Source organism: Phaethon aethereus (assembly GCF_964289735.1).
Source record: "Phaethon aethereus genome assembly, chromosome: 9".
Classification (NCBI taxonomy): domain Eukaryota; kingdom Metazoa; phylum Chordata; class Aves; order Phaethontiformes; family Phaethontidae; genus Phaethon; species Phaethon aethereus.
In genome coordinates, this window is record NC_138585.1 from 6,229,163 (window position 1) to 6,373,341 (window position 144,179).

The following is a 144,179-nucleotide window of genomic DNA, read 5'->3' on the forward strand; positions in this document are numbered from 1 at the left end:
CTCAGGTAGTCCAGAAACAAAAGCAGTCAACAGCAAGCATCAGTGCAAATCAGTTTTGACATCTGAAGTCTTGCAGGTACTAGAACTTGCTTGTCATTAACTAGAGACAACCTACAGATACAACACTAAGGTTCCTGAAAATGCTGTCCACTGCTGCTACTTGATCTTCATCTGAAGGAAACATGTTTTCTCCCAGATCTTCAAGTAGGATTCCCATGTTAGAGCATCATTCTGTAATCTATATTACGTGGTCAATCAGTAAACCTAAAGTAAATCTCAAGGCTAGCCACAGTAACACTGTTATTGGTTACTTTGGCTCACAAAACAAAAACCACTATTGCTGTTGCTAACTAAGAAAGGTGAGGGCAATTAATTGGTATATTGAAAGCAATGGTAGTCAAGTTTCATAAGATTTAAGCAGAGAAGAAAAGCAAGGCAAAGAAATTATTTACTATAATATTGGGTATTCAAATTTTCTGATCTGGCAACATTTAAATGTATAGCTAAAGTATAGGAGGAATTCCCCCTACATCATTAGAATTAATTACACTGGAAACTCAATGTAGCTAGACATCTTCATGTTCAAAAGAAGATAAATTAAATACTATACAGTATATATGTCCGAAGTACAATTTTTTTTAAAATTATTGACTAAAAGGCTTTATGAAAGACCCCTTCTGTGCATCTTCGATTCTTTATCGCCCATTTCCACATACTTACACCTGTACTTTCAATGCTACATTTTCTTCTCTTGATCTTTTAGACAAGTGGAATTAGTACTGAAAGATCCAGCAGTGAGAAGCCTTTGAAGCTCAATTCTCAGAGGTAAGGTAGATTCCTGCCTCCCCGGTTGCTGATTTTGTTAGCCACATATTGGTCTGTTCTGCAAAGCTTCACCTCCGCACCACTGTATGCCTAAAATGGGTCTTGAACTTGCAGGTCATTTTGTCACAAATTAAAAACTGAAGAGAAGTCTATAATTGTGAGGAGTTTCATTTTCTTTCATTCACAACTTCTAAACCTTCCTTAATAGCATAGTAATTCTTTAGTGACAGTTTCCTTTTACAGGTCAATGAAACATTTGTAATTTCTTTCATAAATAGTCTTTTTTGCTATTTCTGTGGGAGAAACAGGTCCAACGTACCTAGGTTCTGTTAAAAAGCTGGTTGTCTTATTAACACGCCTGAGTAGCAAGGTGTGTCACTGTGTTCCTTCAAGGTACTTACAGCTTCTTGTTAATGGGTGTCAACATATAATTTTGGTAAATAATTATAACACAATGAAAAACTATTTCAGGGTGTGATCCTTCAAAACATTTGCACAGTAGGTCCCTACTGCCTGTGTATATTCTACTGTAAAAACTGCTTAAGGAGAACTGTTCTTAAAAAGCAGGGTGGGGTGCGGGGGGCACACGGCAGAGGGGGTGAGGGAGTCACACAGTGGGGAAAAGATCAAGAATAAAATCAGAAAAGTGCGTAGTTCAAAATGGTTGTCAGTTCTGTTTTTATGTCTGCAAACTTCGTGTGACTTATTTTAGATGATTGTGGAAAGTATTTTGAACAAGTAGGAACAGACAAGTGCTCCCAATCATTAGGAGGGGGTGAACATGACCCTCCAAGTCAAGCAACCAAAAGTTAATGCAATTACTAAGTATCAAATATAGAGCAGAGAGACTAATTCAATTGGAGAGGCCAAAGGGATAATTCTTAGAGACAAAGCAATGCAACACGGAAATGCAGACTAATCAACTGCTTTATCAAAAGAAAAAGGAAACAATTTCCAAGCCCTAACTAAAATCCCCAGTTGGTTCATCTTTTCAGGGTTCTGGCTTTTGCTCTGCAGCGTTTGTTCCAGCTCACATTTGTTTCAGTGCTTCTCTTCTCTGCGCAAAACTGTTTCACTGGCTCCTGGTTCTTCGCTTTTATCAAATGAGCCACCTCCTCTCTTGGTTTTCAGCAACTAGCCTAATCATGAAAGAGAGCACGTAGAGGGAAATATTTATTATATTTAATATCGAAGCCTACTTTCCATAATTATGTGGAATAGTGGTTGAGTAGGAATATCCAGAGTCGCCTTGCGTCTGCAGGATTTTTCAAAGCAGGTATCTGCCCCATCTGATAGAAAGCAGCTTCTCTTTATCTCGACTAAACCTTCTGCATAACCAGGGCATTTACTGGTTTGTAAAGTAACAGATCCAGACTTCACCAGGTACAACACAGTAAAGGAGAGACTTTCGAAAAGCTACTCAGACTTCTGCTTTTATCTAAGCAGGTGCTCTTGTTATGACAGATAAAATGAGCTGGCACAAAGGAAAGAAGGAACTCACAGAAGAAACCACAGGAGACGGGAAGCATAGCCGAAAAAAGCGAGCGCGACTATTTAAGAAGAGATTTTCTGGATTAAGCCTCTTCTCTGGGCCTCCCAAGAATAAACTGTAAGTACATCCAAGATTATATTCTGTATACATTTTTAACCAAGAAATTTTATAAGTATTTCTGGAGCACCTTCAAAAAGCCACAGACACCTTTGTCACCTCTGCTGTATTAACTGTTTCACCAACAAGGAAACAGTTATGGGCTAATTAAACAACTTGACCCAAAACCTAGCAAGTCACTGGCAGGAGGAGGTATGAAATTAAGGTCTCCAAACCTTGTGTGTCTGTATGTTTATCTTATTACCATTTCCCTATGCTTCCTCCCACCCAGCAAGGGAGATTAGGAGGGGCAGCATCTCTGTTCCTCTGCACACACACAAGCACTGCCAGTTGGGACAATCCAGGGCACTGCTTTTAGGAGTAATGTTACTGCAGTTTGTGTTGCACCAAAATCCCTAGCTCCAGGGTGTTACAGACAGTGGCAACATACGGGCAGAAGCCAAAGTCACCGTTCGACAAAGCTAGTGCTACTAGGTTTTTTGAATCCGAGCATAATTCTTGCTTATGTTCCTGTAATAGTGCCTTTATGCTTACTACTTTTCAGACAGAAAGAAGGGGGGGGGGGGGAAAAAAAGACAAGCTTAAACCAAAGTAAGCAGAGAGGCAAAAATGAGTTTGAGCTTACTGCTTTGTGCATATATTAGCTTTGAGTTATCATCATCACTCTTAATGGGATTTGAAATTCTCTTCTTGGGTCTTTGTACTTGATATTATTTTTCCTTAACATGAGGTAAACTTAGTGTATGCATCATGCTAAGTTCAGGAGTAGTTTCCAAAAGGTGTCTTTTCTTGTCCATTACAAGAGCTGTTTTCTATACAGATCTCCTAAAAAGAGTCTGTCTTCGATAATTATCATGAAATTACTGTCTTAGCAGGAAGTGCATGCAAGTCTCAGCAATTACTCAGCTAACTACGTTAAGGCTTGATAGCCACACAAGCTCGACGTAAGATTACAATACACTAGCCAGAAATGATCCTGAGCACCAGATTCTTCTCTCAGACTGATCCAGTTGCAGAACAACTAATACCAAGGGCTTTGCTTTGGGATTTATCTTGCTGCACTGCTGAGGAACTGGACTGGAAATACAGTCAAATATCCAAGCGGTTAGTGAATTACAGCTGTGAGTTTTCCGTTGTCTGTAATTTCACTGCAGCATGCATTCAGGAAGCAGAGAAGTGTAACTGAAGCAGTAAAATCATGCTTTCCAGGCCTTGACCCTTATTTGTAAGTGATGAATACGAATTTCCCCGTTTGATCTAAAAAAAACCACCAAAAAACCCAAAACAGTAACATACCATCTTCTTCCCATGGTACTCTCACATTAATGGAAAGTGTCAGTCTTCAGACGTTACTGGATATATTTCTACAGACACGTTGCATGGCAGTGGTTTTTGAAAACATTCAAGTTATCAGGGCCTGCAGAACTTTCACAGCAGTGTAGCCAAATCAGATCATCCCTACAGTTCAGCACTGATTTGTGAGCTCTTCTAAGGGATTATGTAGGTTAGCATCTCGATTTTGAAGTACTATTTTATATAAAATATAATGGCATATAATTTGATCGAGTGCTTTTCTTTTAGCCTTTCCATTTCTATTCAAGGACAGTGCAATACAGGGTTTATCTAGTAGCCAGCATTAACTATTAGTGCGGGCAAGTAGAAAAAGAACCTTTATGATAATATAGGTGAGGTCTACTAGGTCAGAAGCCTGCAATTCAGAAACACAGAGCTGTATGAAATTTGTCTTCATGCAGACACATGAGGCTTGTTCCACGATCGCCCACAGAAAAGCTGCATATTAAAGAACTGAGTAGAAAGCTCCTACCTAGCTAGCTTATGATTTTTTTTACATTTTTGTTTAAATGGTGACAATCCTTTTAATAATTCTATGTTCTCAAACTAATGGTGTGTCATTGCTATCACAGCACCAGAGCCAGACTCTTTTGCCTGTCCAGTCCCATTCTCTGCAGGTGACCACACATTGCACCTGCTCCTAGTGTGTCATGGGTAAAGCCTCAGGAAGGGTTCATTAATCACACACTAATTGCTTCTGCTGATCTCACCCATCTAGGAAGTGTATAGGTTAAACTTGTCACCTATCTTTCTTGACTGCTCTAGCCCTCAGGGAAGAAGTCAGCTTTCTGAAGACAAGAGGAGATGTTTACACAGGAAAGGTTCCAAAAAGCTGAAGCCACCGAGGGAGGAAATATGTTCTTTAAGGCAGCCACACTCTGGGAAAATGTGTCCGAAATGCGAAATCCTCATCTGCCGCAAATGTGAAACTCTGCATTCAGAAAGCAGCTTCATTGCGCACAGCCTGCTGGATCACTACGACAGAGGAGGAGATGCCAGCTCTAGTATGTTGATTGCAGAAAGTCAAGTACGTAGAGGTGATTAAAAATTTAGTGTGGGTGCCTGGTCAGTACCCGACTACATCCAAAATGCTAAAGCTTGGATCCATTCAGGCTGACTGGGTCTTCGGTCTGCATAGTCTGTATGCAGCATCAACAATTACAACCATACTGTAGTTCATACTTACTGTATGTAGCAGATGCATATTCACCAATTTAACTAGCATAAACTCTGCAAACAAAGATTTGTAAGTAGGAGCTAAAAGTTTCTCAGCTGTTAAGAACAGGGAATCGTTTCACAAACATTTTCAAAGAGTCGTCTTTTTTTTCTTTCAAGGAAACAAGATTATCCCATTGAGCTGCAAAAGAGAAAGTGAATATTAAATGCAGAACCACTGGGTGCACCACAGTTATTTGTAATGCCTAGGTATGTTTCAGTGTTCTTTGTGGTCTGGAATATCAAACATTTGATTTATTTTTAAATTAACTAGCATGGGTATGTGATTTGATGGGGAAGAAGGGCTTCTAAAGGCTATCCTGGCCACAAAAATTGCAGCTCACATTCAAATTCCCTTCTAGAATTTCTGAACTTTTTATGGACTTTCAACTCCTAACTTACAATCCAGCACCCCTCTTTAAAAGAAGCAGTAACGATTGTAACTCACAAAGTATTTAAGCCTTCTTCGGGTTTAAGATCTGTGTAGTGCAGCACCAAATAAAACAGTATTCGAAGTTTAAACATACCAGTAGAACCCACACCTCAAGACGTTTGTCTCCATTCCCTTCACAGGGCATGGAAGGACTTGCCCAGCGACGAGCAGGAGAGCAGCACAGTGACTAGCCAACATGCAGTTGGGTAGGCAGCGGGTGGCGTTAAGGTCCAGGCATGCGCAAGATTATTTACGGAATTTATAGATAGAACTTAAGGGTGGAAGTCTCTGGAGCAAACTATGCCAAGCCTAGCAGCAAGCACCTTCTCCCATCCCAACCAGCACAACTCTATATGGAGGATGAATTCCTTGCTGTTTGGTAGGGAACAGGCTAAACCAACGTAGTCTCACATAGCTGTTAATATTGAGGGTTCTTTTATTTAGCCAAGCAGACAGAACACAGGCTGGGAAGTCTGGACCTCTGTTTCATCGCTTCTCTTCCTAAGTTCCCAAGACACTGGTCCATAGGGAAAGGACTCTGTCCTTCCTGCTCCCCTTTTAGAGCTGCTCCATTTTTGTTCCAGTGAATGTTTGGTAAGGGGACTGGAATCTAGCGGGTTTTTTTTTTCTATCCCTAGGGAGTACTTTAACTGAGCTATGTCATCCACTCTTGTGTTGGTTTCCCCACCCCTCCTATGGAAAACAGTTTCAACAGGAGGAATTCAGAGCTGTGTGTACAACCTTCCCACACTCCAGAGTATCCCGAGCATTACTGCTCAGCTCCCTTTGCAGTATGTCAAGCGAACACTCAGTGCTCCTTACGCAAAGTAAAGAAACAGACAATTGCAGAAACTAGAATAAGCTGCTTTGCCTGTGTCATACAGGTGGTCAGATCACAAACACACCTCCAGAGAATACTCACAGGGCAAAGCCCAACAGGTAAGATATGTAGGAGGAAACCTTAGGCAGGATTCACAAGTAGGAATGAACCACCATCAGGTTCCTCACTTCTGCCCAGACTTCAGTGGTTCTGGGCACTTCCAGAGAATGCCCAGACTTCCTGCCCAAACACAGACTTCTAAAGCTAAAAATCAGACCTTACAATTAGACCAAACATCCTTGCACTACAAGGGTTGCAATCCCTCAGAAACCATGTTTCCATGGTGCTTGATTGTTGCTGCAGCTCATTTGCGTCATACAAGCCAAACGATGCCTGGCAAATCAGAATTAACTTTTTACATTTCTCTATGACTGCTATTCTTAAACAGTGATCCTTCACAGGTTTCCCAAGAATAAGCCATGCCATTACTTAAGAAATGCATATTCATCCCCATCCCTCTTCATCAAGCAATCCCAGGGGAAACTTCTCCAGGTGACCACGCGGCAGGAGGCTATGCGTGTTGCTCCCACAGATGGCAGAGGAAGCTTTCACATCCACACCATCTAACCAGTTTTGCCAGGGAAGGCAAAGCTCATTTTCTGAGCCGAGATGCCAACGTGTGAAAGATCAGCAGTTTCTATGTCCATTTAATCACTTGAGACTTTATGATCTTACTGTAACAGGTTTGCAAAGATATTCCAGTTACAGAAATAATGTCACTAATAACCTTATGCCCAGAAAACATCCACCAACAGCTGGTGGCAGACAGCTGTGCCTCAAGCAAAACAGTTTTGCACTGGAAACAGCAGTCAGTGTGGTACTGTGGCCAGGCCGTAAAACCACTGCCTGGAGCTTAGGCTGACTTTTGTCTCGTGAGTCAAGCCAGAACGAGGCACATTTGCCTATAAAACACCCACAGCCATACATAAACTGTGAGGTCCAACATCAATGCAGCATTGCCGTCTCATGTGGCAGCGCCTGCTGAAAACTTGCTTTCCGTCAAGGCAGCTCTACTCCCTCATCTCTTGGCAGTACTATGCCAGACACGTTATTTTTAGAATTATTTTCAGAAAACTTGACAAAAACTGGAATGTGTTCTGTGAGCACAGGATTTCAGTTTTAGATATTAAAGCCAGCTCAGACACATAATTATATTAATACAATATATTGTGAAAGAATAACAATATAAATACTGATTACATACTTAAAAGATTTAGGCTTGAAATCATTCCTAAAGAATAAAGCTATGCTTATAGCCTGACACACTATTTATTAAGAGCCTGTACTATTTAACTATCTGTTTTCAATAGTGCTAGGAAATTAAAGAACAATATTGGACTTTATTATATTAAATATATTGACATGCTCTGTCAAAGGCATTCGCTAGACCATGAATGACTTAACAATCAACACACTGCTGTCAATAAAACTGACAGAAGCATAAAAGGGAAAGGAAGCAACTCCACTGGTGAGGGGCAAATCCACGGAAGCCCTTTCCCTGTCAATCAAATACAGGACGAGCAGGAGTATAAAAGCAGCAGTTGTCACCATCTGTCAAAAATCAAATATAAGGTAAGGAAAGCAAAAAGTAATTGCACAATTGAAAGAAAAACAGAACGAACATGCAATATACGCACCACACATACCCAATTTCAGCTGTCGCTTTTAAAGCGGTCTAGGTATCTTCCCCTCTCCATCAGATAGAACGAAGGCCTTGAGAGGCAGAGTTGGTTTAAGAAAACTCGTTTTTCCAGTGGAAATGCGCAGACCAGCTTAGACATAGACTTGGAGAAAAGTAATTAACATAACATGAGACCATCTCAACTGAAGGGGTTTTATACCAAAGTCAACACTTTTTCTTTTCTGGTTTCTTTTCTGCAGCTGCATAAAGCTACACCCTTTCCAAAGGTTCCACACTTAAAAAGGTTATGTTTCTGCTCACTGTCATGAGCAAAATCTTTAAACTCTCGTATCATAACCTGACCATTTGATGACTTCTGAATTCTGAAAACCATCTAAAATAATGACTCAGAAGAAGAAAAAAATATGAGCCCACCCAGCTGAAATGAACCCGCCATTTTAACACTCTAGCTGGATTTGGGGGGTAAGTACAAAAATAACAGACTGATGTGACACAATTCCAGTGTTCTCCTCTTGGATGACAAAATATGGAGGACAGGCTGTCTCTCCTCTGACTTTCCACAGAGTAGTTTCTTTAACTAATTAATTACTTATTTTCTAAATTAAAATCTGTGTGCCACAGGCTGTAGTGTGGATGATGGAAACGCAGGGAAAGTGGTCCTCTGTTCATGAATACAATTTGGCCAGCGAATACTCCACTCAAAACTTAACATGAAAGCATCACAAAATTACTCCTGGTGACCGGATAAACACTGCTTCACATGAGGTTCATCCCCGAGCGGTCAGCTGGGAAAAGCATGCTCGTGCAACATGCCATCCTCTCCTCTAGATGAAGATCAAGCGAGTTCAATTTACACGAGGAAAATGGATAATTTTCTTTTGCTGCCAAACATGAAAATACACCATTTAACAAGCTGCTAACTTTCTTTCCCCATTCTTCTAATAAATTGCCAAAAGTACATGTAGTAAAGGTAAAGACAACCAAATACAGCATATCCCAGTCAAGGACTATTAACCAATACAAGTACTGAGCAGAAGTAGCATTTTCTGACCATACTAGCTATCTCAAAGATGATGGTGAGGAAGTCACACTGCCTATCTCAAGTACTTTTATAACCTGCATTAAAGTCACAGCCAAAAAAATCTCCCAAGACAACTTTATTCTGTGCATTGTCATGGTGGAAACTGAGGGAAGGTGTTTCTGCACCTGGGGGTCAATGCCACTGCCTCCACTTCTGCCGATGGGAACCTAAGGCACAGGCTTGAACACTTCGCTCAAAGCCTCACGAGAAGTCTGGGATGAAACAGGGAACCGCCCTGTCTTTTTAGCTAGGGACGTAAGGATGCCATCACGCTCCCTCCTGTCACACATCTTGCACCAGCCCCAAGCAGCCGGGGTGAACTTGCCAAGATTATCTAGAGTTCTGGGAAAGGTTATGTCTCCCTCAACAGGATGACATACCAGACGCGTTTGAGTACTCTGCCTCACGGGAAAATACAACATGCCCAGGAATGGTTACGTATGCAAATTTATATGCTGAGAATTAGCAGAGGATGAAATTAGTTTTTTCAGAGTTGTCACCTGCAAAGTAGTTTCTTTTTACTCTTCCTCCCATCTGCTTTAAAAAAAAAAAAAAGAAAAAGGGGGACAAGGCACACTATAGATACATATATATATATTGAAAAAAACCCTACATATCTCTCTCTATATATATCTATCTATATAGAGACATATAAAACCCCACAACCCAAACACACACCACAAATCACTTGTTACTTTTACAATATTCAGAAGCAACAGTCTTTTCAGGTGGATTACCTCAAAGGGCAAGGACAAGAGCATCAAGAAACTACATAAAATGCTATCCTTGCTCCAGACAGGTTCTTCACCTTTGAAAGAAACAACAAAACACCAAAACAACAACAACAAAAAGACTCTCAACAAAGTAAAACCACCTTTAATTAAATTCCTACATAAACCAACATTTCTATGCAAAACAACTGTTTAGTCAAAAAGTAAATATATACGTCTAATTCTCTTTCAAATGTCAAGAAGGATTGAGAGCTACCAGTGTTCCTTGGAGAACAAGCAGTAGTTAAAGTCTATCTGGCTGATGTTCAGACACAGTATGTTACATCTTTTAACCAGCAGTTCCCTATTGCACGTAACAGATTTGCTCTCCATTCAAGCACCTAAAAACCTGGTACCTCACTAAATAAATTAAAACAAATCCAGTTTCTTCAGCAACCATCTTCAACATATATATCTTGGTAAAGCAACATTACTGCAAGCTTTTTATAAATACAGAAAGAAAAGATTAATGACTTCAGTGGTGTTTTATGGAATGACCTTTTCCCATAAACACTTGATTTTCCAAACATTTAGGGGTTTTTGGTATGTATGCTCTAAAAAGCACTATGTGTAGTATATTTAATGAAGATTTTCCATACATGAGTCAGTACATGGGCACGGCACAATCTGAGATAGGAATTTCCATGTAAGGCTGTGAGGAGCTTCCTGCTGAACCTGAAATAAACGTGCCCCTTAAGGGGCTGAAAGCAAAGCCCCAGAGGCCGAATGGGAGACCATTACCCAGGAGGGATTCTCAGAGACATTTGGAATTGGCCCCTTACTGAAGGGCTTATTTTGTGTGTGCTATGTCAGAGGAACAAAACTGTGCAACCCTGAACATCTGGACGCTGCATCACTTTCAAAGGTCTCCCCCCACCATGTCTCGCCCCTCCTCATCTTACGCATGTCTACTCTTCTTTTGGCAGCAGTATAGGACATTAAGCAGCTCCCTGTAGTACAAAGATACTGTAGTTGCTATTTATAGTAGAATTAATGCATCTGTGCCAGTAGGGCAGAGTTCTTATGAAAAATATACACAACATGGTCATTTTTAGCCAGATTAGGATATATATAAAAAAAATGTAAAGTCCCAACTTTAAAGAAAGAACAGTTCTGTCAGAGGTCTTCAAACCTCCCGAGTATGTTAGAGTACATTACCCTAACGTATAAAAACAAATATTTACACCTCCATAAAGTACCAAAGAATCTTTAAAAATGCCTAGTAGCTCTCAGCGTGCAAAGTCAGCAGGAACTGATTATCCAGGATGTTCACTATTTGTAGAGACAGTCTTGGAATCAAGCATTCACAAGCAGAGTGCAAAAGACTCAGGAATTATTTCAGCCCATTTCTTTTTGTTGTTGTTTTGTTCTATTTCATATTTAAAATGTTTCATTCGTCCATAACTACAGGTCCCCTTTAAAAACACTTATCAAGGTAACATCCAGCTTAGTGCAAATGCAAAAATCTTCTAGGATCTGTAATCTTTTCGAACCGTGTGAGCCATCCAGTTCACTTTAGTAGTCCAACTTTCCCGGAGCGCTTCATCAAACTTTTGCTTAAATTGTTTTAGTGCTTCTTCCTCACTCTTCCCTAAGGCAAGAGAGTCCTAAGATGACAGAAAAACAAGTACTGTTAGGAATTTTAAAAACCACAGTTAGGGCCTCCTTCACCTTTCAACATGAAACCACATTCTGTTTTTTCCTGTTTTGACACTTTTTTACCTATTATTCACTGATCAATACATCTGTTGTATTTTCTGGGCTTAAAGATAAAACTAAAGAAGAATTAAGCAAATGATGTTTACCTTTGCAGGTCTACACTAGTGCATGAGCCAAGACACAAAACACCCCTGAAATGACTACATTTACAATGCAGGGATGCTGAACTCGTTATAGAATGGCTGAGAGGAACGTATATTCATAGCTTCCTTTGACTGCTAGGACTGACTACAGACCTTGTTCTATAGAGCTGAAAAAGAAAGCTTTGAGAACTATGCAGAAATCCTGAGAGAAATGGAAAACCATTAAAATGTATTTATCTTAGAATCAAAATTCACATACTTGAAAAATGCTAAGTCCTGCTGTGCTGTAAATCTTACATTACCTTGAGATACTGGATGTCCTTGACAGAGGTTAGCTCTGGAAGCCCTGCAGTTAACATCAGTGCAAAGAGTGTAATAAACAGGTTTCCATGTTTTCGCAGAATCAAGTATGCTTCTTCACAATACTGGCGGAACCTTCACGTTCAACCACAAAGCACATGCAATGAAGACAACACACGAGAACTCACACAGTTGACCAATATATGTAACAATTTCCAAAAACTGTTATCCAGTCTAACACATGTATCATAGCAATACAGTAGCAGAAAGGACAGAGATGTCTACAGAGCCTCCAATGCATTCCCAAAAAAATATCCCACATATCTCCAACAAGCCCTTAAAATGTTGGTACAAAACACAAAAAGTTAAAAAAAAAACACCACCACAAACACTCTTCTTCAGAAAGAGCAAAAATGCCAAAAGGTAATGCCAGCGTTCCATCTCCCTGAGAATTTGTTAGGTGAAACACCCCGACGATCCTATCTAGTGGACATACAGTGGAAAAACAAAAGCTCTGTAACAGTCCCTACCAATCCAGCCTGTCCCTGTAAGGTAATGCCATCCTGTAAACCTGGGCAAAATTGAACCCACTGCCAGAGCTGGCATAGAGACCCATCACGCAGGCGCTTGAGAACTTGCCTAATGCCCCCAAACGTGCCACTGTCCAGCATCTAATCTGTAAATTTCCACAGGAAATGCGACTAAGATGACAAGTCATACTCCAAACAGTAAATTCTCTTCTGAGGCATTTTTCAAGTGAAAGTGGAATCCTACTGCCATTTAAAGTATTCCATATTCCCCATCTCTTGCAATAGCACAGTCACCTAACAGCGTTTACTTCTTGGTTTTAAAAACAGAGCTACAGGTTGATTTCCTCACTCTCCAGGAAAGACATGGGTCACTGGCAGTTGTTTTCCACTCTTCCTAGACACACATACATACATACATACAGCTTCTTCTACCAGGAGTAGCGAGAAGACTTATCAAGCCATACCTAAGTACTTAATTTCATCTCTCTGCCAAGAAATTCCTCCTCCTGTGAAAACTGAGAGCAGAGAGAGAGCAAAACATTCAGAATGCCCCTCCTGCCAATTGGTGAGAATGACATAGAAGGGAAGAAGAAGAACCCACCTCAACAGGTAGGGTCACAGAGGGGTAGTTGTCCTTTGTCACATGCTTTTATGTTCCACTGCAGCTCTCCAACCCAAGATGGGAAGAGGCATACGAAAGTGCTGGATTACTAGCACATGGCTCTATAGGCCTAAGCATCTAAGGAAGGTCAGGATTGATTAGCACACTGAATGCGCGCTGATGGACAGGAAGGGCAGCAGGGAGCCTTTTTCTAAGTCCAGTGCTAGTCTGTGGAATCCCTCCCTAGTGCCCAGTGAAGATAAAAAAGATGAGCCCAGAAGCATCTGCCATCTCCTGGTGGAGGAGATAAAAAGGAACTGTATCTTTCCACTGCAGAGCTGCACTTTCTGATCTATAACGTAACTTGTATATATATTTTATCTCGGGTAGAGAAGTAGCTAGCATTGTAAATGCATGTTGGCACACTTCCACACAAGCACAAATGAGCAAACCAAACCCAGAGAGGTTCCTGGTGTGCCGGAAATTATCACCAGAGATCATCTCAGTTACAAAAGGAAGAAATCAAAACTAACACTTACCGACCAAATTTTTCAGTGTTCCCTGTTTTTCCTTGTTGAATAACATGAATGAAATCATAGGTGAGTATGAAAGGTACCCGCTCCCTTTTAATTCCAAACTTGGACTTGAAGTTTCCCAGAATATGCCCAAAATCTATATGAAAAAGCTAAAAAAGAAAATAGAAGTGAAAATTAATTTCTCCCATGAAATATTTCACTTTTCTAATATCTCTGCAGGATGCTGGTATCAAGAACAGTTAACTTATAACTACTCTCCACAGCCCATGGTTTCAATCCTTGGGCAGTATTTGGTTTTAAAATGTTTCAAGATTTATTTAAAGTCAGTGACAACATCCATGCTCTTACAAGCCACCACTGCTACAAATCAGTGTGCAAAAGATTATCTTGGGTTTAAGCTTCTGATGTCTGCCAACAGACATCAGGTTGGTAATCAGACAGAAAAACGAGCCCAGTGATGAGCCCACGCGGCTCAACATCATCATATCCAAGGGCTTCCTACATAAGTCAGGAGCAAAGCTAGGAGAACTTCAGTTAACCACAAGGAACCTGTGATAGTTCTCCTGTTTCAGAATCAAAGATAAGGGCATTTCAGCTTTCTTTTAGTAGGCAAAAACTTAAAAGAATACTGTAAATGTCAACAAAACTCTCACTGTTATAACCCTTGCTAGCTTCACAGGCAGAATAATTTCAGTAAAATCAGACAAGTTACAGTAGAAAGTGACAAACAGGAAAATAAATTTCCAAGAGTTTACTTAGGTTCTAGGTTTTGACACTTACGAGTCACAGCATTATGCTGGTACTGAGTTCCATATTGAAAATTTCTGCAGAGAGGCGCTGTAGAAAGCAACTTCAGGAAAACTACACTGCTCGAAACTGCAATTCATTTATTTTTAAGGATGGTCTTTTGCAAGATACCCTAAGACTACTTTTATTCAATGAATCTGAACCATTAAAGTCGTTAGGTCTTTTGGATGTTCTGAAAAAGTTCTATAGGACAGCCTCCCTTGATATACAATTGCCTACACACTGGTCGGTTCTTCCACTAGTCTTACATTTCCTCTCTTTGAAGCTCTCCTCAATTCTCAGTAGACAGAGACATCAGTTCTAACAATGTGCGTATTTAGTTTTACTGGGACATTAAAGAAGTTAAAGTTCCCAAGGCAATTCTTGCAAACAGAGATACCATAGCTATTCTGCCTACAGAAGCGATTTTTACCTGACCGTTTTTTCTGACCATGATGTTGTCACTGTGTCTGTCACCAATCCCCAACACGTAAGTAGCTACACAGTAGCCAGCACAAGACAGAGTAAATTCTTCAATGGCTCGATCCAAGTCATCTCTGTAACCACAAAGACAAACAATATTGGCGCATACTACTGGTAATTCATGTCATGCCTTGACCTCAAAAAGGATTTTTGCTTGTTTAAACCAGAAGCCCATTTAGGATGCTGTAAAACTAGACTCATTTGAGAGAACATGCTGTCAAAAGTAGCTATGGAGAATAAGAGAAATGCAAATATTATGAAAGGTAACAACATCAAGACTTGAGACCCATGTAGTTTTCTTGGGTTGGTTGGTTTCTTTCGCCAAATCTAGTACAACAACATGGAGTCAAAATGCTGCCAATGCCAGAATTTCAGCTGGATCGTTGTTTGAATTCCAAGGGCACCATCAATCTGAGTCAGAATTTGACACACTGTGGCCAGGAAGGCCACACATTCCTCAATACTGAAACAAAAACTTACAGGAATTTTGCAGATTACACTATAGAAGTAACTGTAGAAATTACCCTAAATTGTATTCCTTCAGCCAGTTTAGGAGAGCATCTTTGTTGAAGGCAGCAGCAGCAGCAACATTGCTACTATTTAACTGAATGTCAGCAATGGTTTCTGAACTAGAAACAGCCTCAATAAGGCCAGAGTGATCTCCAGTTGCTAGACAGCCATATGGCAATATCCTGAAACAAAACACAGATTCATGTTAAAAACAAAAGATAGTAAGAACACTTCTTTCTTCAGTGTTCCAACATTCCGAGCGGGCTGAATACTCATGCTAACTTGAGCATTAAACTCTCAAAGGTTAACACACAGATATTGCTTGCAAAGTTAAAATACCAGCATTTAAAATGTTAATTTTTCCTATTACGTACATGTCTGTAAAAAAAGAAATTATAGGCAACCCTGATTTTTCCCTTTCACTAGGGAACACAGTTACTTGTCATTTTATAGGAGAAACCGTAGAGGGAGCTCTTTGTTTTCATTTGTTAATTTACTGGCCAAACAGACAGTACCTTACACTCATATTCATTCTAGACTAAACTATTTGTGTAAATGGGAAAAAGGACCTTACCCTTTCCCCCTGTTCTTCCTCTTTCAACTTAAAATGCTAGAAATCCTTTCAAATATAAACGTAACATCTTACAAAACTCTAACTAATTTTAAGCATAGAAACCTAATGAAAAACAGGAATAAGTCTTTTAACCCTTCTGATATATAAGAATATTCCTGTGCATTCACATGCTGTGCCTAGTGAAATATCTACAACAATATTGTTGCATTAAAATAGGACACAGTTAGAGATATGAATCAAGGAGAGACATGTCTAAATAGATAAGTGTATTTTTCCAAAACATTTCCTCACTCCAGATGCTTAAAATGCTGAACAGAATGGCAGCTGCGATGGGAGCTCACTGTATGCAATGGAAACTTAAAGCAAACTCTTCAAAGGCATAGCGTCACAAATGGAGGGGTCTACTCTCGTGCTACAGGACTATTATTTCAATTCTGGTCATGGATCCGTGTACAAAAGCATGGATGCCCATGCAAATGTAACTGCAGCACACAAGCTATAGACCAGCACCCACTAACTTAGAGAGCTGTATAAAAAATTGCAGGACATACTAAAATCTCTGTGTGTGTGCATGTGTGTGCATATATACATATATAAAGAAAAAGCACTGCTGGTGGAGCGGTGGAGTTGTCATCAGTATTTATATATAAACAGATATTAAGTTTGATTGCTCCAAAGCAGAACAACATCTCTTAACCAACACAGCCTATTTATCCCAAGCCACATAAGAAAAAGAAATAAAATTCTAGATTAAATTAATTGGAACTTTTTGGAATAATAGCTATTAGATAACAGAACAGTTTCTCTACCTCAGTGATAGCACACAACTGAAGCGGCACAAGTAGTAGTAATTACATAGTTGGGGACTCCTCTACTGGCAACAAAGCGAACTGAAAACCAGATTCAACAGGGTATTTAGAGAACACTCAACTTCAAAACAAAACACACAAAAAAGCAGCTGTGCAGATTTGGAACCTTCTTCCCGTTTCCATTCTATTTCCCAGTTAAAAACCCCAACTCTCCAGACCAGAGGGTTCTCACAATGAAGAGAAGGGTATCTGTAATTACTGAACACCAGCGTTCATGATACAAGGAAGCACGGCCCATCCTTATCACGACATGACAAATGTAAGCCAAATATTGCCAGGTTAAAGTGCACACTGGCCTTCTTCCATGGCATTTCAACCCATCCTACTTGCAGCTTAACTGGGCACATGTCCAACAACTTCCCCTTCAAAAGCATGCAATGATGAAAGCCTTCAGCCCCTTGAGGACTGTGTGCTTACAACTGGAGGAAAAAACATCCTTGTCAGAGAGACAGTTTGACAGGAGTCAAGTTAGGGACAAATCCTCTGGGCCCTTTCCATCTCATCCTGGTCTTTCTGACTTCAACATCTGTCAGCAGGATATGCTCCCTGCTTTTTAACGCCAGTGAAGACCACAGACAGATCAATACAGCAATCCTGGGCAGGACAGAATATTTTCTTCTTCACTCCATTTAATTCTGTTCTTTATTTCAAGAGTTTAATTCTCCAAAGCAGTATCTTTCCAAATAAAACATCAAGTTCTGGTAACTGATCAACACATTCTCTGTAGCTTCAGGCCCAATGGTTTAAAAATAATGACATTCTTCAGACTTGTAACAAATCTATTTTTCAGTATGTTTGTCAACTCTGATTTCATTCATACACTGCTACTTAACATCAGACTTCACACACATTAAGGGAAGTGAAAATGAAAACTCACTATAAATAGGCTATGAAATAAAGAAGTAGTTTGGAGAACTCCCTCTATCTGTCCAAAAAGTAACCAAGTACTCAATACTTTTATGACGATTTACCACAGCAAGGGTCACTCAAACTTAGGATTTTCCGTTGCTGTTACTTTACTAATTTCTCCCTTAATACAATTTCAATGCTGTAATATAGGTAAAGCAGCAGAAATACTTTCTGATACAAGGATTACTCTAAGAGATACAACACTGCAGACTCCACAGCATGCTTGGAAAGACAGATGTTATGCTCCTCTGCTGTGACATGTATTTGTAATATTTAAACATTCCTCACAGAAATGACAGAAAGTTATGTAATCTACTACAAGTATGTCCATACACATGACTTCAGACTTTTTAAAAGCAAAATAACTCAAAGAGTTGTAACTTTTCAGGGGGTTTGAACCTCTGGAAGTCTTATTTTGTCACTCTGCAGAAGCAACTTCAATACAAATACCATTTAACTTAATAAGTTTGTTCCATAATTGCCCATATTTGAAGTACAAGAAACAAGTAGAGATAAACTACAGAAAGAACCAAGGAAGTCTGGCTGCACATGCTCACTAATGTCTTAGGCCAATTATTTCCCGCTCAATTTTCAGGTAATAGGTTGTCTTATAAATGAATAGGTATGGGGATTAACTAAAGAATATGCTTTTTTGGTTTTCTCATTTCTCTCTGGTATTTGACTGACTGACATCTAAGGTAAACTGACTCTCAGCCAGACTTCTCTAAACAACAGAGCAGTGTTCGTCTGAGTGATGGTCTTTGCTGTCTAACGGTTGGGTCTGTAGCGAGAAGCAGATGCAATTTGCATCTCAAGTTTTAGTCAGTGATGCACTCCCCAGTCCATCCAGCAATAGCCCAGGACGAAGGGCCTTGGGAGTACAGTGTTGGCATCCTCCCTCATACACATAGTTCCTTTTCTGATGCAAACCCTGGTCTTGTTCTGGTATTTAGTCAGAATGCACACACAGGAACCTAGACAACAAAACACACCAGGTGTGAAAGAGGCCAGTTTACCCACCAAACAAATTATCTGACAGTTAAACAAACAAACCTTTCTCCTCCTTCAGCTTTAGAGATCTCAAAACCAATATATATCTGGTGTTCCTCTCCAGAGCTGAGAAATCCCATTGGCAATATCGTGCTTGCTTTAGACACAGACTGAGATTTCATTTTAAATTACTACTAAATAACTGACTGCAGATTGCAGTGCAATTATAAGGAAACTGATCCTATCCCAAACTCCTCGATGGCAGCTTATTGGCTGCCATCTGATCCATGCTTCATAGAAGCTGTACAAATTGCTTGTGGCAAGATATTATTGATTGGAAGACAGAGCCAAACAGCAAGTGCTTCTGCTCTTACACTGGTGAAACAAGTGAGAAGGCCTGCTTTTTTTACTTGAATGGAGTTACCAGACTTTCTGTACTGGAAAAAAGTTGAAAAGCACAAAATCCATTGTGCAACCACAGAAGGAAAAAGGGAAGCAACAGCTTCAGGGAAACTAAAGCCTCGTGGATGATACAAGGCAAGAAGAAAAGACTCCACTCATTCGTATGCACATATGAAGTTACATTTTTCAGGAAAGCAGATCTATTTGACACTACTTTTTTGCCTGACACCATGCCTCTTACACAAGCAAAAAGAACCAAGCCAACAAGTCCTGACTCGTGAACAAGGCAACAGAACTCATTACCACTGCTGTTAATTCATAGATTTTGGAGTTACCTCTTCTTGAGAGGCATGTACACGGTAAACATGGAGATCACAAAGTCTTACCCTCTTAGCTGTGTCCTCATGCTCCAGGAATTTGGAGTGCTGTTTTGTTCAATTCTGTTTTCAGTTAAGGCCATTTCAGAGCCTTCCCTTGGCAACTGCCTGGTTAATCTCTCTTTGATAGACATAGAATTGTAACCCTGCCTCAATCCCAGAATTTTATTTTATAATCATAACTATGAGAGGATGAATGGAAGGAAGATGTTCCCAGTTAAGTAAATAAATTCAAGAGGCCAATAACAGAGCTTCAATTCTCACTAGGCACTTCCCTTTTCTACTTTTTTTCTTCCCAGAGTTTTAAGAAAAATTTTGGACAGAGCCACTTTTTGGTTTTCCTTTGTTGAGTTTAAAAAAATGCCTTAGTCAGGAAAAGCATATTTGATGACTCCTAATCACTATTCCTGTTTGCTAGGCATGGTGTGTGGCCCAGGCTGGAACGACAAACAATGCTTCTGGGAAGGCAGCAACCAAAGGATGCCTCATCTGGGATTCCACAGCTGCCACAGGCTGTCCTTGCCCCTAAATGCTGGATCAGTCTCCTCACAGTCTATTTATAATGACATAAATTATCTAACGTTTCCTCACATCAGTGTTCAACTTAACACACATTCAGCCACCTCATCGCAAACATACACTTCCAGAAACAATTTATTATTCACATTCCTACCTTATCCCATAATTCAGTCCCAGGAATCTTTCCATAAGCAGCGTAAGTAACAAGTTTATGATTTTACTTATCTGTGTGGGCTGGTGTTATGTGCCTTATGAAGCTCCCACTATTATGCTTGAACCACAAAAAATTTGAAATGAGCTCAAAGAATCTAAATGAAGTATTTCAAGTCGTATTTAAAGTACTTCTAGCCTTATAAACAACACTTAAACATAAAGGATTACAGCTCTTTCACAGGCATACAAAATGGAATTTATGGTCTCCAAATGGTTTATAATCATGTGAAACCCAGCATCTCCTTTAGAACCATTTTCCTAAAAAGAAATTAGAATTTGAGAATTGTATTAACTAAAACTGGTGCATAGATTTGGCTGGAAAAGTTTCCCATGTACTAGAGGGTAGTCTGGAGCCCTCAGCACAGGAAAGACATGGAGCTGCTGGGAGTCAGCCCAGAGGAGGTGACAAAAATGCTCAGAGGGATGGAACACCTCTGCTGTGAGGACAGGCTGAGAGAGTTAGGGTTGTTCAGCCTGGCGAGGAGGAGGCTCCAGGGGGAGACCTTATTGCAGCCTGCCAGTGCTTAAGGGGAGCTTATAAGAAAGATGGGGACAGACCTTTTAGCAGGGCCTGTAGCAACAGGACAAGGTGTAATGGTTTTGAACTAGTAGACTAGGTATAAGGAAGAACTTTGTCACAATGGTGAAGCACTGGCACAGGTTGCCGAGAGAGGTGGTAGATGCCCCATCCCTGGCAACATCCACGGTCAGGCTGGACGGGGCTCTGAGCAACCTGATCTCGTTGAAGCGGTCCCTGCTCACTGCAGGGGGTTGGACTAGATGGCCTTAAAAGGCCCCTTCCAACCCAGTGATTCTGTTACTCTGTATGACTTCTAGACAAAGAAGTCATGCTTATCTTAGCAAGCATGTGAAGGTAAGAAAGCTGCTTTGCAAAAGACTTTGGAAGATACAGAGACATTTCTGGTCCGAAAGATGTTTTCTGACATCCAAGTAGTGTTTTATCAGGAAAAGAATGCAAAGTGGGACTTCAGAATGTATGTTGAAGATGTTCATAATGACTGTAAGTCTCGATGATTACAGCAGTAAGAGGATTGCTCACAGCAGGAAGAGAAAGTGGCTACTACAAAAAATAGTTGAGCTTATTGCTATTTACGCAACCGATTAAAAAGTAACTAGCTTAACACGGGAGGAGATAATCGCCCTAGAGACTTGAAAATCCTGCATCCCTCTTCATCATTCTGAAACAAGTTTTCCAAATGCTGGAAACTCCTGTACTCATGGTATCTTGGAAAGGCTTATTACTTGATTTTGAGAGAAGTGGCTTTGCAGAAGCAGCAGAACAAATGAGAAGATTCTTCTCAAATGGAGTACTTCTGCCCTAACAGGGTACTTAAATTATGAGTTTTCATTTCTGCTGTAAGTTTACAACCTCAAAAAACCTGCCCAAAGGAAGCAGAAACGGAGGCTTTAGCATGAAATATGGCAAGTTCAATACCATAAAAACCTCTTTAGTTCTTTAGTACAAATGCACTAGGACACTACGCTTTTTCTCCACTGACTTTATAATGTCTGGGTTAGAACTAATTCAATGAAATGGCATTGAAAAGTGAAATTTTAAAGAAGCTGCAACTTTTTTCCCCCCAATATAGTAGTGATTCTAACTATATCACACCTCCTGTCAACCTCATCTTACTGTATAATCTTGTCTTACTCTTGAATGACTCTCCACTATTTATGATGATTCAAAAATACAACTGAAAACATCCAGTAGCTGAGATTAGCAGGTGGTAAGCATGAAACAGGTCCAAGTACTTTTTCTTACATACACACTTAAATAATAGAAGTTGTTCACCGCAGGATACTGACAAGGCCAATAATATAAAAATTCCTGTATAGACTCCAATGATAATTCACTTGTTATCAGCCTCCAGGCAGAGTATGTAGTTGTCCACCCATCCAGACTAACGTCCTAACTCAAAAGGCAAGAATATTATGGGAGTCAGATGCAAAAACCTTGCTAAAGTCAAGGTAAGGACATCCACTACTCTTTCCCTCCCTCAAAGAAGGCAACTGCATTAGCTGGGCATGGTTTACCCTTGGTAAATCCATAGTGACTGTTCCCAACCATCATCACCATCATCATTTTCTTTGTGCAGCAGCACTCCTAGAAGAGAAGCACAAGCAACTAACTTCTCCTCTCCAAAACCCTCATCTTCACGAGCCTGTTATGTAATTAACACAAGACAGACATTCCTCTGTTAAATTTTGTAGGAAATAGATCACAAGTAAAAAAATTATTCAGACAGTAATACTTTCATTTGTGGCCACAGCAGCACAAACCATACACTTAAGAAATAAGACCAAGAGAAGTTAGTAAGAAAATGGTAAAAAGAACCACCTGTATTTGTGCATTCCACAACTCTAGAATTTTACTGGTTGAGAATTACCATTATAAAGAATCTCAAGTCTCCTACTCCCCTGCCCCCAAATTACCCGTGCTTAAAGCTGACTAGTTTCTAGACTGGGTTCTGCCAATTAGCTCTACCTATTAGAGAATCTCGAGGTGTATTCCAGATGCAATCCTCAGCAGCTAACTTTCAGCCAGCAGATCTGTGTTCTGCGTTTGTACCTCACTTGCACATGTGTATTAGAACTTAAGAGTTGCAGTTCCCATAATTGCTAAGTCCCCATTTTTGCATATGCCTGGAAAATCAGTGACTGTTAATACCCAAGTTTGTTACATGAGGAGTTTATGAAAAAAACCTCCGTTTGGAAAGGTCATAGACACAAACAAACAGGAGGCACAAAACTTCCTTGCTGGACCCTTAAGAATTGTTTTCTGACCTCATACAATGCTTTTTATCGAGGTGATTTTCAAGGGATGAAAAGAGTGAACTTTTTTCAGTTGTATGTAAGAGAACAGTGTAATTTATAATCAGCATGGCAACTTAAATAAACAACAAGAGATATGGTGCACCAGGAAAAATATTCCACTTGTTAATAACAAAAATCCCAAAGTTTCACTTCTCCCATTATTTATTTTCATGGCTAAATTCTTTTGTAATGTGGGCCACCTAGGGAATGAAATGGTAAGAGAAGCCATCTAATTAGTTAAGGTAACTGCTTCTATAGCCTGTTCACCTTGGGTATGACAATTGAAACCTTTGTGCATCGATACAGATGTTTAGAAGGGAGGCATTAGGGAAGGCATTTAAAGAACAGGAAAGCCTGACTGCTAAAAGTAGACTCCCCATCCAAATAAACCAGCCCTTAAGAGATCCTTACCGGAGATCCAGGCCAGCTTCTTTCCAAAGTATGTCCATCAAACGCAAAATCTGGAGTGTCAACATGTCCTGTCGGAGATCTGTAACGACAAGTTGGAACTGCTACTTCAATTTCTCAGTGTGTTGTAGACAAACTTTCTAATGTTTGTAAGGCCTTCAGAAACAGGTATCTAAAAATACTCATCAGGCCTAAAGGTTAAAGTGGGATTAACCGTAATTATACCATGACTGATAACAACTATACTTTGAAATCCAGTCAGAAGAAGATGCTTAATTTGTTTCCTGAATGTTAGAGTAAACCACGTTTATATTATGGCAATACAGAGCAACACAGCTTAAGTGCAAGTGTGGGAACAAAGAAGGAAAAGGAAAAAAAAGTACAATTTTCAACACTGCTTACCATCACCATTTTTAAAGATGATCCCTACAAGATCTCCTCCAAACATTTTATTGTTGTATACTATCCATAGAGGCTTCATTTTAGAATCCATATATCTACACTTGTCAACACTAGAAGAAAACACAACAAAAATTTTAGTCAAATAAGAATAGTTCAACTGAAAGGGTTTAAACATTGTTCAGAACACAACAGAACACATAGACTTCCAGTTTGGAAGTACTTAAATGTTATCTCTTCATTCTACTTTCCATGCTATGAGGACTTACCACATTATGAACGTATCTGTTACAGATGGAATGTACTAAATACTGTGACTGGCATACACAACTCTAATGCTTAAATTAAGCGCCCGAATTTTCAGAGAAAATAGTTTTCTTTATATCCTTTCCCATCAATTTTTAGACTTTATGTTTAAGTGCTGTTGAAAGTTTTAACGACTTTTTTGCTTATTGTTATAAACAGAAGCCAGGACTGTGGTCTAATTTACTTTTAGGCTTCTATTAAATATATTTAGCTATGGTAATGCATTGACTAAGAGAGTATTAAGTTCCATACTGGATCACAAAAATCTTCTAACTTAACTGATATCTCAACCTTAGGAAGATTCCCAACAGACCTTCTCTCACTACAAAAGTTCCCTCTAACAGCGTATCGGCTGAACAATACAGCCAAAGGAAGTTAAAGCACGTATGTGTTTCTGCTTTACTGTTTCCATGCAAAAGCTACAGTGAAATGTTGTTTGCTCATTCTTAACTTACTGTAGTTCTGAAAGTATAACAGAAGGATTCAGAGGAGACTGGAGGTCAGAAAGTGCTTCTCGGTAAGCATTTTGTTTCAAACACGTATGCATTGCATCTTTTCCTTTTGCTTTGCTTTGCTTCATGGCATTCAGCTTAATTAGACTATTTAAAGTCTTCATTTTATTAAGGGCTTCCACCTGAAAGAGATTATCTTTAAAAGACACTGCTCCGATTTTACACATAATACAATGCAGAATCCCATTTCAAAACAAAACAAAGTATTAAATAATTCTACCACTTTTTAGAAAGGCAAATAATAGATGGCAATTAAGGTGGCATTCCAGAAGAAATATGAGAATAGCCTTTGCTAAGTCACTCATATACCAGAAATTCCATTTTCATGAGTAACAAACACATGGATGGGATGAAAGCTCCTAAGCTGCGAGTCACTTTTTAAAGCATGATTTAACATTAAAAAAAAAATTTACTAATATATTTTTATGTATGATACATTTATGCAAATTTCTTCTTCAAAATACAATTTTCATCCACTGATTCAACAAAGGACATAACATAGGTGCCTCTATCCATACTGAAGTCAAAAGAAATATTGAGTGCTTCATACTTCTACTAAAAATCAAACATTACTTGAGATGAGCTCTGGATGTAGATACTTCATTGTACACATTCAATTAGTTGCACACAATTCGATATGGCCATATGACTACTCGCAGACAACTCTGACGCATGTAACTACACACACTTTTACAAAGCAGAGTCTTAAATGTTTATTCATTAAAATCCTGATGAAGTTAGGCATGAGGTAAACGCTCTAATCAATTAAGGTGTTCCAAATCATAGTATCTCATCTAAGCAATCTTATTACCAATAGGTTACCTTAAAAATGTGTAAAAAGGCAAGGCAATTATTTGCAATCAATACAGGTGTGTTTAACCCTTTTTTCCCCCTTCTGTTTTGGAAAGGTTTCTACTGAGAAAGTAAGTAAACTAGTGATGTAAATGTAGATAACACCAATGGAGAAAAGCCCTTCAGTAACAAACCTAGATAGCACATACAACAAATTTCTACATTGCATGTACATCCAAGAAACTTGTTAGCCGAATATAAAAGTTGTTGTAACCATCAGCTGTATTTGCGCTGGCCACAGTTAACATGCTCAATAGTACACATTCTCTAGCAAACAGCATGAACTTAGCAATTACAAAAGTTGATTTCTATACAAGGAAGCTTCAGTCTAACTTACAAGGTGCTGAGTCAAAACTTACCGCTGCTACAGACAGACTGAACCCTGCCAGGCAGGATGCTGTGGAAATTGTATGCAGCTTGATTATAAAACCAAGGCAATGGAGACCTGCCAGGTCAGCCATCTGTCAAAACCAAAAGCGCCCTGCTTTTCCACTATTCTAGGAGCTGTACAAACACCAGTGACAAGGGAACAAAATGGAACCTGTGCTGTACAAACAGGAACTTTTTGAAGTATTTCTACTTTGAATTTCTTCCGTGTTTGCACAGTTGGGAATTTTTTTGCCCCTTCTTTGATTGTACTGACATTTGTTTCCTGTGAAGTGCACAAAAACTTTACTGACCTTAGGTCTATTGCTTAAAGCATTTCATCACCTAATATTTTTATGATTTTGACAATACTAACAAGCACACATGTGTAAGAGATGGTCTTTTCAGTGTCCTGTGAACTGCAGTAATAAAGAGCACTACAGTACATTCCTGTTCCGTATACCTCTCCAAGCATAGCTTCAATGCAGGCAGTACCAAAACGGTTAGAAGTAACACTCATCAGCCAAGTATCTACTGAATTAGTCTTTGTGGCCTGACAGAGCAAATACATTAATTCCAGAGAGAGATCATTCTTCAAAGATTTTTATGGTTGCAAGCTAAACTAACTTGCTAAAAATGTATTAGAAACTTCACATATGACTTGTGAATGTCTCTTAATGATCTACTGATACCCTTACTGGTGTACTTAAAAGCAAACATCTCACACTTATTAGGTATTTAAAAGCAAACATGTATCCCTTTTTTCTTTGGTAAATGGCATATCTATATTTACACTAAAATGAGTATTTGCTTTTACTTCAACACCTCTGTTTCCAGGGAGTACTACATTACGCTACAATTCAGGGATTTTTGCATCACCTTTTAACAAAAGCGAAAGCTGCAGGAAGTTGTCCTGCAGCCATCTAAAAGTTTAGCTAGAAATGTAATAGTTTCTATTGAACAAGCTACCTTTGCCAGGGAAAAAAGGTCACACGTTTCAAGCGCACAGAAACCCTCCTTCAGTTAATAATCCAGACAGTCTACTGTTCTATCCAAAATACGTGCATACTGCCAAAAGTACCTCGCATATGTTGGAACACTATAAAAACAGCTCCCGACCTCTGAGGCCCCACAGCGCTAGCTGCTTTCTGTGCCAGGGAGGACTGCTCCATCATCCATCCATTTAGCCCTTTTATTTCTCTGTCTCTCCCATGCTTCCTTCTCTTTCCAACAGATGGACTTTGTCACAGTAACCAATATGCCCCACAGGAGCAATGGAATAAGTATCTGAGTTACAAGCTAGGATAAGTCAAGATTTAACAGAGAAGGGAAATCTATACCTGTTTAGCAAGCACTTTCATGTGAGCAACGCTTCCTCGGCAGTAAGCTTCAAGTATCAAACCGAACTGTACTGAAACAGCAGGTATGTGAACCTCTGACCTGTAAGAAGAAAAGCTTCTCATCAGACCACAGCATTTACAGATTAGCATTCTTCAAGTCATAAAAATAATAATAAAAAAAAAAAACCCACACCCAAGCACCAAAATACCTCATGGTCATGTAGATAAAACAAAACCACGAATTTATTAAGAAGTAACAGAATACTTATGTACCAAAGACTATGAGGACTGGCTGGTTTCAATGCATGACACTTGTTTTCAAGGTCTAGGACTGCTCTGGAGGCAGTAATGTTAGGAGGTAGTGACTGGATATTTGTTTTCAGGAACCCCTTTTATTCAAGAAAGTGGTACTCATAAGTCACAGCAGATGACACTGACAGTCAGGGTTGACATTAAACCATGTGTTCTCAAATTTTTGTAAGGAAAAAGCCAAAATTTGCCTGAGGGGGAACACTTTGAAACAAACCACTGAACCTTATACCAGATCCAATTATCCACCAAAACATATTCATGTAGTACTTGCCCTTTTAATTTAGAAGTATTAAAATAAATTGTACTTTGAAGACAGAATCAACCTAAAGTCCATTCTGCAAAGTTTCTGCCATTCATGGAACTAGTCATCAAAAGTAGCAATGACACATAGAACTGCTTTTATTTTCTGTTAGACTCTCGACAATAATATAAATTTTTCCCAACTGTGAGGTATAAATATTGCATTTTTACTGCACCCACAGCCAAAACAAACACTAAGGTTATATACAAACCTAACTTATCAGACAGAGCTGAATGCAGTTTGGAATACTTTTATCAAACAGTAGATTACAAACCACTGTAATATATTTTCAATTATAGGCTTGCTCTGATCTATAAATGCCAAAGGTAAAAAAACAATCAAGAGGACTTGTAGGGAACTACAAGAATGGCTCATTTAGAAAAAAACACCAGAAATCATACTTGAAAGTAAATCAGGCTCAATAGTTTCAGAAAGACGTAAGGGAGAGACTCCTACCTTAGATGCCAAAACAACATCTGTCCTATTCGCCTGTTAGCAAGTGCTCTCTCTAATAGAAATCTGGAGAGCGCACAATCAAGAAAAGGTTCGTATTTCAGGACTTGCACAAGTTGAAGAAGATACTGAGAGAGCTCTTCATCACTGGAATGATGTACATAAAAGCAGTTAGTAACACAGTAATTAGATTAATAATATTTCAGAAATTCAGATGCATATGACAAAACCAATTTGTTTCAATAGCAAGTATCCCCCAGTTTTTCAGTTGCATGGAGAAGGACAGTAATACAAAACTTAGTGCAACTGCCAGATTGATCAATTCATCAGTAAGTTATACCTCTAACAGAAAGGTAAGAGGTCTTTAAGGCCCTCAAACTTGTAAGTAAAAAACCGGTGTTCTGTCATGGGCTTTTACAAGATCAAGATCTCAGCCTGGGTGCGAGGTTAAGTATCCGGCAGATTAATTATTTCATACTGGACTTTGGCTCCCTTTGACCACTCAACCTCTGACTGAGGAGCTGGACCTTTGGAACCACATACCTAGTAGTTAGCTGCAGTGGGCACGGCCAAGAACAGCAAATAACTGCATATACCTAACAGTCACTCAGCTTACAAAGAAGGGGGAGAAGAGTATTCATTTCATTGAAAGCAATTCAATTAATGCCTTTAAAAGTTACTACCTGTCAGTTAATAGCTGTTAATTTATCAAGATATACTTACAAATTGATCAATTTAGCCAACATGTTTTTCTTTGGGGTCTGTTTTGTGTTGTGGTTTTTGGTGGGTTTGTTTCTGGTTTTGTTTTTGGTTTTTTTTAAATCATACCAACAACATAAAGGTTTTTGCAGGATAAGGAAAAGTACATCATCTTTGAGAAACCAAAGAGTGCCCAAGTTACTCCTACTTCAGAACTGAAAATTTAAGTATTTAGCCAGAAACATATTTTGAAAAGCCTCTATGCTAATTAACTACTTCAAGTAATATTCTGACATAATACCAGTAACTTTCTATAAAATCCTGTATTCCACTCCCAAAAAAACCCTCTCACACTTGACAATTATGTTACTTGAGAACAAAAGTGAACATTCCGTAACTTTTTATGTTTCAGTATCTTTTCTCTTATTAAAGGCTGCAGAATTCAAATTCCGTCCAAAGACGGAAGGAAAAGAGTAGAAATCCTTCTTTCTGTCACTTGAAGATTTCAGAGATGCAAATACTGAATTCTTCCATTCTCCCCATCTTACTCTGAAAAACTTCAGTAACTTGGTAAAAGCTTTCAGTTATGCTGTATTGTATTTACTTTTGCCTTTTTTTTTTTAGAATTCAGCTAATAGGGTCACCTTTAGGTTACAGTTTTTACCAGCTGCCTTCATCAGACTTTTTAAAGAAGCTGAAAATTGATTTCTGATACCCAACTGAATACAGTTTTGCTTCAGAGCCACAATGAAGAATTCTGGAAATAAGTCCAGCTGTAACAATTCAGTCTTATTAGGATAGCCCAGCAGCTAAATTGCTTGTTTGCATTTGAAAGAAGTCAAAATATTCTTTTTTTTTTTTTTTAAACCCCAAAAGTCTAGCCTTGACCATTAAAAAAATTAATCTTTAAACTATTCACTACCGAGAATTCAGAATTCAAGGACAGGAAATATGCAGTAAAGTTGCAAATGGTAATGTTGTACAACTCTTGCCCTAGGTTACAGAGAAAAGCAAAATTATATGCAATAAAGGAAGAACTACAGATAGCGAAGGCTACTGTGAAGAACAAACAAATCAGTAATTCTCTACATTTTTTTATCATATGCTACAGCTTACATTTCTATTAAATGACGCAGCAAATACCTGACACTGAGCGTGAGGTGGCTGGGTGGCAATTTTTATAGTATTCAACTATTGTAATATTTTCTCTCTTTATTATTAAAAGGTTCTCATGCTATCTGGCTCTCCCTTTGTCCAAGAAAGAGGTGAACACACAACCCTGTCTAGGACAAAGGCACACTGGCGTTCTCTCAGCAACACGGAAAATAATCATCACCGAATACAAGATGTCAAAGTAAGGTTTTATTGGGTTGCCAATGTGCTTATCTAGAAATTAGACTGCTTTATTTGGCCATCTATCCATGGCAGGCAGTGTGTTAGAATCTTTACTCTTCAGGTTCTTTTCCTCCTACAAACAAACAGAAAGCAGTTTTTCACCCCAGAAATGCTTACATGCTGAAGTAATACAATATACTGACCTCATTTGCTTTAAACAACCCACGGCATATTCTCTGACGTACTGGTCTGGATAATTGAAATCCAACAATTCTAATGCTTCTCTAGGCAGCAGCTTGGGCCATATCTGAAGGAGAGCCTGAAGCTGTTTTAAAAAGAAGACTATCAGGTTACAGGTAAAGTAACTATTTGAGAAAGCAGATGGGTATAACTGCCCGTAAATGCATTAATACTAACAGAAGGAGGTTACAGACTGCTCTGTAACCTCAGCGGGGGAAGAGAGAGAGGGGGGGGGAGAAATAATCCTGGGGAAATGGGGCTCACTTCTGGTTAAGTTTCTTAACCTTTAAAATGATCCAGATTAATTTTTTTGGCACCAGGTCTCATTCACACTTAGTCTGAAAAATCTGTTTCTTCACACAATGAATGCACAGTAAAGAAAAATTAGGTAACCCCAGATATGTATGTCTTAGAAGCAAAGTTTCAACAGAATTTAAATAATGTTTTGTAAAAGTCCTCATAAATATATAAACTTTTTAGTAATGGTAAAAGTTTTCCATTAAAAAAAAATATTAAAGAAGTTTTTTGTTGAGTGAGATCTTTACCAAAAATATTTATCCACCTCAACTGATAGAGCCTTTGCCCACATGCACTGTGAACCGTAACAAGTTTAAATTGCAAAAAGTATGATTCAGGTTACATATTTTAAAAAAAAAAAAAAAACCAAAAACAATGCGCCAAAAAATCAAAACAAAACAACCAAAAAAATCCACAAACCACCAACAACCAACTGAAGAAAATTATGTGCTGTTTAAACACCTAAGGGACCACATTCTGAACTGGCTCATCTGTGCAGTTTTGTGAAATTCAGAAGGCAAGAAATGGGCACAGATCAATCACAGCGCAAAGCCAGTGGCCATGCTACAATTCCAGAAGTGGAGGAAAGAGTAAATTAAACTATTTTCATGGGCAAATCCTGGTACAAACACATGCAAGATTCATCATGATATAGAGTGAAATTAAAGATGCTTTTAAATATAGATGTCATAATCACACAGAAATACACACGCAAAAATCTACTCTACCCATAGCCCACTAAGGGTCAACACCACCAGTCCTTACGTCAAGGACTACAGCCATCAACACTTACATATCATGAATACCGGCACTGAAATTCTGAAAGAAATACTAATACTGAGCAGATACTTAATACATAAAACAGATGTTGAAAATGCCAGCAGCAGCTATGCTTGTCAGACACACAGTAAGAAACTTCAAAACAAATGTATCAGAACTTCTAGACAACCTACTTTAAATCAGGTGCAGAACCAACAAAAATATAGAAACATTTCATTAATAATGAATGATCAAATTGAATGGAGAACCTGAAATACAGTCTGAAAAGACTGAGTCGAAGTGGCCTTACATGCCTCATATATCAGGCAACGACTTTTGAAAGTCGTGGTCTACAGCATGTACATTAACTGTGAAGTTTATTTGAAGATACAGACCACCTCACTTTGACTGATAAAATTATTTCAGAGGTTATTAACATGAGAAAATGTTAAGTGATATGAACTTAAAGGAAACAAGATCTCGGTGACCTATGAAACAGCCAAGAAAATTCCCCAAATACCTACTGCTCTGTCCACATTCTGCCTTGGAACTTTTATTAAGAGAGAAGTGCAGTCCAACTAGCTCCACATCCCAGGTGCATTGCACACTTCTCAAAAGCGCAGGTGAAAGGGTATTGGAAATACTTGTTGCATTTGGACAAAAGAAAATTGCACCATGAAATGCCCTCATCTTCTTTGGCAAAAGAGAGCTAACTCGGAAGAACTTTCACATAGATCTCATTTGTAAAGAAATTTTACATTTCAAAATACGCGTTTCAAGTTCTTAAACGTTCTCTGCAATAACAAACAGATTAAAGTGCTGCACACATGAAATACTGCATACTTCTCTCTCACGGTTTGCAACTCCTGAAAAGCTAAGAGAAAACGAGGAACTTCAGTTCTCAACAACAACCTAAAGGTTTAGGGAAAACTCAAATTTGGCCTTGGTGTATCAGTATTTTTTCTATAAAGAAATAACCACAATTTCTTTCCTAACAAGTTTACTATAAGACACGATACAATTAAGCACAGGCCAGTATTTTTATTCCAGTTATTTCAAACATTTAAAAAATCACCTGTCCTTCTCTAATTCTCATTAATGCTGGTGTCATTTCACTGAAAGTGGGTGGCTTTTTTTTTTTTAAATGGTTAAATTCTGCTTTGAGAATAAATATTGCGTGCGAATTCTGTTAAGAAGTTCTGCCACCGTACTACTCTGCTGAGCGAGGAGGTTATGGCAACAGGAAGCACAAACACCTTCAGAATTCCTTCAGTGCAACTATTCTACTAAAATATTGAAATACAATGAGAGCTTGGATGAAATCTGTATAGTAAATAACACAAGAAAGCTGATTTAATCCATTATACATAACTTTGTGGGCCACTGAACTAATAGATTAAAGATGGTCAACAATCAAATATAAGACTCCATTTCTAAAAAAACCGCTTACTTCTTTCAAGCTGCATTAACAGAAACAGGAATACAGTTATTTAGTTCATTTTTCTTATAAACAGCTGGTGTTTGGGTGTTTTGGGGTTTTTTGTTTGGTTTTGGTCTTTTTGTTTCATGTGTGTTTGGTTTTTTTAAAACTTTTTGCCTTCAAGTGTCAAGACTTTTACTGAAATATTTTCAGCTAACAACAGGTATTAAAAAAAACCCACCTTTGAGTACCATGGCATGCATGCTGTAGCAGCACAAATACTGCAACGCACAGCTAGTAGTATATATATTTCATTTCATTTTAATGAGAGATAAATAATGAGTCCTGCCAGTTTTGGAATTCACAAAATTCATGGGCTGTCTTGCCTCACCTGAAAAGGTTAAGTCATTGGGAATACCTACATGTCTCTGTATTACAGAAATATCTGGCATGTTTAAGGGTAAGATCTCATTTTTCAGATAGACTATTCTTGCTGCCAAAACCAATATTAAAATATTAACCACACTATTGTCTATACATAAGCAAACATAAATACCACATTCCTTTCAGAAAGTACACCGTAACAAGCAGGATGACTACATCTTTTCAGCCATCTGTTTAAATAAAATGCTTTATACATATTTTTTAATATTCCCAAATTCAAAGGACTTTGAGTTGCCAGCTGATATCCAGACTCCAAATAACTTTTCAAAACTCTGCTACCAAAGGCCATATTTCAAAGCCCCTAAGAAGCAGTCAGAATGCCTTTTTCTTCACAAATTTTAATGAGTAAACAAACACCTACTTCCATCTCTACAGTTTGTATTTCCAGATAATTTTTAATAATGATCAATAAATTCAGAAGCATGTAATGGAATTACTAAGGAACAAAGGATTCTGGCATGTGAAAGAACGCAAGTGAGCAAGGAATAAGTGGGTGCTATATTTTCTTAATGTAGTGTTCGTGGCACAGATGATGAGTTAGGATGAAATTCCATTTATTTTTCTAAGTTCACACAACATATACATCCAGCTGGTAGGAAGGATGTAATAGAAAATAAACTCTATGCTGAAGACAAACTACGATTCTGACTGACTGGATAATTACACAAAACACACGATGAATAGATGGAAGTTGAGTTTTCACAGTTTCCTTTTCTTCCAAGAACACCTAGCTTGTAACAGGCGAAGGTCAGAATACCAAGCTAGAATAGAAATTTATACTGTCAATCATAACCCCTCACAGCAAATTCTTTTTAGCTCAAAGTTTTAAAAAAATAATTTTAAAAAATAGTTTAAAATTTAAAAAATTAGACCTGTGGAAACACAGCAGTATTATCTCACTGTAACAGTCTGCAATAAGTTGAGCATCACTTAAATGTGCAATTCTGTCAGGATAAGCAGACAAGCAAAACAACATCTGAGTTCAACCCCTTAGAGTGAGTACAGTGCTTGTTAACACTGGCCAGACTTTTATAGTTTTGCCCAACCTGCTCTGTACACAATCAGACTAAAAAGTTTCAATACAAGTCCAGGGATCTGTTATTTTACTACTTTTACGTCAGTCTATCAAGCAGGAATGGTCTCACTATAAACTCATACAATTTTTCCTATATCAAGGTTCCACCTATTCCCAAAAAGCATCACAAGAGTTGGATTCTGTTTGGGTAAATACAGAAAAAGGCAGCTACACAAACTTCTTTATCGTGAAATAACCTTGCACATCTATACAGCAAACAAATGATACCATTTTACTGAAAATGCCATCTTGTATCACAGCACCAGTCTTCCAAGTCCTTAATTACTTACAGTTAAAGATACTTTAACTTTTTTCTTTATCTAATCTCTTTAAAGAGACCCTTTTTGGTCAAACAGCCAACATGATGAGAATGAAGTTTTTTGTACCAGTAGTGGGTATCATGTCTCTCTGAAAAATCATCTGCCTGCCTCAATGAGGTTTAATTACCCAGTCTGAGATGCAGATTTTTCTAGTCTTTGAGCAGTTTAACCACTTCTTATAAGAAGCTTTATTTCAGATCTTGACTAACAAACTTAAACTACTACCTTTTTTTTTTTTTTAAAATAACCTTATAAAAGAAGTTCTTACTGTGAGAGTGGTCAAACACTGGAACATGTTGCCCAAAAGAGATTGGGGAGTCTCCATCAGTGGAGATACTCAAAACTCAGCTGGACACAGTCCTGCTCTAGCTGACTGTGCTTGAGCACAGGGGTTGGACTAGAAGGGACCTCAAGAGGTCCCCTCCAACCTAAACGAGTCTGTGATTCTGTAAAATTCCTCGCATTTAAGATCAAAGTTGAGCACAAGATTTTAAAATTAACCTGCATAACTAGTTGATGTGACTTTCTCATCATTCAGAGGACCTCTGAAATGTATTTTGGGTTTTATTTTTTTAAGATAATAAATTCTTGCTTATGTGTCCAGGCACAGAAAGTATACAATGAACTTTGGTTTATACAACAGTATCATTTCAAAATGTCTATACTCAGGAAAGAAAGCCTATTTACTCATGATTTGACTCCAGCAATCTTCCCCACCATCGTCTTTTCCCTTACCTGAGCAACATCTTCAAGTTTGTTCCATTTTAAAGAGAGCAGCAGTTTTGGCAATGATTGTGGAAAATTTTCACGACAGTCGTATCGCAAAGTCCAAATAAGATCCATTTCATTTTCACAGAGCTGAGATAAAGGATCTCTTTCCATTATTTCTTTTAGCACAACATAAAACTTCTTACCACCTCGACCCTAGAAAATGAGAAATGTATAATGTTTTGATATATTCAGTAGGATTCTTATATTTTAGCTCAAATACTAGAAATACTACACCAGGAAGAACATCAGATAAAACTCATGAAACACAGGGGAATGACTACTATGCCTTTCTTTCAGATTTCAAGTTTCTTAAGCTATAAGAACTGTAACTAATAGATTCAAAATTCAGTATACAGAAATTTCTGAAAAAGTACTAAACTTTAGAGTTGATGACACTAGATGGCAATATTTCTATTTTCCAACTCTGACATGGAGAACTTTCATTTAGGATGCACATACTTTCTCCTTTTGTTTTTCAAGTGAGAAAATTTAATAGATAAGTATACTTTTTAAATATATAGTTTTTTTTAAATAGTTTAAAAATATTTATAGAAATACTTTTCCAACAATAACCAACAGGAAGTACATTTGCTAAGCATACAAAGACATATTTTTTGTCCTCTAATCCAGACTTGTCTTTTCCAGACAAGTCTGGCTCCATTTTATATCTCTGAGACATTAACATTAGTACTGATTTAAGTTTAGCTCCTTCTAGAAACGATAAAAGCCTGAGCCTTGTGTTGTGGTGAAATGTTTTAAGTAAATTTTTTCATGTGAAAATACTATCCAAGTATAAATTCTTTAGGATTGAATAGACTTTTAAAAGCCAGCTGAATTGCAATGCTTCTTTAGTAAAACGAAGCACATACTCTGTTTCTGTATCAAAATAAGTAAACAGTCTTGGCAATAAGGCGATTCTTGTATCTGAAAATGTTAATCTTTCAAATTAAGAGTCACAATACTGTCAAGCTGGCATGCTGCAATTTAAGATTTCCAATTATTTGTACACTAAGTTGTTTGCACCCAACGCAGCAGTGAGTTTTCACTTTTCCTGAGCACTTTAGGCACTTGGTATTATAACTGACTCATTTTTCAATGAAGTGCTTTGTTCTTATACAAAATGCAGTTGTTATTACTGTTGATCCAACTGTGCTTTCACTATCTTAAAATTACAATCTTCTGTATTTTTGTATATAATACAAAGAAAATACCTTCAGATTTTGGTACTCTTTTCAAAATTTGTCCTCAATTTAGAACTATCCAGTTCCTCAAGAAGAGCATATAATCATCGTATTTCAGAAACATCTTCTTATAGATCAATGAACGTTTTTGAGAAAGCTTATTTGGAAACATCTGACAATCAAGCAAATCGCACTTGATAAAACTGAGCAATTTTCCAGTAATACTTTATGCAGCCTAGGAATGTTTTCCAGATCCAGATCTAATATAAATATTAGCTGTGTTCCAAATCCATACAGTATTTAAAGCAATTGTGCTTTTTGACAAAAAAAACAGCCAAGTCGTCTAAAATATATTGGAGAAAGTGTTAACTGCCTTAAAATTCAGGTATAAATCCAACATGAATTACGTAAGAAAACAGAGGCAGTAGAACTGCCGTTATTGGAGCAGTTGACTTATTTCTATATTGATGTAGAAGATAAGAAAAAAAAAAAACAAACCCCAGAAAATTGATTTTAAAATAGTCTTCAGCAGATGCTTACCGCCATTGCAGCATTGTCGCTGCTTCTTGCAATCTCAGCTGCCTTTTCAAGTATCTGCAAAAAGATGTTTTTAAAATACATTAGATTTAAAAACAAATCTGACTGCTTTGAAAGAATAAACATTACAGAAATCAAGGAGATAAGGAAATTTTGCTATCTTTTAGATAACACCACCACTACTGTTGTATATACAGTGGTGTAACATGGACTTCTATGCTAAGTCCCTTTTCAAATCTGCAGGACTATGGAGATCAGGAATAGCAGTGCTTGTGATTACCTCCATTTTCTTCTTCTTCACCACTCCTGGGCTGTTTGCATTTCCTCCTTGTTTTTCAGTACAGCAAAGCAATTCCTCACAACTCTAAATTATCCTTTGCTTTCTCATCTCTACTTCTGCTGGTTTTGAGGGCACTGCTTCCATAAGTCATACCTGTTACCCACAGATCCACACTTCTAGCCCTCTATTTCAGTATTAATCCACAATCTTAGTCCTTTCACCACCCTCTCAGATTGCCCATATGATGTCAATTAGCGTTTCCCATTACTTCTCTAAATCTAGGATCTTCCCTTGTGTAATGTCATGAACAACAAACTTCCAACAAGAACTCATTTAATGATAAAGTGAATATTCCACTAACAAGCTCTCAGCATCAGTTAACAATACAGCAACCCTGAGGAACAAGGACTGCTACTTCTATTAACAGCAAAGCAACACTTCCCCAGAAAATCAGCTCCGAGTTACTCTTGCTCCTTTTCTCTTTTTTGGCCTTTTGAACTTTCTATTTGGTTTTTGAAGTTTATGTAACAAATCACGATAGGTAGTTAAGTATGGATGTAAATACAGTTCTTCAGACTGTATTCTGCACACTACTGCAATCAACAGAGATGTGTTAGAATGGTGACCGCCTAAGCTTATCAGACCAGCTGAGTTGGGCAGGTAGGTATATCTACAGCTGTCAGATGCTGCTGCTTTGAGGAACGATTCATAAAATGAAGTACCAATAGAGAAAGAAGTCTAGGAAATTGCACCATCTCCTTCCCCTCAGAGGTCTGTCTGTCCCATCACCCAGGAATGTAACACCACCCCAGACGGATTCAGGAAGACTCGTATGGTCTCTGCTCAGGCAATATGGTAAACAACAAAAGCCTACAATAATCAGAACATAAATACCCAGCAGCTAAAATCCTTAAAAAGGTTTACTAACTTGTTTTATTTCTTTCTCTGTATGAAATGCTTATTAATATTATGTATTACATCTGCTACTTGGCAACAAAGCTTGTTTACATAACTGTGCGTGAAAACATGCATAAACAAAACCACAGTGTCCTAATTCTATGCTTGATGCTTGCCTCCTTGTGCTTTTTAGAGTTACTCTGCAAATAAACTTTGAAAGCTTCTGCAAGTCCAGCTTCGTTCAACTGAACTACAAGCCCCTCAGTGTGTCAGCAGCACCCATCATTAATCAGCCCAATATATGGCTCCTGCATTAGACAACAGTTTTCTTATCAACTGCCAAGGCACTTTTGCTCACTCAGCCCCAAACAGCTGTTCACTGCAAGTTGATTGATGCTGTGATCGGAAAGATTCATCTATTTTTGCACATTATGTTTCTTAAAATAAAGATCTGGCACCCAGTTCTCCATTTTCTTGGCAGAAACACGCAACAACACTGGGAAAATTAGAAGCAGCCATGCACCAAGCAAGTCTCATCCAGACCATTTTGAAAAACGGATTATCGGCTGATAGAATTCAGGCAGCTACAATGTTACTCCTGATTCAACAGATCTTTCAGAAAGAGACTCCTTCAGAGACTGGGTATCTTACTCTCTTTTCCGAGGGAGGGAGAATTTCAGAACGCACACATAAATGGAATGAATTATCAAAGAGTTTAGAGCTCAGATTTTCCCAGTGATACTGCAAAACAGATTCTTAATTCTAGGGAATTGCAAGTGGCAAAAGTTACTGGAAAAAAATCAGAACTGCAAAAAAAAAAAACAGCGCACATTTTGTAGCATTTCCTCCAACTTGAATGCTTTCAGTGAATGTTTCCTCACTTTGTAAAGATGCTCTGGGATTTTCCTCTATCTGATACACAGGATTTCTCAGGTACAGTTCAAGAAGGGGACAAAGCCACAGAATAAAAAAGCCAGCAGCAGTGAAAGTTACCAGGGGTGGTGAAGACCCTCAGACACTACCTTAATGTCAACACATCAGGTAACTTACTCAGTAAAATCTTTTGTCTGTATTCACCCCACCAGTTTAACATACTGAAAACTTGGTATCGCAGGTACGAATAAAAGGAAACAGTAGAGCTAGAACAAATACACAATTACTTAAGAAACATACTTTTACATTATGTGTCAGTAGTATGCACATAAAAGCAGCGCTTTTTTCTTTTGAAATTAAATACATATAGAGCAATGAGGAAAAAACTTAAAGCACTACAAATAAACTAATAACAAAACTGACTAAAATATGTCCAGTATGAAGAGTAAACTGGTTAACCACAATTAAGAAGGCAACTAATCAGTACTGTTTTAGCTTTTAAGGCATTTCTAATGCTGTTTTAATACAAGAACGAGTACTGCACTGACAAGGGAGGGGAAAAAAAAAGTCCACAAACAAGATCAAAACAAAAACCCCCATCTTGTTATTTGATTTCTTTTTGATGAACGTGAAAACCAAAATCCCTCTTCAATAAAGCTGATAAAAGCTTGGTGGTTTCTGTCTTTTGGTCATGTCCCCCAAGGCACAAAACCCTCAAAAAAGAAAAAAAAAAAAATGCAATTTTCTCTAAGTGATTATTAACTTCCCAAAAACAAAATTCAGAATAATGTATGAGTTAAACCTTGTTTTTTCAATGCATCATTAGCTGTCTGGATTTAGTTCAAGAGCAGACCTTAGGAAATCCCTTTTCATACAGTATTAAGACTCTATTCATCCTTAAAAGGATTTTAGCTCATAGAGGAAAGGAGCGTCCCAAAGACTGAGGAACATACATTTGTACGAAGTAACAGACCTTTACAGAGATCACAGGCAAGCACAGTTTGAAGGTTTCCAGAACAGCAGGTTAAGTTTAGCTTTTTGTTAAGATCATTGATACTGGAAATTGATTATGCTTCTGACCCTCAAGAGACTATGTACAGAGGATTTTTAAAAGTATACATCTTCAAAATACTATCTGAAGACCCTGAAAGTCAGAGCACTGGCACTCTCACACAGTGCAAGTGCAAAAAACCTGCAGTATGTTAACTAAAAGGCATGAAGTGTGGAATTCAGTGGAAAAGGCAGTGCTGAAAGGAAAGAAGAAATGGCTGTTCGCACATAAGCATTCATGACTGCTCTTTATGTCATACCTTACCTTATCAAAGGGAGGGTAATTAATAGGCTGTTTTGAATATTCTTGAAATCTAATGTGCAAAGCTGTTGCATTTTCAGTGTAAGGGTTAGTCTGGACGGTTCCCATTGGATTCAACATTTCTTCAAGTTCATCTGAAACATTAGACAGAACAATTAATATTACAGGCCAGGCATGCATTAAAATTAAAAAATCTGAAAGGCAAAGATACAGTAAGAAATTGCTTACTGTATACAGTGGACAGAAGCATGTTTTGCTGCACAGCACTTTTACTACAATGCACTGCATTCCCAGCATAAGCTACCCATACCTTCTACATTCACAGACGTTGGATTATCACCCAATGAGAAACTGATTTCCTCTTTCCAAAATAAACATAACAGACAAGAGAAGCTGAGATATCCCTATACTGAACCAAATCCCAGCAAGATCTGCAGCTTCTGTAAACCAGTATACACACTGCCTCTGTATCAAATAGTATGAAAAAAGAAGAGAGTTTTAAGCCACATTTCTTTCAGCACTACAGCCAAGTTCACACAGGGTTTCTCAGGATGGAATGAAAAGTGACGTGGAGATTTCAGACACTCTTACTAATCAATCTGAATGTCAGGGAAGGAAGACTTAAAAAAAAAAATTCTAATTCACATTTTTTGCTGATGTAAATATTGTCACAGACAATACAGCTTATCTATTTAGTTTAGGATGCATAGCACAGGGAACCAAATGAAACCTAAACTGCATCTTAAAAATACAGAGGCATGTTTATATCTACTGTTACCTGTTTTTATGTGATTTTCTTTCCGTAACAGATAAAACTTTTAGAACACTATTTCCAAGACCCTTACCCTTCCTCCCTCCTGACACACAATATTTGCAGGAAAGAGATCAAGACATTATATTTACTCCAGATAAAAAAATACAAGTAGTAAAGAGGTTAGGACAGGAGAACTGGATATGCATCCAATAAATATTCTACTATTTGATACTACTCGTATTTAGTCTTATAAATATTTAGAGTCCAAATGTTAAAAGTTAAAGTTTACCAGGAAACGATGACCAGCTGTGCAGTACCAGTTCTCCATTCTTCAACTGTCCTTTATAATCAAATACCATGGTATTTACCCAGGCTACAGGATAATGCTGTTAAAGGAAAGAATAATTACATGGAAACTAAAATGCCTGTGAACATTACTATGTGTCAAGCACTACAATCTAAGTAAAATTCAGAGGGTTGGGGTTTTTTAAATGGTGGTATCTTTCAGAAAAGCAGCTGAACACAAGTGTAGTTTTCAGTATGTACTCCAGTACCACTGAGAACAGTTAAGACTTAATTTTAAAGGTGTCACTCTGCCAGTGTAAAAACAAACATTTCCTTAATGTGAGCCTTTCCCTGAAGGTGAGCCTAGATGCTGATTTTTTCATCTTTTTCCCAAACGCAACTCATCCAGAGTTCAGAATAAAACTGACCTTTAAAAATACAATTCTTTAAACAGACAAACTGGCTTACAATCAAAATTTTCATGCCTTTTTCAGCATCTGAGAAGTACGAAATGTGTTTTCATACCAAAGATGTGCTCTTTTTAATTTTTTTTCCCTTTTGCATTCTTGAACACTAAAGTGAGGACAATGAAAGACTTCTGAATACTCATTTCAATATAATTCAGAGGTACACTCAAGAAAAACAAATTAAATAATTACCACTTTTCCTGCTTTCCTAATGGTTTGGTATTTGGAAGGATTCATTGCCTTAGTTGACTTTTTAGTTTTCATCTTATCCATCACAGCATAGACTGCAAAGCAGAGCCTTGCCATTCTTGGTAGATCACAGACATTTATTTCAAATTCTAGTACTTCATTCCAAACGTGATCACTTCTCCCAGATATTTCTGTGCTTACAATAGTTTTACAAAGGAGCTCTGTACCATGGAAAAGACCAGCCCTAACATGAACCTGCAATAAAGAAATTACGAATTTAAAGCTTGCCACAGAACCTACAGAATTCTGCATAGAATATTATACAAAATATACATATATGCATTTCATCAATTTTTCTATCTTAAAAGAAATACTAATTTAGATGTTCTAAAATTATTCAAACAATCCTTGAGAACTTTGCTATTCATGCTCCTGGCCAAATCAAAATATATTTGTTTAAATAATGTTGGCTACCCGTTTTTTTTTTTCAGTACTGAATTACTCATATTACCACATATGACTAATAATAATAACAACTCCTCATTTGCAGTAACAAATACAATATATGGATATACAAATGCTTCTAACTTAACATACCTAACATGGAAAGAAATCATAGGAAACAAACAACTGCGCAGAATGAAAAAGGTAAGACTAATCTTCTGAATACAAATTCAAATCTCCAGTTAGAACCAATTTGTCCTTCTAACTGAGAAAATTTGCATTTTTTTTCAGCTTAAGAAAAAAAATTCATCTTTTACTTAAAGGGCATATAAAAATGCAGAGGGAACACACTGCTGTCCTTGACATCAGAAATCACTTGTAATAATAACAATGTACATAATTACCAGGAATTCTGTTTTATCTATAGCACCCAGAAACCAACAAAACCAGCTAGCTTGGATGATAAAAAATAAGAAACGGGAAAGGAGCAGGGCAAGAAGAGAAAGAAGCTGCAGTTACTGGCACTGAAATTAAACACGTTACAGGTCAATGCTAAGATATGGATCATTTCTGCATTTCTGTTTAATAACATGTATGCAGAAAACTGCATGTTTCCAATCATCCATACTCTTGGACAGTTTCAGTAAGAACTACTAGGAGGTCTTTATTTTTGTTGCCTGAGCAAACAACAGAGAGAAGTATGTCAACTTCTTTCAGGTGACCTTCCAAAATATCAGGGTGGGTTGTTGGTTGTCTTTTTAAAAAAAAAAAAAAAAGAGAAAAAACACAAATGTAGTCCTTTGGTCAACACCAAAAAGAAGTTCTCAGTGTTATGGTTAAATGAATAAAAGGTGATTTGATGTTTCAGGTTCCCTATGCTCCTCAAAACAACCTTCCCAACGTTCCCTTTAAACTACCATATTATTTCTGAACACTGTTAAGATAAAGGCAAAGATGTTTAAAATTTGATGCAGGTTTTGGATAAAAAATAATTCACCTTTGAATTCCCAACTGACATAGGCTCTCTCCCATACCACATCTTGTCTATCTTTCCCTCTTTCAAAGAAACAACAGTGTGATCAACATCAAAGCAGTCCCAATCTCGATGTACCTTTTCTGGCTACACCAACTACTGCTCAGCATTAAGTTCTCCCTTTGTAAACTAGCTCAGCTAAACTAGTCATTGGCAAACTGTAGTAACAGTTTAAATAAAGTCATGCCAGACTGTCTTCAGCCCGGAGGTGGCATTAGTAGCACCAACAGATAGGCTCCAAGTAACACCCATTCTGATCATTCTGGACTTCTCAAACAATTGCTACCACTGATCAAGAGACTGCTGTCAAGCATGGGCACTGATATTAGGTATAAGGTCTTGGAGAACACACTGTTATGGGTTACACTCTTTCTTGATACAGCTGTCATAGGAACATCCATTATTAAACTGACATAGACACAATCCCAATTTCACTTCCAATCACTGAAATCGATCACTGAAAGAAAAAGTTCAGTTTATAAAACTACATTCACTTGAGTCCCAGCGATATTCATAAAAACGGCTGTTACCTATTTTTGGCATGCAAGCTTCACCACTGTGAACCACTAAGAACAGGAACATGGACATCCATGAAACAGACCACGTGAAAGTAATCTTACTTCAGGAGATCTAAATGTATACAGACTACACGTGTGTCTACATACCTGTATGTAACAATGTATGCATATACACACATATACAACCAAAATTCTTGTTGATTACATATGCAGGGACGTTTATTTAATTTCTCTGTAATTAAAGATTGCAACCTTACATTCTTCAAAAAGGAAATACTCTGGCTGATGTCAGAGAACTCATTAAAATTGGTTGAAACAACTCAAGCCTTCTTGAAACAATTCAACAGATGGTGCTTTATTAATTCATTTGGGGAGTCGTTCAACTGAATTTATAATCAAGTCCCTTTGCTGATTTAAAGATATCTTATGGAAACATGATTATGCCTAGTGTATTATATGCTTGTGCTTTAACACCAGCAACAGTAAAGATTCTAAAATCTGCCTATTTGGTTTTTTTTAAACCAGGGGTTTAAATTCACATTTGCATATTTGAATATTGTTCTCTGACTTGCTATCATCTGATATTATAATTTTATATGCCACCACACTGTCCTGACTTTTATTTTACTTTATTAATATAAAAAGTGTAAGTGATCAAGTAAAATTTGATAGTAACAAAGCATTGTATTGTTGGAATACACTGCTATTTTGCTTGCCTTTTGGCTAGTTCTAATTCCATGATTTCCAATCCTGCTAATGTAAGGGATTGGATCCTAATTTTTTAATTTTCATTCTGACACTCCCCTTTTACTAACGGAACAGTATGTACTGATGGTGCAGCCAAAGAACAAGACAAAAAGAAAAGCAATTTCAAATGTCATGTGTTTGGAAAACTGGGTGTTAGACAGATGCATGAAGTCACTTGTGCTCTAGGTGAAAATACTCAATCAAGCTCACAGTAGTAGAGTGCTATCCATCTGACAAATGTTTTGTTTCCCACGACAAACACTGCATTTATGAACCTTGGTGGTGGTTTCAGCAAAAATGCATGAATATTGGCTTGATCCAAAGCACAACAAAACTAAAAGAACAATGGCAGTGAATTAAACAGCCTTAGAATCAGGAGTAGGAAACAAATACGTTCTCAATAGCGACAATTCCATAATGGCGTAGACTGACAATGCAGGGAAACATGCAGAAGCTTGCAAGGTTACTACATGCATTGTTGTTCTTGGGTAACTACAGGACTGTAAGGTTTTCAAGACTAAAAAGTATCCAAAATACTATTTAGTATTTAGATAGTGTCTATAGGCACCAATTCCAAAGAACGGTCAATTTTTCCTGTTTCTCCTCAAGCTTACCATCAATGAATTTTCTTTTTCCTCTGAAAGCATACTGAAATTAACCAAAACTCACTTTTTGTAAGTATAGGGAAAAATAAAACAAAAAAAACCCCCAAACTTGACAGCTATGTTGCTTCTGGAATCCACTTTCTCTTTCCCCTTCCCTTTTTTTTTTAAAAAACTTTAAGAGTCTACAGAACATAGAGTTCAGAAGATATTACAACTAGCTAAATAACAGTTTAGACAAAGAAAAGGGAAACGTCTAGTTTTGCAGACATCCATTTTCACAGTCACAGTGTCTCAGGTAGTAAATTGTAACTATGGCTCATTTAGCTACGTACTAAAATGTAGTACTGCTAATATACAAGGAGGTTGTAACAATAGTTTTGGGAACAAAAAAAAAAAAAAAAAAAATGCACCGAGTACCCCAAATAAAGCATCAGAAAGGCAAACTTCAATGGCTAATTGAATTTCTTCCTAATCTACATGACTGGCTATATAATTTATTGATTGCCAAACAAAATAAAGAAAATGAATGTTGCTCTACCCCACAGGCAAGTGGCTTGTAAGGTCTGAAGTAGTTGTGCAATAAATTCCCATGTGTTAACAACTTGTGGTCTGTAGAACAGTCAGTAGCCCAGTCATGTACATTTTTACAGGAAGTGATGCTACAGCGCTTTTTTCTGTGTGTGTGTTCAGCACGTTTAGAAAATAAAAGACAGACTGTATAAAAGCATGCAGTCCATGCTTAGACACACATAGAATATATTCTGGAATACAAAAATACCTTACGTTCTATTGAAAAATGTTTAATATTTAATCTACTTCTGTTTGTCAGATGTGTACGACAGTTTAGTTTGAATAGGCTTATTTTACACCAATACCATACTCTACAGATACCATCTTAAAAAAATCAAGTACCATATGAACATTTGTGTCATACTGTCCATGATTACTGATAATGTTCTAATGCACATATCCAACCTCAGGCAATAAAGCAAGATTTTAACCAATACTACCAATATAACTGTGAGTAACTAAAAATACTTAAGCTTTTGCTGAATTGAAATCTGTATGATTTTGAGTTCACTAAACATTGAAAATCATTAAAATTATGAACAGAACATATTCTGATACTAGGCATAATTACTTACTTTGGCATTTTCTTCTGTATTTAGTTTATTACCCTTTAACAGAATAATCTTGAAAGGGTTGGAAATATCCCATACACTCTGAGAAGGGAAACAAAGATACAAGTTCATTCCTAATCAATGTAACATATTGAGACCTATTTTATAAGCTAAGCATTTTAGGCAAAAGGTATAAATACAAACTAAAAAAGATGCATTTTTAAAAACACAAATGTGAAATCGTAAAAAATAAATTGGTCATCATAACTACAAGAGCATACAATGCCCTAAAGGGGAAAAAAGTTAGAAAAAACACGCAGCTAGGGAATAAGGTGGGCATGAGAAAATACACTGAATACTACTTGCTGACAATTCAGAATAACTCTTGAAATTTATTGTTCATTCTGAATATGTAAAGCATGTAATAGAGCAAAGTCTGTCCACGTTTCTTAGAATGACAGTATATAAAATTATAGCTGTCTGTAAGGCCACAAGTTTAGCAATAAAGGAAGCATCATATTAAAAGAAAAGTTAGATGTATATCATGGCAAAAGTTGCCATCACTGGAGTGGCAACACCATGCAAGGTATCTGGGCTAATATAAGAGATCACAGACCACTATTGCCCAAGCTAGTGGCGCCTACACTTTGTGTTGCAGCTGGAGAATCCAGGGTCTCTGCAGTAACTTCTCCAGTTGCTGGTAACGGATTATTACCTGCTCTTCTGGGTTGTGATTAAAAGTAGAATCAATAGCAATGGAAAGGAGACAGTCAGGGGAGAAGGAGGATGGATGAGGTGAGGGAAGGTAAGAAGTTTCCAAAAAAGCCTCAAGGTCTGCTATTTCTGATGTAAACCTTCTCACAAGCAACAGGAGGCTCTGAGTAGGCCCAGGCGACCTGCACTGGAAAGTAGTAGTAGTAGCACAAATCCCAGGCATTGTGATTTATATTTCACAAGTCGCTGTTCCTTTCGGGTATTAGATATTCTCCGTATCAACTTACAGTTGTTGTTCTTGTTTTTTTTGGTGGCAGAGGAAGAGGAAGGTTGGATGATTTTCGGTTTATGGCAGCTTCTATGGCAATCATCTCCTGCTCACACATTTTCTTTATGGTGCAACACTCAACTAGAGTCAGCTGAGGAAGAGTCCTGTTCATCACACAGTTGCGTATATACTAAAAGCCCATGGAAAACAGTTGTTATCAGCCAGCAGGCTATTGCTACAGCAACTTTCAAATCAAAGCAGCAACTAATATATGACAAAGACAGAAAGGAAATCGCGCTCATGCAACTACAATTGGAGAGAGCTGCAGATAAGCAGAAGGAGTGTATTACTGTTCAGCATAGCTGACCATCCAACGGCACAGGAAGTGAGGACAAATTTTGGCCAAGGCACCAGAGAACTGTTACAGTAAGTTCCAAAGAGCTTTACGTACCTGAAACTGAATTAATGGGTGATCACCAAAAACATATTCTAGCCTTCCACTAACTTGCAGCACATAGTCAGCAGGATCAACCTCCTCATCTTCTTTTCCATGGATAGTCAAACGTTTTCGGATTGCCAGCTCATTCAGCTTGATGGGATTCATGTTAGGAGACACCTGAAAACTAAATACATCCTAACAAAACACAAACAGGAATAGCGAATGTCAAACTTTTATGGACAAGGCTTAAATTGTAGCAGACACAATGAAAATAGGTAGAAATACTTAACTGTTAAAAACAGTCTATTTTAATACTTGCAGTTAATGTCTACATCTTCAGTGCAATCAGAGCAACAGTGACCCTAAAAGCTGCAAAACGGCCAATTCCCAAACTCATACGGTATCAGAAGTACTTCTAAGAACACAGAAATTTATCTAATTGGATTCAGCAGTGATTTAAAGACTGCTATATCAGGCTGTTGATCTAGAAGCTTGTATTTTAGAATGTAAATGAGGGACATGATATACATATTTCCAAAGTATCTCTTATCTTGATGCATTCTAAAAAGGTAAAGGTAATTTACTTCCTTTTTAAATTAAAAAAAAAAAAGTTTAAATTCATTTAAAGTTCCTAATGTAAGAGGTCTTCTGTGACATCTTTCATCACCCTTAATCTACCACATTATGTTCTGCACACACTTCTTTGCAAAGGTTGATTCAGTGAGTTGTTTTTTTGTTTTGATTTTTTTTAATTTACACAGACTCCTGAAGATGTAAGCATTCTAAAAGCAGTTATTTACAAATGTGAAGCGTTGCTTAGCTTACATTCTTTTGACTTGTGCTTCATATATATATTAAAAAAAAAAGTTTACTGGTAAGAAGCCAGTAACTCGGTAAACAGGCAAAATTAATTATGTATTTTCTCAGTTTCTGCACGGTTCACAACAGCTTCCCCCTTTCGGACTGTGAAGGCTTTCTTCTCCTATCCTAACTGGTAGTGGGTAGACAGGGAATGACACTTTTTCTTCCCAGGAAGCTAGTGCTCTGTGACGACTACCTTACATGTGAAGACCTACAATTTGGAAGTATGTCACAGAAATGGGGATCAGTCTCTTTCTCTTGCTCCAGAGACAATTAGGTAGCTTTTACAGCTCATCCACACATTCTAGACAAGAAGTATTTTAATATTCCTTTCTCTCAATCTTGCAGTGTTCCCACTGAAAGAACACAACGGTCCCCATACTTTCCTATTATAATTCTCCTGAGACGATTCTAGTACTCAGTGCAAGTAGTAAAGCCTGAAACAGAGTTTACTGCTCTAAAAAGCAGCTCGGATTTGAACTGTTAATAGCTCTGAAGGTCAGAACTGGCAGCAGAAGTATTTGAAACATTTGAAATGTCAGCAGCCTAAGCTATTGCAGTGGCAGGCAAATACATTCTGCACCAGCATGAACTTTTGCACTGCTTTTGTACTGTTATCATATGCATATATATACACAATATTTTAATCAAAAGCTGACAAACACACAGATATTCTCACTCCTGCACAACTACAAGTCCTCTACTAAGCCAAAGAGGACTGGAAAAGGGTTTTGTCATAAAAACACCTATGCATCCAACATCAACTAGCGTTACTGGTAACCAAATTTAGTATTCATCTCTGCATTTAGTGTTTCCAGAGTCAGGTATGATTTTACCATTTTAGATTTTTTTATTTTTTAAGTTAAAAATTGCAGTATCAGAAACAATATTGCTTTCTAAATAAAATCAACTGAATCATTAGAAAATCAGTATCTAGCATCTTGGTCAAAATAGACACCAAATACAGCCTGATATATTTGCACACCTGTAAGATTTCCAAGGTTTCCAATGCTGATCCTTCAACTTTTCCCCAAAAGAACACAGCGCAAAAATATATAATGGGAATGCTAGACTCAAGTAGAATCATAGCAACCTCAACATCAAAAAACAGAAGCTGAAACATTTTAGGTGGAAACTGAAGGGGTTTTTAATTTTAAAACTAAGCTATAGACTTGTTAGCTAAAGCGAAAAGGTAACTCCAAGTCTCAGCTAGTATTTTATTTGACCATATGCATGTCTAGTGTAGGGAATACTAATTCCTCTTTTTTAAAAAATGTTTTGCTCAACCTAATTAGCAGATCAAACCCAAAGATGTTCAACAATGAACCACACAAAAAGAGAAGTGTGTTGAACATGGTGCCTTCCGATTCACCAGCATCGCCTAAGCATAAAATTGAATGCTAGTGAAGCAACACGGTAACAGTTGGCCAAAAAGGTCCTGACAACTTTGAATTATGTTTTACATTTAAATGAACGTCAAATAATATAAAATATATGTTGTACATTTTGACTTTAGAAATAGAGCTGTAATTTGACTTTAGAACCTCAGTTCACAACTGTACGTTCGTATTCTCACTTTCTGTCAAGAGTCAAGGATCCTGATGAAAGAAGTTGCATTTTAAAGCAAACACCATAATGTCAGTATTCTATTTCATTTACATCCTTGATCAATCGTGCTAATTCAAATCCAGATCAAGAACAGTACATGAAATGCGATGAAGAATCCTTCCTACCTGGCAGTTATCAAAATGTACAGCCACTACAAGATTTCCACTATAGAGCTTATCTTGGAAGCTCTCTGGGATAACAGGTTCCTGTTCTGGTGGGTAAGTGTGCTTTAACCAGTCCATCCAGGAGAGACCCACAAGCGACTGAATCTTTTCCTCACTGATTCTTCGCATTTTAGCTCGGAAGTCATTCACTTCAGGATCTTGTAAGGCATCAAACTCGTGGAGACCTGGAAGAATTCAAGCAAGCAAAAGGATACATACCTGCATAAATACTGCCCTCTTTTACCATCCTGCTCAAACCTTTATTATCTTTAAGTTAAGGTTACGTAAGTGTTTTTGTTCAGACATCCCATCCAAAATGGGTGCTCAAAAGTGAGTTGGGTTCTATGCCGTCCTGTACATCAGTGAACTTTCTGAAGTTACTTGCACAATTCCCATGCAACCTGGCATGAGAGTTCACTTTAAGCAACAGGAACCAATGCCTCTCTTCAGTACTATCAAATGGAAAAGCTAAACCACGACACCACCCCACCCCGAGTTCAAGATAGTTTGGAAAGTTTCAACCAACCCAAGACCAGTAAAATTCCTTTTACAAAATATAAAAAGAGAGAATACACAGTGGAGAGTCCACACAGCTGGGGTCCTTTGGTACTTCAGGAAGTATAGGGCCTGCAAGTGTTTCTTTTTTTCTTTTCTCCTGAACTTTGAAGGGCATTGTCCAAATTACGCAAGGCACTGAACACATTTTGAGAGCAAAACATTAAGTTTAGCAGCTTAGACAGGAGTACATTTTTTCCACTGCTAAGGTAGGGAATAGGGGCTGCATAAGGAAGGATCTCACATAGCTATGATAAGAAAAATATTCAATCAAAGAATGTGAATCTCTCAGAAACTGTCAGAATATGTCTGAATGCTTAAACTGTCTAACTGTTTCCATTGTCAGTTTTAACAAATAGGCAGACAGTGTACTGCTGAAATCTAAACAAAACCTGCAGTCTTTATAAAAGAGCTAACAATGGTTCATTGTTTTAAAACAAGAGGTATGACCTCAACTGACCCTGTCAATCTTGATTGTATAACCAAGCAGAGTAGATTTAAAAGCTGAAAATTCTGAAATAACATCAAGAACAAGTTACTGTGAAACCTTTAAAAATAGCTTTTCATTGTTTGCTGAAAATCAGTGCCACAATTGAAAGCAAAAACAAGAATCATATTGTTAACCAACTCAGAAACCATGTATAACAAAACCATAATAATTTCTAGTTCCTCCTGTGTATCCAGTTTGCTGTTAGGCTATTTACGGTAAGACTTCTCAGGGATTATGCTTTCCTTCACTTAATAATAATATTATAGATTTTTCCCTCATCTAGTAAGATGAAATTTGCTCAGTTGACGTAGTAACACAACACAGTGCCAAAATACAATACAGAAGGTAGCTTTCAACAACCTTCAAATGTTTCATCTTGAGTATTTAAATTCTTTTAAACTATATAAGTATTAGTTTGAGGAAGGGAAATTCTGTCAGGGAAATAATTTTTTTTTTTTTTTTTTTTAATTTTCCTACTGTTACCTGCCCAATTACAGCCCTCATACAAAACAAAGTTTACCCTCATTTTTCACAAAATTTAAATGTAATTACCTTTGCCTATAAGGACACCTATTTTGGAATCCAACTTTTCTCCTGGATCACAATTCCTTGTCACTAGTTTAAGGACAGGAAGAAAGGGTCTAACATCACAAAGTCTCCGTGTTTCATCCTCTAATTCTTCATGTACAGCAGTCTGATTCACACATGAGAACATGTAAGAGTCAATCTCCAGGAGGAGGTGAAAGAGTGGATAGGCATGCGCCTGCTTCCATAAGAGCTGTAAAGAAAATAAATAAATAAATAAATAAATAAATAAAACAAAACAAGAAAGCATGGACATATCTTATGGCACTGAAGAGAACATTAATTTCCATTTATGTTCCCAAAAGAACGTAAGAGTAACACGTTCGCTAACTTGCTTCATTTTTATCCCTATATACCATTACATACTTAGTTTCTCTTGTTTGTAGTCTCTATCTTGAGGTTATTTTTCAGCAGCAACTTGTGTGCATAAATATCCTGGTGTAAAAAACACAGAGGGACGAGTACTATGAGTGATGAGAGAAGGGCAGAATTAACCCTCATTCTGATGCTCATCCTGGGATTGACCCAATATAGTCCCATTTGCAGTAAAGTTGCAGGACTGTGGCTGTCACTGCAGTAACAAAGCACTTGCTGATTTTGGAGGCAGATGTTCTTGACACTGATCAGCAAACTATCACTCTCCTCCATCCACTCCTATAGCTTCCTATCAAAATCCTTCTCCCTCAAAACTTTCTTTTTCGAGTAATTATTGTAATACATAGACAGCAAGTTCCCACTATGGAACTAATTCCTGAATAAAAAATTCCCTGTTATCTAGAGAAGCTTAAAGTAAATTTATTTGTAAATTGCGGGCAGGCCACTAAGACATGCAAGTCACCCACAGAACACTAAAGAATACTTTACTCAAACTGAACACTTAAGAAGCAGATTATACCTTAAGTAACACCAATATATCAAATACGTAAAATATTTCGAATCCTTAGCAGAAATCAAAATTGGAAGTAAAAAGAGCTCTCACAACCTAAATACTATTCAAATCTTCATGTGTGAGAACGTTGTTGTCCTAATTTCAACAGTTTACATTTATGGATTTGTTTCTGAAACTTATTTTGAAACAGGAACTGCAGGATCAATAATGCAATGGCAAAAGCCTCCTCTCAAACAATCGAAGCTGAACTGGACTTCTTTTGCCAAACTGAATGCACCTGCATATATTTCATAATTTGTACAATAAATTCTGCCTTCCAGAAATGTATTCCAGTATATTTTGCCTAGCTGAGTGAGAGCTGAATCCAGCAACTACTTTTAGTGTAGAGCCAAAATTCCAATTTCAACTATTATTGCCTCTGTGTTCTTCTCCAATAGCTAATTATATTGATTAAAAATCTGCACCTTTTTCTCACACACACACCCCCACCCCACCTCCTGAGCTGTCTAACTTCAATTTCCAGCTACTGGTACTTATTATATCCCTTAATGATTGTAAAATTTTAAAAGCCATGAAGTCCCTGAAACTGACTTCCACTCCATGCAGCCATTTGCCACCACCCAAAGCACTGGCCTGACAAAATTATAAAGTCTACAGAAATGAGAAAATCTTCAGCCTTCAAATAATTGGCTATTTTAATTATTTTCTCTTATTTTAATCTCAACAGTTTCACATACAAGATAAACTCCTCATTTGCTAATTTGCTCTCAAGTCCTCTATTTATACATCCAAGGGTCCACAAATTAGGGCTTGCCACAGCAACATGGTGGAGCAAAGCTACTAATCCAGTACATCAGCAGTCTTCATGATTGTTTTGTTTTCAAACAGAGATTTCCATGAAATACCTCTCTAGTTATGATCAACATTCCTTTTCTTTGAAAAACAGATAAATATCAACAGTATCTCTTTACAGCACGTTAAGTTTCACTGTGTCACAGCCATCAAGGAAACCAGACAGCTCAAGTCCCTTATTGTGGTCACTTACACACTTTTTTTTAAATTCTTCATCAGTTGAAATCACTATCAGTTATTCCATTATCTTACCCACCGAATAACCTGTAGTTGCCCACGTTATCCTCTTAAGAAAACAACAGTGACATTTTTCCAGTCAGAACTATTTCAAGTATGTGAGTATAGCACAAGACTTATTTTGTGGATCACTTCAATTTCTAGTGGCACTCCCATTTCTTGTAAAATACTACGTGGTCCACTGCATTAAAAAAATACTTCAGTGTCTAGAAAATTTCAAATTAGTAGTACAATAAATAATAAAAAGAAGCTACTACTGACACAAAGAAACTAATTTCTATAAACAAGTAAATACTGTCAAACTGAATAGGAATGAAAAACAATGTACTCGCTTACCAGGCAATGCAATGGAATGAGAAACCATGCTTCTTTATTTTCTTCTAGAAGTTTATTATGCTTAGGGAGCAGATTACTTGGTATTGTAATTCACCCACTATCTAATTCCACAGTAACTTGTCTAAATGCCCTCACATGGCCACTATCTGATGAAAGGTCAGTAGATTATTCTTTAGTATCTGTAATTTCCTTACATGCTCCCCTTCCTTCCATTTGAGTATTCCCTCACTTTTTAAGTGATCCCCTAACCACGCACTTGTACCCAACCTTTAAGAAGTGGCATACTTAGTTTTTAAAGCATCCGTCTTTGGTGTCAATCAAAAGAAGCAGGAGCAAGATCTGTGACTTCTACATTAAAAATCAAATTAGACACAGCGTCTGCTGTTTGCACACCGATCAGAGAAATGTTAAATCAACATACAATGTATTACACCAATGTGTTAAAAAAAGCTTTAGACATAGCAATACTTTGTTAATATAGAGCTATTAGAATAGTCTCTGCTGAAGTGTAACCATCAGCCAGAAGTAATTTCTCCAAACCTTGCCATCTGCCCAAACACACTCCAAACCTCCAGACACATACACATCTTTATTAATCAATCTGCTATGCATGCGTCTTCAATACATTATTTTTTATGCCTACTCAGATTCATTATTTGATTTGCCAAAAGGCACATAAAAATCAGAAACAGCACCCATTCCAAATATAAGTTAACTTTTAAGTTAATTGACCATTTGGTATTACCTGTTTAATATGAGATATGGTGGCATCTCGAGGGACATCCAGGTTGATGTAGATTCCAGTAGGCAACAGGAAGTCCACAGATACTGAGCCATCAGCACCAATCTGCGAATCTACTGCCCAGATGTCAAGGCTGTCTGTCACAGCAGGAGGCATTATGGAATCTCAATAATATCATAACCACATGGCCTTAGGGGAGGGAAAAAAAATTTCAGTATACTTAACCTTCTATAATTAGATACACATTTTAAAGCCTTTAGAAAGTTTACATAAGCCTGCTCATACAGCTCAGCTTGCAAGTCTGGGGTCTCAAATGCCAGTATTGCAAATACGTAAGCATAGTTTATTCATTAATTCCATTCAATATAATGAAAGCACTTGCCTGGTAAAGCACTATTGTTGAGATGTTTATACCATTAAGACAAAGTACTAAGAGAAAAAAGCCCCTACTACTTAGACATTAGCTAAAACAAGGTTAGAATTTAATTTTACATTTTCTCTAGAACTATCTACCTGCACAAAACACAATCAAAGCAAACTTCTTGGACAAAGCATGGCAATATTTAATATGAAAACACATGGTTAATTCCATCATTTTGGTTTTGCAAATTTCCTGCTAGTTGCCCATGCCAGTGACATATTCAACCTGAAAGTCTGTATTAAAAGCAGGAAAATTATCTTCAACCCTATTAGAAAGTGACGTTTTCCTCTAATGACATTTATGTCAATTTGCCTGCACCCTTAAAGAAAGAACATCTATGAATTCAACCCACTCTGTAAACTACATCCACTGCAGGGTAAGGGGAAACCCTTTGTGTGATCTACTTCAGCTCACTACACTGGCTTCCTGATTATTTGTCCTTTGTATTTCAAGGCATTTTTATTTACTCTTGATGCTACCACTAGTTTTTCTGACCTTCCAAGTCTTATTTTTTGATTACCACCCTCTAAAGATGCATTTACCCTTCAGTCACTACTCACTTAAGTATTTACCTTCCTCTTCATCCAGACAATGCTCTTCAGCAGACAAAGGGATGGGAAGTGTTGTAAAACACTACTGTAAAGCACTTCTCCAATAAAGACAAGCTACCCGTAACACCTTTCTAATTCTTGTTCAACATCATGAGATGTGGAAATCGCCATTTGTAAAAAAAAAAAAAAAAAGCCAGAATGTGCAACTCCACTAGTATTACAGCTTTCCACTACTTTTATCACGCCTTCCCTTCCCTTCTAGAACCCTTCCCTGCCCTGAAATCGGGCCTGTTCTGCCTAACTGAAGGATTTCCCCTATTACAGCACCAGCAGAAAAAGCAGGATGTAACTGATACACTGGGCTGCTGTTCTTCATACATCACAGAGCAGGTTCAAACAAGCTCATCAGCAAATGGGGAAAAAAAAAAAGAAAAAAGCACAAGAGCCTTCTGAAATCCAGTCACTACTGCTGGCTACATTGCTAAAAAGTCTCTTTGATACACAGTATTTTCCCCTTTGCTAAGACACTAGGCAAAATCCATTATCAAAAAAAAAAGGTAATCCCTTCTACGGGTGCTAAATAGATAAAGGTATGCCTAGATACAGTACAAGATTGCTTAAATTTGTCATGCCATTGAATTACAGATAGTTACCATGCTGTGCAAATTTTCCAAATATGTATGCATTTATGAATACAGCTTCTCAATCCCAAAGCACTTTATTACTATTTTTCCCCGAGTCAAGCAACGAGGAAATCTTTTTAGAATGCACTATAGTTGAACCTGCCACAAAACTCCAGGAGACCAACTACATCATAACAAGGGTGTTTCATTCCCCTCCCTCTCCAGCTTATCTTTTTTCTTTATAGAACAGCTTAGTTTGGCAAGAGTCACACCACCACTTACTATATCCAAACTTTACGATATGCAGGAATTGCCACTTCATTTATAGCGTGTTAAATTTGTTTGATATTCCTACTTCACAGAAATTCAACCCTTTAAAATTGGTAGGCTTTTAAATCAAACCATTCATTGTCATATGCATTATCATCCTTAACTGACAACAGAAATGCAAAAGCGGTTCTTCAGAAAGTCTCTTTGTAATCCCTTGCTTGATATAGACAGCTTGCAATGAAATAAATAAGCAAGCAAGCATATAGGAAAGCTGAATGTGCCTACAATGAATAATAATATACCAGCAGCACAAAAATCAACTATTATAGAAGCGTAACTTTTTATTGACAAACAAGCTATTAATATTTTGTATATATTATAAAGGGCTGTTCAGTGCTAACTGTTACTGATCATCATTGTTAACCAAATAGTACCATTTAAATCACCACTTTCAAATATTCACAGTCCATCTCTGCCTCATTCCTCAGTACTGGTTTCTATCCCTCCAGTTACCATCAATATATAAAATTGCTCATCTGACATTTGGAAAAATTAAGGAGATTAAGATCTCCCACAGAGAAAGAGGGTTTGCTAGAAAGAACTGAAATCTCCTAAAACTTACCAGTCACCAGTGAAATAGCAAGTCCAAAACTCGCATGGAGCCCAGCTAAATACTCAACGCAGCTTTTTGGTACCGCAGCTGTGCTATCAAGCTTGCCAGTTCAAAGCTGCCTCAGATATGACACAACACACTGAACTCTCACCTCTAACTGCCATGTAAATACACTGAACAATGAGACCCAAGTCATTTCAAAACCTTGCCTTAGCAAAGTTGTGAGGACCCATACAAGCATGACTGCTGCCTACACAGCTTGTTACCACACTAACTGTGAGGATCACTTTGTATTTTGCTTGTAGTAGACAAAAACATAGTAGAATTTTCATTAAACGCAATGAAGAAACCTCTAACTTTCAGAGAGCGTAAATACATTATGGAAAATCCTCAAAAGAAGCAACAATTAGGGAGCTCCTATGTCATCATTATCAAATAATAATTCATCACCACCAGGTCCTCATTGCCCCCCAAAAATCCACTACACTGCACCAGACTGAATCAATACAAAAAGAATTGTAGGTGGGCTTGTACACCTGGTGACAGTAACAAATCAGGTATGAAAATATTTTATCTTAATTACCAGATCTTTACAAATCCATCCCTTCATTCATCAATGGGCGTGGAAAGTTTAGCATGGTATGAGAACTCTTAAATTGTCTAAAAGAAAGAAATAAAATTTAACCCCATCATGCAACACAGACTACACTATTAGAATAATACAGCACCTACCCAAAACATCAAGAGAAAAAAGCATAGTTCCTCATTACCAATCAGTCTATCTTTAACAAGCTACTATTTAAATGGGGTATTCTTTCTTTTCCTCCATCCAGCTACTTCTACCCATAAAATCTTGGCTGCAATTTTGTTGTAACTGACAACAGTAGTCACAGAAACATCATTTAAATTATTTAAAACTAAAGGTTTTTCGTGCTTGGATACACACAGAGTATATTTTCAGTTATTTTCTGTGGTCATTGTGGTAAAATAAGGTGGTATTGACAATAAAAGGCACTACTTTAACAGGTACAGCAGCAACAAACATACTAATCTGTTCTATGTAGTTATTTTGTTCATAATTTCTATTTTAATTCAGCATAAGATCTTTTCTATTTTCATCCTCTTTCAGATGTTTTGCCACAACATTTGCAGTTGTTGAAACCACTTTAGGGCATCAACAAGAGTTTAAAACATTCAAAGAAGCAAGACTTAAAAATGCTGTTACATACCCTATAACCTAGACACCACAATGCACAAAGTTCTTCTAAGATACTTGTTTATAATTATGGACTTCCAACAGAGACATCAGAATCTTTTAAAATTCTATCTCCATTTTCAATTAAAAAGCGAACAGCAATCATCACGCCAATCTGAGCACGCTGGGAAGCTATTCTTGCTTTCAGGCACTTAACTTAGTATTTCCTTCCTCAAGGAAACAGGTTAGTGTCTTTTAAAGTCAGCACCCAGTTTCCACCAGTAGCTGACATCACAGGGGTCAAGAGAGAACAAGTATTTGTACCAAGAATAACAGCGACTGCCAACATAAGACGACTGTGAGTCATGAGCCAAACTGTAAAATGTGTGGTGGCACTAGTGACTAACTAACAACATCTCATCTAGTAACTGAAACAAAGGCAGAAAGACATCTGGATTGGCAGCAATAACACCAGACACATTTTAAACAACTTCCAGCTAAAGGAAAAAAACAACAATCAAAATAATAATAAAAAGCTATTTCAGGCTGTTAACCTCATAGCTATTCTTGCCTACTGTCACAGTAAAAACAACTTCTCATACAAAAGAAGGAAGTAATTAAAACTGTACTTTATCTTGGCTACTCAAGTATCTAATCAATGATTCACTGGATTTAATAGCAGCAGAGCCCAATACTAAATGCTTTTTCTAAGTCACAGGTACACAGTATTGACAGACAGCATTCAAACTTTCCTATGGAAAGTGTAAATTTTCTCTGAACTTTGACTTACGCATTTCAGATTCATATATATGTGTATATACACACACATACAGACACACTCTTAATCTCAAAACCACTCAGCTTGCATTTTAATGTATCAGCAGTTCTGAAAAAGCTGCTTAGACTAATGGAAAGAAATAGAACACAGATTAGTAGAACATCTACAGAACAAGAAAAAGAGAAAGAAAATCTAACCCTCGTCTTTGTATTCACTTATTTAATGCACACAGAGAAGAAGCCCTACAACAAGATTTCTCAAACCAAGACAACTGCCTGCGATTTTTTAATTTATAAATCTGTACATCTGATAAGGTGCACCAAGCATCAAGACTGAACAACTATCAATACAAGCTGTCAACATCTATGTTGTAAGCCTCCATACTGTGCCGTAACATGGTTTTCATAATACACTCCAAGTGAAGCTGTGTGATACAACGCCAGGGTCATTGATAGCTAGAGGGGAATGCCTACAATCCTCCTTTCTGCTCCCCTTACTCTGGGCTGCCCAGCTCTGTTCCCCTGCGTTGCATCTCCTTCAGCACACGTCAAGTCTCCTCAGGAACCGTTTCAGCTTATCATCCAGGTGGAATCAAGTGAGTTAGCTACTTTCACATTATCTAATTGAATCAAATCAGAGAAGGATCTAGAAAGTGCCAGAGCCTCTGAAAGGAGAAAAATGGAAGCAGGATCATCTCTTTTAATCAGCAGCAAGCCTCCAGATTGTGTCACAGCATTTCAGGTAACTACAGCCTCAAGATGCAGTTTTACAAACGGCTAAAACTGGTAGAAGATCATACTGCCTTTTCTGTCAGCAAGATCAGAGCACTGATCCAACAGAAAGTTTAGATATTTCTCTTCTTTAAAGTTAGTTTTCAGTCAAAACAGCTTTCTAAGCAGGCATGCTGCATGAACACAGAAAGAAGGTGCTGGTAATTTAGCTGAGAACAGGGCAGGACCATCCCTTCTGACAGCAGCCCTGATTTTGAGCAACTTAAGCAACACATGAAATAACACTTTCATTTGCTTTCAACAGGGAGAAAGAATTCCCAAATAAAAGACAATTAAAATTCTAAATGACTAAAGCAAAATTAATAATACTTCACACTAATACAGTTCCAGCCAGGTAAAAGGGGAGGAAGGAATCAAGTGAACCATACAGCAAGTTACACAGATTTTCATCACTGATGTCTTCCACCTTCACTTGTCTTGACACTGCTTCACCAACAGACCACACTGTTTCACCACAGAAGCAATGTAAGCTATTTTTGTCTCCACTATGGATTCCTGCAGACAGCGAGAATTTCCTCTGTGAAATCAACGTGCAAGTTACAGAATTTAATTTTCTGTCTTTCCTCTGTATTATGGCCTTGATCAACAGATAATCAGACATTTTAAGCAGGAGAGACCAGCCAACAGACCATAGTCCCTGAACAGCTATTGAGAACAGCTGTGTGTTCCAAGTTGCAGAGTTCGTCGTCGTCATTCTTGTTTTGTTGGGGAGTTTGGGGCTGGGGGTGTGTTTTGTATTTTAAAGGACCTGCCATCTCTAGGCAAGCAGAAGAATTTGCTCTAGTGCTAACAGCCTTATTCCAGAAGCCAAGAGACCTTGTAGCTTCTCCCTCCACCTCCCAACAAAAGTATATCTCATCATCTAACCAAAGAGACACTAGGAGAGTGAAAAAGGAAAAAACAAACAAAAGAAACAAACAAAACCAAACACACAAACACAAAAAAACACCCTGCTGCTTCTTCACTGATTCCTAAAAGGGTTTCAGGAAAGATGATAGCCAAAAGCAAGCTATGCATGTTTTTCTGTAAATTGCAGACCACTTTCCGCCCACCCCCCCCCAATCAAAACAGGGAACTGGAACCACACACGCCTAGGCTATACAGTACAGGTACAAAAGCAGTCTGTAAAAACCATGTAGGCAACGCTTCCAGCAAGTGTCAGTCACCAGCAGAACCACTGGTACATTAGGCAATTATCAATTAACAAAACCCAGGCATTCAGAACATCCAAGAGTTACACGACTTATCTTTTAGACTAAAGGATCAGTAGGGTTTCAGAAGCTGTGGTTACAAGTTGGGGTTGTGTTCCCTTACTAAGCCATCCACTCAGAAGCTAATCCCATTTTGCTGAGAAGGCAGGCAAGACCAGTTTGTGACAATCTCAATTCCATCGTGACTACTTCAGGACAAGACAGCACTGAGAGCCCAGGCACCCCGCTGCAAAGGCTCCACACCACTGCTGTAAGAGCCTGTGAACTCAGTTTTACCTGTGTCAAGTAGTTAACTTGCTCATTGTAAAGGAATTAAATCCGGGAGGTGCAAATATCTGACATAGAACAGTGCCAACCAAGAAGATAAGAAGGACAAAGTGAAGCGCGGGAGAGATTTCATACGGTTATCCTGAAACTAAGAGCTGAACAAGAGCATGCTCAGAGAGAGCAAGCCTGTCTGGAGGCACTGCAAAAAAATAGGCATGGAGTGACAATGCAGTGAACTTTCCTTTGAAAATAATTTATAATACCAGCAAAAGACTTAGACATTAAAAAGTACCCACAAATCCACATGGATTGTTATCAATACCCAATATTAATCTGTGTCAGGTAACTTCTAAAACCAACGTTTTGAAGAATGCACCAATTATGAAATTTCACACTATGTCATTGTTAGAAATTCTCCTTTACTTGTGAACTCACCACAAATCCTCTAACACTCATCCTTTGAGGGGGTATTTTTCTGTTAGTAAAAGATACCAATGTAAAATCCAGTGCAACATTCAATCTATTATCCTGAAGCATAGTCGGAAAAAATACTAATAAAAGACAAGTAAAAGAAGCTGCAAGAAAGCTGGTAAACATAAACACCCACATGACAGAGCGTTACAGGAAAACTCCAATGCCCTGTTACCTCTCATAGCATTTACTCTCCTGGGCTGCCTCCTAGCTCCAAGAAAAATCTAGTCTTCAGACAATTCTTTAGACGACATATTGTACATGTGAAATGACATCACCTACCCCCAAAATGTGGTCACAGTTCTCTCAGCATGAAGTAAGTATGCTATCCCAAACAGATGGCACAAAGTTGGGGGGAGTGGGGGAAATCCCTTGTGTATGAAAAAGTTGATTTCCTTAAGGAGTAAGTTTCTTTTACACCACGTCTTTCAAACAAGGGTGCATTTTAAGTGCACGTAGGTATCTACAGCTCTTCAGGTTCAATACAAACTTGGGTTTATTTTTCTTTTCACTAAAACCATGAATATTTAAATAAAGGACAAATATCAGAAACTAGTTCTGATTATGCAAAAATTAAGAGCACTCTGCTTACTATATAAAGAAAAAATCTGGTTAAGTTTTTATAACTGTTAAGCACCACATTCAAGATGATCATCACTGTGATCAATACAGCTTTTTATCTACTGCTTGCTCTGTCATGTGGCAGTCAAGGGGCTAAAAAAAAAGTCTTGCAGCAGTGAAAGCAGTTGAAGAAGGCCACCCTATTCAGACACACAAGAGGAGTGTTTAAACAATATCTTACTGTCCAGAACAGACTAGATGACAATCTGAGCACAGTAATTTTCTAGGAAATGGCAGCAGCATATCACATAGTCTAAGTAGGAAAAACACTAAGCGCTTAGACAATATAATCATTGTAATCGTTATTTCTAACTATGTAAACATCTAGTACTATAAAAAGATAATCAAGCTATAAAGAAAATATATAAGAACAAATAAAGGTAAAGAATCTAGCAGCAGATCATAATCTTTCCAATAAGATGGAAAAGGAGTCAGAATATGCAGGAAGGTTTATGTCCTATGAAACTTAGGAGGCATTTAAAAAAAAAAAATCAAAGGAAAAATTCCTCATTCTTTGTATTTGAAAGAACTCTCATTTCTTCTGAAGACTCTGAAGTCAAATATATACATCAGATCAGTGTGCCAGTTCATGGCTCTGTAAAACTACATCCTCTTCTATTCCTAAAATTGTAACATAATTCACAGTTGCCACCACAGCCTATAAGCTTACAGGTCCAAGACGACTCTTCTGCAATCAACACACTGGCAGCAGTTTCAGAGTGATGCACGGGACTCCCATTTTGCTGCCTTCCACTGTATTTATACTGACTATAACAGGATCACTTCAGGCACTAGCTTGACTCTTAAGGAAATGGTGACTTTCCTGCATGCAGTTTCACCTTATCTGTAGTTGACGGCAGTCCACAGTCAGAGCAGCACTGTTATTCTTTTCTCCTTTCTTGGCTGTCCCCCATCTCCCTAGCCACACAATGGAAAAACAGTATGAACAAACATTACTAGTTTTCCATCAACTCGGGGAACGACCTGCCTCGCCCTGTGACAAGCAGGCACTATATCTGAAGCAAGGGTGGGGAGAGAACACTCCTGTTACCCTCCAGCAGTAGTCACAGGGATGGAATTAGGTGTAACGTGGAATTGCGACCTAGCTTTTGTTTAAAGGTTTAACCTGACAAGGAGAAGCACCTATGCTAAGCAACGCACGTACTACTAAGAACTCTATTTTCTGTTCACTGGACCTCACAGTTCACACAGGATCAATAGTGAACCTCTTTTAAAGATGGGATCTAACACACCAACAATTAAAGTTTATTCTGTATGTTATTTCATACCATGACACTGAAATTCCTATTTTGCCCTAAAGAGTGAACTCGCTCAAGGTTCTGGCCTTCTACAGCTGCATAGATGAATTTCAATCTAAATGGCTTACAAATTTAAAAAGTAAATACAAACAACTCGATTATAAATACAAATGCCTAAATCAGCAAGGCTAAGATTTTTCCACTCCCAGAATGTCATAGTTATGTAGATAGTTATCTATCTACAATAGCAAAGATTTTAAGATTTCAAGACATCTACAGTGTAGCCTGGGAAGTTATTTTTAAAGATCATGTGGTACTATAAATATTTCCCAGCAGTTCAGTTCAACTGCCACATGAGCTGGCCCTATGGAATGGAAAATTAAGTGTGCATTTAGTCAGGATTCCTCCAGAAATCAGAATGAAAATATCACCATTTAGTTTTCTAAAAATATCTATGTACAGAAAACATGAAAGGCCTTATTTAAATGTCATTCCATCACAGTGCTCAGACTGGTACCAAGCGTGGTCTCTCAGCTATTCAAGTCTAGATTCTCTCATTCCCCCTCATGAAAGATAGTTAATTTTCCATAAACAAAGAGAATTTAGTTAGTTTTTTTCCATGGTCCCTAAATTATTTTCCCTGTTCATCTTCTGTAGCTTTACTCCTGTGCTGTACCCATAGCATTACACACTAAGTTCTAAAAACTGAAGTTAGGATTTTAAAACTACAATGAATGGAGTCTCTACTTTGATATTAATGCCTATAAAGAAAAGTGGCCCAGTTCAAAAAATGCTGAGCACCTGAATTTGCAATTGACTTCAACAGGACTTAAGAGATACAAAAAAAAATGCAAACATGTTAACTGGTTTCAAATTAAAATTTAATTTAAATTTAAGCAACTTGATTTTAACAGATGGTTAAGTTAGGTTACCTCTGGTTATCCCTTCTTATGAATTATTCTATATTTCAATGAGACCGTAATTTTAAAACTACTTGTAAGTGAGACTGTCTTCAGAAAATTTTTTCCTGCAAAACAAGTCTACAGGTAGCAAACAATACTATTAAAATGGTATTCCAGACTCAGAAGACTTATCAGAACTGGTTTGAACAATAAAGATAAAAGGAAATTCTTACTCCTCATTACTTTATACTCAGGCAAGTAAACACAGTTCCTTCTCCCTCCAAAAATTATTCATGATGAACCAAACAAATTAATAAAACTTAAGTTCACAGGCTTCTGATAGACTTCAGACAATTCACAGGCACCACGTCATTCATAACGAACACTAGATACAAAAGTAACGTAACAGCTTCCCACAGCTATTTCATGACTATCCCTTGCTCTACCTTGAAATCATTATATAGATTTTTTTTAATATATATTAAAAAGAAATGTAAGGGGTTTCAGGCCATCTTTTTGTATTGTACAGTTAAAGTGAGTTGCAAGGAGAAGAAAAACTCCTTTCACATTTAAAAGCTACTGTCTGAAATTGTCTTCACAAGCATTTAATCACTGGATTATCCTGAAGCTGGGGTCACTATGAGAAAACGTCCCGTTTTAGCTCACTGGAATCCAGTTCGGTGTGGTCAAGATGGGAGGGAATAGAAAGAAATGGAAGAAAATAGCAGATTATGAAAGCACTGTCATATAAATAACAGTTAATTTGACACCTTGACCAACAGTCTGGGAGACCAGAAGGAAAAAAGCTCAAATGAAGCAAAAAGCCCAGCCAAATAATTTAGTACTCTGTGTCAATTGAGCTGTGAGAACATATCTGGTACATTCACCTTAAGAAAATTTGTAAACAGCTCTCTTAGATACTCTGGTTAAGTTTTAAATAGCAGCAGGCAGAGTGGGACCTGAGATGAAGACCAACGCATTCTGTGTAACATGCTCCAGGAGAGTAAAACGAGACTAAACATTTGGGAGAAGATTAGACCTGGTTAGTTCACAGCCCAGGTCGCTACCCTTTGATAATCCAGATCACTGTAGCTATTTTATGTACTAGGGAAAGGTTAGCATGAAATATTGGGATACGCTGAGTTGTAATATTAGAAAAAGATTCTACTGAACATTTAAACAATGGGATGCTCACATGGGTATTTTAAGCAAACAAACAAACAAACAAGCAAACAAAAAAATCAAGCTTAATAGAAAGGGTGAATGGAGCTGGCACAAGGGAAGAAAGAGGACGGACAGTCAGACTAAAGGGGAAAGGAGGAGAAACAGCTGAACCTTAACCCAGAGGAACCTTAACCCAGAATAAAGATGTCATTTTAACACAGGCAGGTCAGACAGTTTCCTACAAAGCTGCATAACTGCTTATGCCAGCAAAGTGAAGATGTAAACAGAAGCAAGATGAGTGGTGGAGGAAAAGTGAGTTTCTTCCAGCCCCAGGGCTGGCTTGCCACTTCACAGTTCTTAAACTCATTTTAAAATATGTAGGTAAAATTACAGCCTAAAGGTCTGGCTTTGTAACAGCCCAAGCTATTATCCAAAAGACTACGTAATGTGTCTGTCATGAACCTGAAAAGATGTATTAACAATCTGGAGTCATGCTTTTATTTGATTTATTGTACTAAGTAAATTGTAGGGTCCCCATCCCCCCACTGCTATACAAGAATTAGTACAAGAATTCTTAATAGTCCAACAAAAACCTTAGGAAATATTAAATCAGTATTAGCTCTGCTCTGTGGTATGTTCTTGCCTGTTCTACCACTCAGAGCGATTACTTGTTCCACTCTAAACACAGGAGGAAAAGGAGGAGTAAACATTCCATTTACAAGACATTTAAATACATAAACGGTTAATATTTCTTCTCCTTTTGAGTTGTACAAATGGACCTAGACCATGAAATTTCACCAGGAGCCAACTGCTTCCATGTTACGTCTCTAAATTATGACATAGATGACTTTCTACTACAAAAAAAAGTTAAGACCAGAAATTGATGTTTTCCTATATATAGATACCTCTTCACAGAGGGACTAAAATATTCACTTTTCAATTACTTCTGATATTTCAATCAAAGCCTCTAGGAAAGAGAGTTATTCTCCAGCAGACATTGTATGCATCTTGAAAGAGAGGTAAAAAAGTGAAATAATTTTAAAAAGTGGAAAATTAATTAGGAGTGAAATTTTCTCCTAAAAGGAGGGCACACAGACCGAAACACAGAGCTATCACATAACTAGAGTGTGCTTAAGTCTCATATACAGAGATGCCATGGATACTAAAAGTCAGAAAGATTCCCTTTAAGGAAAAAAAAAAAAAAATTATATGCTTCATCAGACTAGACATTCTTCCTGACTGGGTCAGTTTCTTACAAGGAGCAATCTGCTCTGGATTTTTGCAGTTAAATTTCTTCTAACACCAGCTTCAATGTCACCCACAGATTCAGAGGTGGCTGTTCATTCCCATCTGTTACACCAGCAGGACTGTTCAATGCTGAACAAGCATTGAAAGAAATCCAACAATTTGAGTCTAACGCAAATATTTCGATGTATTTTATGTATTTTTTTCATGATACTTATTTATAAGGACAACTTGAAATATTTGATAGAAAAGAATAATCCTAAAAATCACCAATACTTTTGCCATGAAGTTAATGGCAATAAAGCAAAAAGTAGTCCTGGCCATTCATCGTTAAGGTTCAAAAATAATTAAGATTATCTAAGAATCACAGACTAATTTAGGTTGGAAGGGACCTCTGGGAATCATCTGTTCCCAAGATTAGCTTCAACACTGAAGTTAAAGCATGTTGCTTAGGTGTCTGCACACTTAATTTTGAAAGCCTCCACAGATGGAGGCTCCAGAGCCTCCATAAGCAACCCACTCCAGTGCTTAACCACCCTCACAGTGACATTTTTTTCCTTACGGTCAACTGGAATTTCTTTTGTTGCAACTTGCGCATTCTGTGTTTCCTTCCACCTCTCCGACATCTGGCCACGTCTCCTCTATAATCCCCCTCCAGGCAGCGGAAAACTAGTGAAGGCAGCAGAAAACTTGTGAAGGCCTCTCTCTCCTTGTCTTCTCCAAACAAAGGTGATGCACACTCCCCGCCCACCTCGAATGTCACACGCTGCAGCCCCCTCATCACCTCGGCAGCGGCCCTCCGCTGGCCGCTCTCCGGTGTGTGAGCATCTCCCCCCGTTCTTGAGGGCCCAGAGCTGGCGACGGTGCTGCGGCTGCAGCCCGAGAGGTGCTGCGCGGCGGGGCACGGCGGCTCCCCTCAGGCGGCGGGCCGCCCTGCCGGCGCGCGCTGAGCCGGCGCCGCCGCAAGGGCGCGTTGCCGACACGCGCAACGCTCCTGCCCCCAAGAGCCGCCCCCAGCGGCCGCGCGACTGCGGCGCCGGCTGCCCGAGGCGGCACCGGCTTCTACGTCCTCGTGAGACCCGCGCCTGCCTTGTCAGCTGGGCACACGGACACCGCTCGGGCTTCATTTTAATGGTTTCCGCACCTTAACGAAGGATTCCAACTGCAACATACTTTGTGAGAATTGAAACCTGTGCAAGCATACACAAGCGTCCAAATCAAAACAAACAAAAAGGGTTCAAAAATATTCCCCCAAAAAGGACAAACCGGAATCAATTTTAGGTTATAGCACCTGAATTCTCCAAGTCCCTTACAACTGGGGGGGGGGGAAAGGCAGCGGGGCAGGACACACAAGTTTACTGGCTCATAAACACACGAGCGAGCTTCGTGCCTGTGTGCAATGATTTTAAATGACTAACGTTGTCTCCAGCAGACATCTTTCATTTCATTTGTTTGGAGAGCTCAGTTTCAACTTTATTGCCCATCTCTTTTGGTAACTTGATTACTGGAGTCAAGAATTAACTTGTCAAAATAAGCCTGTGAGCAGCAAATAGGTGTTATTTTATTTGGGCATTGTGACAGGTGCCTGTATTTCTACCGTGTTATGTCTGGGAAGTCAGTGAAAGACAAGTAACTTCATACAACACAGTTCCCAAAAACTTCACAGATCAGAATTCAAGTATCAGCTGCTACAAGAACCTTATATAAACATGTTCACTGGCCACTTGACATATGGCCTTGATCAGGAACTGATAAAGATTTACATGTGCTAACTTAAAATTGCAGCATTTGCCTCAAAGACTTACAGAAAGGGAACTGACACATCAACATCTTCAAATCCCCATTTAACTGAAATTCTATAATAATTTATTTCCTGCCTTTAAAAAAAAAGTTATCAATCCGAATGTGTTATTCTGCCAGTTAAAAACACTTTGGAAAAATACCGAGTAGGAAAAGTTGTGTTTGTCTGACTAGGTTTCACAGACCAAATTATGACACCATGTACACATCCCGTTTTGAAGAAGCAGCTAAGAAGAGTCATTTCCTCTTGTCAATAAAGCAATATGCCAAAATATACTTCTTCTAAAATAAAACTATTTTCCACCACGTTTCAGTTCTAGCAGCCAGATATTTTTCATTCCTAACTACACGCATTTCCAGTGCGTCTCCAATGACTCCTGCAGCACTACATTCACATATCACATCGCATGAATAAAATCTGCATCAGACAATTATGCAGATTTTTCCCAGTTTCTAACCACAAGAATACATTTAAACACCTTACAATCTAATGCAAACAAGGGGACAGAAAAATCATTACATTTCCCATCTCAAGCAAGTGAAGCAAACAGAAATTAAGAATTACACTGTATCAGCATACAAATGCTTAGGTATCTATTACCAAAAGGTGCAATCCCATAGTCCCCCAGTTAGGTAGTTAAACTTCTTACGTTATAAATAAGACACACATATGTCAGCCTAGAATTCACAAAAGGTAGAAGTTAACTAGAAACAGGGAAGAAAAGATGTATCTGAGATCCATAAACTGAAGACTTATGCTAGTTTGATGCATGATGGAACTGCAACACAAGGCAAATATTAAAATACTGACAACAAAAATATCAAAGTCACACAGAAAGTGCCAGGAATGGAAAGTTACAGACAAAAAAACAAGGATACTTTCAAATTCCCTGGAAGATACAAGCAGGGCTTTAACTTTTGCCAGCACATCAGGAGCTACATGTAATTAAATCTATACTAGGCCACTTCCTGCTCAAAACCATACCCAAAGTACACAGAAGCCAAGAGAAAAATTTGAAGTCCATTTAAAATTCATACGATGCAATTTCTTCCAAGATGGGAGATGCTTCAATAAGAGTTTAAAAGAGCAGCCATTACCTGCTGATCAACTGAAATGAGTATGGAGTCAGATTTTTTTTTTTAATGCAACTGCAACAAAGTTAAATACAATAATAGCCTAGTAACCATGCTATTGAGTTTACAAGCAAAAAACCAACCAAACAACAACAAAAAACCAAACCAATAAAAACTGCAATACTTACTCCAGAGAACCTGTTCCTGTTTCACTCTGACTGTGTAGTGAAGATACTTTTATTAAACATCTTTTTCTTACTATTACCCTTGTTTTCTCGGAAGGTTCCACACGATGACCTAAATGCGACCTAAAAAAGCAAAACACAACATAATGTAATTAACCAAATGAAAAAAATCAGCAATTTATAGTTGTTTTAATAGTTCTATAAACTTTTTGTGTAGAAATCTCTAATTAACCACACATTTTAATTCTCTTTGAATATTACAGTACCACATTCACATTACACAATCTAAAAAATTAATGTCAAATCCTCAAATGCTCAGTTACCAAAAAGAAAAAAGGAAAGCAAAAAAATGTCATTTATTCTAACACTATAGGTATCATAATCATGAATTACATAGTCAAAAACATTTTGTAGCTGCTACAAATATTTTTTAATTTTTGTACACTCGATTTTGATCGGATCAACAGACATCCATTGCAGTTAAAGACAAAAGAAAGGGAAATGGAGTTGCCTTCACTCTCCTAACTGCATCTTTTCTTTTGCACTTGGCTGTAAGCTAGGTTTTGGGGTTTTTTTAAGAGTGTAATGTCATCTGTAGTTCTATTACGGAGAATTTGAGTTGATGACACAAGTGATCCCATCTTCCTATTCATGTTTCAACTTGTGAAACAGCAGGAGAAAGGTTCAGTAGGTCTCCTCTTACCAACATCCTGCAGACGTACAGGACAAAATTATCTCCACAGAGCCAAGACATCATCTCCATTTCACTCTACCTTGCAAAGCAGGCTCTCAGCAAAGCAAAATAAACAAAAAATATTTAAAACCCCCTTGAGAACAAAGCAGTGCTATCAGTTTGCACTCCTATTATCTACAGGTTTGTAGGCCAAGCCACAAAACACAAGTCACATAACTACACTCCTCCTCTCATAAACAATTCTTTTTCTAAACCACACTAAGTAGTCCACACTGTGCTTGTAGGAACTCAACGCAGTACAGCGATCAGGAACGAGGGCGGTCATTCCCTCTGTCCCACACAGAGCAGAACCTCTCTATGGATCAGCATGTAAAGCGCTGTGAAGCAGCTTGGATTTCTTCAGTGGCTTTAAGGGAAAAATAATTGCTGCCCCATCTGCTTAAGCCTGAAAAAATTAGGTTACTGCTCCATGCACAACCTTTTGAAAACAACCTTGTGGCGCATAAAGGTATGAACCAGTCCAGAAACTTCTCATGATTAAAGCCTAGGAGCCTACAGCAGCCAACAGCCAAAAAGGAAGACTAGGGAAAAACGAAGGCAGCCTTACACAATTTAGAAACTGCAAGGACAAAGGAACAGTGTCTCTCTCTTACAACCAAAGCTGAAGTACCAGTCTGGCATTAATGTTTTACAACCATGTCAAGATATGTGTTTATGGAGTCAGAAAAATCAGAATCAAAAGCTAGTGGCCAGAAGGCGGGAGCTTGGGAGGGGGTGTGAAATGCATCATATTATAGATGCAAGATAAATAGTCATTACTTCCACAACTTCCACCTGAGGAAGCAATCTTTCATGATCTGTGGCGCCTCAAAGTGGGGAAACAGTGTATATATGAAGTACCATACCCTGGGGCAGAAGCAGGATGTTACTTCAACTAAAAATTGGATATGCCAACCTTTTAGAGGTCTCTTGCTGACTACTCACATGGTGACAAATCAGACTGCAGGAGCCTAACTCACCATTGTAAATTCATAGGAAGCCTTTCATGGGAAGCCTACCAGCACCAACATAACAAAGAATGGTGTTTTGAAATTGCATATATGCCACTGCTGGTATATATGTTATAAATTTACCATAACAACAACTGCTTCCATAGAGGTTGGCAAACCACAGAGAAGCCTCCCAAACGCAATGTGGAAATCACAGGCAAAATGCACAATACTTGTTTTCTAATATTAGCATTGGAAAAAACTGTGACCTTATTCCTTCCTTATACCATACTATCTACCCATTCTATTACGTTTATAAATGGCAACAACATGTAACACAGATGTGTTGTCAGTTTTCTTGACTAAGAGAGCGTTTGGGGAAAAAAGAAAACCAAACAAGACTGGCACTAAGAAACCCAAAATGCATGACAGAAAAGAAAGCAAATTACAAAAGAAATTGTACTAGTGCTGCAATTTCTGCTCCAAGCCGCCTTCTGTCTCATTCTTTCCTTTCTCTTCACACCACATAGTGCAAACCGTGACCTGGAATGGGAGATGGCTGCTTGGCTCCTACCATGCTTCAAATCATTCCCACCTTAGACAGAGTCAAACTCCTGCACAGTGTTAATCTCTAAGACACTGGCAAGGGAAGGAGAGCTAATGCTCCTTGTGTCGTATTCAGAATTTGGTGAGAAATAAAAGGAACAGTGGTCAGTGCACTGGCATCCAGTCAGGCACATGCATAAAGCCCAGAAAATATCCAAGGTCCAAAGATTGTACATATTTAACAATCCAGTACGTTGATAAATTGTGACAGGAGCTGTTCAGAATTCCTGGGTTCTCTACAGTCTCTTGCTTGCTAGATTTCTGCTTGCTTCCCTACAGCTCTCTGTCCTTTTTCTGCCCTCTATTCTCACAGTAGTGTGCATCTCCACTACAATTCAGACATGACATGAAAAACAGGCGTCCTGCTGGTCCTCTGTAACCGACTGTACACTGAGCATAGCTAAGTGAATGGCGAGCCCTCCAGACCATAAACCATTTCTGATGTATACAGACAAACTACCCACTAGTATCAATTCAAGCATTAGAAACAAATCCTTCGTTACAGGATGACAGTGTGCAGCTTTATTTTTCTAGCTAATAAACCTTTCACTTTTCAGACTTCAGCAGAACAGAAGTTACAAGAAATGGTTATCAGCATAATTGCAGATCACATCACAGTCAACCTTTCATATGCCAGTACACTTTCTACCTTCAATGCACAAGTGGGAGATTTCCCAAAGGCTAGTGAGTATATTACCTAGCAGACCAAGGTACAAACTCTGCTGGCCTTTTAACTACCACGAACAGCTAGTGAGACCTCCAACTACATAAGAAACACAGAAGCAGAATCTCTGGGAACAGAGTAAAGATCAGAAAGACTTGAAGCAATTGCCTCAAGCAGCAAACACAAACGGGACTCTGATGAGCACACACCTTTTCCCCCCTGCATCACTCTGGGGAACGTGGGAAAAACAGGACTGTCACCTGGATGTTACCAGTGGGGGCCTCCTTCATGGGTCTCTTGTTGAGTGTGAGCTCAGCCAAAAACACAACACAAAAACCACCTTGGGCACTTGGGTCCACAACCATACCACTTCTATAGAAAGTACCATCAAGGGACCTAAGAGAAATCCTATTCCATTTCAGCTTGCAACTTCAACATGAGAAGTTGTATTTTGCAAAATAATAATATTTGTGAAGCCTTTCATTACACTTTTATTACACAGATACTGTTTTTATGCATATCATAATGTTTTAGAAAAAAACATTAACAATCTTACAAAATAATTCAGGACTCAAAATTGTGTGGTGGCAATCAAAATACCTGTGACAATACAGTAAAACTTTCTACAGTGTTACAGCTACCCTCTGTACTTCTTTATGTCCACAGAAACACAAGTGTATGACAAAAAATTGTACCACAAGGGAAGAAAGGGGGAAAACGTACAAGAAAATTCTGCCTAAAACTCCTGTGTGGCACCTAATGTAAAACAGAAACAATTATGAGCCAGGGAAGTAGGTCACTCACAAAGAAAGAAAAAAAATAAGAATAAAAAGAAAAATTCATTCATAAGCAATGTAAGATGGCACATAGAAATTACTGGGCTAATTGTGGACCTATGGTCTTCTACTCAATTTCCAGACCCATCAGACAGGCTCCTCTGTGAATTCTGCGAGAGCACACAAATAAACCATTTGTTAGAGAGGATAATCTGGGTTTGCTTTAGGATAAGGAACTCTGAGTGGGTTGAATGACATGATATAGCAGCTTCTTGAGTATCTTCCTCTCTGCAAATAAATCTACTCTGGCAGATGCACTGAGGACCAGCACTGAGAAGACTAGCAGATGTTCTGGACAGCAATATATAAACATACAACTAGGGTACTTTATAGCTTTTGGTTCACATCTTCAGCTACCTCAAAGCTGTCTCATGCATTTCATGGTCTCAATAGAACCGAAGATTGGACAAGTGAATGCCAAGCTGAATTAGCTGCTGTAGCATCCATGTAGCAATGAAGAAACTCACGATTTCACCAAGTCTAAGAAGAGGATTAACCACCAGTAAATACACTGAATCTTCAAATGAAAAAAATACAGGGAAATATAAAGCAATATTCTTTTCCCTCCTTCCTCAGTCCTAAGTTTCAACGATATCAGGCACAAAATTCTTCAAGAACTTTCACTATCAGTAATTATGCCATTACAACCCAAGTTCAGGAATTAAAACAGTGAGAAAAAGAACTTACAGCGCTGCACATTTGGCTAAATCACAGCAACTTCCACCTTCCACATACTGCACATCTTAATGCAAATGTTGAAAATGCAAGTTAAAGCCTGAATCTGAAAAAATTATTTCGTATATATTGCAGTGTTGCATGCAGACTGATTCAAACAGTAAAACTCTACATAAGCGTCATCCTAATTATGCAGTGCCCATAGTCTCTTCAACGGCAGAGACGATTTTTGACCTTTTAAAAGTGGCACTTATTTCTGCACTAATATCAAGAGTCAAAATATTTTATTGATAATGGACAGAGTACCGTGATACACATAGCAGTGGTCTTCCTTGTGTTCTACTTTCACAGGTGTTGGTGGTTGGTCAAAAAACAGTAATATCCTTGAAAAAAAAAACCAAAAAACAAAAAACCTTCAACCTCTTCTGAAATGTGTCACTTTAAAATGAATACCACAATTGCTCTATGAAACCCACCTATCTTGCACAAAATCTTTTTAACCAAACAAAACAGGCTATAGCTACAAGCTCTCATCACATAAAAATACCCACAGGGAAAAAAAAAAAACAAAAAACAGACAAGCAGAGACAGAAACTACTGAATACTAAGCTCTAAGCCAAATGAGTTGCAAAAAGAGATCTGTGTCAGAACTAGAAGTCAATTTACAGCTTTTCTTTTTCCTTAAGGAGGACAAAACAAAGACCACAAAGCATTTTCATGAACACCTAAAAAAATGCGGGTCAGTGTTATTCTTTAAGCTAAATGTATAACAGTTAGAAACATGATTTGAAGCTAAATTCAGTCACGTGTCTTCATTAAGAACTCTGTATCATAATCACATTTATCCAGGGGGTGATTCAGAGCAAGAGCTTGTACTCAACTCACCTTCTATGTGAGTTTGAGTAGCCATGCTCACTCTAGCCACAGAGCCAGCCTCACTAAGCTATGGCTCGCCTATGAAATCCCCTTTAGTGTCCAACAGGCTTGTTTAAAAGAAATTTATACTCACACAAGCACATACTAATAACGTAAACAAAAAACCCCAAAACTTTACAGTAAACCAGATTTTTTTTTTTACTTGGTTACACATGCTGCTGAATTCCTTTCAGTTAGAACTGTAAGGCAATACTAAAAAGATCTTGCAAGGTGTCATCAACTCTTTGTTTTGAAAATACTGATTTCTAACAGTGTGTCAGTTACTGACATTTGACTTTAATTTGGGGTGGGGAGGGGGAATTCCTCTTTCACAGTGATATATCCTCATGGTGCTCAGGGTTAAGCAACCCAGTAATTCTCCTACTCACTGTAGTTTAGAACTTGATATGATTGAAGTTGTGAAGCAAATTACAATCTTTTGTCCTTACAATAAAGTCAACAAAAGAGCAAAACACTTAGGGTTCTTACTGGCACTGGAAAATGAATGACCTTCAACTAAAGGAGCAAAGAACAGATACTTCCAGATAGCAAGGCATCACCTGCACGATTTAGGATCAACAAACAAAAACCTAAACAAAAATAATTCATTTGTATTTTCCCAGAACGATTCAACTGTTTTTCTTCTGTTCTGCCACCTTCAAACGAAATGCCTCTGGGCAAAGCAGAAGGGGAACACATCACTGTTAATGAAGCTTAACAAAAAAACTCTAGTAGATGGTAAATTTTTCCTCTCTCACTCTGTTAGGCAACCAATCATTCTCTGATTTGAGAGCAAATGCGCTCAGTATTAGAGATGGCTGGCCGCTAGTGCTGATAACTTGTAACGCTAACTGCAGAATACCAAAACATTCTAGGAGAGATTCTGGGCTGGAGAACGTACTAAATCTGAGGATACTCTGTAGTTCAAAAAGCACAGAGTTCTAGGCTGCATGTGACCATTTTATAAAAACAGCAGTGTGTTTATGATTTCAGATGACTTGCAAACAAGTGCTTAGATTTGCTTTATATTGATTCATAAACATGGAGTCAGATGAGTAACACTTACCAGCTCATTTCCAGTTCCAACCCAATTTAGGGCACAACTGACTACCCAACTGGTTCAGTAATTCCAAAGCTGGTGACAAAGAAATGAATAGTTTAGATTGAACGGACTCATCAGTGTGAGGATGAGTCCCCCCACCTCCTCCCAGAGCCCACAGATCACTTACACCTCCAGACCAGTGCTGTAGCTCTTCTAAATCTGGTTCACAGTCTGGCTTACAGAAGTGAAGAATTAGAAGCCGTGGTCATAGACCAGTGCCCCTCTTTCAAGAAATCCATACCTAGATGCGCACAAACATGCACACACAGAGTGTGAAGCTCAAAGGCTTGAGGCTGAGCTAACTTAACCACAGAAGACCTTAGGCAGGTGCAAACAAATCCACCACGCTGCACAAGCCCTTGTGACATCTAGAGATGTTTGCAAGAGTTAATGAACTGCCAATCAACAGGTCTGCAATCACTGCACACCCTCAGCAGTCATACTACTAAAATTCATCTTTCTGAATACTAAAATAGATTGCAAGCAGTAATAAAAAAAATTGATTCTGCATGGATTTTTATTACATCTAAAGCAGTATTTGAAAAGAGAAGTCTCAGGGAGGTGGGCATTAATTGCCAGCAGCACATCAATTCCTATGCCTGTGAGATGTCAGTGAAACACTGGTTCTTTCAGTCCTGTATCACACCACAATTATGCCCCATACTTTTGTTTTAAAACCTGCTTTTGAAGCTAAGTTAATTACTGGGCATAACAGAACACAAGGACTTGTTAAGGAACAAAATTACCTTCACACCATCAGTTTTTGATAAAGAAATCTTACATTCATTTAATGAGCTCAAGGCCACTTTCAGACATTCTAAGTCCTTCTCCATGAGTCCCCTCTGGCTCAAACTCTGAAAGACTTAAATTACATAGCTCTCATTGACTAGGCATTTCCTCAGAATTCAGGATACCTGAATATAGGCCTTATTGTTGGTGCATTTTCTACTCAATAGTGTGTGATAGATGTAAAAACCCCTACTGGTTCCAACCCAGAAGTTACTAAATTAATAAATATTTAATGCATTTTAAACAGATAGATAAAACAATAAGCCTTCATCTTGGCTCTGCAAAGATCTTACCACAGTTATGTAGTTACTTGAAACATTATTAATAGGACTACTAGTGATTTCTGTTTCTTGTGATCTCTTGTGATGCTTTCACATGCTGATGTTTCACTTCCCATTTACATTCTGTTAAATGCCTAATATGGTGGAACTATGCAAATTTACTTTATTTAGTTCCCAATTTCTGCTTTTTGTTGTGTGCATATTTAATTTTATATAAGTGAGAACACATTAGTAGAGTTAAATAGCAAGACTGAACAATTAACTTTTCAGTACTTGTTATAAGCCATTTTGTGAAGCTACTTCCCACTCTGCTCCAGATACCAGCTTAAAGGCTTTGTTTGTTCTTTACAATTAAAATAAACTCCAAAGCATGGATTGCAAGAGATTAAGAACGAACACAGTAGAATCTAGCTAAGTGTACTTCAAGACATGCTGCTGCAGTCCAACTTGCTGTTTGATTCCAAATATTACCACATGATAAGTATCAACAGTATTTCATTACCAACATCATGTATATAGTAAATACTGTCTGAAACTAAAAGTAATCGCTAAGAATATTTCTTGCGATGAAGAAGGAAAAATTCAAGCACCTAACAAATGCAGTTTACCTTCAGCTATATCCAACGCTCAGAAATAAATCTGTTAAGCTCTTTTAGGTAATGAAACACTGTGCATTTTAATTTGCTCTTGCTCCCCATTGCCCCCTCTTTCAGGTAGTGAGACTTCCATTGCCTCACACTCCCGTGCTGAAAACTCAGTGTGTTATTAAAGGAGTTGCATGTTATATGCCAGAATGTACAAATTCAGGTTCTCAGTGTGCGTATGGAAACCCTCCAAGAACCTCAACTGTGCTACAAAACAGTAAAGGGAGAGCATCACTAGGAGAACATGGAAGCAAGATGAGCAGAGCCTGAAGAAACCAAGGGCAGCCACCCTCCTGCTGGCATTAGCTGCTCAACAGCAAACCTGATATGCATTTAAAGGGGTGGGAAAAAACAGGCAAAACTGAACAGAAAACTAATAGCAAACCTGAAAACAAGTTTGGGCTTTTGGTTTAATTCTTACACTTCCTCTGAAACACTGAAATGACAGAAGCTTTACAATATCCCTATTCCTTCTAGCCCTTATGTATGAACTTAAGATTGGCTGTACAATGGCAATCAGCACACAAATTACAATATAGAATGTATCTGGGAGTGATTTTGAGACCAAATTTTCTAATATAAAATTAAAAAAATCACATTCCCAGGTTCTACTTAACTACCAGGTTAATATCTACATTTACAGCAAGATTATTTTATCACTTTTGTTAACTATTTTTTCTTCAGTACAATAAAAGCTGCAATGCAATATGTATTGTCAGACCACCTCCTTTAATGCCTCTTTACGTAGAAGTTCTATAACCTTCTCGATCATTTGGTACATCCATTATTTAAGAAGAAAAAGTGCGTGACTATCAAAGATTCTGTCTTACAGCTGATAAATGATTCCTAGCATTACCAACGAATTTTTATTTCTTAAAAAAAAAAAACAAACACGCAACAGAATTCCCCTTCATATTAATAAACTTAATGAGGTTTCTTTATGAAAGTCACCATGTATTAAAACCAGGAAGAAAAACTCAAAAAGTATGCAGCTACCAGGCTCTGCTCATGGAAGTCTAGTTGGGTTTTGGGTGGGTATTTTGAGGTTTGTTGTTTGGGGTTTTTTTTCAGAAAAAAAAAAAAAAAAAAAGTAAAAACATCAAGCATAATTTCAGCATGACACCTCATAATGTGACATAATTTAAGAATCCTAAATTTGCACTACTCCCAGGTTAGAAGGAGGGGAGTGCTTGGTTTAAAAAAAGACAAAAAAAAAAAAAAAAAAAAAAAAAAAGACAAGCCTCCTCCCATCAAATCCAGAGTTCAAATCTGGATTTAGATCCAAAAGACATATTTTAATAGTATTCATATTTTTTGACACTGCTTTTAGACACATCATCTCAAATTATAGAACACTTGATGTTAAAAAAAAAAAAAAAACCCAAAACAAACCAACAAATACCAGAAACAACAAAAACTGCTATTTTCATCAGCGGCAATACTCAGCATAGTAATTTAGACTAAATGGCATTTTCCAGCTGCCTTCATTAATGAAAAGGTTTCAGCAGATTAAAGAACTATCTTTTCTAGAGGCTTATTTCTGACAGAAGTAAAAGCTTTTTGTGGTGTCAGGAAACACTGCAATGAGAAATTTACTTCCATATTCTGAGAAGGAACAGAGCTATAGTAGTACTAGAGCTGCCGCTTGCTCTAAGTACCCTTTTCAGTGCATTGCCACGTGTACTCCCCTCAGCGAGTTTCGCACAAGGAGTAGCAACAGCTCAACAGCTCCGACTCTGTGCGATAGCAGCGCTAGCAGAGCACAGAAATACTTGGGGAATAAGCTTTCTCCATGAAGGCAGCAATCTGCTTGGCAGATGTTTAGCACAGGTGAACGACTTCTGACTTGTAGTATCGTAGATGCTACAGTGAATAGAACTGCTCTAACGAGATTAATAATAATTCTATATTCAATATGATCAAACTGCAAAGCAATTCCTGACACTGAGATGAACCATCAACAGCAAGATGGAAAGAATAAAATACAACCCTCTTTCTGCGTCACATCTCTAAAGCCACAAGACTAAAGAGGAATATGACGAAGGCTGGACTGAAAATGATACGTTCTCTGACATCTTCACAGGCAAGGTGTTTAAGGACTGAGGAGAGGAGGCAGCAGATGCATTCCAGAGAATGTATTTATCTTCCTGCTACCACTGAATTAGGAGATCAATATTTACATCAGTTTTTGGTAATAGGCACCTAAAAGCACTTTCTCTTACAAATGAGAATGAGCTCCTCCTTCTTCCAGAGCAAACCACTAGAGAGACTTTGTTCTGACAACCACTTCACCAAGTCAGAACAACTTTCTGTTCCAGAGCTTGTTGCTTCACCTCCAAACAACAGCAGTAGTAGTATACAAGGTATATAAACCTGGGCACATGGAAGAGTACTGGAACAGCAGCATTTGTAGCTAGGAAAGCAATCCTTAAAATATACTGTAAAATCCAAAATCAAAACAGCAAGTTTTGCAAATGAAAGCAAAGTCTTTTCAGTTTTCACACAAACAATAATGGTTTGACCATGATAAAAATTTCTCACCACCACACATGACAGCAAAGAGTGATTTACCAAGGGGTGCAAGTCTTGAGGAAAGACTCAAAAAGTATTTGCCTTAACTCCTTTCAAATTCTCTCCCATGATCAGTCAGAAAAAAAAACAAAGCCCTTCTATAATCCTATTTTACTTTTCACAAGTAAATCACAGGCAAAAAAAAAGTACATCACAGAACAACAGAAAATCAAACACTTATACCCGTTCATTTGCCACTGCACCCCAAGAAATCTTTCTTCAAGTTAACTGGGTCTGTTAATCACCAAAATGTAGAAGCTTGAGATAAAGTTTCAGGAATGCTGCCATTTCTTAAGACTCCCTCTTATATAAGGGGTCTAACCAACCACGCTGCCTGTTTTTCAAGCAAACCACTATTACATAGGTAGAAATCCTTTATTACTCCACGAACAGAGTTAAAAACCACAGTAATCATGCTACTTTCCTGGCCAAGAAGCCCCAATTAAATTAACAATGAAGAAGCAACTTTTGGCATCAAGAGGGAGGAAAACTTTCATAGTAATTGCTATGTTATTAGGTCTGGCTCTTCCAAGCTTTATCAATATAGCGTACACAGCCTGCATCTCTCATTCTTACGAGCCAGTAACCCAGAAGAGCAGTCTTAAGCAGTGACATACCAGTAGAAATCGGCAAGCAGCGATGGGAGACAAAAGGGGCCACCAAATGCCAAAGGCCTCTTTAAAGCCTGTAGTTGCATGCAGTAAAAGTTGACAAGTTATCAAAGCACAAATAAGTCTGAAAATACAGCAACGCAATTTGTGAAATTCACGTTAGAAAGGAAGTAACTTGAGGACACTAGAACAGTTAGCTGCAGTGACAGACTGAGGCAAGAATTGCTCTGCCTTCTCATAAAATTTACCTAGAAGTTAACTGGTCCAGGGATATTAACTCAGAGAAAACAGCTATAAATAGAAGGGGGTTAATCATTCAAAGTTCTATTCCCATGACAACTACACACTAAAGATTCTAACTTTTTAATCTTTTAATATGATGCTTTAAAAATACTTTAGCTGCTGTACTACAGTCTGCTTCTACCTACTTTTTATGAATAATTTCTCCTGGTTTTTAAATACAGTAAAGGAGATTTTCTTTCAACAGAAGCATTTTCACAGGTACTAGGCTAAGTGAGGCTGTGCATCAGCTGGGATGATTATATGTGGCCACTTAAATGGATTTTTTTTACATGGGGCCACTTAAAAATACACCTACCTTTTCTCCATCCTAATATAAAGCACATAAAACCTATTTGCTATTCATTTCAACCACCATAGCTGCTACACAGTATTTTTCAATTAAGCATTTGTATTTATCCTGAACTAGCATCTCGCATACATAAAGTCAACTGTCATGGACCTTAAGGTATGTTCAAGGCCATAGACACAAGAAAAGTTTACCAAGCAAAGACACTGAAGAAAGAAAACGTAACTGCCTCGTCCCCAACGCACAGATTAAAACACACCATGATTACCAAACTTCTCCCAGCTCAAACAGCAGCCATGTGACACACTTGGAAACAGAATCTAATTATTACAAATCCCTAGCCAGTGCCTTACCCACAGTATTTCTCACCCAAGTAAATCAATATTGAAGCTTTCAAGTTAAACAAAATGGAGTGAAGGAAAAAATAGAGAGAAGTTCTTTATTTAAAAAGCGGAAATAGATAAGGACTTCTGTCATTTTGTGGTGAATAGCAAATCGAATATAAAGCGAGTTGTAATCCAGCATATTTGCAGTGACAGAAATTATAAAAGCACCCAATATGCACATTCAATTTCAAATGATAAAATGCTGCTGCAAATCTTGATGAAACTATTATAAATTCAGATGAGAAATTATGAGGAAAAGACTTGACTGTGGCCTTAACATTACTTCTAACTTTTTAAGTTACGTCTTCACATTCTTGCAAATCTTGTTTTTACTGAAGAATTCAATTCCTACTAAATCTTTCCTTATGCAATACTGTTCTGCTATTCTTCATCACTGTAGTTCTTCATACAGCAGATTTACTTACAGCACCCAAAGGAAGTAGAAATTACTATTGTTATCAAAACAGACTGCCGTATAAAAATAAACAATTTTTAACGTACTTGTGTTAGCTGTACTCTTAAGAACTTAGGCAGAATCACATCGAGTATTAAAAAATGGTACCCTAACACTTAAAGCAACAATTCAGTAAATAAAAATGCTTTTATTATTACTCAGGTCAAAAATAAAGTTAGATCATTGTGTTGAGCTTACTAAAATTTTCAATATAGCTAGAGATCACCTAATTCAAATGTAAATAAATATTTTTAACAAAAAATTACATCCTTATATTACTACCACTATTACATAAAACAAAACTGACCTAGGATGAAGACTCACCGTATTCCATACAGTTTAATACACATCTTAATAATGGTATACACATCTTAATAATGGTATCTCTTCAAGTAACATTTGAAATTTTGCTATAGTTTATACATAGTTTGTAAGTTTGTAATCATAAAGTTATTATTTAAAGAAAAGTTAGTTATGATGGATCCAGATCATCTGTATATTACAAAGAGTTCTTTTCTTTTTAGTAAAATGGAAAAGGACTTTTGTCAAAAGCATTTTGTCCATCTTCCGTGGATATTAAAAGGAAGTGGAACACTATCAGCCTGCTGAGAACAGGTAATCGGTTCCTCCTCATTTTTATTATCAACAACAGGAAGGAAAGTTTCTTTTTTTGCTAGCAATAGTTTTGTGCCAAAAATTAATGTACCATTTGCTGCTGTCAATCTGCCAGACTAATGATGCTTTTCTTCACGCAAGAGAGTTCAGAAACTACTCACTTTCCAGTCGGCATTTATCACAGATTCCCAAATACAGTTCTCCCATGAAAAGAAAAACAAGACAGCTCTTCTCCACACACATACACACACTTCTTCACTCTTAAATTATTACTATAAGTAATTTAAAATACTTCAGCAGATGCAGACAAGCATTCTTCACCTCCTGGTATCATGGCTCAATCCTAGGGTCATGGTACACATAAGACTCTCATGAAACTTCCATTCAAACCTAACATAAGAAAACTGGAAGAATAAAAATGTAGAATCTTGTACACTGGAAGACCTTTAAGATCATTAAGTCCAACCGTTAACCTAGCACTGCCAAGTCCACCACTAAACCATGTCCCTAAGTATCATGTCTACATGTCTTTTAAACACCTCCAGGGATGGTGACTCAACCACTTCCCTGGGCAGCCTGTAATAATCCTTTCGGTGAAGAAATTTTTCCTAATATCCAGTCTGAACCTCCCTTGGTGCAACTTGAGGCCATTTTCTCTTGTCCTATCGCTGTTACCTGGGAAAGAGAGACCAATACCCACCTTGCTACACCCTTCTTTCAGGTAATTGTAAAGCTACATTTCCAATTTTACCTCCTACTGGCTTTGGACTCATTATTGGGTGGTTTTTTCTTGTAGATTTCCATAAATTAGTAACAGGACTTACTTGCATTCTACTGAGTCTCACTGACATTTGGCCACTTCATATGCCTGTACGGATACATACGTACTATCTCTGGTTTACTGCTGTCTGTATACCAAGTACTAACTCTTCTTTGCCTACAGGATCCCTGGTTATGACTCATATGACTCAATCCCCCTTAAGTATCTTCACTGATGTCTTGAATTGCATCCTTATATAGATAACTAGATAGTAAATTCAGAGGTCCTCCTGAATCAGCTGAAACAAAAGGAAGACACTCAGCACTAAAGGCTAGAAATACACATAGTCCAAGCACACATGATTTTCAGAACACCACACACAATGGAGAATCCTGAAGTCCTTGCCTCCCTTAGCAACACCCATATAAATCCAAAAGGGATCTGGGGGGAAAAAACCAACCACCAAACCAATACCCCAGCACCAGCAGAGAACAAGCAATATGGCCAGCCATCGTCAGACATACAGGACCCAGCAGCAGGCCTCCAGTGCCATTATTTTTACTACAGCAACCCCCACATCTCCTTGGTGCACCTCCAGTCCCAGGCTGCTGAGTTCCTACCATAGCAGTCCACTCGGTTCCCAGCCTGGACCTCATCTGTGACTACTGGTGTCCTTCCCTCCCACAGCTGTCACCAGAGAGTCCTTTCTTCTGCAGATTCCATTTTACAGAATATTATACTTGGTAAAGCATGAATTATTTCTAATTCACATCCTCACAGCAAGACCCCACCAGGCACTGAAAGGAACACTAGCCTATGCCTCCAAGAACCAGCAGCCCAAAAAGGCAAGACATTTAACAGAGCGATGACTCGCACATGGTTAACACACAGCTCCTTAATTTCTTTGGGGGTTGGAAGGGAAATAATGGGGGATCCGGGGAGAAGCAATAAGTCAAGAGTAGCAAATTTAATAACAGACTATGAGAAGGAAAAAAAAAAACAAACCACCAAAAAAACCCACAACAACAGGAATACTGAAAAGTAGATGAAGTGGAATAAAAAGTACAGGCATAACGACCAAAGTGCTTTTCAAAAGCGAGGAAGGAATTTGAGGCGTGAAGCCAATCGGGAAGGGCATACGGTGCCCAATACATTTTTTTAATGACATTTTATGTGCTTCTTTCTACCACATCAACTTTGTACTTAGCTTTGAGTTTCTACTGACAACATTTACCCTTGTTTACCTGGTTCTCCTCTGTGTGTATGTGTGTCTGTACCCACGTGTATGTGTACACAAACCACAAGCTCACTTACAGCTTTCTGGAGGATACAATACTAAATAGGAACACTCACATGACTGACAGAAAACCATCATTGCTGCAGTACTTGAAAGCAGTCATTTTGGCAGTTATTTGCAGTGACACAAATGTAATCAGTTTTTTAGATCAGATATGCTTTCTATTTTTTTATTATTAAGATGCTATACTTGTGAACATCAAATTGTGAACTGAAAGAAATATAGCACATTTCAAAAATATTGCCTTTCTTCGTTAGAAAATACAATGATGCAACAATATGAAAATCCATCTCTCAAGCACCTTATTTACAAAGACAAAAAAAGGCATTGCTCAATAGACAGCTACCACAAGAACCTCAAGCACTACAAATGTTACCAGTTATCCTATTTTCTAGCTATTTTTTACAATATTCTCCAAACCATCTACCTACTCTGATTTTTAAACTGCTGCTAGTACTCTGTAGCTGCATACAAGCACAAGTCTTCTGCATTAAATTTGTCACAAAACCACTTGACAGCAGGACTGTGAGCCTCTTACAATGTCATCGTACAGAATGCCAGCTATTGCACATTCCACACAAAAGCTTTCATAAGCAATTGACTATTCTTATGCTTATTTTTATATATTTTATTGCTTTGCTAAAGATACCTTCTGTGCATCCAGACAACAAAGAACTTTCAGACACACTGAAAACTAGCAAATGCTCCCTAACAATACAGTATCATAAAACCAAAGACACACTAATATTCCTATTAATTCTTATTAACTGATGACACAAACCACAAACACTCCCATGACTTCCACAAAACTATTTATCTACCTCTACTATCCAAACAAGTTATTGTGCACATGCAAACTCAAAATTTACACCACCTAACTCATCTTTGAATCGTCTCATAGTTTTGGTTTTTTTTAATCCAGTGGATATATGGTGCCTGGGGGCAAGGGGATGACAGGAATGACCCAAAGCAGAGTAAACAGCGCAAGCTCCTAATGGACTCCACATCACTTAAAAACGTTTATCAGTTCCAAATTAACGCATGAACAAAAGCCTCTGCCTTCTGCTCTGGATACAAGAAATCTGAGATCAAAAGCCTCAGAAGAACACTGTAAAAGATGGTTAGGCTCTTCAGTCTAAACCTTTGGTAGTCCCCAAAAGTGAACATCAAAAAGTAATAATGAGAACACATCGATTACCTGGGTCTCATAAAAAGAAATCAGAAGTCACAGGGTTGTCACCTCCTCCCCTCTTACAAGTTAACTCATGCAAAAAAGAAAGATACCATCACGTAAAGGCACAAAAATTAAACTCATAACACAGATGGTTTTTCCATTACAGGGCCGATCCTTCCCATTCAATCATCGTGATGGGGTGGGGTGGGTGTATTTATACAGATATTTTATGTGCAACATTCTTCACTATCTCCTAGAAGTTCTTTGTTTTTAGAGGCAGATCTATCCTGTCAGGTCAACTTACTCCACCCCTGCCCCAAGGAACTATACCTCACTTGTGCAAATTCTCTGTTTTAAAAAAAAAAAGTAAAAAAAAAAAAAATCTGAGGATCATTTATCAACTTAACATGGGAAGTAAAACTGTTCAGCATTACATGTAGAGTTAAGTTACACAAGCATAAAACTACACACTGATATCTCTGATGGAGTTCCTTTAAGGTATTTTGGTGCAGAATTCACAAAGCTACTCTAAAAACCAAAATAACTATTGCAAATAACAGCAAGATATTCTGGAAACAGAAGAGGACCCTTTACAATTCAGTTTCATAGTGAAAATTTAATGCAACACACTTACCAAAATATGCAAGTTTGACAATTTTGAAAGAAACAAAAGCAAGGTAGGAGTTGCGAATTTGTAGTAAGTATATTTTGCATCAAGAGAAAAAATATAGTACTCATAATTCTTATGCTCTTTTTAAAGTAAATACGAACAATATTTCTATATATGTAGATTTAGCTCCAAAGGCACAAAATTACTTTTTAGTTCAATTAATTCACTATTTTAAGTCAAGAATATCTAAGGTAAGAAACTGAATAATCAAAGTTCTCGCAGCTGCCCCCTTCCCTTCCCCCCTTCTCCCTTTTTTAATGTGACTGGAAAAGATTCAGGGCATTTTTTCCCCCCATGGCCAACAGCCAAAGCCATGAAGAGGAAGTAGCAAAGACAGTACCTGAAGACAGTCTGGGTCCTCTATTTGTGTGCAACCAAATTTACGAAAGGCCATGTTCTGTAGCATGCTAGCCATTACTTAGCTACCTAAAAACCAACAAAATCAAACCAAATAAATAATGTGCACGCTATGCCACTCCTCCCCCAAATTATCAGTGGGAGACAGTATAACTGCTCCAATCCTACTTCTCAAAGGAAGCTTCTTCTGACACATCAGTGTCACTATTTGTTTCTTTAACCTTCTAAGGCTAGTATGTAAATTCAGTTACTTTGGTAGCTACATATCCACACACATTTGCACGAGGGCCTCACTCTGCAACTCTTGTGTATGTAAATGGACCACGTTCCTGAATTTATTTCCACCAAAGATTGCTATATAAAGATGTACCTACACAAATTTGACAGATCGTAAAATAAATTGGTCAGCGTTGCACAGAAACTAACTGGTACTTCAGGCATCATACGAATACGTGTAACCTTAACCTTGCAGAATCTCTGATTTGTGATTTTTGTCAGAGCCACCACTATGTTACCTGCTGTTAATTCTGGACCGCAAGTATACACCTTACCAACCCAAAGCACAACTGCCTGCTTACAAGTTACTGCTGTGATTTCTAAAAACTGTTAAATTTCTAATGCAAGATGCTTTTTGCCACGAGATCCGAGTTGATTATCAGAACAAAACACACAGCTCACATGGTGAGCGACTGTGAGGACTAACAGCACTGACACAAAACAAATTGTTTAATGCACTCGGACACTAATGCTGAATTTTTTTTACCCTCCACGATTTTAAGTCCTCATATTCTGAGGCAAATGAACTGAGGTTTGAGATGTAGTACATAACACCATGTGTTGACGCTCCAAGAGTATCGGTTTGAGTACAAACACACATTTACTAAAAATGCCCAAACAAGAAAGCTTTTCTATATATAACCATGTAAATGATGCTTATTTCAGATTTTTCTCTCCTGGACTGCTTTCACAGAAACTGCCAGTGGTGAAAAAGGGCGAACTTCATAACTTACGGTCTGCTGCTACCAAGTGTGGCAAATCAGAAAGCCCACCTCAAACCGAAGCAGGCCCATGGACTTTGCATAAAATACAATGCCACATTCCACAGCCCAACAACCCACGTATTTCTTTTCAGATAAGTTAACTGGTGACTTCTAGAGAACCAAGGGCACAACTTCCATATGTATGTCTAGATCTATGAAAAAGCACTTAAAAGCTACTTGAACTCTGTGCCTCTGGTCACTGAAACACAATACCAGCTTTCTAGCTGAACAGCCAAAACACTAGCATACATTTCCACCCAACTTCTAAAAAATAACAGTATTTCTCCTGCACCCTCCCCATATATATAGCATTCTGACAGCTTGTATTTTTACTGAACTTTGTTTTTAAATTTCACATTTGCCAAATAGAGCACACTGCAGACATATGCAAACTCTTAAAAAACTGTGCAACATTTCACAAGCCTATTGACTCTACATTCAACTTCCAAGAAAGGGAAAGGAGTAGTGAAATCAGGGAGAAGAGGGAGGATACATTTTGTCTCCACCATATCACAAGAATCAAAGAAAGATTTTATTTTTTTTTAAAAAAGGCTTTCCTACACTAGAATTTGGAGTTCTGCCAAAAGTCTACAGACAATTGGAGAACTAGCGAATTTATGACATCAGATATTCCAAGGAAGTGAAATCTGAGTTAACGGAAGTGATTTTTATTCAAGAAAAGCAGATATTTAAATAGACATCAACAAAAATATTTTAAGACCAGGTATGGAGGAAGCTCCTTTTTAAAACAAAAAATTTGAAATGTTTCATTACCAGCTGAAACATCACCCAAACATGTTTCCAAGCCAATCTACAACAAAACATTCTTGATATTGCCGATATCCCCGATATTCTTTTTTAAAAGGCCCCAAAAAAACCAGTTACCAAAGAATTTGTGTTCAATAACCCTTCTCTTTCTCTCACTCTTCTGAAAAGCACTGCTTGCTGGCATGAAACTTCCGAAGCCTGGAAAACCATCATCAGTCTGAATTGAAGCTTCTAGATCAGTTTCCAAGTGACCTGGTGATTGATTCCCCAGCCACCTTAATGCACTCCACTAGACTTCACAACCCTTTCCCAAGTGTATGGACATTCAATATTTCTTTATAAGCAATTTTTCTAAAAGCAAGTGTATTATCAAGTTTTATTTCACCTTTTAATCAATCTTTGAAGACCTACAGTTGTGTGTGTCTCTAGCCAATACTGCACACCGCAGGCTGATCAAATTTCCACGACATCCTTCATGTGTTCACGTAACTTACAACCCTAAACTGCAGTCCTGAAAATGTAAATAATGTGATACTGTAGTTTCTAGTCATGCCCAGCTTCAAGAACTTCCAAAGCCTGAATACAGTGCAGTATCAACAGTATAACAGCAGCATTGACTTAGAGAGTACATAACATTTACTTTGGCTACAGTTATCAATTCCAAATGAACAAAACTCATCAATGGATCTGGTGACAAGAAAAGTCTGTAAATGCAGATAGTCCTGGCAAAAAAAAAAAAAAAAAACAAAAAACACACCACACCTAAGCCTTCTTGATTTTGGAAGGTATCCAGAATCAGTCTGTAAGCATACAAACCAGCGATTCTGGCATGAAAGGCTTCTGTTTTCTCTTTCAGGAGCTCTTTGGGACTAGTGAAGATTTATTCCCCCCCCCTTACACAGAAACAGGTCCTCATCTGTGGAAGAGTTTAGTTGCCTGCTAAGAAAACATACGGTGACAGCACGGTGCCAGAGCGATCGTTCTGTGTACCATCCACTCCGGGCTGCACAGAGGACCAGCGTCTGACTGGAGCATCTGACTGGAAATACAGTTCATAAACACTGCTTTTCCATACCAATTCCTGTGGTTCAGAAGGGAAACGGCGCTGAGAAACTCAGTTGAATACAGCCACGAGCATCGACTAACGTAAGCCTAGCTCAAAAATCACAAAGCAATCACCACTTCTCAGATGGGAAAAAAATGTTCGAAAAGCCACCAAGCATAAAGCGAAGACCAAGCTCGTCCGCCGAAACCGCCCCAAGAAGGCGTTGAGCGCCGGGGGCCCGACACGCCGCTTCCTCCGGCGCTCTGCAGAAGGGCCGCACCGGCTCCGCCGCTCGCCGCCCCGCGGCGCCGGGGGGTCCCGCAGCGGAGGTGCGCCGGCAGGCGGGAGCCAAGCGGCCGCGGCAGACCCAGAGCAAGCGCGGCGGCGCGGCACGCCCCGGGCCGGCTGCACAGCGACCCGCCGGCCTGAGGGCACAGCACGCGCGCGAACCACTTGTTGCGGCGGCCGTTACCGCCGCGCGCTCTTGCGCAACGCCGGCTCGCGGCACAGCAGCGCACAAAGGCTCCCACCCGCTCCAGCCAGGCGGCCGGTGACCGGCGCGAGGCTGCCGCCGCCCGCCACGGGCCTCCTCAGGCCGGCCGCGCGCCCCCCTCCGCTGACAAGCGGCCGCAGCCTGCCGAAACCTTCCCCCGCGCCGGGGAGGGGGCAGAGGGGCAGAGCCTTCCCGCTCGGTTGAGCAACTACCGTGTCGCAACGAGCGGTAGCCGAGAAGTGCCCTCTTCCTACGGAGCTCGGCGCCGCGGGGCGGGGAGGGACCGAAACGAGCCGGCGCTGGCGGCCGCGGGGAAGTCCCACCGCCACGCAGACAGACCGGCCGGCCGGTGACCGCCGGTCCGTCCCGTCCCCCTCAGAGCGTCGCACAGGTAGCCCGGGCCGCCCAGGACTCCCCGCCCGCCCGCGCACACCCACCTGTCCGGGCAGCGGCCGCCGCCGTCGCCTGCGCCGCCCCCCAGCCAGCGCGGCGGCGCTGGCGCTTGTGGGGAGCCTGCTCCCTCACGCCGCCGCCGGTACCGGCCGCGCCGCGCGCTGCTGCGTCCTCGGCGGGTAGGGAGGGGGTGCCGGGGGTTACCTAGGCAATAGCTTCGCCTTCGGGTCCCACCACGCCCCCTTGGCACGGGCGACCAACCCGGGCGCAGCTTTCAGTATCAAACCGCAGGCGGCGGCCAATCGCGCAGCGCGTCCCCGCCCCTCTGGGGCGCTCCCGGGTCCATTTTCCCGTGCGGGCCGCAGCTGGCCGCGCCTCCCTCCCTCACCCCCCCCCCCCCGCCGCCCCTCGCGAAAACCCCGTTTGTGAGGCGTAGCGGGGCTCGCCAGCTACCGCTGCCGCCCACCCCGCTTGGTTACCAGCAGTTTCATTTCCCCCGCCTGTTTGGCACTGCGTTTCTCATTCGCAGGCGCCCCATACGGCTGCTGCCGCGCACGGGGTACGCACCCGCACGCCTCTTCCTTCGGACGGGCTTCGACGCTACTGCCCCGTCTCAGAAGGCTGGAAGAGGCAGTGGTCTCTGTTCACGCTGGAAGGGGCTCAGCAAAGAGCAGCTTTCCCGAACTGGCTTTGGGAAATCAGCAGGGAAGACCTCACGATAGCAGCTCGTTGCCTTGCCAATGATTTCTGCAATACATCGTCATTTTAAGAGTCTTGGAATAATGGCGTTGGAGCCAGTACATATAAAAAATGGGTGGTTTTCTAAGGCTTAGAAGCAGCAATCAAAGCAGAGCAAGGTAGAATGTAACCGGTAATGAAACAACTTTTGCAGGCAGCGAGCCCCATCCCCACCCACTGAAATCAGCACAAACATTCCTACTGCCTTTAATGAAAACAGGGTGAGGCGTGGCATATACCCTTGTCCACATTCAAAAAGAGTATCATCATATTATGCATATTTTAACATCCCTATGCTAATAATCAGGCTGTATTATTAGTCTCGTCTATTTTTCTCTGTTGATTTTTCCAGTTATTCCAGTTCTGAAAATAGAAAGATGGATGGATTTACTTCCTCATCAACTTCATGTACCGATTCTCAAGGCACTAAAGATTCATTAAATTTGGATTAGAAAACATCTAGGGGATGTTGAGTTGATTGTTCCAAACAAACAAACCAACCACAACATGGATTGACTGGAAATTTATGGGAAGGACAATGATCTCCCCACTTATTTCAGCAAATGGGATTTTTGCAAGAACGATGAGCATGCAATGCAACACCTAGGCAAATCTCAGTGGAAGGGCAGAAGTTAATGAGAAACCTTGCCTACCATGTGTCAGTTGCCTTCACAGCTCGTCTGTAATAATTCCCCTTCCTGCTTTTAACTAGTTCTTTTAAGGCTGCTCCGCGCTACAGGCATCGTTTCTGAACGTCACGCTGCTGCTTCATACCACAGAAGTGTGGTAACTTCACTTGACTTCCCTTCTTCCTGGAAAAAAAAGCCAGTAGATTTCAAATGCAAATAACTGGTTTATCAGGCCAGCATTCAGATCATACAAAGACAATATCATCTCTATGGATCATGACCTATATAATGAAGTTTAGTTTAGCACATTGAGCCACTGGTCTCTCTTGTTTAAAGTTGACATTGCTACTGAAGTATATGTCTGGAAAATAAGGTACTAACGAAATCCAGTAGTGCAAGAAGTCCCAGATATGTAACTTTTTCAAACCATTCTAATAATTGTGGTTTTGACATTAAATATTCCAGATAGTCTTGGCCGAGATATTCAACTCTTGGCTCGGTAGTTGGCCTCATTGATGACAAATGGTTTTGTGCCTGGAAAGGCTAGATAATGTATTTGAGAAAAAAAGATATTTACTCTGGATCTTGCGACATTAGATTGTTGTTCTACAGGATCCAGTGCAGTCTTTGTAAAGTGTAAGTCAACGATGATGTGAGTCATGTACTATACTGAGCAGAGGGCTACAATCCAGAGACTTCAAAACCTGTTTACTGCACTGCCACCTTTTCAACTGAATGATGATGCCTTGAATTGTCTGTCATACATAAAGCCCCAAGCATTTAAAAATTGTTTTGTATAGACAATTTCTGCTATATCTATGGCTAGACTTCAACGCAATCTGCCCACACGGTTTTTCTGTAGGGTTGTAATCCCTGACTTCACATTTCCTTTCCATTTTGTGTTTTAATGTCTCCAAATACAACATCAGTACTTAGCAGTGGCAGTAAAGAGATCTCAATCAGTAGTCATCAACATATTTTAGATTTTAGTTGATCAACTTACATGATATTCATGTTCTTGTCACACATGGAGTTGTTAATGGGCAGTGTCTGCAATATGGATAAGGAACTTTTCTTGAAATATCTTAAAGAAACATCTTTATACCCTACGTGGCCGTGGAAAAAAACAGATTTTAAATATAATTTTAATTTTCAATTTCCTTATCATTAGATTCTCTTCCCACTTCCCTTCACAAAACAACAAATGTTCTATTATTCTCCCCCCCAGGCTATTGTTACATGTGTTCTCAGTATAACAAAAGGGTTTTGTCTATACAGGCTGTATCTGAGTCATGTCTTTGCATGTGAAACAGCTGTACACCTAGGGCACATTCTTGGTCACTTTCAGCATTCTGGGTTTACATTATTTTAGCCCTGTGTCACTGCAGTGATCAGAAGAAAAGAACTAGCACACAAGCTGTCTGCATATCTGCAGGCATCACAGAACTGTGGCAGCAGACCCAGACAGAACGAGCGTGAAGATGCAAGTGGAAATACCATGTGAAGGATGTTTGGCCTAAAGTAGAAAAAGCTGGTCTGAAAAAAAATTCGAGTTAGTAAATTTAAAGGACAATGATCCAAAACACAGCTGAACACTGGGCAGAAGACGCTTAGAAATCATTTCTTACAAAACTCGAATACTCATAGCAACTTGCTAGTGTCTGATACTGTGCTACAATGGCAACATCTACAAATCAAATCAGCTTTGGGTAGTTAGTGCACAGGAACGTTTTGTGGTAAATACAGAATAACATGAGAATCTCCCATGAGTAGTTCTTTTCTTAAAAAAAAAAGTTATATTCAAAATGGTGTGAGCAACGGCAGAAAGACTAACGGTCACTGCACCGTCATTCCTTTGTCAGCGTGCTGCCTACTGTCACCCAAATAAAAGGCTTTAGAACATCTTGTGTATGAAAAATAATGTGACAGTCTCCTAAGTAGTCACTAGAGGAAAACCAGTTTGGATTATAACATTCAAAAAATAGCTTATCTGGAATTAACAAAACTTTCATCTCCCATTTGAAGTCCCTCCATCTATATGAGAAAAAAAAAACAACTGTCCCCTGTTGCCTGAGGTAGTAGGTTGTTACCATTTGGGGGACAGAATCTCTCGTTAGTCACTGAAATTTAAGAGGTGTTAATAAGCAAGCGAATAATTTCAGCGTGACTTTTTCAAGCCATGTGTTTAGAAAAAATAAATCACAAGAATCAGGTTTAACTGTCAAAGTCTAAATTTAATCTCCTACAAAGGAAATACTAAGATATTCCCAAGGAATTTTCTATGTTAAAAGTACGTTTACTAAGTCTATACGTGATTTCATGCACTAGGTTAAAGTACTACAACACATATAAATGATATGACAGAGAAGATATGGTATATGGATAGCATGATCCTGTGACAGTCTCAGCTGGTAAATAAAAGCTGGCCTGCTGGACTGGACCTTCCCCATCGCCGCAGATGTTAGACCAGCCGGTGAAATCAAAGCTGGCCACTGCCATTAGGGCCTCTTGGGGTGCACCAATGAAGTGCTAATGGCACCGTGAAAACCTCAGTGTGACATGGTAGCTCAGCTTTGTAAGCGCAACAGTCCCTCAGAGGTGTTCTGTACAATACGTCGGTCTCTCTTCCTGCGCTTGCACTAGCGTGTGTCTATCATAAGCTTCTCTTTGTTTCTCACACTGACTCCGGTGAAGGGGGAGGCAGCAGCGAATAATGGACTGAGTGACACTCGGTACCAGACTGCAAATGCAGATGTCAGACAAAACGGATGCTGAATTTGGCTAACGAAGCTACAGCCTGCAGCAAGAACAAGCAGCTTTTAACAGTGCGTTGCTAAACCAAGTTATTTAACACGTGTAAAATTCAGTGGAAAAGTTCCCTGAGAACTTACAGCATAAGTACGGGAGCCAGAAAGGCAAACTGCTGTTACCTACAGCAGCACCTCAAACAACCAGCAGCACTGAAACCCAAATACTCAGCATCCTGGCACTTCACTGTTCTGTCCTCCCTACTGAATTCGGTGTCTGAGGCCTCTCATTTTAAAACTTCAAGCCTAGCTTAAATGACATAAAGCCACTTGAAATCGAGGGCCTCCTCCTCAGCCTCCCTGACCTCCCTCGGCCGCTGTAACGCACCAGGTCCAGCAGGTCAGCCGACTCGCCCGCCAGGGCAGAGCGAGCCCCGCGGTGAAGGAACGGGCTCAGCTCCTTCCTCTTTTCCCCGCTCAGGCAGGCTGCGGGAGCGGGAGTGCTGCAGCAGGGCCAAGCCGGAGAGAGGCCTTAGCCCCCCAAAGCTCTCCTCCTGCAGCACCGGCTCTGCTTGTGATCCCACAGAGCACGACTGAGCCTTCGGGCTCCCTAAATCTGGGCCACGGCTTGGGGGAATGGGAAAGGAGAGTCCCTCTGTACTGAGGCTGCGAGGGTGCCGGTAAGGGTTGGGAGCTGAACCCTCCTACCCCACGCTGCACATCCGCACCTAGAAGGCACATCGTCATACTGCTTCCAAACCACAGAAACGCCATGATCGGGAGCTCTCAGGCAGATACTTTTAAATGGTGGCATTCTTGATCAATTTATGCCAATTCTATTGTAATAAAGCAGCAATTTTTTCATATCACTTATCTGTAGAGAAACTGGTTGAAAGTACTCAGTTGTCACTAATTCTCTACTACAGCAAATGTATATGTAGTTCCTTATTTTCTACACCTGCTCATGGCAAACAGAGGTTTCTGGGTATGGCTGCACTTTACAAGACAGCTTGTTCATGAGGTGTGTGGACATCCATCTTAGCCCAGCCACTGACGATCAAAAAAATTGCTCACAATTAGGAAGAGCAAGGTCTTCACAAAGATCAACAGCATCCTGAAGTGGCTGACTTTGCTGCTAAGTTCTCTCTTTCTATATAAGTATCTCTACGTAGTTTTTCATTTTCCAGTTTCCTAACATAGATTTTGCAAAAATAGTTCCATCCATCGATACAAAATAACTTCTTTCATCAAAAGCATCTTCAATAGAAGATTATTGAATTAATAAATACCTTAATTAGGTAATTATTAATATTATTAATATTACCTGGCTTAATAGAACCAGGACTTCTGTCCACACGGAACCTCACACACCACACAGGCAAGTCTCCCACCAGCTATTATCTCCTCTGCCCACTTCATGGGTCTGACCTCATACCCAAATATTAACATAATTTTGTAATAAAAAGCAGCACTGGATTGTTAGAATTGCCAGTTTTTAGATGAGGCACTAAGTTCCCTTGTGTTATTTCTGCTGACTTTTCTCATCAAATGTAAAGATCCCATGACACATTTTGACAAAAAGTAGGGCACAGCTGGCTTATTTATTCTATTACTAAAAATAGGTTTTAATGTCCAGCAGGTTGTAGTGTGTTAGATAGCACTTCAAGTGTAATAGCTGCTGTACCTGCCTCGATACAGCTATATTACCAGTTCATCTTTGCAATATGCTAATTTTGAAAAGCAAACATCAGGTTTCACAATTACTTTAGTAGTTCCATTTTGCTAAAATGCTTACTGGGATTAGACTGTCCAACAATTGAAAAGGCAATAAACCAGCTTTTCATCCTTACAGGAGGAGTTTCTGATACCCTTCCAAGCACAGCGCAGCATGTTTTACATCTCTTGGGTTAATGGTATATTACTATTCTCAGCCAGAGGCAAAGACTAGGAAGGGATTCATTACGGGAACTGGAACACAAATTGTTTAAAAAAAGTATATCTCTCCAACCTTCTTTACATATTTATTTTCTAGCTGGCCTTTTTGTTAAGGCTATTCTGATAGCAGAACGGATGTAACAACTGTGAAAATGAATAATGATCACGAATGCTATTGAGTCTATCACACTTTTTAATGACTATGAAATACGCTATATTATTTCTGAATTTGGCCTTGCAGAAGACTTTGTAACTGATGTTTTGTCGATTTGCTTAAAGAAGCTCATTGTCCAGTCACAATGGTGTTAAGTCAAGGTTAGCAAAACTTCATTTCGTGTGGAACTGCCATAAGAAAGAAAACACATAGTCTTTAGACCCTAAACGACACCGATGTAGCTACCCTTTGAGTCAAATACACTTACTGACCTGCAGTACACAGTGAACGTTACCTCTGAATTTGGTCACGTGCTGCCATTTGCGAATCATGACAGACTTCCTCAAAAACAAACTTTTCTTCATCTCACATAAATTCTGTGTCATGTGCAAACCAAAGAAAGAGATAAAAAGCAAATGTGTTATATTACTGCTACCATAAAACACAGCTACTGCATTAACATTTCACTAGCCCATGGTAAAACATGATCACTTTAATCCCACTGGTATCACACAGTACTAGAAAGCTAGTACATCTGTATCTGTCCATACCTACGTATCAGGGCAAACTGAAAACGTTCATGCTTCATTTTAAAAAATCAATAAGCACGAGAAAAAAACCAAATATTATGTGCAACACCATTCCTCAAAATATCAATTCTTACTCACAAATGGACTATTCTTTCGAATCCCTGTTTAAAAATCTCAGATTTGAACTTCTGCCTTTTGGTGAATGAGTTACAATTTTAATACTGCTTATGAGCTTCTATTTTTAAAAGTACTATAAAAAATACAAAAGGCATTTATAGATTTCTTATTAAGGATGTCTCAAGTGTCTAGAAACCTCTCTAATACTAATTATGAGCATCTAATCATATCAATGTTTCATTTTGCTATAAAACTGTTCTTCTACACTGAGATCAGTGCCAATAGAGTCACTAAGACACCCTGAAATCAGTGAGAACCAAGAATTCACTGCTCTGCTGGAATAAATAGAAATACTTTAATCTCACGGTTTTATTAATTTAACTGCCCACGATCAGGAGCCACAAGTCTCGCTCTCAGAAAAACCAGCACTCTGACACATGGCAGAACAGCGCTCACAAAGCATTATTAACAGGCACTGCACATCCAATGCAGTAGAGATTCTGGGAATACTCCTAAGATGCCAGTACATCTTTTGAAGCGATATCCCACACAACCTTTTTTTCCTAGACAATCCAGTCATCCTGAATCAGGAAGACTCATGTTATTTCTAGGAATTACATTTTAGACAGTTTCTTCAAGCTACATATGCATCATCTTCATTTTTAGCACTCAATAGCTAACGTTACTAAATCTGGCTAGATGCCATAAAAAGAAAAGGTTGTTGCAGCGTTAAGAGGAAAAGTGTATTATTATTATTATTTTCAGAACTAACAAATTAAGCCTGCCTTACTATTTTGGAAACTCCAGCCCTTGTGCTAAATCCCTTTTTACAACAACATTTCCAGGTATTGATTAACCAAATTAAAATCTGTGTGTGTTTCACCCACTCTGGCAATCTATCACAACAACTCTGAAAGCTTCATTTATATGACTCATACGCCCTTAGATTAAACAAGTATGCAAATGATGCCAAGTGTCTATTTATCACAGCTTTGTCAGCAAAACAAATCATTCAGCAGGTGAATCATGGGATTATCGTCTGTGTGGATGCTAAGTAAACACAGAGGGAAGCAGAAAGATGCCAGCTTAACTTCACGCTTCCCAGTCTCTTTCTCCTTCCCATCTCCTTCACTGTATCACTGTGACACTGCTAATATGAGCAGACGAACTCTTCTTGCCCTGTTCTCAACATGCAGCCCATTTGGCTGCAGTGCACAAAGTCCTTTAGACACAGCAGGAAAGCTGAAGCACACGCTTAAGTGGTTTGCTCAGGAGGGAGCGCTTACTGCGTGTGCCTCTGAGAGGGAAAGTGGGGTTTCATTTCCAATACGAGGACTGCGTCCGCTTAAATGGCTCCATCATTTCATGTGTAGCTCTCCTGCTTGGAGGGGGCTCACAGGGGGCTTTTGTTGCAATCCTGCTCTGCAAGGAAGAAAGAGTGACAGGACATCACTGCTCAGAGAAGGGCTAGCCATCTGGACAAGGTTAGGTCACCTTTGCAAGACAACACATTCCAGCAGTTCATAAAAATGTGGCTGAAGAGCATTTTTTTTATTCCTGGAATGTACCTCATTGCCAAAGAAGGTAACTATGCTCAGGAAAATATTCCATGGGGAGCAAACAAATTCTTCTGCAAAGCCATTCCTCCCTGCTCCACCCTGGCTGACATTACACAAGTTGAATAATGCATGTCAAGGTATTAAGTAACATGTAAACACTTCCAGTAAATGTTTCTGCTGCAGGCCTTGGCTTAACTGGTATTCCCTCTGTGATAATGGAAAAACAACTTCCTCAGTTATTCTGCACCTACAGCTTAATATTAATGAAGCATTTCCTACCAATGACTGACTGGAACCTTCCTCCTCCCCTGTCTCCCAATATAGAGTTTAAAACCCTTGAAAACTTACCTAGTGAAGCCTTACTCAGAGATGTCCTTCTCTGAAAGTCTGATTGGCCTTATAGCCTATGCAATGGGGTGACTTGATGTCCCAAAAATATTACAGTTCTGGTAATACATTTATGGACAAATGACAAATCCCAATCAGAAGCAAGCTAGGTTCTTCTCGTACCACCAAGGATGTTTTATATCAACCCCTGGCTTCCCATCATGAATCGTCCAACAATATTCTGCCCCACACACACACATTTTGAGATTATGTATTTTCACATATTTTTTCCCAAGGGTGTGAGAGCACAGTGTTGGGAAGCCACAGTCCTTTTCAATCTGGTAGAGGAAATCCCCTTGGAATTTAGTATTGCTTTAGGCATGCACACTGTTTGCACAGCATATGCCAGTAATTCCTTTTCCTTTACTGTCTATGATACTCCACAACAGGGGCAAATGCAGTTCTGAGCCAACTAACCAAAAGGGGAAATGCTTAAAACCTAAAACATCACTGGGATGAAGATGGGCTCTCGAATCACCTCCATGAGACTAAGAACCATTAGTCCCAAAGGAGAACTTCCCAAGGAAATTTCTGGGATTTTCCACGGGAATTTGTACTTTCCCAAAGGGTTTTCTGAAGGAGAGACTGACCTAGGGTTAAGTATCTCAGGAACTCCCAGGAAACAACACCAAATTCCATTCTGAAAAGTGCTTGGGCAAAAACTTTGAACACAGCCATTAAGTAGGAAGGTAAAGTTACGCATTTTCTGTAACTTTTTCCAAGTATAAATTATTTCTTTTAATGTCTGTTAGCCGCACTGGGCTAACAAGAGTTAACTGAGAGTTGTGGAGCAAGTTGGATTGTTCTCCTTTGAGTAAATGAATAGTTTTTGTGGCAAACTTGCAGCCCAGCTGAGGACATGACAGCGGCAGCGTGAAACATTACTTAGAACCAAAGGTGTCTCTGATCCTGAAAAATCCTCCTCAGTACACAAAGATGCTTGAAATGGAAAGACCTCAACTGATGTTTTAAGCTGAAAGTACGGCAAACTAACACTGGCTTTTAATGTGGTTTTGATAGGAGTTCATAAGCAATGGCGCACATGGTGTCTTCTGGCATAACAAGACATAAGAACATCCAAAGAACAGGAGAACCTGTTTTTATGTTTACTGATCATTTGGCTCCAACACAACTTTTTTGAAGACTTTATGTTAAAGTGAAATTGGTTTCCTTGGGCTTCATTACTGAGTTGTGACAAGACAGTGCTCCTGTTTGGACAATATACGGAAAGCAGAAATACCAGAGAACAAGGCATCCAAGCCCCCTTTTCATGCTTTGCCTGATCTCCCCCCTATCTGGGTGAGAAGTAATGGGTCAGCATTACCGAGTGTCACAGCTCCCAACCCCAAGGCCACCAGCTCCCAGTAGGCTTCCCACCTCTGTATGGTAACTGCAGCACCAGCATCAGTGACTGTTCAAAGAAAATAAAGCATAGGGAAACAGAAATTGTGGCCACCATGGCAAATTCAGATCACAAAAACATGAAAATTATTGTGCACACCTCAGTAACTGATGTGAGTCTATTCTTACGTCCGGGCTGATCAGGACAGGTACAAAGCAAAAACCATGCCAGAGCAAGCCTGTCCCGCTCAGAAAATTGTTTCCAGCAAGGCAACAATGAGTTAATGATTGCATTACAGCTATCACAGGAATGCCAGTGCTCAGTAAGGAGTGTTTTGAAGAAAGGTTTTTGAATGCTACTTCCCTGCTGCTTTTAGTTCCCCCACAGAAGAGGAACTACTGGAAAGACCAAACCATCCGCAAACACCTTTGAAGAAAGCTTTGGCTAGCCATGGCTGCTTTCCTAAGAAAGAGTAACTCCCTGCATTCTTAATTCTTCTTTATACCGTGAAATAACAGGTTTTGGTGACAGACTAATAAAACTACTGATTCCAGAATTCTAAGAACATTACTGCCAGGGCTAAGTGGACTCTCAGAAAGACCAGAGGCTTCTAGACTTTTCAAGAAACGATATTCAACTGAAAAGCTGTGTATTTTTCAGTCAGGGCACTGAGCGCACCAAAGCTCAGGTATAAACTCCCTATACAGGGAGGCATGTGATGACGCATTTGCAGTCTCCTTCCCCCCCACACACCCACACACCCCACACCCACACCCCCCCCGCGAACAAGAAGGTGTCCCCAGGCCCTGCCCGGCGCCAGCTCCACAGGGCCCCGGGGAAGGGGCAGGTGTCTGCCACAGCTCCGCACCGGCGGCGCACGGGATGAAGCAGGACGCGGGACTGCAGACAGAAGGAGGGGCTTTCCTCAGGGGGCTTACTGGTGTGCGCGTTGCACACACATAGAGGTGTATACAATCCACACCCCCTGCAACTTCACAGCGATTTGGCCTTCTGTCTTTTAACACGTACACGAAACGACAGACCTCCGCTGACACCCACGGCAGTCTTGTCGTTACAAAGCAGCGTCGGGCAGGACTGCAGCAGCTCCTGCGCTGCCGCACAGCCTCCCAGCCCTCTTTGCGCGAGTCCTGTATCCCACATCCCACCAGGGAGCTGGGAGCAGACTCGTTATCTGGCCGACAACGATGACCACGGAAGGCCAAGACTGATGGCAACGAGAGCCCATACGCATTTGGCATATGGAAATGTTTACATACCTGGCTGCCCATAGATCTGTATCCCTACTACCGTACGCTAACTCGCAGAGCGTCGAGCAGAGGACTTTGGGAAGCCTATTTCAGCTGCAGTGATCCGTATCTTAAACTACAGCGAGCTGCTAAAGCAAAGCCGTGATGTGAGCCGTTAAATGACAGCACACCGCCTTTAACTATCCAACAGCGTTCCTAATGCCACCATACAACTGATACCAACACAGAATCATTTAAACCAAAACTTCAAACACATCCTTACCTTGTCATGAAACTACATTTAAAATTTCTTTTGCCAAGTACAACTTCCAGTTAGGGTCAGTCAGTTACAGCATGGACTAGAAGGGTGTTTTACAACAGCAAGAAGTACCAAGTGTCAGCTCTCACGCACCTTAAAAATGCCATCTTTGTCCTCAAGCACTGTTAACACAAATGGATTCAATACATAGAACAGCCACAACACACACAAAGAGATCTTCTCCACACTGTAGTGAAAAAAGTCTCTACTCGTGAAATACTGCCCGTAAACTTAAAAACCATCCTATGCCAATTTCTTCATATTACGTATCCAAAATAACCTCTTAAAACACTGTAATTTAACATCAGTGCTTTCCTTAAACAATTTAACTTAAAAATATATACGTAACCTTTAAATCTTGACTCTGATGTTAAATATTCCTTTGAGAAAAAGTCTTGAGTAAAGTATTAGGAAGATGCATACCGATCTCCTCTAATCTTAGTCACATCTCAAACTAACAGTTTTCACAGATAGATGTTAAAGAGAAATACGCATAGATATGGAAAATGAGGTCCTGTTACAGGATGTCAGGTTTTTCTATCAAAGAATATGCCATTACACTTTGTGGCTTAATGATGTTACACAAACCTGAGAACTGATGATGAGCAGCGAAGTTAACCATTTACCATAAACACACCTTGAAAAACTGAGCATGATTTTCTATCGTCGTTTTCTCTCCTTGCCCCACGATGACAGCTGAGGGAAGAGACATACAGTTCTATAGTGGCTTGGCCATATGAACCCTATTAAAAAACCGATTATTTCAAGTTGTTAAAGATCGGGTGATAACCTCCCTCAAAAGATGAAAAAATATGAACAGACCCTTATTAGTATCTGATAGAGAAGTGGGGCTGTTGCACTGTGTAAACCCTGAATTAGAATAATAATGTAGGGAGACTCAACAAAAGACACTTTGTGTTTCTTATTACAGCCGGTAACAACGCCGGGGGCCTGCCCCTTCCAGCACTGTAAGCATGCTGAACACTGTAATGGTGCGATACTGGTTTTCCACGCCCTGCTCAGATACACCTTTTGTAGCGCAGTTTAAAAGGACAAACCTGTGTCCCATGCTACACATCTTGCCTGAAACAAAGCATTTTTAAACAAATCCTTGTGGGCAAACTCTGAATGTATCACACCCCCAGCAAGACAACTCTTCAAGTAACATTCAAGCACACATATTCAGAGGGCACGCGCAAGTTTTAGCGCACGCTGGGTGCCCCTGGGGCATTGCCTGCAGACTCTCGGAAACCTTGGGTATCGTAACGTTGCTGGTCCCGGTCTTTACACTAAAAACGAGTTCTCTCTTCTACCTGCATTTCGTACTGATGGGAATATATGCTGTGGCAGCGGATACACGTGACCGATTCACTCGGTAGCAAATAACTGATCTGCATATCAGCAAAGTGCTCTGCGCTCAGCCAGTGATGGCACACACGCATTAGGGCGAGATTTAAGGCTACTCAACTCAGAAGACTACAAATGAATGCCCGTGGAGCAAGTTTATTGCCAGTTCTGCATTACTGCGGTTGCTTCCTTCAAGTTCTTTGACAGATACCGAATAACTTAATTAGCAATCTGCCTTTTTAATGCACAGAAAATCACAATCTGTTTCACACTCTGGGTCTGTAGCGATCGATTCCACATACCCACCTGTAACCTTACACATGCAAGCAATCCTGCTGAGTCCAACCCTCCTTCCAAACCAGTCTGTGCTTGGCACATTCCAGGTTCTGTACCTTTTGCCCCTTTTCCAATTCATCCCATCTGTTTATAGCCTTTCCATCTAGTTGACTATGATTTTCCACGGTTTCAAATTCACCTCTTTCCTTTCAGTTTTTCCTATCTGATGGACACTGTAATGATATTAAGTGGAAATTTATTAAAGAACTAACTTAGCTTAATTTCTTTCCACAGTGTTCCTCCAAACTGGCTGGCTGTGTGACCTTTTCAAAGTTATTTGGCAGAGGCCTGTCATTTGTCAAGTTATTTTTCCAATTTTTGTCAGTGTGAGTTTTAAAATCGGTATCGAATGATTTTTGTTAGATCAGATCAAAAAAATGCTCTCTAGCTGAGTCTAACTCCTTAAAACTGCATGAGACACATGAAGTACACGGTGGAAAAAACACACAAAGTCTGGTTTGCGGACAAAATTCCACCTAGACATAAGAGTAGGGGGGGGGGGGGGGAAAACCTCCCTTGAACAGTATTTCCCAAGTGTTTGTTAAGAATTATTTTCCTTTTTAATCTCAAATCAACAGTAGTCTCAAATCAACAATGCTAGATCTGGGCTTGATGAGATCTGTCGAAAATATAATGGGACATCTCATTCTGCTGCCTTGCCATCTCCAGTACGTTACGTGTCCATGGCACATGCAGACCAAGTTGCTTGTTTCTTACAGCTTTTATTAAACTCACTGATTGGTGTGTTGGTTCTGGATGCTAGGGTGGAATCGGGAGACCAGTTCAAGTATCTTCTTACAGCTGCTGCTAAGTAATAACTATTTTAAAAGACTGAGTATGACAAGTCAGGGAGAGGAACAAGGAGTTTTATTCATGGAAAATCTAACTAGCCTTCAAAGCAAGTCATATGAGAGATATATGAATACATATATTTTTATAGCTTGTGCCTAAATTGGAAACAAGATTAAAAATCTCAATGTCCCTCAGGAACTCCTTCCCTTCTCTCCACATTCTCCTACTCATTTTGGATGATACACTGTTCCCTTTTTTTTTTTCCTCCTCTTACCCCTTCTTGTCCTTTGTCTCTCCACTCTTCCCATCCTACTGCATCATGACTTCACGTTCACTTGTAACCACGCATTGGATTCAGAGATGCAACACACCAAGTTCTGGCATTTTGGAAATCTGGCAATTCCCAGCTATTGAAAGACCGTCCCATCTTGCCTCCCCCAAACAAGCCATTAAGAAAAAGCACAGGAGGAAAAACCAAAAACAAACAGCAAAACCTAAGACTGCTTAAAATTACGGTGTTATCTGTCCCGAGTCTTCCCAGTTTAAAGCAAAGCGATCAAACTACACTGGCAGAAGCCAGTAACAGAGGCAGCTTAAACTGTCTCAGATTATTTTTAATATTTTAGTTCTAGGAAGTACACAGAAACCATAACTACACAACTGTGCCAAGAAATCCCGAGGGACGGGGCTGCCTTCTCAGGGTGCATCTGAACTCATCAGCTTTGCTGCGGGTTCCGGCTCAGTTATTTTATCTTAACCAACCTGCCTATGCGTTCCTGTAACTGCCTCAAAATAACTAGTAGTTATTTTGCTATTAATTATTATTCTGTAGTAACAGAATATTCAAGAATGTTCAATAAGAACATCCCACGTGTGCCATGTGCTTCTGTTACTGCAGTGTGGTTTCACAAATCCGTAGAGCTTCAGGGAGAGAGGGTACTTCTGGCGGGCAGCCCGCGCGCTGGCTGGCCGCAGCACCGCTGCCACCGACCACTGCCCGAGAAGCCGAGCGTCTCTGCGAAGCTCAGGCTAGCAAAGGCAGACAACTGAGCTTCGGGCAGAACCATGTGGAAAGAGTCTTCTCTCTGGTTCACTTATCACCACGACATGTTTCAGAAAACAAGCCCAGCGTTGTGTCCCCGCTGCTTCACTTTGCAGGTGTCTCATCTGCTCGGTCCTGTGTTGGATCAGGCGGCTTTGGCGCTGCCTTCATTATACGTTACTGTCCTCACCCCGCTACGAAAGGCGGAACAGGAACACGGTCACTACCAGCTCCTCCAGCTTCCTCAGACACCGGTACAGCAAAGCTACCTGTACCGCGGTTCTGACAGTGCATCCCCAGGGGACGAGGACAAGCGGTGCTTATGCACCCAAATGTCAATATTCAAACCAAACGGTACCACACATCCAATGCTATCCCAGCAAAGTAAGTGCAAAGCCAGAATATAGCTCTCCTAAGCAAGCTATGTTCAAATATACTTCATACCAAGGTAAGAAATATGCCAACTGAATGCGGTAGACATGAATGAGAAAAAATGTAAGAGGCAAAATTCGCTAGGAAAAAGGCCATTTCCTCACCCTCTAACTTTTGGAACTATACCAGGACAAGCTAACCGGGTGAGGCAGAAATCCTTGCCATCCAACCAGCTGAACTGGTGGGGAAGAAAAAAGAAAAGAAAAAAAACAGAAAGCAAGAAAACAAGTGACAACTGTTACCACATGAATACTTAGGGCCATCCAAACTGGGCAGCTATGTTAGAAACTGCTTTTGCGCACTTGCCGAATTAAAGTTTTGAAGTCAACCACAGCAGTCATTTTCTGAGATGTAGTAAAATACAGAGAGCGACTTTTGACTCGGAAAGAAGAGATAATGAGAGCAAGAGGCAAAGTTCTAGCTGGGTGAGAAACTGTGGCTACAAGGACAACCACCTCTAAAAGAGGTAAAGGAAGCCACTGCAGCTACTCGGATTTACATCCATGGAACAGAACAGAATTGAAACCAGACAGTTCGGTATCTCTAAAATGCTACCAACCACTTTACTGGTAGGTATGAACAAGTTTACAGCCTCAGAAGATTGCAATCTCCCTTGCCATACAGGAAAGGAGAATCGTTTCTTTTAGAGGAACTCAAAGTTACTCAACAAAATTAATCTTCTAAAACAGGAAATCCCTGCCAACACAGGTGGAACTATAATACGCTGGCTGTGCAGCTGGGGAACATAAAAAATGGGATTTCCGTGTTCCCATCTCGCTCACCAAAAACAGGGCGCAAATACCATAAGTAAAACATGCAGCTGAAAAATCTGAAAAAAAGCAGGCAAGTAACAAAATTGAAAGGAGGCCTGTAAAAGTCGCTTAGGTCATTCATAAGAAAATTCCCCACAGTACTAAGGTTTGAGCCCTTCTGAGGAAGCTCCCATCACTTTGAGAGTTTAGTTATAGGGGAAAGGAAATTCAGCTGAATCTGTATTTTCGGAAACCAAGCTGAGAGGACACTTTGCTGTCTTCTGACTTCACCTGTACTCCTGAAGAAGCCCTGTAATGTGTACTGACAACACCAGCTTCTCTCAGCTATCTCTTTGTTCTCTATAATTGGTATGTTTGAATACAGTTTACACTGTTACTCACAGAAGATGAACGGCAGGATAGAAATTTCTTTGCCATTGAAATGTTACTTGACTTAGAAGTTAAGACAAGAACTAGACATTCCTTCTTAATATTTACTTGTTTGCAGCATTTTAATTGTAGAAATGTAGAAATGTAGAAAAGCGGGATATAAGCCATTATTTACCTTGCTACACATTTCTGTCTGTCTAATTGGAAACAAAAAGACTTAGAGACATGTGGAGATGACGCATGTCATCACTGCTTGGAGGGTATGCCCTGCACTCTCTGCTCTGAGCACTAAGGCTGTGTTTAACTTCAGCTTAGGATAAACAGTATTTTTCATGACAGCTTATTTCAAGCTCCGCAAAATCACCTGTATCAAAAGAAGAGCAGATTTCAGTGGAACTCAGAAAAATAAAAATTGTGCCTACAATGAAAACAATTAACACAAATAACAGCACCAAAGCTTTGTTTAGACTAGGGCAAGTTCAGTAAGTCACTGATAAAAGAGCTGCAAGGGTGGGATGTTTTCATCAGAAGAGTAGTGCTCTCATTATAAAACCACCCGAGTACTTCTAACCATATGAAGTGACCCTCACTCATCTGATGCCCCAAAACAAGCAAGTAACTAAACCCAGAACAGATTAATTTCCTTTAACTACAGATATACCATCACCACACCCGCTCACTAAGGGAAAAGATAAAGATATTTACGATTAATAAAAATAACGCTGCCGGGGGCACGACTTTTTTTTTTTTTTTTAATTTCCTACAGATACACTCAAGTAGCTCTCTATTCAGACTGTTAGAAGGCTAACTTGTCTCACACATACAATTCAGCCGACATAATAGATAGGTATTCACATTATTGTGTTACTTTCTCATGAATTTATGTTTTATTGCTCCATTTTCAAAAGCCACTGAACCCACGGGACACTTTAGTAGTCAATACAGTACAGTGCCACACAGCAAATGAGTGCTTGGAAGTTACCTGAATACATGCAACGGAGGCAGTAAAATGAGTAAGATTACATAGCTGGTCTTTCATTTCAACCTGGATACTAGTTCCAGCAAGAAACTAATACATATTCACCAAAACAAATGTCCATCAAAGCCACAAAAGCAATTTAACGCTTACACATATGCTGACAATATTATGTCAACCCAACACAGGAGGCCGTAGGTAGATCAGAAGTGCAAGCTGGTCCAAAATGTACATATCCTCTTCACCAACATTAGTTTGGCCTCTCCGATTCAGGCTGCTACACTCAGTATTGAAAGTAAATATATAGGAACAACGGAGAACAATTTTTCCCCTGGACACGTTGGTGAGAGAAGGTATATAATTGAAGGAGAAGACTAAAATTACTCCGTGATATAACAGACGTGTTTTTGCTCTTAAGATGGACTGGTAAGACACAGAACTTAATGTAAGGTAACTTTGCAATGTTGAGATAATGTCGTAACGCTTCACTTTCTACAAGACAAAATGAAAGCCCTGCTTTTGGTCGCTATGTTAAGTAAGGGGGGGAAACTGTATTTTAAAGAAAAAGCTATCCTAAATTCCTGGCAAATAACAAGGTTTAGGTCAGCTCTAAAAGGAATTTGTATCAGCTGCAAGAGGGCATCTATGTGAAAGATTAATAATAATGAAAACCAACCTCTTTAAAAAGCAGAAGTATTGCTTGTTGAATTTATCATCACCTGCAAGACTGGTTATGTTAATAATCCCTCACATTATGCCAGGTAGACTGAAAATAATTAATAGTTCACAAACAACTTTCCCACAGGAGTTTCAGTGCCAATGTTGTTTTTAACTGATTACAATAAATAAAAAAGTATAATCCCAAATACTCAGGCCTTGAACACAAATTCCTTATATCTGAGAAACTTCCATGAAAAATAACAACAATCTTCTCTCTCACAGCATTAGCCTGTCAAGGGTAACTGAGTTCCTGGATCACAGTGTCACTGATGAATTTTGGTCCCATTGTTCACAGGGGACTAGTGACTTAATTATTATTAGTGAACTGGTGACTTATTAAAGTCCATTCTGCTCATGAAATGGAGAAGCAGTTTCGATGTATACACACAGGGGTCCCAGCGCTGAGCTGCCACAAATGCTCAGGAGTCAGAGGATGAGAACTGGGGTACTGTGATGCCTTCAAAAAAAAAAAAAATCAGAGCTTATCTCACGTGATATTTAGGGGGTGCTCATTAAATCCTGAAGGCTATCCATCTCACCGTGCAAACTCTTTCCTCCTCTTGTCTGAAGTAGCTGCGAAACAATGGTCAATTGGTAACATGTCTCAAGCCAGCAATAAGGAATGTCTGCAAGGACACAGGACTGTGAGAGAGGATGAAGAGGAAGAGAAGGAAATGGAGAATAAAGCAAAAGATGGAAGTGAGGAAGGTCAGAAGGTTGTTTATACATTTACAATATCTCTAAAATAAAGTCACACCCCAGAGAGATGCAGGTGGCAAACTGATCTCATTAGAAAAACCACAATGGTTCAGACACAAGGTTCAATTTTGCCAAGGATCCTGTTTCCAGCACTGCTCATACCCAGACGTTGCAGAGGAAGGTTCCCAGCCACACTGTTTTGACAGACTTAAATGTGATTCCTGCAGGACAGGCCAGAAAAGTTTTGCTAAAATTCACCACTAAGTTAGAGAAATATGCCGCAAGGTGGGAAATAATATCCACTATTCGGAACGTGGCATCCACGGTCATAAAGTTTAGAACCTGCTCATGACATTTTTCCCTGAAAACAGCACACAGCATCCCATCAGATCTCCCAGGACCTAAAAACTTTCATATATGCCTCAAAAGCGTGGAAAATAAACCTGGCTACTGTTAGCCTAAGAACTGGACAACTAGTGTACAAATAGTACAAAATCCACCAAGGCATGAGAGGGACTAGTATTACCACATCCACCACACAGGCTTTTGGCGCGAAGCGTAAAGATTTATACAGGCCACCTGCTCTTAGGGAAGAAAGTGCCACACCAGGATGACGTGGCAGTCAGCGTTTCACACACAGATGCTGTCGAGGCGAGAAACGGACAAGATCGACTGCATTCATTTCTCATCCCTCCATTACTATTAGATCTTAGTAACTGCTGCCCGGGGCTGCTCAAAAAACTCCCTTCACGATGGTTTTTTACTGAAAATTGTGGCTTTCTCCAGGGGAAAAAAAAAAAAAGCTTTCCACTAAAAGCACTCACTCTGTCCAGTATTTTACTTCTAAAAACACAAGATCTTCTGTTTTTCAACAAAAACTTGGTTTTGAAGCACTGCCTCACTGCAGCTGTGGTTCAGTCGCCCTGGACGCACCCACCAGAGCACACCTCCCACGAGGTGGTGTGACATCACCCAAAGGGGAGATGATGACATATCTAGGCAGATATAGCCCAGCCAGGGAAGCCAGTCTGCAGCTGAGTCAAAGCTGTCAATCAAAAATATTCAAAACGGAAGAAAAATATACTGCAAGTGTTGGCAAAAATAATATGCTTCACTTTAAAATTTCCTGCAAAATAATGCGGTGATAGGGTCCGTTCCTCACCATTTCTGGGGACCCTTGAGGCTGCCACTGCTAAAGATGGGGCCAATTACACCAGGACACAGGAGGCCCCAGCAACAGGAACCATACCCCAGTGCTCCCAGACTCTTCCCATGCTTAAGAATCGCACGTACTTAGCTGCTCCTTCTCCATTTCTTCCCCTCCTCAAGCATCTCAGACCCAGTACCTGCCCACCCTTATTGCCAACAGGGACTAAGCTCACCAGGGAACGTCGTGCATCGTCCTGATGACGTCAAATATTAACTCTTTGATCTTTGCGTTTAATGTACAGCAACTATTACTGGACCATCGCATTCAAACATTTAACACAGACTCTGATCCAGGGACAATGGGTCGTCCATAGTGACTCAGTAGTTTTCTGAGCTGCCTTACAGAATGTAATGTCTGCGAGAAGTAAACCCAAGCGCACATATGCGTATGCAATCAGGGCTCTGCTCTTATCAGACCCCTCCCAGTCTGCTTGTGCTTTAACAGGTCACTGACTCAAGTAACCTCCCACATGTTTGTTAACAATTGCCAGTAGAATCCAATAGCCTGAAACTGAAAATACCTCTGGTCTACCACGAATCCACTCTGAAGGACAAACTTGCTGATAAATCTGAGACGAGCTCATACGATGAGACACTGATTGTCTCAGTCCTCCAAGTGAGCAGCTTAATTGGAGTAGAAAAACAGGGCGATTAATCACAGCTAAGGAAAACACCTTGCTACAGAAGACAGGCAACATTAACACCTCACATTATTAAAAAAATTTGAGGTTACAGTTCAGGACAGCACACGTGGAAAACATTTAAGAAAAAAAGATGAAATGTTGTTTAATTGGTGAATTCTTCTCATTAACACCCTAGACGGTTTGGCACACGCTGGCAGGCAGGAGGTGTTCGCCTCAGACACGCTGCCAGCCACACTTCCCCACTCCCGGCAGCTGCCAGACCTTCCTGGGGTTTGAAAGCTTTCCTCCTGGAGGCCCTGTTCCCATTGCTTCCTAGTAAATTAGCCTCTGTAGCCACATCTCCTTGGCGGGTTTCATTCTTTTTTCTTCATTTTTTTCCCCTGGTTTCTTTTTGATGCAGTAGCATCTAATCTTTTTCAATCTCAACCCCTCTTCTCATCCCCTCCCCTCAAAAATTGGACGGGGACCCCAGAAGCACTTCCAGGGAAGGAGTGGGGGGTTCACCTCCCGAGGATGCACCACCTCGAAGGGCTGGGAAGCCGCTCAACCAGCACCCACTAAGTGGGGCAAATGAAAAAGCCCCAGGCGGCAGCGAGCGGGGACCCGCCAGAGCCCCCACGGCCAGGCAGAGCCGGCCGTCAGGAAGCCGGAGCGGGGCGGAGCTCGGCTCTCCCGCCGCAGAAGCCGATGCCCGGCCGGGCGCAGCCACGGCAGCGGAGCGGGCTGCCCCGGTCCCGCCGCCCGGGCTCTGGGCAGCGGTGTGCGGCGACGCCGCGCCGTCCGGCCAGCCCCGCCCCGGCCCGGCCGCGCTGGGCTCAGCCCCGCTCCCGCCCCGCCAGCGGGCAGGAGCCCGCAGGGAAGGAGAGCCGCCCGCCGCTCACGGCCCGGCTGGCCCCGGAGGGGCGAGCGGCGGCCCCGGGGCTCTCAGCCCTGGGAGGGGGCCGGGGCGAGGTGAAAGATGAAACAGCGAAGAAACAAGACCCGCTGCCCTACCCGGCTGCGCTGGCGGGGACTCCGGCTCCGGACTCAGGCTCGCACCGACAGGCCGTCCCGGCACAGGGGGCCCGGCAGCACTGCCCGCCCCGCCCCGGGGCCGGCCGCCGCCTCTTCCTCCTCCTCGGCCTGGCCGCGGAGCAAAGGCACGTTTTAGACCTACAGGTTATCTGACGCCGGGCGAGTAAACCCGTGGGCATCCCGGGCTGCAGCGGGGCCCCTGCCAGCCCGCTCGCCCGAAGGCCAGTTCCTTTTTTCATGCCTCAGCACCTTCCTGTAGCACCGCCGGCCCCGGAGCACCCCAGGCCAGAAGGGACGCGTGCCTCCGCCCCGCGCAGCCCTGCAGGTGCCCCGGGAGGGCAAGTTACCTTTGCCCGGGGCAGGAGAGCGGGCCAGCCCCCAGGGCTTACGAGCACGATTTTTTTCAGCTACAGCTTTGCAGTTGGTAGTGAAATACTGAGTCATGCTAAACGCTACCCGGCTATTCCTCACTCTCTGCCCCTTTCTCTCCTTCCCTCAGGAAAGGTGAGTATTGGTTCGTTGCGCACCAATATCCAGTTCCCCCAGAGGAACGGGCTGGGAAGGACCCAGCGTGACACCGACAGGGGACGCAAGGCCCAGGTCTGCAGTGGCCAACCAACGGCACTGCATCTTCTGGGAAAAAAGAAAAACACAAAAAAACTTCTCAGGTGTTCACAAATGAACACTGAACCCCTGCCAGGGATAAGCAGAAAAAGCGTGAGCCCCAAAGCTTCTGCATGAAGTTGTGCCTCCTGCAGACATCCTCGCCACCTCGCGCCTCCTCCCATCCAGGTCCCACGGTGGCACACCTAGCCACCCATCCATGCTGCTTGCCTTCCCTACAAACATCACGCATGCCACAGGCCTCTGCCCACTGCAGAAATTCACACAGAAGCCCCTTGTCAGACCCTCAGCTGACAGACACCATCCCATAGGCACCACCCTGCAAGAACTAAGGGATACTCTGGCTTGCCTGAGCCAGCACAGTACTGCTGCACATTTTTCAGGCACCAGCAGAAACCAGCTACCCACAGCCGATACAGACATCTTGCTAGCCTCCAGCTAGTCACCAAAACACCTTCACCCTAAGTACTCTCCTCTACACTTCAGCAGCATCTTGTGCCAACCTTCACCAATGGCACAGGCACCAGGTTTTGGGCCACCGCTTGGGAGATGGTGTTTTACTAAGTCAAAACCCGTAACTTCAGGTATAGTGTTCACAGACGTGCAAATCCAGTATTTGGCAGCATGTTAGGTAGTAGAGCACAAAGCTCTGCTGCTGCAGGCTGCAGCTTATGTTTGGTGCGAAGGTCGGGGGGTGTCTGCTAGGAGACATCAGGCAACTGTTAGAGCTAAGAGGACAGTAAGTGGCCCCCACTGAAGGAGTGGCTGCAATCACTGGGACCAAAGGCAAACGTGGCTTCTAAGAAAAGCCTGAATCCAAAAAATGCTCTAGCAGGAGGCCTGGGACATGCCACAGGGCAAGTTGAACCTCGTATTCCTGTTCTATTGGCTGTTCTAAGCAGCAAGAATGGTGTTCCGTCAGCAGAGGAACCTGCATTAATGGTGTCTTGTAAATTTTAGTACTTGCAGAAAGGTGTAATGAGAATTTTCAAACCTACAAAGTTGGAAAATATGCTAAAAAGCGGTAACATATTTTTGAAGCCTGACATTCTTTTAATGCTTGGTATGGACAGTGACTTGCAATGAACAATAGCCACTCCAAACCCTCTCCTATAGCTGTGCTGGTCACAAACAGGGGTCTCAGCAGAGCAGGAAAACCAATGTCACAGAACAAAGGAACAAAAGCTGCTTCTACCTGGAGCTTCCTTTTCCAGGCTCCTCTGGAGCCTGTGCTCATGGGTTTGCTTTGCAGATCCTTAGAGCCAGAGCTCTTCCCTCCCCCTGGGATGAGCAAAGCCCTCCCTCCCCACCAACAGAGAAGAAAATCCAGCTATCAGTTTCTTCCTTGCCATTTCTTGCAGGGTGCTGGTTCCCCTCCCCTTGAACAAACATCTCTGCCTACCAGTTAGATCACCATTCTTCAACATCACCTTTCCACAGGCAGAAGGGCCTCAGGGCACTCTGTACATGCAACTTCCATCTGGAGTCATAGAAAGAATAAAGCCAGACTCTAGTCAAAATTTTATTTAGCATAAACCCCACACCACAAGACACCACCTTCCCTTGCCCACTCATGCTCTCTGCATCGCCCCTGCCCTTCCACTGTAGCAAGCTTCTTTCCCACTGGACAAATGGGATGAGTGAACTAATCCAGGTGAAAACAGAGCTTCTTTTCCCAATGTACTTGTGACTTCTCCTTAACTGCCTTCTTAAAGGAAAAAGAATATATCCTGTTGGTTGCTTTCAGCACGGAAGAGCCAGTGCTCACTTCTGTATCTGGAAGTGGTTGTTTAATAATCTAAAGTCAGGCACCTGTTCTAACATCTATATAAATCAACAGCAGATGTGATGAAAACCCTCTAGGCAGCTGAGAAGGAACAACTAGGAGAAACAGTTTTGGTCAGGACCTTATGAAGTGTTTTCCACAAGTAAATCTCAGAGACTGCTGGTGCTTTTGAGTTTTATCTGCATCAGAATTGACCAATTGTGAGTGAGGTATAGCTCTCCATGACTGGCTTTTGACAGCACTTTACCAGCAGCTTTTATGGCATCTGTAGGTTAAACCATGCTTTGAAAGGACTCTACTTCCTTTCGACATCCTGGTATAACCACCTATGCCAAGGGAGTTAATGTGTCAACTTAAAAATCCCAGAGAACAATCGGCAGCAAAGGCACTGCTGGCTCTAATTCTCTACTGAGTGTCTCTAAGATGGCTCCTTAATCCAAACTTCCAATTTCCTCCCACGGAGCATGGCTAATACTTGACTTCTTCCACCCTCCACCAGCTGTCCCTGCGCAGATGATGCTCTCCAGGTAAGGCTGTTCCCCATGCACTTGCTGTGAAGAAATCTTACTTTGGATTCCACTAGCATAGTTGGACTTTTCAGCTTGCAGACAGCTTGTCTGCCTGGCCTAACTGACATACTTCTGACCACAGTTTCATCTCACCTAGTTGTCACTTACCAGCATGCTTAGTATTCTTCAGCTCCAGACAATCCATGCCCCTCCCTCACCGCTTTCCAGGATCTTTGTATTCTTGTCATTATCTAGTGCTGCCTTTTATTCTTCTTGCTTTTTCTTTTTACTGTCACCTCTCATTACACATCTTGAAGAGAGTGAGTTTCCTGGAAGAAGGCTTATAGAAAAAGATCTTGCCTCACTATCTGACCAAGTAAGGGAGCCAGGAGCTATTTACATGTTTTCTGATAAGCTGTGAGAACGACCTGATGTCCTGTAAAGTCCACAAGGAATTGGCTTTGTGTTGTTCCATATTTCTTGCTTGTCTATGCTTGCCCAATTCTAATCAACTAACAGTATTAAACATACCTTTACATACTGTTACAACTATTTGGAGGAAAAAGCAGTATCGTACTCTTGAATTTAGCCATTAAAGAGATTATATTGCCAATACTGAGCACTTAAAAATCATGCAAATGACTTTAAAGTATGACTTTTTACATATTAATTACCAGTTAATTTCTTCCTGAACTATTAGGTTACAGCTGCATCTCATTTCTAAGTTTTTTCATGCAACCATTAGGGCAAAAACTATATTTTATAATATATTATTAATTTTCATTATTTTTTATCAGGACTTCAATTGGGGGTTTGTTGTGGTTTTTTTAATTGGTTTTGTTTGTCGGTTATTTTAAGGTTGACATTTTCTTTTGTTAACATAACTTTAAAGATCTGGAATCTTGCAAGAAAACCCCAAACCAGAAAATGCCCCCGTCACATACACGCACACACAGAGCAGGAGATGGTTAAGACCAGCGTCTGGCCATACCACCGAGAGCTCTCACTGCCCTGGCACGGGGCAACTGTGTGAATGGGGGTGCTCAGCACTTTGCTTTCACTGTGGGAAGAGGAGAAGGCAGCCAAAACCAACCGTTCAGATAAAGCATCAGCAATCCCCAGGTAGCGATCAGCCCTGTAGGAAGCATTAAGAGTAAATCGCGAGCCGACCTAGGCCGCGCAGAGGGAAGGAGGCGGCAGGCTCAGAGGCAGAGCTGCCCGCTGCTCCCCAGGGCCCACGTAGCTTGTGGTCCCTTCTGGTAGTCACAAGTCCTGGGAGGGAAATGCAAGGAAAAACTGGCACATTACTCCCAGACATTTCCCTTTCAATAAGGGACCTTTGCATATTACGAACACAGCAGATTTCTGAGTGTTTCCTGCTCTGTAGCTAAGAGGTATAAAAGTAAGACCAGGCTATGAGATGACTACTAGTGGAAAACCATTTGCTGTCAGCAATGTGCATGACCACTTCTGAAAACACAGCTGAAACTCTCTCGGAGGCAGATCCTGAGATTTTGACTGTTTTTACTCGGACCACATTCAAATCAGCCTGTGCTGACAACAAACAAAACTAAGCCAAGCCACAGCCTTGGGAGAAGACGCAAGCAGCTGTGAGAAGAGAGCAGGCTAACTGCCTCTGCAGAGGCTGCCAGCTGCTTTCAGGGACCAGGTTATTGCTCTGGTGGGAACTCTCCTGTTCCCACTAATTTCATTCTTTAATTTTTCATTAGATACTTGACTTGTTATGACTTTCAAAGTGCCTAATTCCAAGTTTCATCTTACTAACAGCACTTATCAAGCCCTCGCACTTAGAAAATACCTCTAACACACCTGCTTTGAAACTCAGTTTAGATTACCACATAAAAACTACCAATTTGGTCAGCTAAAGTTGGTTGGTTACCTGTCAGTCCTTGACAGTCCCACTCATCCTGTCTCTGACATACACCTGGTGCAGTGCCTGTTGCAAGCAGATTAAAGGAATATCTGTTAATTTTTGGTTCTTCTAACTGTTGAAATAAAATCCTGCTATGGACACATTTCCTGAATTTTGAAAAGCTTATCTAGGTGCAGTTTGGACATAACACTGACTTTAAAGCACTACAGGTACACCATATGCAGAAAAAACATCCACACAGGGAGCAATCAGATGGCAAGCTTCCTGCCAAGGAGCAAATTCCACTGTCTTGACCCAGATGAGCCTGACACTAATACAGTACCTTGAAGATGGTAAAGTAGAGGCCTGAAACACACGACTCCCCACGTCCACCTGCCGCCACACCAAATCTCAGTCCCAATGCTTACATGTGAAAATCCTTCTTAACTTTGTTTTTGAACAATCGTACTCGTTCATATTCCGGTGAGCTGCTGACGGAAACGGTGCAAGCTCTGTGCAGTTCTACATGCGATACTTTATTCAGCTAAACATTACTGAACTGTTCTTTCATTTTGCAGCACTCGAGTAGTGCTGTAAAGGGAATACAGAACTCCACAGAACAGGGCAAGGGGAGCTGAGGAAGCGGTGGGGCATCCTCTGCTTACAGGGGCAGGAGATGAAGGAATAAATGAGGAAGAAAGAGGTGCTGACAGCGAGACCTCGGGAATGGGTAAGGTTGCCAAAAGTGTTTCTGGGTGCTGGCACTACTGAAAGGTTGGTGCTCGCTTGCTGCCTATGCGAAAGGGAAGGGCTGGCTGAAGGAAGCCTCAGAAGCTGGCCTTAGGCTGCAGCATCAATCACTCCAGCTGCTGCCTGCAAACAGTATCTGGGGTGAGCACCACAGGCTAGAGTAGCCCAGCTGCTCACTCAGGGACCCTGGGGGACAGCAGCAGGGCTGACAGATGCACGAAAGGCGCGTGAACTGTGTGGCTCCTAGGCAGGTTGCAAGTGCTGAGGGAAGTAACATTTCGGAGCACGAGGTGCTGCACAAGTGTATCGTAAATAATCACTCCTGTACCACAGACCTCGCAGTTTGAGGGGAAGCATTGCACTCACAGCCCCGTTAACAGCCTTGACCTTGAAATGGTCCTGAAAGCAGGGCTGCAGAGGAACTAAGCAGCAGAACATTTGCAAGTAGCTGCATTCAAGCGGAAAGACAACCCTCCAGCAGGTCCAACACGGGATTGCCTACCGCTGCACAATTCTGCTGCGCCGCAAAGCACGGTACCTCTGGGAGGGCAGCTCACCTCTCCACGACCCCAGGCTCAGCCAAGCAGCACTGCGAATTTGAAAACACACTGCACTTGCACTGCAGAAAGAGCCCGCTGGCTTACTCACCTATGAGAGCTCGGCGTGCAGCACCCAGACCGCTCCCCGATCAGCACTTTCTTGATGCAAAATGGCAGCTGTACTGACAGATGCTAACAAGATGTTTCCCTGTGAAAAAGCAAGGATGCTTGTGGGTTTACTTTAAGACAGTCATTGTCAGCAAAGTCGCTGTAATGCTTTCTAGAGAGCCTGGGAGATTTTTATGCTTGTTCATTACAAGGTCTACCAACTGCTGCAAAATAGCAAGGGCTGTAGTAACAGCATTACACATTAAGGATGGCTTTAATTACGTAAACAATATCTATGCAAATGCGAGATAACATCTTCTGCATGAAAGGCAGGGTTGGTTTATTTGCTTCTTATCCTCACAGTATGGAATCTTATTGCTTCTTATGATGCAATATTCATTTGGTTAAACTTAATTTAATTACTTTGCTCGGTAATTAAGTGAACATTTCTTAAATAAAAAAACCAACAGTATCATCATGAAATATTTCTACCATGGTGGCTCCTAAAATATCTCCATCAGGACTAGATCCCTATTGTTCAAGAGGCTCTGAAAAAAAAAATACACAAGAAAAACAGGGCCAGACGACCCCATCTGCCTTATAATGCGAGGAAGGCACTGCTGAATGGCAGGTGCCCGACATCTCTGGAAATGGCAGTAGAGGTGCCTGTCTGGCGCTAAAAGCAAATTTTTTCTCAATAATATATTACTTCGAATACCTTGGCCCAGGTGTCATGCCCAACACTACACCATAAATCACTAAAGCAGCTTTTGTTTCACAGCTTTTCTTTAGCTTTTTCAGTCTGTTTGGTTAAACCCTCAAGCATCAGCCAGTAAATTTATAGTAACGATACTCCCATGTAACCCAAGTCACCGAGAGGTAACGTAGCTTGACCGTGGTAGTGGCTAACTAGTGGTTCACCCTTAACTACACTGCTGTCATAACTGTGCTAAGTAGTTGGTCTCCTGTTTGAGTAGGAGTAAACAGATCAGCCCCTTGCTGAGTCACTGGCACAGTCAGAAGAACCCCAACATCCTGCCACTGACAGTGATGCTTAAGGCACAGTGCAGAAGGGAATGGGAGTCTTCGACTTTTCTACATGAGCAGCTTCCCCTGATTTGGTCCGGCCAACCAGGCTTGACTATGGTTTGAGGAAAAAAGCAAGCATTAACTCTAGATTAACGAAGCAGGCATGGAATAAAACTGCTTGATTATGACTATTGCAGAATATCATATGTAAGGTACAACGTTACTTACACGCACGCTGAAGAAACAGAAACAACGCCACAGATTGCCAGGACAAAGGTTACCAACACAACTTCAGTTTAGTCCTCTACAGACCATGTGGCACAGTCTTGATTCCTTATTTCTCCTGCATGAATTTATCAGTGAAGCTCATGCCCAGACTCTCCCTTGCAGCTCTCAGGAAGAGATTGCTCCCAGACTCCCTCTTCCAGCTGAACGACAAAGGAAACATTCAGTGTGGGCCAGGAGAACACATACCCTACAGAGAGTTACACAAGCATTTGTGAGACAGCACTGGAATGCCAGCAAACAGGATCTTTGGGTCTAGCCCCAGCTCTGAAGGCAGAGAGCAGCCTAAGTCATCGCAAACAAGAGGCCAAATCACGCCAGCAGGTAGATTTGTTTTGAAAGGTGATAAGGCAAAGCAGATGAACCTCGCTGCTTTATAAGCCATGGCTCTATTCCCAGCTCTGTATGCAGCCCACTTGCTGGCAGTTTATCTGCAAAATAGGTGAATGACCATTGCCTCCCTACGGGAAGGATAACTGGCTTTTAGGAGTGTAAATGCTAACAGCAGCAGTGGAGCTCGTGGGATTGGACATCACGGACTTCCGGGCAGCAGTAAACAGTATTATGAGTGTATCTTACTTCTCCCCCTACACTCGCTCTTCCCTTGTCATTCTGTGGGCTGGCAGGAGACCTGCCAAATGTGTCAGAGCCACATGAAATGCATGACACTTGTGAACCCTGACCTTGTGGCGCCTAGGCTGACGGTCAAGTCTAAGACACAGACCAACCCAAAATTAAATGATGAAGGTCCTACCCAGGCCATAAGGGACTGCAGATCTGCTCTCAGTGTGTTTGTTTATTCTGTGATTTTTAAATCAAAAAAAACCCTGTAGTAACAACAAAGCTTTTGAATTCTCTGCTATGTATAGCAATTCTCTTATATCTGCACCCTGCATGTGCTTGTTGATGTCAACGCCCTGTAACCGAGAGCCACTGCCGTCTATCACACACAAGTCCTCATTATGTTGCATAACAAATTACCTTTGTTGCCTAACAGAATGGCACAGTAGATTTTGTTGTTGCCTTGTGTAAACTTTAGTCTTGCGAATTCCATTTTGCACTGACGCATTGCTTCTGCCTGACAAGTGCTTTCATTTCTGTTGTTAAGCACTGAGCTTCATGATACTCGGGCAGCCACAGATCCTGAAAAACAAGTTTAGAGATACATAAATACGCCACCACTATGTCTGCAAAACAATCGGCCACGTGGATCCTGATCACTGCCGTAACACTGGGCTTAGAGGCTGCAGCTACACATCCTGGGAGGCAGCACCGCGCATATTCATGGCTAGTGGTCATCTGATGTTTTCAGTCACAAGAAAAAAACAGTAGCATAAAGAAACAAAGAAAGTGGCAGAACAGCAAAGGAATTTTAAACCAACAAAGAATTCATGGTGTTGGCATTTTAATGTAATACTATTGCCTTTTTAATGGATTTATCCAACTGCATTACATTACCTTTTGTTTTCAGTATTTAATTACTGGTTTTAACTGAATAGTATTAGTTGCAATGCTCATCTGTTGAAGAACAAAGTGTGAAAAATGTTAACAAATCCATCCATATGATTAGAAAATGTTAAACCTCACTAGACACTTCTTCTGAGTCGTCTTTATATATGTTCAGCACATATTTCAGGGGAAGGAAAACATTTATTGCCAGGTTTCAAACAGTGTTTCCTTTCTTAAAACGTTTTAGTTGGCAGCTTCTTCTGTTGGCATATGACCAATACTCTGTGTAAGTGGAAAAACAGTGGTGATATCTACAGGCCCGATTTTGCCACTTCTTATAATGAGTAATGCTATCTTATTTTCATATGTGCTGGCCATACCCTCTACTCGGAGCACTACTGGAGGCTCACTGATAGCTGCTCTCTACTTTCTCTGGACAAAATCCAAAGAGGAAGAAACCCCAGTCATTTACAGAAGCAAACCAGTGAAGTCTGAGAGTTGGCCTGTTGGGATAACCTTAAATAAGGGTAGTAAAATCTGGATGCCAGCTTATTTAAAGACACACATATTTTGACGTCTCCTCCTACTCCTTTGAGAAACATACATTTCAGTCTCCAAAATACAGTCATCTCTGACACACTCTCCAAATCGTTCAGCAACAGGTGAACCTGCTTTTTCATCAGTGCTCCTATCTGTCCTAAATGAGTATCATTTCCACTGCTCACCCCATCTCATACATCGCCAAGCAACAGTCATCAAATAAATCATTGGAGACACTGTTGGACGATGTGTGAATGAGTTACTGCTGAGGGACTGGGTTTTGTCTCTGTTTATTGGCTGTAGTTAGAAACACTTCAAGCCAAATTTCAATTACAGAGGATAAAATAAAGGCTAGCTCAGTCTGAGCTTTTTAAGACATAATTGTACTTCAGTAAAGTAGTAAGACATGGTTGTTTTCAGATGTTGCTGCTCACAGTTGATGGTGCTAATACAAAATCTACCTGGTTATTACTGTAAACAGCTTCTTAAAACCTTCATGGGAACAGGTAGCAGTGGTCAAAGGTGGAAACAAGGTGTCTGGATGCTTGAGGTACAGGACAGTGAAAAAGTAAAGTATCTTTGTAGGATCCTGAGATATGTGAGCACCTCACAGCTATCATTATGTGAAACTGTACAGCTACTCTTTCAGCTTACGGAAAAAAATCATGAGCAGTGCTAAGTGGTTCTAGGAAGGAAGGGCAGGAGATTACAGCCCTGCCTGCTTCAGGGTAAACCACCAGCCCTCAAGCTGTTGGCTACTTCATCTTCACAACGATGCTGTTGATACAGTGCCTGGGAAAATTCAAATGAAGAGTGAAGGACCAGGACTTTTCAGGACAGAGAAGTGGGTAAGAGAAGACTTGATAAAAGCACACCCTGCAATGAACAGGATTAATACAAGATACGGGAGCTTCGCTCTTTCATGTCTTGGTGTTTGAACACAGGGTTAGGCACGGAAATGGAAAGAGTGGAAAATTCAAGTTCTGAGGAAAGGAAACACTTTTTCACACAGAAATTTAAGGTGAGTCTAGAGAGAGTCTAGACATTAGCAGGAGCGGATAGTAACTCAAGTCCTGCGTATGCTTAACATGTTTTGACACTAACACATATTGTTTAAGTCCCTGTTGTCAGCTCCGGGCTGACTGGTTACCCCCTTTTAATAATACAAGAACAAGACAACTTCAATATAATTTGAAAGGCAAAATTTTAAATTATAAAATCCCTTTCCATACAGCACATAATTAACCTATGGAACTCATTCCCACAAGATTTAAATTGAGCTGAGACTCCTCTGCATCCAAAAAAGGATTGGATGTGTATTTATAAACTGGCCCAATTCCACTTGGGGCAAGGGCAGTAAACATTCAATTAGGTATTTGTAAATGATCCTTTTAAAGCCCCTTGGAGAACATGCCAGAAGGCCTAAGGACCTCAGCAATGAGGAAATGCAGCGTGACATACCCAAGAGGCAGTAATTCACCGGTGCTGTATCTTAACACTCGATTTCTCTTCAACAAAAGGTGTAGCTGAAATTTCAGCTCCACTGAAGCTGGCAGCAACGCCCTCGGGACTTCACCTGCAGCTTTGACTAGCGTATGCGCCGAGTGTGACACGGCGTATGCACAGAGCGTGGTAACGCACAACGACTCGTACTTGCCTACGACCGAGGTTTTCTTACACCTGCTGACCTCATGAAGTGTTAAGATTCGGAGTCCTTTTGTTGTCCAGCAGCTCCAAGTAGAGTCAGGGCCCCTCCGTACCGGACACTTTACCAATACACTTGAGAGAAATTCTAAAATGCTGTCTATATATGTATATATTTATTCTATTTTACCGGCGATGTCAGCAGAGCCGCCACGTCACCTGGCTCCCGCAGCGGGAGGAGGCGGGGGACGGCTGCGGGACCGGGACGCGGACAGGCGGGGCGGGGCTCCCCGCCGCCCCCCCTCCGCCGCACGCCGGAAGCGCGGCTGCCCCGGGCTCCGCCCCGCGCGCTCGCCTCAGCCGGGCCCGCCCCATGGCGCCACCTGGCGGGCGGCGGCGGCAGCTCCGCGCGCCCTCGAGGCGGTGGCGTGCCTCGGTCCGCCGGGCAGCGCGGAGAGGGCTCGCGCCAGCCGTCCGCCGGCAGCGAGCACCGCGCTCACCACACGAGACTAGTAATGGCCTAAAACCCCCGCTGGTTTCAGGGGACATTGCTTTAAGGTCCTTCGACACAGAGTCACTACACCATAAGCAGAACAGAGAGCGGTCTGGATAACTGAGGTTATGGAGCTTTTCGTTCCTCTGCTCAGCCAACACACAGAAGTCTTAACGTGGAATCACTTAGTGAAATAACATACTCCAAACCAGCCTAAATGGCAAAACAACAGTGGAGCATCACGGAAAGCATGCTCAGCCCAAGACAGATACTCAATCTGGAAGCAGAACGATTTTTCAGGGGAGCACATACTCGCCAGCACAGCGAAGATGACCGTGGAGGAGTCTCCTGTGCTCATACAAACGCAGACACGGTAAAGTAACGCCTGAGAGGGTCAAGGTGTTGTGCTGCGTCCAACGGCTCAACACCCCGGGGCAAAGGCTCCCGCACGCCACATAGGCAAAGACAAGAAGTTTCAATCTTTCGCTAGGTCCTGCTGTCACAGCCCCCCGCCTATGTGCCTTCAAATGAACATCCGTAATGCCCAAACATCGTACAGAGGCGCTGCCGGATGCAGCAGCTGGGCAACCGCTCTCTGGTGGGCAGTCGCTAACAGCCCGAGGCTCTGCTCTCTGGCGAACTGGCCCTTTTCTTAACATTCAAGCTGCAAACCAGTGCTCAGTGCTAGATCTCCAGGTCTACTGAGAGAATTCCTCACGCCTGGGGTAAAAAACAAGTTTCTGTTACCATGAACCAAGGTGTATCTACCCATCTGTTCCTTAAAAAAAAAAAGACATATTAAATGTTCTTACAACATCCAGGCTCCAGCAACGTCCAAAGCCTTTCCCGCTGTGTCTCTGTTTTTCACCTACATGTGCTACAGCCTTTCCTGGCCCAATCTCCCGTCAGCTGCTTTAGGCTAACACTGCGGGTGGGAAGGCCAGGCTGGGGGCAGTCTCTCTGCACCTCAGTGGGAGGGTGAAGGGGATGGGACTAGACTTTGGGACGGAAGGGACACATCCTCCTGTAGCTTGGCCATGGGGCAAGGTAGCCTGAGAAGTGGCTGAATGGTAATGGAAAACCCCTGGGAGCTGTGGGCTTGTCTAAGATGCTCAGTGCAGCTTATGCCATCAAAGGGAAAAGTTCAAAGGCCTTCTGGAAGGAAAGCAAGCGGTACGCCCTTGCACCTCCTTGGAACCCCGTTAACAGTAAAGGCAGCCTTAGCAGCCTTTGCTGGAAACAAAGAGCATTACCAGCAAAGCACAGGTGACTGAAGAAGCAGCAAAGGAGACCTGAAAGCTGATGTTGCTCTTAAAAAGACAAAGCAGCATCCAGGCAGGAGCAGAGAAGGGAACCTAGAAAGGAAAGACAACATTCAAAAAAGCTAATTGAGGAGAAGTGCTGGAAACCAGGAGAAGACAGATGGGAATTCTACCATTTTTGCCTCTGCAATTCATCTCCACCTTCTAGGATACACTGACCCTCCCTGCACAAATCTGCCAGGAAGGTGTTTCTGCACCCTACACAGAAGGATTCCTTCACCTCTGGGCAGAACTCACTTTCTCTTCACAAGGATGGGGAAGTTAAACATTAGGCCTATGTCCCAAGGTCTGTCTTCAAAATGCAGCCAAGGTTGCTGGTTCCTCACCACTCTAGCAACATGCGTGTCCCCTTCAGGTCTCTGTGGCAGGTCCATAGTAACAAGGCAGGTCTGAGGCCAGGCTGCCACATCAGTCTGTGAGTTGGGGTCCACATCAACATGGTTCATGGCCAGACACAGGTGTGACCATGGCTGGAGACCACAATCCCCGTCACGTAGCTCAGATCAAGGCTGGAGACTCCAGGATGAGCTGAAAGAGGCTCCTGGGCCATGGGCAGGGGTGTGGGTGGAAGCCCCAGGTGAGGCTGTTCAGGCTAATAGGGTCCATTAGTGCTCTCAGGGCCCTGACACAACAAGAGAGCAGCTTTGTTGGCTACAGGCTTGCGGCAACTCCAGAGACCTCGCTAATAGGCAAGAAGGGATCTAACAGAAAATGGCTGATAGAAGCACAGGGAGAGATCGTGCTGATGCTGCTGGCTGCGGCAAGACAGTGCTGTATCATGGCCCCACCAGGTCTCAGCGGTAAAAGCCCAGCTTCCCCAAAGATAGCACTTGGAATGGCAACGGCTCCCTTCTGAAGTGACTAGACAGAGGGCCATCACCCATATCCTAGGAGACAAGACGAAGGAACAACATATTTTGAGAGTAACTGCAAAAATCAAACACATTATTCCAGTATTTTACAATGGTGTATATATAAGCCCACAATTAAGCAGGGTTTGGAGAAGCAGCTACGAGTTTCAGCAGCTTCCAGTTCCATTTCAAAACCAATACATGCTCTGGCTCCTTGCATTTGCAGTCTGACTTTTCCAGACGGTTCAAGCTGCACTATGCTGGATTTCCTTAGCCTCAGCCCCTCTGGAAAACATTCCATGTGCACATTGCAACTCTCCAGATTTCATGCTCATTCCAAATCTGCAAGTACAAATATAGCAACATTCCACTCCTCTAATGCACACTTACAAGATGTACTGAAATGTCAGATGTTAAACGGTACAGAAAAGCACTTTACCACGTTCCTGTTGAAGTGCAATGTAACAGAGAAGGCAGAAATTACTTTAACATCTGTTGATTTATTAGATCTGAATCTCCTTTCATCTGGCAGCAGTAGAGCTATTAACGCTGCAACAGCTTCTTCAGAGCTTGCAACAGTGCACTGGTAAATACACACCTCCAGAACAATCTCATTTCTGCAGGATTTTAAATATGACTCCCTCTGCCCAAACCAGAGCTGCCAGAGCAGAGGAATTATAGGAAGGTGAACCCAGCAGAGAGGAGTGGACAAGCAGGTAATACCCCTGTTGCCAGGAGGAAGCAGGGGTGAGGCTAGAAAGCTTCCTACCGCTGTAGCTATTGTCTCACTGCTTCCTTTGCCGCACAGCTAGGGAAACCATCGATGACGCAGCCGGTGGGATGGAACTAACTCAGCAGCAGTTGCAAGGCTCTGCCAACCTGATCGGAATTGGTTCTTGACAATTAGTATTGCTGAGTCATTCAAATGAAAGAGATGCAGGGTCATTCCCCATGGTTGGTATTGTTTCTCCTGCTACTAAAAACAACAGTTGGCAATATTCCTTCTGCACATTTGTATTACCCGGAAAACCCAACTCAGCCAAAAGTTTTGACATGACAGGATTTTTTCTTCCTCCTGGATGGCAAACAGAATATTCTGACATACTAAGAGTCTTCAAAATGAAAAAATCAAGTTTTTGTTCTGATAAATTTGCATTTTCTCAAGGAGTGGAGAGCCAGGGAATCACTTTGTTAAAATTTCCCAGTCGGCTTGAATAATAAGGATATGACCTCCAAGAAGTCAACTGTGACATGAACATTTTCTCATAACAGAAGATACAATTACTGCCTTATTGTGGGTCTTAAGCAATGCGACTGATATGTTGTACATTGTCCAATGGAGCAAATGTGCGTTCAAATGGCAGCTTCTTATCCAAACCCAAAACTCAATCTAAGGGCAGCTGAGGTGGGAGCTCACGTGTCCTTGCACCACCTCTGGTCCTGCCCTGCTGCAAGGTTTCTAAGAGGACAATTGGAGCTTTCTACCAATTAGGGATGTAGCCTACGTCCTCTTAGAGGACATTTAAGAAGGGGAATAGCTGTCATGGGCTCTTGCATTGTTAGCACATCTTGCTGATGGGTTGGCTTTGGCAAGGGTGTCAGATGTCCTCCAAACTGGCCCATTGCTCCCTTCCCTTCCAAGGGCATGGGTACAAATCCGCCCTGACATCAGTCAGCTACAGCAGCTGTCAAAACCCTTAGGCTGCAGAAATCGTGAGGACAAATTTGCTTGGAATTGAATTAGAACTTCACCATGGGATAAGCACCAGGTTAAGCTGAACCACCTCAGGAGCATCCTTTAAACAAGCAGTCCTCAGTTCTCCTTCTCTGCAGGAAGCCTCTTGACTTCGGCATATCACTTCACTGAAATTCTGTCACATTTTCCTAATGTTGAAATTATAAACTGCCAGACCAGATAAATAGAGGAACAAAATAAACTAACTGTACAAGAAAGAAAAGCTTATTTTGTGTCTCTTCTGATTTTGTTAGTAATGTTTCTTTCTTTTTTCTAGAGTTACTTGCTGAGCTGGAAAAAAATTCCTTGTTGCCTAATCTGTACTTAATCTGATGTTTCTTTCTATGTATTTGTTATACGTTCTTTCCTTTTTTTAGTCAAGCTTACTCTGTAAATGCAAGTTCTCCACTCTGTCCCAGCCAAAATATACGCTGTATTAGTGAGAACTAACCTCTTTGGTACTCAAGGAGTGAGTCTCAAGGGATTTTTCTTCAGCAGAAGGTCTGTAATACTATGAGCACTAACAAATACTGCAATACATGTCTCTCATATTTTGTGTACAAAATTTAAACTTCTCACAGCTGCATTTCTGGCTGTGATCTCCGTGGAGATGTCACCGACAATTTTCCTCACGGCAAAGGGAAACATACGACCTAAGGTGGGACTTGCATGGCTCCTAGAGCACACTCATGCTGCAGCCGAGCAGCCCCTTCTGCTGCCTGGAGCACGGCATCTCGCGCGGCACACTGCAGTGCTGCCACGCTGGAGGTGCCGTGGCTGCTTGCTCCAAACAGCCGCTGATCTCAGTGGATTTGGGATCAACCCTTCCATCTGGAGCATGAAACCAGTGGTGACCTGAAATTGGAGTATAGCACAAAAAGTCCTGAAACGTTTTTCTCCATCTGTCTGTGTTAAGTCCAGCTAACTTTTGCCATCTTCTGGAGGAAGGGAATAAAATTAGGATGCTCAATTATATTTGTGCTTTATCAAACTCGAGGCATTGATTAATCTATTACAACCCCTTCCTCTGGTCTTGCTGAGGCAGATATTGCAGCTGCCCCAAGAAAGCTGATGCTGTGCTGATGTTGCACCCCTTTCTTTTACTCACTTGAGGCTCTAAACTGAGGATATGACTTCATTTAGCCGTTTGCTGTTTATTCTCTGTTCTCACAAAGATCACTAAGTTTGCAGACTTTTGGCTGGGGGCACTTTTTAACCATTTCATCCCCAATTCTCCAATGGTGTTTTGATTCTGCCTCAGACTCTAGAAGCAGCTTTTATCCAGCTGGTTTGTTCCATTGTATCTCCTTTTTTCTCTCCTTTTATTAAAACATGGGAAAATTTTTTACTCTATCCATCACTTTACCACCTCAGGAGTTCTAACTTCCACTTTTTTACTAATATTTAGCGATGACAGCCCTGATCTCCAGTGGCTTGAGGATGCCTAGCCCTTGACCCAACTGGGGTTTTAGGTCATTATAATGCCCAGAGGAAGGTCAGGGATGAGGTCAAGATAAAGGAACACCCAAGACATAGACAAGGTAGGGGACTCTAAAGAGGCCAAGAGTTGGAAAGCAACAATTGGGGAGGTACCGTGAACTAGAAGAGGTCGGACCCAAGTGGACAATAAAAATGACGCCTCTGGAAAAGGCAGGATACGGTATTTCTTTCTCCCTATCAAGCCCAAGTATGCAACGCTGAACTCAATATGAATTTGCCATTGACTTCACACTGGTAGACTATGAGCCGTTTTCACCACTGTCTTCATGAGAAATGCCCCCATGGTACACAGGGCACATTTGGGGTTTCCTGACAAGATTTTCAGCATTGCAGCCTGCTGAGAACTGCTCAGTACCAGAGCAGTGGTGCATTTCCCCTCAACTGAAATAAAAACCTCCTTTGCAGGAGAGCTGTGCTTTCCCATGGATAGTGAACTCACTTCCTTCTGTTTTGTTTATAGCCATATGGGAGGTTTTTCCTCTTCCATTCCCTTTTCCAAAAGCAATGAGACAATAAGACATTGTTAAGTGTTAAACATCTATGTTTCTGTTTCTTGTCTTCATAACAGGACTATTAGAATGATGAGGAATGAAACAGGGAAATGATGAGGGAGAATGGCAAAATTTACTTTAAAGATTTTTATCCGAAACAGCAGAAAAGACATTCAGAAATGGTCCAGCAATGGCTGGAAGCCATTTTTTCCAGAAAAAAATACAGATTAGCCATGTCATGTTTAATGAACCTGTGAACCACGCTTGAACTAGAAAACTTTGTACCCTAGAAAAGGTGATTTGAACAATGCCAGCTGTAACAGGGAATAGGAACGAAGCATACAGGTCACTAACAAAATGCAGAGGTGCTGTTTCTAACACTACCAGGAAATAAAGAATGCATCACTGATGTACAAACACACCGATCCCTTGGACTCCTCCAAAGGGTGCCCTCCCTGGAGGGACAAGGGACAAACGCAATCATGGAAGGATACGAGGATGCCTTTGGAGAAGAGGAAGCTCTCCACAGTGTATGGAAGAAAACTAAAGGAGTCTGACCCTCCTTACGCCCTGGGGAGAACTTCTAAGGCGAGACAAAATGGAGCTGGAATGGCTCACACAAAACTAGGAATCAGTGCAAGCCCAGGAGCCAGCTGTACAGGTACACTTACCCATGCAGACATCCAGCAACAAATCAATCAGTGTGCGAGATGAGGAAATTTTCCACTATCCTCAACACCCCGGGCATGGTGAGTGTGACAGTTTGACCTCAAGCAAGAGAAGAACACACGCAGGGACCGTGGGCAGCTTTGAAATTAATCTTATCGTCAGCTAAGACGATCCAGAAAACACGTATTTGGTTTAGTGAGAAGAGTCCGCCCAGCGCACAGACAGGTAGACGGCAGGGAGATTTGGCAGCACACCTGCTCCAGCGGGCATCAGAAATTCCTTGGGATGCTCAGCTGTCTAAAGAAACATGTGTCACCCCAATCTGCCCAAGCCAGAAATCTCATTTATTGCTCCTGTCTGCCCAAGACAGCCTCTCCAAAGCCAGATGGATGATCATGTCCGAGCCATTTTTGCTTGCCGAGCATGTTATTCCTCACACAATCACAGAGCACGGCTTACTGGGCATGACTATAAATAGTCTTAGTCAAAGGCATGTAGCTGATGGTCCCAGTAGTGCCCAAGCCAAAGGTAGAAGATGATGTTAAAATAAGAAAGGGCCTGTTATAAAGAAGGCAGATAGATTCTGATGAATATTTAGCATTGTTAAACTATAGAACAGATAGATTAAAAGATCACTCAATGAATTTTTTAGTCAAATATAGTTTGAAAAGTTATGCCATTTTACTAGCAGGTTGCATGTAGAGGGACAGGCAAGGCAAAAACAATTTTTAAAAAACCCAACTAATTTCACAATAAAACATTTGACGTGATTTGGATCAGCCAGTGCAAAATGAAAATGTTGCCATGAACATCAAGATAAGGAAACGGCGATTGCAAACAGCAGCGATGTCTCAGCGGACAGGCCCGAGGTGGCATCAGGTTGCCCAGAAACACCGTTTCCAGCTGCGAGAAGGCAGGACAGGAACGAACAGCAAGGCGAAACAGAAAGCCCTGGCTCACAGCGCGGCACGTAGGAAGGACATTACTGCTGCTGGACACATGGCAGCGTGGGGAAAGCTGGGATTCTGGGGAACAGTGCGAGATCCCCAGAAAGACTGCAATTTCTACGTAATTGTATTTATATAATTACATGCATATGTGTGTATATATATAGCCATCAAAGAAAAATCCTCCCACAAACTTCAATATGTAAGTAGTAGCCTTTACGTCTGTTCCAGGCTTTGTTCTCCTAAAGTGAAAGCTGCCAGGTTACACAAGAAAATGTCATTATTTTTCTTGCTGCTCTCCTCTTTCCTATCTCACATCCTTCCTTCATTTTTTCCTCTCTCCTTTTTTCACTTCTTCCCGCCCACCCCCTATTCCTGGCTCTCCCTAACTCCCCTTATTAGCATTTCATCTCTCCACTCATTCTTGCTCCTTTCCTGCTGCTTCTGCTCTTCTCTCTCATTCCCAGTCACTCATTTCTTTCATACTGAATTAACTCTACCCCTGACAGATGCATCCTGGCATCTATCTGTTTTTAATTGTTGCACTAAACTTAGCTGGACATTTCAGAGAGCCGTGTACACTTAAACTGAGGACCTTTTCAAAGTCTTCATAATTCAACTTGATTCCATGTATTTGATACACAAGCCATATGTTTTTGTGGATCACGTATTGTTTCGCACATGTGAATACTTAGAGAACAGACGTGTATTTGGCTATCAATTGCTTTTGCTTTCTGAGCTGTCAATTAATTTTGCGCTATGTAATAGCATTGATACTTTGAAACGTGCAGAGACTTTCTGCATACTTCTAAAAATACTCTGCAAATGTAACAAATGAGGGCTCACAATGCTGAGTGGGCTTTGCTTGGCGTCCTTTCACAGGTGAAAAAGAAGCACTCACAGGCAGCTCCCCGTCAGGGCTAACTGGGTGGTAGACTTTGAGCAGCATCGCGACCACATTCCTTCTCCATCACCATCAGCCTTGTTAACGGCTCTTCACAGACGCCACCAGTATTTCTAAGGTTTACTGATTCATCCCAGCAAACTCCCTAGAAATGATCAATCAATCTGTTGCGTCCTCAGAACAGATCTAGCAGCCTTTACTCAGACAAAACTTTCCTGCATCGCACCCTAAGTCTATAAAGAAGGGGAGAGAAAAGGGAGAAAATCATAATGGATTCTGGCAAAGGCATGTAAGAATTGACATTTCCTTTTCAGCAGTTAAGGCATTAAACCGAACGTTAAAATCCTACCCTAGGTGCGGGTGTCCCCAGCACATCTTTGTATCAAATGTGTGCCTCTCCAGGGAAAAGTGGACAGAGACTAGCGCTGATCTAAATGGAGGGGAAAAGTTCTCACACTGATTCAATTAGAGTAGTATATGTTGTAATATAGCTTCAAGGGATAACTGAAACTTTTGGAGAGTGCTGCTTTTTTTTTTTTCTTTCCCTTTTTCTTTCCTTTGGCTGCTGCCACATGGAGCTCATTTCACATTTCAACTATAATGTAAGTGATACAGAAAAACAGTTCTCACATTGTGTCAGATCCACTGGTGCCGAATCCACAGGCACCCTCCTTCAAGTAGTCTGAGAATACAGCCGTGCATAGGGCTTTATCTTTTCTACCCTCCTCCTGCCCCACCTGGGTTTCAAGTGGATGAGCTTTCTTTCCGACTGCTAGCCAGAAAATACTAAGTGACACCAGAAAACGATCCACCTCACTCAGTTCTCTGGGAAAAAATACAAAAATGAAATCATGACAGTTGTTCTGTACCTACAGGAATGTGAAGCACAGGATAAAGAGAAAAGTAATATTAACTGAATATGTCAATAGAAGCAGAAATCCATACCCAATATGACGCAGCTGCACTGACTTTGTTACTACTGTGCTGATTTGCACCAGTGCAGCATCAGTCCCGGCAAGTTCTCCGTGAGCAGGACGCCCTTCCATCTGAGGTGGCCAATAGCCTGAAAACATCACAGAAGTATTTTCACAGGAGGCTCTCGGGAACTGGGGCTGCTTCGTATACTGCGGTATTGCAGCAACACTCCAATCCTGCTTGAATAGTAGACAAATATAACCATAGCTTTAAAGATAAACCGCAAAAAAAAAAAATTCCCACTCCTGGAATTCCTGATGGGAGGCGAGCGCCTTCCTCAAAGAAATAACCGGCACCCCGTCTTCCCACTGCACTGGCTCAAGCTGTGGGTGCTCAATGAGTCTACGATTCAGCTCTGCTCTGCTCTTTATTTGTCACTCAAAAGATTAAAGATCTAAATTAAAAACAACCCTGGAGAATTAAGCAATATGTGTTTGTTCACTGTGGAGAGCTCCCCTAGCTCAGTCTTTCCCATTGCGAAATGCCACCCTACCCCCAGAGCTGTGACATTCGCATTGCAACGCCGAAAAGGAAGGTGGCTTCACCCCCATCAAGTCTGGGCAGCCACAGGCTCAGGGATTCAGTTGCAGTCTACGTTTCCGTGTTGGCAATGGAGGCAACGGCACCACAGCTCACCCTCCTGCTGGGATGAGCGCTGAGGCGCAAGGATCAGTCGTCTTTGGGATCTTCCTCGGCTAGTTCAGACAAGGGGAACATGGGGAATCCCTGGCAGTCACGCTGCCAGCACACAAATCCCCCTGCCCAGCTCCAGCGCAGAACTGAAACAGGGAAGGTTCGCTCCCAGGCCTCAGCGAGACAACTCATGTCAGCGCAGATAAAACCAGGACTCCCTTCTTACTTCAGTATAAATGATTTCACTGCACCTTGTGTTCCTCTAGAATGCACTGCACTTGCTTTGCTTTAGCAAACTCTGTGTCTCCTAATACTTTATAAATATTGTTCTTTTTCAAACAGAAGGCATTAGCTGATCATATAAAGAATATTCGGATTCATGTAGGATCTAGTAAACTGTGAGCGCCTTAAACTCTGCTACACTAGGAACTACAGCACTTGGTGATTTTGTTGCATAAATTACAAACTGCTGCTTTAAGCTGGCAGCTATCCTGTGTCCGTGCATTGACGAATGCGAGTAAGGTATGGAAAGGGGTCTTTCCTTAACCCACATCCTTTTTTTCTTTCTTTCTCATTTCACATTTTGCAATCACAAATGTGCTCATTTGCTCAAGATCAATGGACCACACAGGGATTTTTGGGGTTTAAGGAATATAAAATGAAGGCTTATCACCGACAATTTTAGCCCACGCGTACAAAACCATTCGCTATAGGTATAAGGACTGTTGCCAAAGGAGAATTTTTTATAAACGTGTATTGTATCCTGCATGTATTTACAAGAAAATCCGGCCATGAAGATTACTTGACACCTTCTAATTCTCCCGCCACGCGCTGCTCTGCGCACCGCTTCACCAGTATTTGTACTGGGCTGCACTCCAAGACACAGGGACTCGCCCCCACCCGCGGCGCGGGGCGGCGCGGCGCGGGGCGGTGCGGGGCCGGCAGGGGGCAGCGCCGGGCCGGGCGCCCGGAGGGAGGCAAAGGCGGGAAAGGCGGGACCGGGCCCTCGCTCTCCGCTGCGAACCGCGTCATGTGCGACGTCACAGAGGCACGCTGATGAACTCTCCGCCTCTAATAGGAAACAGTTGAGCGTTCTACCAAATCTGTCACTTTTTAAATGAAAACATGAAAAAGGGCTAAGATAAAACAAAACAAAAAAAAAGGAAAAAGTTGGAATAATGCACTTTGATTCAGATATTGAAAAATTTTCCTCAAGGAATGGAAAAACGGACGGGGGAAAAAAAAAGCAAAGCGAAATCTGCTTCTAGCAGCCTGGGCAGACATTCCTCCCTATAATCCCCTTGCTCCCTTCCCGCTCCGGGAAGGGAAAAAAAAAAAAACCACACAACCCTTCTGTGATGGCTCGTAGAGATTTTGGGACCTTAGGATGTTTAAACAAGTGGTTCCTATTTCTGTCCCCGGGTAACTGGTGACTGTCCCAGACAACACTTGGCTGCTCTGGGCTGAACTGAACGGTAGTTTATCAAAAAGGCAAACCACGAGGCTTCCAAACCACGCTGACTGATTTGAGGAAAGAGTGAAAAAGGGCTGTTCCGTGGGACTGCAACTACAGCAGCCAGAGCAGCGGACGGCTCCACAGGAGAGGTGCTCAGTGATGTGTGTTCAAAAAGACCGTACAAATTCTCCTGCTAACTTTAAAATTCTCCTGGTTTTGTTTTGGGTTTTGGTTTGGTTTGGTTTTAAATGTCCCCGTATCCCGGAGGCATCATAGGAAGCAGAAGGGCAACCTGTAGGGCCAGGGGACAGAGAGGCCGCCCCTGCCCCAGCCCCTGCCCCTGCCTGCCCGTCTCGCCTCCCCGCTGCCAGCCCGGCCGGGCGGGCGCTGCGCGCTCCGGTGACATCAGGTCCTTGCCGTGGCAGCCCGTGAGGGCACGAATGAAAGCGACTCGGGGATCCACCGCCCATGGGTCTGAGTGGGGATGGCGGCTGCCGTTGCCAGCCGGCGGGCACCCCCTGCCTCCCCCGGGGGCGATTTCGAAGGCAGGAGAGCTGCCCGCTCGCCCTGCGGCAGCGCGCCCGCCTGGCAGCGGGTGCGGGCTGAAAAGCCTTGTTAAAAACGAATCACGGGCGAACTCTGGCTGCCGAAACCTCGGCCCCTGCAACCTGCCTCTCCCCCGGAACCCCTCCCAGCCTCGCCCCGGGCCCGGTCGCGGCGGGGGTGGTGGTGTCTTCTGCTATCCAGGCCCGTTTGCGGGCGCCTCTGCGGCTTCACAAGCGCTGGGCTGCCGGGGCTACGCGAGCCGCTATCGGCAGGGCGGGCTGCCGCGGGGCTGGCTGCCGGCAGCGCGTGCCCTGCCGTGACTGCCGGTGCCCGGGCGCGGGCAGCGCGTGAGAGCCACGCAGCAGCTGCCAGGGGCGCAGCCGCCGGTAAAGAGCCAGCGCTGTCGAGGGGCAGGGGAGGCTCGGCACGTCGTCGGCAGCACGTGCCTGGTGGGGTTTTCTCCCTGAACATCTCGTTAAAAGCAACACCTGGAAACACACGAGTAGCGAGCGGCTCCTCCTTGTTTCTCCCCCCTTTGATAACTGAGGACATTGCGCCTCTTGTTGTGCCCAGCTTCCCCCTGTCCTTCATTGCTTGTTTGGGTTTTCACAGCACAGAACGATAGGCATAAAAAGAACCACAGATATCGTTGGGAAAAAAAACCCGGGGGAACAGGCGCCGTATCTCGAACAACAGGTCACTGACTTTGCCGTGCAGCGGAGCCGGCAGCGAGCCTCTGCAGCCCGCACCTCTGCCCGCACCGCCTGCCCGGAGGAGTGGAAGGTCGCCCCGCCAGCCTGGAAGTCAGGGACCGCCTCCCCGCCCCCCTCCAGAGCCCGCTTGCCGCGGCCTCAGGGCTTTTTCAGAAACCCCGGCCCCAGCCAGGTGCCGGTGAAATGCCCCGCGGGCTGCCGTGCCGTGCCGACATTCACACTGCGCTGCCTAAGGCCACCGAAAACGGTCCGTGCAAACGAGAAACGTGATGTTCCGGACCGTTACTTCGTAATCGCTCCGAATTAGCTATTCGTGTGGTGCGGGGGGGGAAATACCGTTAGGAAGAGAGAAAGAAAGAAATTAAACGAAAGTAGGTGATCGATCCATCTGCCATCAACACCGCACATTTGCAGGGACCTGCTGGGAGGGCGGGAGCCCCCGCCGATGCCGGGAGGAGTCTGCTCTCTCGGCCAGGCTGCGGAGCCCGCTGGTGCCCGCGCCCACCTGTGCCCGCCGGGGAAGGCGAGCCCGGGACCCCCGGGACTTCAGGGTAGGGTGTGCTCCCTCCAAAGGCAGGGCTGCACGGTGAGATCCCACCGGATGAGATTTCTCACACCATTTGCTCGCTGTGCAAGTTGAGGGAGAGCAAGGCTCTCCTCCCGGGCGCACTGCCTTCGTGCTCCTCGACGCCCTTTCCCCGGGAGACCGGGCAGGTCCCCGCAGTGGGCAGGCTCCCGCAGGGCGCAGCCCAGCCTCGGTGCCCACCGCCCGGCTCCGTGTGCTGCGGCGGGGACCAGCACGAGGTTTTGTCGAAAGCCGAACTCTGCTTCAGGCAGCAGGCGGCTCATTTTGAACGAATTCCCACCAGCCCACCAAATCCTGCAGCTGCTCGTTTGGCTAATAAAACCCCATGTGGTTTCTAAACTTATAGAAAGAAAAGAAGAAAAGATGTCCATCCAAGTAAACTGTAAGTGAAAACTCATTGATTACCTCCGCCTTCCTGTCTCTGATTTGATTATAAGCATTTGCCATCATGTTTTCCGAGTCACTTCTGTGTTGGTTTCCCTCTGCCTCAATCCTGTAAGACTTTTCCAGAAGGGCGGCTGTGATGTTGAGACCAACATACTGTAAACAACCACAAGAAGCAGAGCTAATGTTTTCAATACAGCTCAAGGACTAAAATAAACGCATTGGATTAGGGCAGCCCGAGTGATTGTTTTGCTGAGCGCTTCCCAGGCCGCTGCTGAGCACATCCCCGAGGGCTACCTGGGGCGGGCGGCGGCCCCGGGCGGCGGAGCGGGCGCCGATCCCCGCCGGGGAGCCCCCGCCGCCGCCGGCCCCGCACCCCTGCTGCGGGGCTGATGTTGCAGCAAGCAGTGCCCTTCCAAACCGCGGGGATGCTCCGCACGGCCGCCCCGCACGGCCAGCGGTGGACTCTCGGGGGCGCGCAGCAGTGATGGCGAAGTAGCGGCGGAAGCGCGGAGCGCAGAGCCCGGCCTGGGCCCGGCTCCGTCCCCTCGGCCGCGAGGAGCCCCGGGGCTGCAGGCGCCGCTGGCGGGGCTCTCCACGGTTACCCCGATTGTTCCGGCCCTGACCGTCGCCTACCATAGTGTCGGGCTTTTTCGGCCTCGCAGTATGGGGTTTTTTTTCTCCGCCATCTTCTGTTGCCCAAAGCACCACGCCGGCCGCCCGTGCCCGCCCGGCACGGAGCTGGCTCCCCGCGTCTGAGCGGGCAGGACCGGACCCCGCAGGGCGGGCCTGGCCCCAGCGCCGGGGGGCGAGGGGGTCCCCGGTCCCTGTCCGCCGCCCGCCCCCCGCCCCGTCGGGCCGCCCTCCGGCCGCGCAAGGGCCCGCGGCTCGACCCGGTGCGGGCGGCGAGCCGGGGCCACCGGAGCTCGCAGCGCTCCCGACCGCCGGGGCACGGCGGCCGGGCAGCGGGGAGACGACCGGGAGCCGCGTCCGTCACACACGTAGAGCGGAGATTTTTTTAAGTAACAAATGTACTTTTATTTTTGAAACAAAAATATCGTTTTCGGCTTAACAATAGCCGGATCTCGCTGAATGAAGCCTTTGCATATTTTCCTGTTTTAATTGGTTGTATAATAAACAGTCCTGACCCCGCACTCTCTTTTCAATGAGTTCAGGGTGAAACGCGGACCATGGGACTGGAAATGACTTTTTCACCACTTAAAACACGGACAAGAATACCAGGAATCAGGCGGTATTAAACACGCGCACCGGCCGGGGTGGGAGGCGGGGGGGCAAGGTGAGACCTGTGTGTCTTGTCCCGGAGCACGGCTCTGCCCTGCCCGCATCGTCGCTCACCCGCCCCGGGCACGACGAGAGCAGCCGGGGCGCGACCGCTGCCCCGGGGTCCCTCAGCACCCCGCCGTTTTGCGGCTGCCCCGGCGCCCCCGCCGGGCCGCAGGCAGAGGGCAGCCGTGCCAAGCCATGACGAGCCGAGACGTGCCGTGCCGTCGGGGAGCGCTCCCGGCGCCGAGGGCTCTGCCACTCTCCGCGCCGGCTCAGTGCTCGTGGGCTGCGCAAAGGACCGGAGAGGAAGAAAAACCTACCGCCGCAAAACAGCCCCCCGGGCCTGGCACTGCCCCAGGGGCTGGAGCGACCTGCGGGCGGCGGGAGCCCGCTCAGCCCCGGGGAGCAAACCCTGCCCTTCCCCGAGGGGCAGGGGCAGCGCGCTCCCGCTCTGGCAGGGCCGAGACGGACGGCTTCCACGCCCGCTCCGTGCAGGGAGCAAAGAGCCTCGCTCCTCTGCTTTCATCTCCCGCCAGCGTTGCATAAACCCGGGGCCGCTCCGGCCGGGCAGCGTTCCCTCGCCCCCCGGCCCGGCAGCGGCCCCTGGAGCAGCCCCGCGGCGGGTGGCGGCCCGAGGCCGGACGGAGGCTCGGCGCCATGGGGCTGGCCCGGGGTGCGCGTCCCGCTCCGCGGAGCGTTCCTCCCGCCGGCATTTATGTAGCGGGGAGAGGCCTCACACAAGGCGCAGAGCCGGCGCTTGCCGAGGGACCGGCGCTCTCGTAAGGGGCTGACGGGGCTGGCTGGCGGCGCGGTCCCGGGGGCAGGCGGGAGCCGCAGGAGGAGCTGGCGCGGTGGCCCGGGGCGAGGGAACCCTAAGCCGCCGCGAGCACCCGCTGGCCCGCGCCGTTCGTGCCCATGGGGCCGTTTGCATGGGGGGTCGGTACAGCCACCTTCTCCCGGCCAGCCGCTGCCGTCCCGGGGTGCGGTCCCGATGCTGCACAGCAGCAAGGCTGCCCACTGGCCTGAGCTTGGGGGGCGCGGGGGGACGAGCCTCTCAGGCAGGCTCACGCCCTGCGTGCCCGCGCCTAGGGGTTTGTTAGCGCACGGCGAGGTCCCCGCGGCTCCCCACCGGCCCGGTGCTCGCTGCCCAGGCAGGGACCGGCGAGCAGGGCCGTGATGGCCGCCCCCCCCTCCCCAGGCCGGCGAGACCTGAATGGGAGGCCCGGCCGCTCCCAACAGGACAAGGACTGCCCCACGGCGCCCGGCGAGCGCGGGTAGGCCCGCCCGGGACGCCGGGAGGGCTCCGGCTCTGATTTCCCGTCCCCTCGGTGCCCGGGATGGGGAGAGGCCCGCACCGGGGCCGCCCGGGCGGTCCTGAGGGCAGGGTGGAGGCAGGGGATAGCAGCCGTGCCCAGCACACAGTGGTTGTTTAATAAACCGCACGAGTTTACATTCAGTGCAGCCTCTGTTGATGAAATACAGAAAACGATCGCGAAAACATGCCACAGACGCGACGGCAGCATCGGCCGATTCGGAGACGCGCTGCTGCCGGGCGCGGCGTGGCTCTCGGGGCGAGCAGAGCCCGGCCGGGCACGGGGCGCCCGTCAAGCGGACAGGCCCCGGCCTGACAGGACGGGCGTCCCCTCCACGCCCTGCCCGCCCGTCCCCCTCCCCTGGCAGGCCCAGGCCGCGGGGAGCCCCCCTGCGTGCTGACAGGCCGGGGACCCCTAGGCAGCCCCAAATCCCGCACCGCGCCCTCTCGGGGAGGGGGGCCCTCGCCGCGGGGCAGACTGCCCAGCACCGAGCGGCGGTCAATCGCGCTGCTCTCTGCTTCTCCGACTGACACAGCGGCTGCTGATCATGCACGGCGGGTCCGGGCTCTGCCCCTGCTGCGACACGGCCGGGAGGTCCCGCGGGGAGCGGAGCAGCCCCGGGATCCGCACGGTCCTGCCCGGCCCCGAGCTGCCGCCGCCTCCCCCTGCACCTGGGCACCGCCAGGCATCGCTTCACCGCAAGCCGACGAGGCCCCAGCTCGCTCCCGGGCGTTTGCCAAGAGCGCTGCAGCCCAGCCGAGACATGGAAGGGGCCGGGGGCAGGCCGGCAGAGCTGTGCGGAGCTCGGTGCGGCGCTCCCGCCTTCCCGTCGCCCCTTGCCCACGGCTGACGGCAGGAAGGGTTTCCCTTGCGAGCTCCTCATAGCCCCGACGTACCCCGGAGGAAAGAAGCGTGACTAGCGGTACCTACCGCATCAGCGACCCGCGGCCAGGTCCCTGAGCCCTCCGGTGCAAGGCTGCAACCCACAGGCGGCCGCCGGGCCCCTTGGGCCGGTCGCCGCGCCCGCCCTGCGCCCCTCGGGGTGTATGAGCGATGCCGCCGCTCCCCTCCACCGCTAGCGCCCACCGGAGGGCCCCGGGCAGATCGGAGACGCCCGGGCAGATCGGAGACCCCGAGCGAGCGCCCCGCTCCCGGCAGCGGCCGGCAGAGCCACGAGTGGGACAGGCGTGAGTCGGAGCCGCGTCCCGTGTGCGCTGGCAGCCCCGGGGCTGCCCGACGCCCCGCTCCGGCCTTTTGCCTCCCGTTACATGTTCTCTGGCGTTCTATTGTAGGGGCCGGGCTCGCCGCTTCTCTCCCCGGCCGCCGGGGCAGCAGCTCGGCCCTTGCGGCTCCCTGCGCCTAGCGCGGAGCGGCCGCGGCACCGGCGCCACGCTGTGACTCCGGCTTGCCGCAGCCCCGCGCCCCTGCCCACCCGGGAGCGGAGCCTCTCGGCCGCACCAGCGCTGCCAGCGCCCTCCCGTTCGTGCCAGGTCCTGGACAGCGGGGCAGCGGGCACAGCAGGGCCTCCAGCCCGCAGCGAGGCCGGCCTGGCCCGGCGGGTGGCCCCGCAGCCCTTCTCCCGTGTCCATGCCCGCTGAGCTGCGCAGCGGCACAGAGGCGACCGCGTCGTCGTCCCCTCATCCCCGATTTCTGCGACCGAGCTGGAGGCCGCCGCTTCCTTCCGTGCAG

At 41.7% G+C, this 144,179-nt stretch overlaps 1 protein-coding gene across 2 annotated transcripts; it reads right to left on the reverse strand.

Moving 5' to 3' along the window:
- Window positions 1–11,277: 11,277 nt before the first annotated feature.
- PIK3CB (phosphatidylinositol-4,5-bisphosphate 3-kinase catalytic subunit beta) lies at window positions 11,278–55,792 on the reverse strand (the record flags this gene model as incomplete). Of its 2 annotated transcripts, XM_082003669.1 has the most annotated exons (22): window positions 11,278–11,415; window positions 11,913–12,045; window positions 13,581–13,726; window positions 14,797–14,920; window positions 15,371–15,538; window positions 23,456–23,534; window positions 23,855–23,964; window positions 24,613–24,791; window positions 27,228–27,327; window positions 28,297–28,440; window positions 30,531–30,652; window positions 35,618–35,806; window positions 37,375–37,428; window positions 40,737–40,867; window positions 41,777–41,873; window positions 42,432–42,683; window positions 46,921–46,998; window positions 47,898–48,068; window positions 48,330–48,512; window positions 50,912–51,135; window positions 52,548–52,773; window positions 55,640–55,792. In XM_082003669.1, 22 exons carry the CDS (start codon window positions 55,790–55,792, stop codon window positions 11,278–11,280), a joined length of 3,201 nt encoding a protein of 1,066 aa, XP_081859795.1. The 2 variants fall into 2 exon arrangements, with proteins under 2 accessions (XP_081859795.1, XP_081859796.1); XM_082003670.1 differs by lacking the exons at window positions 37,375–37,428; window positions 41,777–41,873; window positions 42,432–42,683; ... (4 more) ...; window positions 52,548–52,773; window positions 55,640–55,792 and having other exon boundaries at window positions 40,737–40,853.
- Between the last annotated feature and the right edge of the window lie 88,387 nt (window positions 55,793–144,179).